The sequence below is a fragment of the Mobula birostris genome, chromosome 13, assembly GCF_030028105.1.
Source record: "Mobula birostris isolate sMobBir1 chromosome 13, sMobBir1.hap1, whole genome shotgun sequence".
Lineage (NCBI taxonomy): Eukaryota > Metazoa > Chordata > Chondrichthyes > Myliobatiformes > Myliobatidae > Mobula > Mobula birostris.
In genome coordinates, this window is record NC_092382.1 from 13341652 (window position 1) to 13485830 (window position 144179).

The 144179-nt window shown below is 46.2% G+C and overlaps 5 protein-coding genes across 7 annotated transcripts; 1 reads left to right on the forward strand and 4 right to left on the reverse strand.

Annotated features, from left to right (window-relative positions):
- Positions 1-15077: 15077 nt before the first annotated feature.
- Positions 15078-32968, reverse strand: LOC140208392 (uncharacterized). Of its 3 annotated transcripts, none has more exons than XM_072277056.1 (3): positions 32838-32968; positions 26600-26763; positions 15078-21009 (listed from the first exon to the last, which is right to left on the reverse strand). In XM_072277056.1, exon 3 carries the CDS (start codon positions 20624-20626, stop codon positions 18749-18751), a length of 1878 nt encoding a protein of 625 aa, XP_072133157.1. In that variant the 5' UTR covers positions 20627-21009; positions 26600-26763; positions 32838-32968; the 3' UTR covers positions 15078-18748. The 3 variants fall into 3 exon arrangements, with proteins under 3 accessions (XP_072133157.1, XP_072133155.1, XP_072133158.1); XM_072277054.1 differs by having other exon boundaries at positions 26600-26767; XM_072277057.1 differs by lacking the exon at positions 32838-32968 and adding an exon at positions 27563-28407 and having other exon boundaries at positions 26600-26767.
- A 5695-nt stretch (positions 32969-38663) lies between these two features.
- Positions 38664-48434, forward strand: LOC140208396 (uncharacterized). Its single transcript, XM_072277062.1, has 2 exons — positions 38664-38692; positions 43541-48434. The coding sequence occupies exon 2, from the start codon at positions 43907-43909 to the stop codon at positions 45110-45112; it is 1206 nt and encodes a 401-aa protein (XP_072133163.1). The 5' UTR covers positions 38664-38692; positions 43541-43906; the 3' UTR covers positions 45113-48434.
- A 2600-nt stretch (positions 48435-51034) lies between these two features.
- LOC140208404 (uncharacterized) lies at positions 51035-107640 on the reverse strand. Its single transcript, XM_072277071.1, has 2 exons — positions 104526-107640; positions 51035-52938 (listed from the first exon to the last, which is right to left on the reverse strand). The coding sequence occupies exons 1-2, from the start codon at positions 107153-107155 to the stop codon at positions 51759-51761; spliced, it is 3810 nt and encodes a 1269-aa protein (XP_072133172.1). The 5' UTR covers positions 107156-107640; the 3' UTR covers positions 51035-51758.
- On the reverse strand, positions 69351-71239 carry LOC140208402 (uncharacterized). Its single transcript, XM_072277069.1, has one exon. The coding sequence runs from the start codon at positions 70988-70990 to the stop codon at positions 70022-70024; it is 969 nt and encodes a 322-aa protein (XP_072133170.1). The 5' UTR covers positions 70991-71239; the 3' UTR covers positions 69351-70021.
- Positions 107641-122279: 14639 nt separating the features above from the next.
- On the reverse strand, positions 122280-123568 carry LOC140207814 (uncharacterized). Its single transcript, XM_072276377.1, has one exon. It carries the CDS (start codon positions 123414-123416, stop codon positions 122280-122282), a length of 1137 nt encoding a protein of 378 aa, XP_072132478.1. The 5' UTR covers positions 123417-123568.
- Positions 123569-144179: the final 20611 nt, after the last annotated feature.

Below are 144179 nucleotides of genomic sequence, written 5' to 3' on the forward strand. Positions count from 1 at the left end.
TTCTCCTGACGAATGGATTAACCGTCGGGCACGTTTTAGTCACCAGCAGAGGGCGCAGGAGACTCCGGTGTGTTGACGTGGGGCAGGGTGCCAGAGAGGGTGCCGGAGATGGAGAACCGCAGGAAACCCCTCGTGCAACGAGGTGCGTAAGGACCGTATGAAATGAAAGAGAACACTTACAACAGAAAGCAGAAGGATCAAAAGAAGGGATGATGTCACCTTAGCAGAGAAGGTGAAGAAGATTCCTCAAGGGTGCTGCTGAAATGTTAAGAGCTGAGGGACTGCAGGAGACTGACCTGGTCCTCTGGGAGATCAGAATGGTAAACCGTGTGTGCAGCCAAAAAGATGCATTTAATGTGCATCTGTATTTACTTGGGAGACGCCGAGAGAGTCTATAGAGGTAAGGCAAAACAGCACCAACTCCAAGGACAATACAAATTACAAAGGAGTTGTTTGCTGCCTTGAGGCAAATTAGGGGGATAAATCAGGGATCGTCCTCTGCTGTTTTCATCGATATCAACGATCTGAACCATAATGTGGTTAAGTGCATCAGGACATTTACCGATGACGCCAAACTTAGAAGTGCGTTCGACAGCAAGGAATACTACAACGGCTTGCAGCGGAATGTGGACCCGGTGGCAAAATGGCGTCACGGATTAATGGGGTCGTAAAGCAGGCATCTGGCACGTAGGCCGAAGTACTGACCGCAGCGAGATGGGATGTTAAGCTGAAGTTATACAAGACACTGTTGGAGTCTTGAAGGGTTGAGCGCAGCTTTGGCCAGCTACTCACACGGAAAGTGTACGTAAGGTTGAAAGAGGGCAGAGGAAGTTTACAAAGATTTGGCCAGGTCTGGAAAACCTGAGATATGAGGAAAGATTTAATGGATTAAAACTGGTTCTTTAGAATATAGAAGATTGGGAGGAGATTTCATAGTGGTATACAACGTTATGAGGGGTATAGACAGGGTAAATGCAGGCAGGGTTTTCCAATAATGTCGGTAGGAACACAACCGGAGGTGATGGGTGAAGGGTGAAAGCTGAAGAAACAGAGGGGGACATGAGGTGAAACTTCTTCACTCGGTGGGTCGTGAGAACGTGGAACGAGCTACCAGCACCAGTGGCGCATGCGAACTGGATTTCAACGTTTAGGAGATAGTTTAGAAGGTGGGGGTGTGGTAGATACCGCCCCGGTGCAGGTCGATGGGAGCAGGCAGTTTAAATAGCTCGGCCGAAGGGCCTGTTTCTGTGCTATACTTTCCCCTGACACTTTAACTCTGTGACTCTGTGACTCCTTGGTCACTGATTCATAACAGTCCACGGGTTGATTAGACAAAGATCCGAAGTAAATATCAGAAGTTGTATTATTCACTCCTAAATTCGCCAAGTATATTCGCGGATATTTTTGAATAAGTTTTTGAGGTCGTTGAAGCTGCCCCGCCCCCTACACCAAACGCTCCCTCTCGCCAATCTGGGAAGAGGCCGGATTATTGATTGATTCAGACGCTTCGGGTTGTTGTTCTGAGAGACTCGGAGCTCAGGTATGTGCGTTAGCAGCGGCCTGTCCGCCCGCATTCCTCAGAACGGGGAGCGGCCTTTCTGCTGAAATCAAATCCTATCGATTCGACGATTCACTCTCATTCCGGTGTGAACAACATCGCTTTAACATTGTATTTAACCATTTCTGCTCCAGGGAAGAGTGACCGGATCTTTAACATTGTATTTAACCATTTCTGCTCCAGGGGAGAGTGACCGGATCTTTAACATTGTATTTAACCATTTCTGCTCCAGGGAAGAGTGACCGGATCTTTAACGTGATTCAAAGTAAACTACCTGGGGTCTCGAACACGCAACTTCACCAGTCATAGTTGCTGCCCTGTCTCCAGCGAGTTTCCAGCATTTCATTTTTACTCCAAACTCGCGTCATCTGCAGACTTCTGCTGTTTTTAAATTTAAAAAGCAAATTTTAGAAAAAAATAATTTGTAAGGAAAGATTGAATAGGTTTGAACTTTATTCCTTTGAACTAAGTGGATCGAGCGGAGATATGACAGAAGTAGAAAGAATTCTGAGGGGTATAGATCGGGTAAACGCCAGCAGTTGTTTTCCACTGAGGTTGGGTGGAGCTACAACCAGAGGTCATGGGTTAAGGGTTGAAGATGAAAAGTTTAAGGGGAACATGAGGGGAAACTTCTTTACTCAGAGGGTTGTGAGAGTGCGGAACGAGCTGCCGGCTGCACATGTTACACACCAGTTCGATTTCAACCATTAAGAGATAGTTTGGATGGGAGGGGTGCGGAGGGCTTTGGCCCCGGTACAGCTCGAAGGGATTAGGCAGTTTAAGTGGCTCAGCCGCAAGGCCTGTTTTTGTGCTGTACTTTTCCATGTCACCTTGATCTCTGATGCAGAACAGAGACAACGGGTTGATTAAACGAAGATCAGAAATAATTTTCAGAAGTTTAATTTTTCACAGCTTAATTCCCCAATAAAATTCTAACAAGAAGGATATGTTCTGCAGACTTTTCAAGCTGCCCTTTCTCTGTCGTAACCATGGTAGCACACAAAATGCTGGAGGAACTCAGCAGGACCGGCAGCATCATGGAACGGAGAAATTAGTCGAGCTTTCGGGCCAAACCCTTCAGTGGAACTGGAAAGGAAGGGTGAATAGCTCAGATCATAGATTGATTTGGAAGATGCGGGTTGTTGTTCTGTGAAACTCGGAGCTCAGGGTCTGTGTGGAAGCATCTGCTGGACCCGAACATTCCTCGGAACAGGGACCGGCCTTTCTGCTGAAATCAAATCCGACCGGTTCGGCAATTCACTGTCATTCAGGTGTGAAATCATTTACTTTTATAATGTATTTAACCATTTCTGCTGCTGGGAAGACCGATAGAACCATTAATGTGCCTTTAATAAATTTACCTGGGGTCTCTAACCTGCAACATTACACGTTACAGAGCTGCGAGTGTTTGCTGCAAGTTTCCAGCATTTCATGTTCCCCTCGGACTCGCATCATCTGCAATTATTCTACAAGTATTTTCAGGATTCCTGCAAATAATCAGTCCGTGACATTCCTGAGCGCAACATTAACTTGGCTGTGTTCCCAGTTACCGTTGCCAATAGTTCTTAGATGTTTGCTGTAACCGTGAGGGTGAGGGGGAGGGAGGTTTGAAGAGTGAGCAGGCGGAGGAGGGGCAGGAGGAGTGTGTGGAAGTTGGAGAGGGGGGAGATGAAGTTGCGTCGAGAGCGGGCGGAGTGGGAAAGTGTTAAGGAGATTGGAGACATGGAGAGGGCGAGAGAGAGGGGGAAGGCAGAGAAAGAGGGGGCAGTAAAACAGCTGGAGGGAAAGGGGAGAGAAAGGAAGGGACAGATCGAGGGCGGAGAGAGAGGGAGAGTTTGAGAGGAAGGGTGTGAGGCATCGGGGGAGGGTAAGTGAGAGGGGTAGCGAGCGCGGCTGGGAGAGATGAGAAAGAGTTGGAGAGAGGGTGAGTCACGGGTAAGAAGGATAGGAGAGAGAAAGGTGGAAAAAGGGGAGAAGGGAGAGAGTGGAGGGAGACGGTTCAGCAGAATGGGAGAGACGATGATGGAGAGGGGTGTGAGGAGGGTTGGGTGAGAGAGAGGAAGGGGTGTGCACGAGGAGGCGAGTGGGAGGGGTGAGAGCGAAGTGCAGTGAGCAAGAACAGTGAGTATCCGGGAAGCATAGGAGAGAGGAATGAGTGAGATGGGCGGCAAAGAGAGAGGGGTGTGTAGGGGTACTCTTTGCATTTCGTGATCACAATGCCACCAGATTCAAAGGAAATATGGAAAAGGGTATGTGCGTGGGTTAAGATTAAAATTTGGAAAGGACAATTTTTATGGCATCAGAAATGACCTGGCCACTGTGGAATGGGACGGGCTGTGTTCTGGCAGAGGCGTTCTAATAAGTGAGCGACCTTCAACGGTGAAATTTTGAGCGTGTAATATTTGTATGTGCCTGTCACAATAAAAGGCAAGGATAACTTCTTTAGGGAACCTTTTTTTTAGAGATATTGCATCTCTGGTTATGAGATAAAAGGAGTTCCATAGTAGGTATAGGCAGATAGGCAATTATTGAGTTTACGAAATGCAAGGTAACACTTAGAAATAAATCAAGTGTGCTGAATGAATGCTTTGGGTGAAGACCAGTACTAACGGATTATACAGATTAGAATAAAAGGATTGCAATGGACAATATTGGTCCTCTGAAAGATCAGAACAGTAAACCATATATGGAGCCAAAGGAGGAGGGGGAGATGACGAGATGGAAGAGATGGATTTTCTGCATCTGTATTTACTCAGGAGACGGATACAGAGTCTGTATAAGTACTGAGGTCCTGGATCCTATGCAGATTGGAGAGGAGGTGTTTGCTTTCTTCAAGCAAATTGGGGAGGCTAAATCCCCAGGGCCTGATAAGGTCCTTCGTCAGACTGTGGGAGGCAAGTACAGAAATTGCAGGGGGCCTGGAATAGATATTTAAATCATCCTGAGCAACGGGTGAGGTAGTTCAGGGTTGGAAAATAACTAATGTTATTCCTCTGTTTCAGAAAGGGCCTAAAACTCTGTGAGAATTTCATAGGAAGGTGAGTCTGATATCAGTAGTGGGAAAGATATTGGGAGCTACTCTAAGAGATAGGATATATGAATATTTGACTGATTATGGATAGTCAGCATGGCTTCGTACGTAGTTGGTCCTGTCTTAGCAATCCTATAGATATTTTTTTTGAAGGTGTTATCATGAAAGTTGATGAAGACAAGTCAGTGGTATGGTCTTCATGGACTTTAGAAGGGAATTGCCAAGGTCTCGCATGGGAGGATAGTCAAGAAGGTCCAGTCACTCGGCATTCAATAAACTGGATAAGACATTGTCCTGGTGGGAGAAACCAGAAAGCATCAGTAGATGTTCCCTCTCTGACTGGAGACCTGTGGCTAGTGAAATGTTGCAGAGAACAGTGCTGGCTGGGTTGTTCTTTGTCATCGAAAGAAGCAATCTACATGACAATGTAGTTAACTGGATCAGCAGATTTGCAGATAACGCCAAGATTGGGGGTGTAGTGGACAGCGAGGAAGGTTATCATAACTTACAGCGGGAATCGGACCAGCTGCAAAAAAAAGGCTAAAAAACCCCAAACGTAATTTAACGCAGACAAGTGCGAGGTGTTGCACTTTGGTAGGAACAGCCAGGGTAGGACTGAAACAGTGTACGATAGGGTACTGAGGAGTGTGGAAGAACAAAGGGATCTGGGGTCACAGTTCCATAATTCACAGAATGTAGCGTGGCAGGTAGATAGAGTTGTAAAGAAAACATTTTCAAACATTCGCCTTCATAAGTCTATGTATTGAGGACTGTAGATGGGGTGTGATGTTGAATTTGTGTAAGACTTTGGAGTACAGTGTGAAGGATTGGTCACCTACCTGCAGTAAAGATGTGAATAAGGTTGTAGGAGTATTGGAAAATTTTACCAGGATGTTGCCGGGTCTGGATGACCAGAGTCATAAGGACAGATGTAATAGGTTGGTAGATTGAGAGGAGATTTGATCGAGGTATACAAAATTATGAAGCATATCGGTAGGGTAAGTGTAAGCAAGCTTTTTTTTCCGCTTAGGGTGAGTGGGACTGCAACCAGAGGGCATGGGGGAAGGGTGAAAGATGAAAAGTTTAAGAGGAACATGAGCGGAAACATCTTCACTCAGAGGGTCGTGGAATGAGCGGCCAACAAAAGTAGTGCATGTGAAGACGATATCACTGTTTAACTGGTCGTTTGGATGGTAGGGGTATGGCGGGCTATGTCTCCGGCGCTGGGTCGATAGGATTAATCATTTGGATAGTCAGTGTATAGTGGGCTTTGGCCCTGGCGCAGGCTGACGAGATCAGGCAGTTTAAATTCCTCGGCCGAAGGGCCTGTTTCTGTGCTCTATTTTTCTATGACTCTGTGACTCCTTGATCTCCGATGCAAAATACAGACAACGGGCTGATTAAGTAATGGTCCAAAATAAATATCAGAAGTTGAATTATTCACACCTAATTCCCCCCCAAAAATATTCCAACAACATAGATGAGTTTTGAAGTAGCTTCACACTACCTTGCCCACCGCCCCACACGCTCCCACTGGCCGATCTTTCGTAACCATGGTAACGCAAGATGCTGGAGGAACTCAGCAGGTCCGGCAGCATCTATGGATCTCAACAATAAATCGATGTTTCGGGCCAAGGCCCCTCAGTGGAATTGGAAAGGAATGAGGAAGAGGCCAGATCATTGAGTTGGAAGATGCGGGTTGTTTTTCTGTTTGACTCTGAGCTCAGGATCTCTATGTAAGCAGCTTCCTCTCCGTGCACATTCCTCAGAACAGGGAGCGGCCTTTCTGCTGAAATCAAATCGGACCAGATTGACAATTCACCCTCATGTGGGTGTGAAAAATGTCACTTCAATATTGTATTTACCCATTTCTGCTGCAGGACAATGCGATTAAAAACTTGAACTGCTACTGTTTTAATAAGTATTTTTCACAATGCCTTTAAACAAATCAGCCCGTGGCATTCCCAACTACGACATTCCAGAATAAGAAATTTATCAAATATCTGGAACCTGCACTATTCCCAGTCACAGTTGCCAGTAAACTTTTAAATGATGTGGATGTACAGGTGAGAGTGAGGGGAAGGAGCACAGTGATGTGGATGTTCAGGGGTGAGCAGGGGGAGGGGAAGGCCCGGGTGTGGGTGTTGAAGTTGGAGAGGGGAAAGTTGCAGATCAGTTTCACTATTTGGGGCAGGTAGAGGGAGAGAGAAGGGGAAGCGAGAGAGAAAGAGCTAGGGAGAGGTGAGGAGAGGGATAGAAGGAGTAGAGAGTGAGAGGTGAGGAGAGGGAGGGAGAGGAGTAGAGAGTGAGAGGGGAGGAGGGGAGATAGCAGAGGACAGAGAAGGGACAGAAGGTGAGTTAGAGGAGGAGATTGTGAGAGAAAGGGAGTGAATGATGGTGAGAGGGTGAGTGAGAGAGGTAGACAGTGTGGGAGTGGAATAGGAGAGAGAGAGAAGTGGAGTTAAAGGGGGAGAGGGGAGGGAGTAAGGAGTGGCGAGAGTGCGGAATCAAAAGGTTAAGTACGATATGATAATGTGCTGATGGTGATATGACTAATATTTCAATACAATAATTATTGGTGGACAGGCAGATGAGTTACTGTCGCCATTGGACTTGTTTACAGGACGGCAGGACTGGCAGATCGGTATTCCGCGGGTCCGTTGAATTAGACGCAACAGAATGGGAGGGATTAAAGGGGGCTTGAGGCGTTTCTATCAGGGAAAATATCACGTCATTACTCAGTCAGGACGGCCTGGAGAACTCGTCCACATAGAAAATAGAACAGAACAGCACAGGAACAGACCATGTGGCCCGCAATGCAGTGCCAAAGCACCTAAGAAGCAAATCAAAGCACCCAAACACTAATCTCTCAACCTACACCATGTCCATATCCCCCAATCTTCCTTACATCAATGTGCCTATCCAGAAGTCTGTTAAAAACCTCTGATGTCTTTGCCTCTACCTCCATACCAAGCAGCACATTCTCTGAATAAAGAATCTTACCCCTCACATCTTCCATGAAGCTACCCCCTCCTGCCTTCAATGCATGCCCTCTGGTATGAGACATTTCAACCCAGGGAAATTGATAACCCATGTAAACTCTATTTAAGCCACTCATAATATTTTAAACCTCTATCAGATCTCTCCTCAACTTTGAGTTCCAGTGAACAGCCCATTTATCCAGCTTCTCATGATAGCTCATCCCTCTCTACAGGGCAGCATCCTTGTAAACCTCTTATGCACCCTCTCCAAAGCCTCGACATCCTTTCTCTAGTGGAGTGATCAGAAATGTACCAGTTCTCCAGATGTGGCCTTACTAGAGTTTTGTAAAGTTGCAGTATAATCTCCTAACTTTTGAGCTCAGTGCCTCGACGAATTTAGACAAACATTCCATGAGCCTTCTTAACCACCTTATCGACCTGTGTAGCCACTTTCAAGGAGCTATGAATTTGGATCACAGATCTCTCTGCTCAGCAATTCTGTTAAGGATCTTGCTATTAATAGTGTACTGTCTCCTTGCATTTTGCCTTACCGAAGTGCAACACCTCATATTTATCTAGGTTAAATTCCATATGCTACTTCTCAGCCCACATCTGTAACTGTTCTATATCACGTTGTATTTGTTGCCAGTCTTCTACGCGATCGACAATTCCACCTGTCTTAGTATGATCCACAGATGTACTAACTGACTCCTCTGCATTTTCATGCAGATCATTTATAAACAACACAAACAGCAGAGTTTCCGGCGCAGATGTCTGCGGAGCTCCACTAATTTCAGACCACCAGATCGAATAAGTCTCTTCAGCTGCGACCATCTGCCATCAATGCACAAGCTAGTTCTGAATTCAAACAGCGAATTCGCTGCAGAACCCGTGCATCCTTCTCTTCTGGCTGAGCTTCCCATGGCAGACTTTGTCAAATGGCTTGCTAAAGTCCATGTAAACAGCATCCAGTGCCTTACCCTCATCAATCACTCTTGTCATCTTGTCAAAAAATCTCAATCAATTTGGTAAGACACGACCTACCCCCATACATAGCCAAGCTGGTCTCCCTAATCAGGCCGTGTTTTCCAAATTCTCAGAAGTCCCATCCCAAATAATCTGTTTCAGCAACTTCGCTCCATCTGACGTGAGACCCACCGGTCCATAGTTTCCAGGATTTTCCATTGCTCCCTTCATAAAGAGCGTTGCAAAATCAGCGCCTTGCCGGCCCCCCAGAACCTCGCAGAGGACAGAAAATTACTGGTCAAGGGCCCAGCAATCTCATCTCTTGCCCCCTTCAATAAACTGGAGTAAACCCCATAAGGCTCTGGGGACACACTTAACTATCAAAGGTTACGGGGAACAGGCCAGGGAGTGAGGTTGAGGAGGGGTAACAAAGGATCTGTCTTGCTTAAATGGCGGGCAGACTCGATGGGCCAAATTCGATAATTCTACTCCTATGTCTTCTGGTCTGATAGTCTTAATACTACTCACTAGGCGCCCAACACCTCCTCCTCCTTGACTTCGAAACGCCCTAACGCTCCATATCTTCTTTCTTCATAAATATTGAAACAGAATATTCATTAAATACCTCACTCACATTCTCTGTATCCAAGCAAATATTTCCCCTTTATCCTTGAGTAGTCCCACTGATGTCTGTACGGAATGCCTTAGGTTTCTATAAAGGCATACCTTAATCCAACTTGCCAAGGACTGTTCATAACTCGCTTGGATTTCCTAATGCCCTTATTTAGTTACACTTAACAAATTCTACCCCAGCTAAACCCTTACACTAAGTAGGACCCCGTTCATATTAGAGACGTGGAATGCACAATGACAACAACCTTATTAATTTTACAAATTTTCTTAATTTGTTTACATAACTATGCCTTCATGTTCCAGTGGTTATTAGGGGGTTTGTAGTACATTACATCCTCCCTCGTCCTCAGTTCCACCGAAATGGACTCAGTGTCAGACCACTTCATATATCTCCCGAGTGCAGCTGAGATATTGTTCCTGTTTAGTCGGCACTTCCCCTCTTTTCACTTTCACCGCCTCTTCTATCTCTTATAGAACTTCGAAAACCTGGTACATTAATCACCCATTTCTACCCATCTCTCAACCAAGGTTCAGTTATGCCTGCAGTGTCACCCTGACCCATAATGCTCCCGGTATTAAAATATACACACTTCAGGCTGTCCGATCAACCGTACCTGTTAAATTGATTTTGCTTTTCAACATATTCCCTCAGACCTACCTTCTCGTCCGATGCTTCCCTTAATGACCTGGATCTCTCGTTCCCAGCCCCATGCAAAACTAGTTTAAACTCTCCTGAATAGCATCAGCAATCCTTCCGGACAGGATATGGGTTCCCCGTCAGTTCAGGTGCAGCCTCCCTTCTTGCACTGGTCGCCCCTTCCCGAAAAAAGGTTCCAATAATCAAAGAACTTGAAACCCTGCGACTTGCACCATCTCCTCAGCCACTGGTTCATCCGTGCAATCGCCCCATTCCTACCTGCACTTGCCATGGCACAGGGAGTAACCTGGAGATTACAACCTTGGAGGTCCTGCTCTTCATCTTCTTTCCAACTCTATGTACGCACTCTCTAGGATATCTTTCCTTTTTTGACTATGCCATTGGTTTCAAAATGCACCACGATCTCTGGCTGTCTCCCCAACCCCTCCTTGAGAATGTCCTGCAGACGTTCTGATACATCATGGGTCCGAGCAACCGGGAGGAAACTCACCCTCCTGGTGTCTCTTCTGTTGATCCTTCTCACACCTTGTGGCACAGCGGGCGACATTTTCTGCACTTTCCTTAGCACGTGACTGCTGTTTACATGAGGCCGAGTTGCTAGCTGAAGGCTCAACACAGCACGGATGGAAAGAGTGCCAGGAGCTGGCCCGATTCGAACTTGGGCCTTTACGTCCGATGCGGTTGTCACTGTACCACCGCTTCTCTGTTTCCGTCCCAATATCTACGTTCTGTCTCCCTAATTACCGAATCTAACGAGGCTGCATGACTGGAACCGAGGAATAAAGAAAAACGTACGATGGCGTTAATGGACTATAAACCACGTGTTTAGACAACCGATTTGCAGAGAGATCGCATTATTGCAAGAAGGTTAATTTGTTAAGAGTAGGAGATTTTAACTTTCTTCATTTTACTTGAATGACATCATGTTTATTTTTATCCCAGATGTTGGAAGACACGTCAGCCTTGTGTAGTCTTGTATATTCAGCGTGCTGGAGCGAGTATAGATGAATGACCGTGGAGATCAATCAGCTCAGAGTTTCTTCAGCGAGATCGCAGGCAGTTGGAAGACAGGCTGAATCTCACACAGAATGCTTGAAACTATTAACCGTGTGAGAAAGATACATTACTTGATCATTGCCATTGTCGGTGTTCCCGGTAAGAACACAGGTAAACTAACATTTACAGTTCTATGTGCGCGGTCTTTGGACTCGTTCAGTTACTGACAGCTTTGTGATGCCGGTGTATCAGTGAGTGCGGTGCAGACATTGTAATAAATCCTTGTGTTCGTTCAGAAGTTCCTTGCAGTTTCATCCGTAGCCTCGGCTGAAAATAAATAGATAAATAAAGGAAACAGATGTAAAGTGGAAGGTCAGGGAGATTGATGCATTTTGTGGATTCATGGCAGGCAGCTTTGATTTATCAATGCAAGACCCCTGTCAATGTAAACTGCGGTTACTTGGTGCTTTTTCACCTGCATCAATAGTTCAACACGCTTTGAATTCAAATTTAAAGGAATTGCGCTGGGTTTGGAAAAATAATGCTGCAAGTTTGAAGGGAACGTGATAAGCCAAAACCCGGTGAGATGCACTTGTGCGTTAGATCGTGAAACATCGGGATTTTCGAAAATTGAAATGTGTCCGTGTGTGCTTTAATTTACAAGAGTTTCTTTCCAGGCCATAATATCCATGAAGAGGGGGTTAGCCAACCCAGAGGTGTCTGTTAGATGCCTGACGGGGTAAGGTACATGGTCCGCTCTGCAACAATAAACATCGATCCATTTAAATAATGCGCCTGTAATTTGGAGCAGGTCAGAAGGAATATACCAAAAAAAAAGAAAAGAAAATGGGAACTTCCAGATAAGATCTCTTGACATTGTGTGAAGGAACCGCGGCCAAGTGCAGTTGCAGAATTTAAAAGCAACGAGCCTAGCTGGGCACGTGTGGGCGGGTGACAAACGGGAGTCGAAAAGATGAATGCTTGCAAACAGAGGAAGTAAATCTGCTACGAACTTTGAACGTTGTAAATGGACAAAGTCAGAGGCAGTGAGGCGTAGCGACATGCGATGAGTGCCAGAAAATCGTGGGAGTTGCTTAGGTATCCAAACTTTACACATCAGTCGTAAAGTGCCCTTGGCGATCAGTTCAAAGTGCTTCCTTGCCAAATCCTGCTCCTCTTGCAGTACCGAGTGCCGTAACCTTTCTCCCTGCTTGCGTGCATTTGAGGTATCTGCGAACCCCGATTTACACCTCTTAAACCTCCAGTAAAGTTAGGTTGTTGTCTCTTTACAACTTATCTCTGCACAGAGCGGTGAGACAGTAATTCACTCAGTCTTTCTGCTGTTCCCCCCAGTGAACTTAGTGACGATTGTGATACTGTCCTGGGGAAAGTGCGGCCTCTCCACCTGCACCACTCGCTACCTGGTGGCCATGGCAACGGCGGATCTACTGACCATCATGTTTGCGGTGATATTGTGGCTGGTCGGTTATTATTACTTTCCCTGGACTTTCATGGACATCAGCCCCGTATGCAGCGCGATCGCTGCCCTGGGATTGGCAGCCACTGATCGTTCTGTCTGGTTCACCGTCAGTTTTACCTTTGATCGGTTTGTCACCATTTGCTGTCAGAAATAGAGAGCAAAGTACTGCACCGGGAAAACTGCGTCTGAGGTTCCGACGACAACCGGTGTTCTGCTCTGTTTGAATAATGTGCTGCAGTTGTTTCTATTGTAACCTATGAAAGTGATTGACAATATACCCTGGGACTGTTTGCAAGTGCCGAGCTACCGTACAGATCCCCGGTGTGTGGGACATGACTGTCTTACTACTGTTCTACTGCCAGTACTCCCGTTTGTGTTAATAGTACTGTTCAACGCTCTGACAGTCAGACACATTTCAGTGACTAGTCGCGTCCGTAAGGGGCTGAGGGGTCGAACAAGGCGGAGAACCGCAGTGACCCGGAGATGGAGAGCAGGAGGAGGTCTGTGATTTTACTTCTCACCATCTCCGGAAGCTTCATCATCCTGTGGCCAGTAAATTTTCTGACTTCCTTTATAACAAAATTGCCGGATTGGATCAAAATAATTACAATGATTCAGAACACATTTTTCAACACACCGGATACATGCTGATGATATTAAGCTGCTGCACAAACACTTTTATTTATGGGGTATTATGAGAGCAGTTCATCAGCGCAGCGAAATATCCGCTCAGGTCAATAATTCAAATAATTAATAAACAAAATATCTCAGCTCTTCTCAGTGGGGGTTATGGTGATTTCCATCTTAACACTGCAGAACTGACACCGGAGAACATGGCAGCGGGGAGAATAAAACTGGTTTAGAGCCCGAGAGAGGCACGACACAGGAAAATACACATTCACACCTTCAGCCCGCGACATCCACCTCCTATCAATTATTGAACTCACCCTACCTTTTATGTTTATTCTCCCACCATATTCCGGCTCCTGTCACCGCCACAACCCTTTCGGCAATGATAAAGCGGGAGAGGATCCGGGGACATTCAAGTCCTAATCGGCAAAATTGCATCTTATTTGTTACGTTAGTCTTTTGCATCAGAACGAAATGAACAAGAAAGCTTACTCTGCTGCAAGGAAAAATGTCACCTCGCCTCCTGATTTTTTTTTCATAAATTTCCATCCGTACAAACTGCACGTTGAATCTCCCCTGCATTCTCCGCAGTACAATCGTATGGTTAACGTTGTTTTATTTTTTTCCTCAATTAAAACTGGTAAAACGTTGTCTATGGACATAAACAAAGAACTCATTTCTCAACTGCGATGAATATATGGACTATTCTAGCGGTGTTTATTATTGTCCTGCAGGTCTAATTGTTTAATGTTATTCTGTAGTGACTTTGGGATGATACCAGTCGTGTATATTACAACCGGGACAATTGTTCATGTATCGCAGACTTTCATTTTCCTCTTTCAAGTCAGCATATTTTAGCTGCTTTTCACTTACTGATTTCTACGTGTTGTATTTATCAGAATGGCTATACTGTATCTATCAAGTAAATTGTCTTTGCATGCTTATCCTGTGATATTATATCCGGACGAGGATCCACTCGCTCTAATAATGGATCGGTCGTAATTTAATTGTAAGGCTCCGGCTCCAAAACGGGATCAGGCTTGTATTTACAGTAATCTATAGTATCTTTCATGACTTTGCATCTTAAAACAAGATTTTGATGAATGATGTTTGCCACTTGATGACGCCTGTGTAAGTAACTAGATTGAAATCAATTGCTGTTGGATACGCTAATGTGTTGGATAGTTTCTCGTTTCAATTGGCAGATTCTGTTTCAGAGCCCGAGAGAGGCACAGCACACTTCGTAATGAATTTGTTAGTCTTTCAATGTGTATTTTTGTTATTTCTGTGTCAACCGCCTGGTCCTTATTTACACAAGGAACCACTCAGTTTCTGGGAGGAGGTCTCCAGCTTTGAGGCTGCCGTTGGACGCTTTCCTCATTTGCTCAGATCGTGGGGATCTCATCCGCGGACGATTTTGCTCATCTATTGGCTAGCTCTTTCTTCTATAGCAGTGTTTCCCAACCTATTTTAGCCCGAGTGCCGTGAGTCAAGGTGAACTGTCGAGCACCCTAGCGGCTAATTTATGCATCCCCAACAACGTCTGTTAGGTTGGTAAGGTCGGACGAGATTGCCGAGTGTCAGAGTCGTTGTGACGACGAATGTTCACTGCCTGCAGTGCTCTGCTTCTTCCTGTGTCCCAGCGCCACGTCTTTTTTTGGAAGTGTCTGCTCTGCTAACGGTCAGTCAGGTCTGGTGCCTCAAGTTAGAGGCAGCTTACCGCTCCATCAAGAAACTTGAACGCCCCCCGGCGAGTGTTATTTGTTCCTAAAGCCGTCTTAGGATGCGTAACCGCCCCCAGAGGGAATAACTGTTCTATTGTGATAGTTTCTTCATGTTTCTGGGTTGACCTTACATTTCAGTTCAGAATAGCGCATGATCGGAGCGTGTTGAATCCTGTTTTCGTTGATGCAAATACATCCTTAGAAAAGTTACCGTGAGTGGGACAGAGGGAATGGAACTCCCTCAACATCCTGCTACCTCCTCTCTCTATAGTGTGCTCACCGTATCTGTCACTCCTTTTCTCCCTACCCTTCACCCTCCTCACTCCTCAAAACACCTTCCTCTGTCTCTCTCCTCCATCTTCTCTTACTCTCCCTCTCCCCTCTTACCCTAATACACCCTCTCCCACTTCCTCACCTCCCTCTCTTACTCCGCTCACCCGAACTTTTTCTCACTCTCACTTCTCTTCTCCCCTTTCTGTGTACAAACCGCACCGCGCACCCCGACACTGAATCTCGGCCCGAGTTCACTCCAGGATAGCATACCATCCTTTTTGATGTGCGATTGTGACAGCAACAAGATAAGTAGGCTGGGTAACATCGGAATTTACTGGCATTTGGAGTTGGATGAAGCACAGGAGGGAGAGAAAGATTAGATTAGACTATGGGGACACACAGTCCTCTTTTATTGTCATTTAGTAATGCCTTTGCATTAAGAAATGATACAATGTTCCTCCAGTGTGATATCACAGAAACACAAAACAGACCAAGACTGAAAAACTGACAAAAAACACATAACTGTAACATATAGTTACAACAGTGCAAGCAATACTGAAATTTGATAGAGAACAGACCATGGGCACGGTAAAAAAAAAAGTCTCAAAGTCTCTCGAAAGTCCCATCATCTCACGCAGACGGTAGAAGGAAGAAAACTCTCCCTGCCATGAGCTTCCAGTGCCGCAAACTTGCCGATGCAGCATCCTGGAAGCACCCGGCCACAGTCCGACTCTGAGTCCATCCGAAAACTTAGAGCCTCCGACCAGCCCTCTGACACTGAGCACAGAGCACCATCTCTGCTGAGCACTTTGACCCCAACCCCGGCTGCCAGTAACAGGCAAAGCCAAGGATTTTGTCCTTCCCCTCCGGAGATTCTCGATCACACAGTAGCAGCAACAGTGAACCAGGCATTTCAGAAGTTACTCCAGACATTCTTCTGTGCTTCTCACGTCTGTCTCCGTCAAATCAGAATTGTGCACGGCCCCTACTTACAAATACCGGTATCATACACCGGAGAGGCTGCGCGCTGCGTTGTACCACCATCTTCTCCTCCCCAGAGATCTAGAGGAAGAGGGAGAAGGAGAGAAGGGAAAGTGGGAGAGAGAGGGGTAGGGAGAGAGAGGGGTAGGGAGAGAGAGAGAGAGAGACAGAGAGAAAACAGGCTGAGTGGTGGTAGTGAAAGTGAGGGAGGGAGAAACTGAGTTACAGAAATAAGAGGCCGTTGGAGTGTTAGCGAGACAGACTGAGGAGAGATGGGAGGGAAGTAGCGGAGGCAAGAAACAGAGGGGAGAAAGACGGTGGCAACAACCAGTGAGGGGAGAAAATGGCAGGAAATGAGATGGATGTGGGAGAGAAGTAGACGGGAGCGAGTGAGGGGACAGAAAGAGGCGCGGGAGAGAACGACGGAGGAGAGAGATTGGAGGGAATAGAGATGGGGAAATAAACCGGGATAGAAAACAGGGATTGAGGCGGGGGAGATAAACGAGGGAAACGGATGGGCTCTTTGACATCTCTGCTGATCAGTGAGAGAGAAACGGACAGGGATCGAAAAGGGCTGCTCATTTTAAATGGAGACGTATGGAAATTTCTGAAATTCTAAATCTTCCATGTAAATTCCTTTAGGATCAGTGAAGTGTCTATCTATCTGAGAGTAAGCGGGTGGCTGGGTACATTGAGGTGGAGATAGAGGGGGATGGGAACAGATGCATAGATTAGACATGGCCGTGTTGAATAAACATAATATCATAAGACTTCCTCCTCCTCTCTCTTCTGAATTGATTTCCCTGTAGTCTGAGGGTGTACCACCAGTCCTGGGCTCTGCATTATGGGAAACGTCCTCTCCACATCCTCTCTATCTTGGCTTCTCAGTATTCAGGAAACAGCGCCCCCCCCCCCCCCATTATTCTAAACTCCAGTGGGAACAGGCAAAGAGACACCAAACACCATGAGCTGTGGTCTTGTTAATCAGCGTCAGGTGCAACACCTTGTTCAAGACCATCTGAAAATCCAAACAAACAACACCCACTGCCTTTCTCATTTCACCAAAGAATTCCAACAGATTCGTCTGAGAAGATTTCTCCTGAGGAAAACCATGCTGACTTTGGCCGTACACGGGAGGATTTAAAAGAACTGTCATGGAACAAAATCACTGGCAGGGTCCAGCCGGCCTGAGCTGACTCGCTACTGCAGGGGTCCCCAACTTTTTTGCACTGCGGACCGGTTTCATATTGACAATACTCTTGCGGACTGGCCAACCCGGGGGTGAGGGCGGTGGGTAGGGTTGCCAATGGACAAGAGTAGAGCCAAATACATTGTTTACAGAGACTACAACGACCACGAAGCCTTGTGCGGGCACCAGTGCGCATGCGTGTACCTGCCGATTTCTTCTAGAAATCGTTTTTGGCGATTCTGTTCGGGGGGGGTGGGAAGGGAGGTGTTAATCACAACCGGAATATAGGTGATAAGTGGCTACTACACTCAATTTTGTTTCTAAGAGCGTTTATCTAACGAATTTAATATTACACACACAGCGCATATTTTCCTCGCATGAATATAGCAATAAGTCAATTACCGTATCAGGGAAGGACAGGGGAGCTTGAAGTAAGTGTTGAACGAACTTCCAGTAGAAATGGTATAGGCAGGTTCGATATAATTTAAAGAAAAATTGGATAGGTATATGGACAGGAGAGGAATGGACTAGGTCAGTGGTCCATCGTTGGTGGGACTAGGTGAGAGTAGCGTTCAGCATGGACTAGAAGGGCAGAGATGGCCTATTTCCATGCTGTAATTGTTATATGGTTATATAAGTCAATAGCATCATAACATTTTAAGTAACGTTTGGATATTAAACACACAGCACATATTTTCCCCGTATGAACATATAAATCACTGCAACACACCAATATTGCTGAATCAGTGGGAGCCCTGGGCTTGTTTCCCTGCAACCAGATGGTCCCATCGAGGGGTGATGGGACACAGCGATACTTGAACGGGGTTCCTTATGTCCAGTCCATTACACAATTTGGTTTTCGTTGCATTCATTGCAGAGATATGTTGGAAATGGGAGCAACATTTTCAGTGCTTTCGTGGCTTTCTCAGGATATTCAGCCTTGACTTTGATCCAGAACGCCAGCAGAGATGTTATGTCAAACATACTTTGCAGCCCATCGTCATTTGCAAGCTCGAGGAGTTGATCTCCTTCCCGCGCTGACATGGATGACGTGCGGGTAATGACCTCGCGTGCGTTCAAGCTCAACAGTGCGTGACAGGGAATGAGGAAAGGTGCAGCTGACTCATATCGCCAAATCCTATCATTTCCTCGCGGACCGGTAGCGCATACTTTGTGGCCCGGTGGCTGGGGACCACTGCTCGACTGTACACTAGGTGTGTTATAAATTTACTAAGTACCAGAGACAGAGTTTAAAATAGAACTGACTGATTTGTCTCAGGTCCAGAATATTAAAACTCCAGTCCCATTAAAGGTGAATGTGCAGCAGAGGAAACTCCTCCCATGCCCAGTGACCAGGGTGCAGAACTGGGTGTGGTGAGCAGCAGCAATAATTGCAGAGTTCAGCACCGACAGTCACTCTCGAAATAGCATTCAGCAACAGTGATGGACAAATATCCAGCATGCAGCTTATTGAAACTTTCTCCCCAGTGTGAATCCCGTAGGGTGTCATAAGGATAGATAACTGAATGAATCCTTTACCACATTCACAGCCGGTGAACAGCCTTTCCCGAGTGTGAACTCAATGATGCACACTTGGTTGATTTGGCTGAGAGAATCTCTTCCCAAAGTCCGAGCAGGTGATCAGCCACTACCCAGTGTGAACTGACTGGTGTCTCTGTAGTTGACTTGACCAAGTGAATCCCTTCCCACATACTGAGCAGGAGAACAGCCTCTCCCCAGTGTGAACTCGCTGATGTACCTTCAGGTGAGATGACTGAGTGAATCCCTTCCCGCAATTTGAGCAGGTGAATGGCCTCTCTCCAGTGTGAACTCGCTGATGTGCCTTCAGGTGGGATGAGCAAGTGAATCTCTTTCCACAGTCTGAGCAAGTGAACGGCCGCTCCCCAGTATGAACTGACTTGTGTGCTTGCAGGTGGGATAACTGGATGAATCCTTTCCCACAGTCTGAGCAGGTGAACGGCTTCTCTCCAGTGTGAATTCGCTGATGTTCCTTCAGTTTAGATGAGCAAGTGAATCCCTTCCCACAGTCTGCACAGGTGAACGGCCACTCCCCAGTGTGAACTGACCAGTGTGCTTGTAGGTAGGATGACCGAGTGAATCCCTTCCCGCAGTCTGAGCAGGTGAACGGCCTCTCTCCAGTGTGAACACTCTGATGTACCTTCAGTTTAGATGACTGAGTGAATCCCTTCCCACACACTGAGCAGGTGAACGGCCTCTCCCCAGTGTGAACTGAATTGTGTAGCAGTAGTTGGGATGACCGAGTGAATCCCTTCCCACAGTCCGAGCAGCTGAACGGCCACTCCCCAGTGTGAACTGACCAGTGTGCTTGTAGGTAGGATGACCGAGTGAATCCCTTCCCGCAGTCTGAGCAGGTGAACGGCCTCTCTCCAGTGTGAACACTCTGATGTACCTTCAGTTTAGATGACTGAGTGAATCCCTTCCCACACACTGAGCAGGTGAACGGCCTCTCCCCAGTGTGAACTGAATTGTGTAGCAGTAGTTGGGATGACCGAGTGAATCCCTTCCCACAGTCCGAGCAGGTGAACGGCCTCTCCCCAGTGTGAATTCGCTGATGTACCTTCAGTTTAGATGAGCAAGTGAATTCTTTTCCACAGTCTGAGCAGGTGAATGGCCTCTCCCCAGTATGAACTGACTTGTGTACCAGTAGTTCAGATGACTGAGCAAATCCCTTCCCGCAGTCTGAGCAGGTGAATAGCTTCTCCCCGGTGTGAAGTCGCTGATGTACCTTCAGTTTAGATGAGCAAGTGAATCCCTTCCCACAGTCTGAGCAGGTGAACGGCCTCTCTCCAGTGTGAACTCGCTGATGTGCCTTCAGGTGGGATGAGTAAGTGAATCTCTTTCCACAGTCTGAGCAAGTGAACGGCCGCTCCCCAGTGTGAACTGACTTGTGTGCTTGCAGGTGGGATAACTGAATGAATCCTTTCCCACAGTCTGAGCAGGTGAACGGCCTCTCTCCAGTGTGAATTCGCTGATGTTCCTTCAGTTTAGATGAGCAAGTGAATCCCTTCCCACAGTCCGTGCAGGTGAACGGCCACTCCCCAGTGTGAACTGACCAGTGTGCTTGTAGGTAGGATGACCGAATGAATCCCTTCCCGCAGTCTGAGCAGGTGAATAGCTTCTCCCCGGTGTGAAGTCGCTGGTGTACCTTCAGTATAGATGAGCAAGTGAATCCCTTCCCACAGACTGAGCAGGTGAACGGCCTCTCTCCAGTGTGAACTCGCTGATGTATGTTCAGTGTTGATGAGCAATTGAATCCCTTCCCACAGACTGAGCAGGTGAACGGCCTCTCTCCAGTGTGAACTCGCCAATGTACCTTCAGTTTAGATGAGCAAGTGAATCCCTTCCCACAGTCTGAGCAGGTGAATGGCATCTCCCCGGTGTGAACTCGCTGATGTATCTTCAGTTTAGATGAGCAAGTGAATCCCTTCCCACAGTCCGAGCAGGTGAACGGCCACTCCCCGGTGTGAACTCGTTGGTGAGCCATTAGGCCAGATGACCAAGTGAATCCTTTACCACAAGTTCAGCGGATGACCAGCCTCTGCTCAGTATGAACTGACTCATGTGTCCAAAGGTGGGTAGACCGACTGAGTCCCTTCTCACACACAGAACAGGTGAATTCGCTGATGCACCTTCAGTTGAAATGACCAAGTGAATCCATTCCCACTGCCTGAGCAGATGAACGGCCTCTCCCCATATGTAAAATGACGGGCATGCCAGTCGGTCAGATGACAATCCCTCCCCACAGTCTGAGCAGGAAGGATGATCGAGTGAATCCCTTGCTCCTCTTCTTAAGTATCTGGACAGAGACAGCAAAACTGGCGTGTTGTGTTCGAGATTCACGTAGACAAATTCCTTGACATTTTTAACCTGTAAAAAGATTTACAAAATCCATCAATTTTGTAAATTCGGACAACATTTCAGATGAGATTACTTGAGTTATCAAGGTGTGATCTGGCATCTCACTGTTACAGTGAAGTTCAACCCAAGTTGGAGAGAGAAATCATCTTCTAACTGGGCACAGTGCTGGTATCTGGAGTGACCATCAAATTCTCTGATGCTCTTCCTGTCTCTATAAGAATGGGGCATTTCTGCCATCTCCAACCAGTGACCTGGCTCAGTTTGACTCTCTCCATTGGTATTATTCCCTGTTCTCATTGAGCTGCATGGGTTCCTGGTCCCACAGTAACTGAAACACTCTCACACAAATAGCCGGCAGTGCATTCCACGCACCCACCACTCTCTGTGTAAAAAAACCTACCCCTGACATCTTCTCAGTATCAATTTCCAAGCACCTTAAAGCGATACCCCCTCGTGTCCACACGATTAATGCCCCTCATCATCTTGTGCACCTAAAAAAGGCTCTAAACATCAACAAGGAAATTATACATTGCTTTGAGGATTTGCCAGAAGTACTGTATACAAAATTATGAGGGTATAGATAGGGTAAATGCAAGCAGCTGTTTCCACTGAGGTTGGGGGGGTGACAACCTGAGGTCATGGGTAAGTGGGGAAGGTGAAAATTTAATGGGAACATTTGGAAAAGCTCTTTACTGAAATGGTTGTGAAAGTGTGGAATGAGATGCCAGAACAAGTAGCGAATATGAGCTCAGTTTCACTATTTAAAGGAAGTTTGGATGGGAGCCTGGATGGTAGGGGTATGGAGGGCGATGGTCCCGGTGCAAGTGGTCGCATAAGACAGCTTAAATATTTTCTTCAGCATTGACTAGATGGGCCAAATAACCTGTATCTGTACTGAACTTCGCCATGTTACTATGACAGAGAGGCTGGTCAAACTTGTTTGGAAGGGAAAAGGTAGGAGTGACAACAGAGCAGCAATGGCTGGAGTTTCTGGGAGCAATTTGGGAGCTGAGTGATCGATACATCCCAAAGAAGTGGAAGCATCGGAAAGACAGGAGGACACAACTGTGGATGAAATGAGAAGCCAAAGCCAACATAAAAGCCAAAGAGAGGGCAAACAAAAGAGCAAAAACTATTGGGAAGCTTTTAGAAACCAACAGAAGACAACTAAAAAAATGTCAGATGAGCTCAGGGCGTGGAATTATGATATTGTAGTCATTAATGAGTCTTGGTTGCACCCAACAGTCTGAGGCATTTGGAGGAATAAAATGTCCGGGGCCTCAATATCTTTTGAAAACCAAGGTACCCTGCATCAGCCATCTTTCAGCTTTTATTCTGGCAGGCACATACAAACTTGACACCCTCAAAATTTCACTTCTGAATGCCTCCCACTTACCAAGTACTCCTTTGCCAGAAAACAGCCTGTCCCAAACCACACTTGTCAGATCCTTTCTGATACCATCAAAATTGACCTTTCTCCAATTTAGAATCTCAACCCATGGCCCAGACCTCTCTTTTTCCATATTTACTTTGAATCTCATGGCATTATGATCACTATTTTCTGTCACCAGCCCTGGAATATTTCTGAACAGGTTATTGCACACTTCTACATCCGAAATTCTACGTACTGATTAAGGGCACATTTGACAACCTCTACCCCATCTAGGCCTTTTACAGTATGGGAGTCCAGGTCAATATATGGAAAGTTAAAATCACTTACTGGATCAACCTTTGTTTCTTGGCATGGTTTGTGATCTCTCTACAAATTTGTTCCTCTAAATCCTTCAGACTGTTGGGTGCAACCAAGTCCCATGTCCTGAGCTCATCTGGATTTCCTACGATGCTTCTTGCATTGTGATATACACAACTAAGCACATCATCACACCATGCTCAACTATTTGATTGCTGACTCTATCTGAGGTCTGAACAACATCTGACTGGTGTCAAGAAAACAACCTCTCGCTCATTGTCACAAAAACAAAGGAGCAGATTGTGGATGACAGGAGGAATGGAGACAGGCTAACCCCTATTGACACCAATGGATCTGGGGTTGGGAGGGTGAACAGCTTTAAGTTCCTCAGCATAAACATCACCAAGAATATCACTTGGCCTGTACATACCTGCTGTGTTGAGAAAAAAGCACAAAAACACCTCTTTCACCTCAGACGGTTAAAGAAGTTTGGGATGGGGCCCGAAATCCTAAGGACTTTCTACTGGAACACAACTGCGAGCATCCTGATTGGCTGCATCACTGCCTGATATGGCAACCGTACTTCCCTTAATCGCGGGAACCGTACTTCCGTTAATTGCAGGAAACTGCAGAGACTGGTGCGGACAGCCCAGCACATCTGTCGATGTGAACTTCCCACTATTCAGGACATTTACAGAGACATCTGTGTAAAAAGGGCCCAAAGGATATTGGAGACCCAATTCACCACAAACACAAACTGTTCCTGCTGTTTCCATCCAGGAAACGTACCACAGCAAAAGGACCAACAGGCTTCGGGACATCATCTTCCACCAGGCCATCAGACTGATCAACTCATGCTGATACAATTGCACTTGTATGTTATTCTGACTGTCCTATGAACAAATTATTTGTTATAAGGTACTATAAATTACATATTGCACATTTACATGTAGACGTAATGTAAAGATTTCTACTCCTCATGTATATGAAGGATGTATGTAATAAAGTCAATTCAATTGATTTCACCCTCTCCACTATCTGTTCTGTCATTCTGGCTCCCATTCCTCCTACAACTTATTTTAACCATATCACCCCATTCCCCCCACACTAGCAAGCCTTACCACTAGGATATTAGACCCCTCTTGTTCTGTTCCCCTAACTAACGAATCCCCTATCATCCCTTTGATTTTCCCCTGTCAGTAATCCTCCTCCCCCAACAGTTTCTAAACCGGTCCACCTGTTGTTGTGTGGGATAGCAACAAAAGTACTCTGCAATGGCTATTTAACCTCATTCCCCTTCCCGACTCGCACCCAGTTTCCTGTGTCCTGCACCTTGGCTGTAACTCACCTCCCTTCATGTCATATTTATCACCCCCTCCAACTCCTGGATGATCTGGAATTCATCCATTTCAAGTTACAGCTCCTTAAAGTGCAGGGTTACAAGCTGCAGCTGGATGTACATCTTGTAGGTGAGGGCATCAGGGACACTGGAGGTCTCCCCACCTTCCCACCAATGCCCCCTCTAATTTGTCATGACCAGTGTGCACATCAATCTTGTACCGTATATTTTTTACCCAGTAACAACATGTGCATAGTGAATTTTATATAGAGAGGTATTCATTTTAACAGCTAGCAAATCACTGTCTATAAGAACTTTGATCTCCTCTGGGTTTGTTTAAGTTCATCTGCACTCTCACGCAACCCATGTAGCAGGCCTGTAACAGATAACGAAGGATTTTCTCATCAGAGCTTTTGCACATTATCCATATATGGCTTGCTTGCTAAATTATGCTTTAAAAAGTCAGATTTCCAAGTATCACTCCACTTCTTCCCAATTGTAAATTCTCCAGCAACTTTTGCATCACCACAATACACACAGGTGACACCGGTTTCTACATTGCACATAAATATTTCCCCTGAACCCTCCGAGGAATTGAGCATATATAAAAAACCTATGGGGTACGTAACAGCATACTCTAGGGGAAGAGATGGGGAAATACATATGCCAACTAACCAAAATTTTCCAAGCATTACATTCACAGGTACGACAGGCTTGCAAGGAAGGGAACTACCCCGCAGAGAGGAGTGACTATCCCACCATAGAACCTGGGGATTTTGTCCTGATGAAGAACTGGGATCGAGGGAATCTCAGACCTCGGTGGAGAGGACCACATCAGGAGTTACTGACCACTCCCACGGCTGTGAAACTGAAGGGGCAATCTCGGTGGATACATTGAACAGACACCAAATTTGTTACTGACGGAACTGAGTAGAAGGACTCTCTCGGACAAAAGGAAAATGTATTGGCTGATAGTGGTGTTTGTGTTCATGTCTTTGAGAGGGCTCACCCCAGCATCCGGGGGCCCCCATGTTAACATCTTTCTGTCTCTCTGTCACATCTAAGCCAAACAGGTGGAACTAGGGGTCTGCTGGGTTTGTACTGAAATTCCCCAGCATGGTAAAACTACGATTCCAATGTCAGTAATCCCGCTCAACCAGAGTGAGGAACTCTCAGCCACGGCTTTCATAAACAACACCCGGGGAAGAGGGGTGAGGAGCTATGTTCTAGTCAGAGATGACTGTGGCTGTCAGTGTTTTGAGGGATGCTATCTCAGGCCCCCACCAAACGGAACTTCCTATACTGGGAAACATGCATCCTGGCCATACTTGCAGGTGCCCAGCATTGCAGAGGAATAACTGAGACCAAGCGATTTTGGATGATTGCTTTTCTCTCCTATGAAGTAGCCAGGAATTCACGAGAGATAATCAATTTGGCTACAGCACTTGAGGAGCTGGCCACAATACTGCAGGGGCCCTGACAGAAACACAGGCCCAAGTAACAGAAATATCCACTGAAATGACTGCAATCCGGCACACAGTCCTACAGAATTGTATGGCTTCAGATTTTATCCCAGCTGAGAAAGGGTGAACCTGTGCTATTATTGACACAGAATGCTACACCTATATCCCTGATGAGTCTACTAACATTACATCCCTCTCCGAGCACACTGCCGAGGAGACTGCAGCATTAAGAAAGTTGGACAGGATTTACATGGGGTCACCAAAGGGTCAAAATGATGGTCTTCGAAGGCCTGTTCACTCATATGTGGAGCATGATATTGCATTATGGCCTAATAGTTCTACATGTCATTGTTATAATTACTGTTGTACGCTGTTATTACCCACTGATATGTCAATGCTGTACTCGGTTGCTTTCTCTGTGAAAAATTACTGCTTTGTTGATCATGTAATGATCAAAAGGAGGGAATGATAAAGTATATAAAAGGGTTAACACGTTGTTAAACGATAGCAGCCTGTTTTTCTGAAAGAAACTGCTGATGGTCAACAGATGTGCTGAGCCACGCTGAGCCATATTTCTTCTTGAGGGTATCTAGCTAGGGTTTCAGGATGCTTATCTCCCTGTGCACTCATGCACAGAGATAGGACAGATTCAGTCTGTTCTGTGTGTGTAAGCCATTATGACTATTTTGTAATTTGTCTTTAGCAAATAACTTTGACTCCAGCCTGTCTTGTGTGGGGGGTATCTGGACGGATATATCTGTGGTGTAAGGGAAATTGTTAGTCAGTTAGTGGATTGGGCAGGAACAGTCATGGACTGTTCCTGTTTGAGCGAATAACTGAATAGCCCCGGGTGCTTGGAATAAAGAGTTTGTACTTATACGATCTCTGAGTGACTTTATCCGGATTCGACTTCCACAGACTGGGAGTGGTTTTAAAGGGCTGGGCTGCTGGAAGCACATTACCAGACCTGGAGTGATTGCAACTGGGTCTGACAGAGGCATAACTGGCTCTTCTGGGAACATTCAGTCTCACCCCAACTATTTCCTACCATCCTTTGTACAAGTATGCAACGTCTAAAAGACCAGTGTTTGAGTAAATGAGACTCACCAAACTTTCCCCTGACTGAATCACTGGATTCTCCGAGTCAGATGGGTCCTCTCCAGCTGATGCTCTCAACCCTCGGGCTGATTCTCTTGTTGCTGTTCCCTGATCTTCAGTAGTGGTTTGCTTCCAGTTGGGGTTTTTCTTCCAATAAATCTCTCACCGCAGGTCTAACTTTAACGTGAAAGATAATGAAGCACAATAACCATAAAAAGGAGAAAAAAACATTTCTGTTTAATGTTACTAAGAACAAAACTCACTAAAATTTAAACATTGAAGGCAGATATAATGATCTCAGTGAACAATCTATTATTGTCCTTCACACGTCACAAAACAATGTGGGATAAGAACAACCCATCATTCAGTCATGGTAAGACATAAGACACAGGAACAGAATTAGGTGAGTCGATCCATCTGGTCTGCCTCACCACTCAACCATAGCTGAATTTTATTCCAACACCATATTCCTGCCTTCCTCCTGTAACCCCGAAGTTACTTAGCAATCATGAATATATTAATCTCTGTCAAAAATATACCCGAATGGCAGCCTCAACCAAAATCTGTGGCAACAAATCCTACAGATCGGACATCCTTCGGCCAAAACATTTTTCTCATGTCAGTTTTAAAGGGAAGCATCTTTATTCTGAGACTGTGCTGTCACATCACAGACTCTCCGTCTAATGGAAACATCCTCTCCATGTCCACTGTATCCAGGCTTTTCAGCTTTCAAGAGGTTTACTTGACCATACATCCCTCCACCACCCCAACTGTCCCTCTGAACTACATCCAGCACAGGCCCAGAACCATGAAATTCTCCTCATACATAATGCCGATCATTCCTCAGATTATTCTTGTAAATCTTGTTTGCAACAACTGTACAAACACATTTCCAGGAATAATAGACAAATTGGTACCAGGATAATTTAGGGGGAAATGTTGTGCTTTCTTTACTGTTTTACTGTTACATACCTTGTGGGCATCTTGTGACTGTCTTATGACCATGAAGTAATGGAGTATCTTGTGAGCATGATGTAATTGCGTTGTGATGGTGGGGTCAAGTAATTTTCCTGCCAGTGTGAGGTCATGTGATGACCTGTTCCAACAGGTATACATGGGGAAACCCCTGTTGTTACGGAGTTAGTTCATCAGTTTTGGTTCGTCAGTTAGTTTTGCTGCGTAATCATCTCATGACGTAGTTTTGTTTCAAAGCAAAGTTTTACTCTCTATTTTAAGGTAAAACCGTTGTTCTGGCAGTTTCGCCAATCGCTGCCAGGTTTTGTTTGTTTACCTTTGCAGTCTAGTGTCGGAGAGTGAAGACCTTTACCAAACTACAGGAACCTGAAGGATTGAGTAAAGGTTGTGTCATTTGGCGGTTTCATAAAAGATCGACCTTATTGAATCTTCGTTCAGAATTAGTGATCTGCATCTGAGATAACCCCTGCAAGCTTGGGAAAGGTTTGTGCAGTGTTCAGCATCCAGAAAAAGGTCAGTTCCTTTAATCCGTTTTATTTCCTTTGACATGAATCCTTTGGACAGAATCAGCAGTAACGTCACATCTTTGAAGAAATCCGTTTCCAGAGAAGTCTCTCCTTATTGACAGCGTAAATCACTTGGACTTTCAAATTTACCACTTTAAGACTGTGTTTGAATTTACCTCTTTAAGAACTGTTCCAGAGTTTGGCTGTTTGTTAAATTGCCATATAGCAGTTAACTTCCGGTTAAGTTAGTCGTTAGTTTACTTTTCACTATTGTTGAGCAGAGTTTAATAAATATTTCAGTTTGTTTGTTAAAACCTGACTCAATTCTATATTCATAGTTGCCGACCACATAACACTGCCATCACAAAACAAGCCATTTCCATTTCCAAGTGAAACCAGGTTTATTTCAGGAAATATAAACCAGTCCAGGGTGAATGTAATAAAAGGAAACTGGAATTACCAGAAACACTCAGCAGGTAAGGAATAGCTGTGGGGACAGGAACACACTTTACAATTCAGGTTAATAACGTTTCATCAGAATGACCTCAAACATTTTCAGTTTTTAGTGCCAATCTCCAGCAACTTGAGATTCTGTCTGATTTCCACCGAGTGACAGACAGGGGGGATTTCCAAACACAGTTTGAACACCAAACTCATGGGTCTATTTCTACTGCTGTAAACACGGAATAGCCCATTTACTCATAGCCTCTCCTCAGATTAGCAGTCATTGCTTCCAAAGGAACTCCAGAAATAAACATCTGATCCCAGACCAGAAATACTTGTTCCACACCTCATAAACCCAAGCAGCTCGATGCCCGGGTCCATTTTACCTGGAGCAAAAACTGTGATACCCCAGGATCCAACCTCACACAGCTGAACCTGCCACTCACTGACCCTGAAAATCTCACACATCACCCCCGCAACTCAGACTGGGTAGTGCAATCTGGGATTTCCACACAACCAATGTCCAGCTGCTCGAAATTTCTGCTTCATTGCAGGACGACCATCCTGCCCCATCTGTAGAAGCACTAACCAAAGTCAAAACCAAAACAGCGACAGTTCCATATGCCTGGAATGTAGATCACAGGACTCTCCCAGTACTCTTTGCTGACAGGAAAATGCTGCAGTGTGTCAGCCAGTCACAGTTCAAAAACCAGCTCCTCCAGACCAATGCACAACACAACTGGTACCTGATGACCCTCTGGCATTCCAGCTAACAAAAACTGATTCTGGAAATAATTCAACGAGGCCAAAGGTGCAAAAGAACACTTCACAATAACAACAAGGGTTAGAAGAAAAATTGCTGATATACAACATTGAGGAGGTGGGACACAGGGTGACCGAGGTTGACCCAGATGGTTGATGTATATCGCTGAAACAGGGCATGGGGGGTGGGGTGGGGTTAGGAGACTGGACAGAGGTTGAACAAGATGGGCAGGGATGAGCACATGGAACCAGGTGGGAGAAGGGATCAAAGACAATCATTGATGGTCCTCCAGCAATACACAGATACTGAATTAATAGTACATACTACTGTATAAAAGATCCTAAAATGACAAAGTTAGAACAAACAACAAGAAATTTGCCATATATACTTTGACCCTCACCAAATTTTTATCAACACACCATAGAAAGTTTCTCATCCGGACACTTCACATGTTTCCATGGCAACTGCTCAGCCCGTGACTGTGATGAACTCCAGAGACCTTTGGATACAGATCAGCACATCACAGAAACCCTTCTGCCCCCTAGACTTCCCAGTCCCTCGGTAAAGCAGGCAGTGAAATCAAAGATCCCCACGACCTGGGACGTTCTCCTTTCTCACCCACCCCAATCGGGGAGAAGTCTACAGCCGAAAGCTGAGGGACAAATGCGAGGAGCCTCAGGAAGCGAGGCGAGTTGGGGGAAGTTAACGGGACTCAGTGGCCAACATTAGATTTCCCCAACACAACATAGAGGAAACGTAGAACATAGAATAGTACAGCACATTACAGGCCCTTCGGCCCACAATGTTGTGCCGACCCTCAAACCCTGCCTCCCATATAACCCCCCACCTTAAATTCCTCCATATACCTGTCTAGTGGTCTCTTAAACTTCACTGGTGTATCTGCCTCCACCACTGACTCAGGCAGTGCATTCCACACACCAACCACTCTCTGAGTAAAAATCCTTCCTCTAATATCCCCCTTGAACTTCCCACCTGTTACCTTAAAGCCATGTACTCTTGTATTGTGCAATGGTGCCCTGGCTATCCACTCTATTTATTCCTCTTATTATCTTGTACACCTCTATCATGTCTCCTTTCATCCTCCTTCTTTCCAAAGAGTAAAGCTCTAGCTCCCTTAATATCCGATCATAATCCATACTCTCTAAACCAGGCAGCGTCATGGTAAATCTCCTCTGTACCCTTTCCAATGCTTCCACATCCTTCCTATAGTGAGGCGACCAGAAATGGACACAGTACTCCAAGTGTGGCCTAACCAGAGTTTTACAGAGCTGCATCATTACATTGCGATTCTTAAACTCTATCCCTTGACTTATGAAAGCTAACATCCCATAAGCTTTCTTAACTACCCTATCTACTTGTGAGGCAACTTTCAGGGATCTGTGGACATGCACCCCGAGATCCCTCTGCTCCTCCACACTACCAAGTATCCTGCCACTTACTTTGTACTCTGCCTTGCAGTTTGTCCTTCCAGAGTGTACCACCTCACACTTCTCCGGGTTGAACTCCATCTGCCACTTCTCAGCCCACTTCTGCATCCTATCAATGTCTCTCTGCAATCTTTGACAATCCTCTACACTATTTACAATACCACCAACCTTTGTGTTGCCGGCAAACTTGCCAACTCACCCTTCTACCCCCACATCCATGTCATTAATAAAAATCATGAAAAGTAGAGATCCTTGAACAGATCCTTGTGGGACACCACTAGTCACAATCTTCCGATCTGAATGTACTCCCTCCACCACAACCCTCTGCCTTCTGCAGGCAAGCCAATTCTGAATCCACCTGGCCAAACTTCCCTGCATCCCATGCCTTCTAACCTTCTGAATAAGCCTACTGTGTGGAACCTTGTCAAATGCCTTACTAAAATCCATGTAGATCACATCCACTGCACTACCCTCAACTATATGCCTGGCCACCTCCTCAGAGAACTCTATCAGGGTTGTTAGACACGATCTGCCCTTCACAAAGCCATGCTGACTGTCCCTGATCAGACCATGATTCTTGAAATGCCCAGGGATCCTATCTCTAAGAGTCTTTTCCAACAGCTTTTCCACCACAGACGTAAGGCTCACTGGTCTATAATTACCCGGACTATCCCTACTACCTTTTTTGAACAATGTGACAACATCCACCTCCCTTCAATCCCCCGGTACCATTCCTGTGGACAATGAGGACATAAAGATCCTAGCCAGAGGCTCAGCAATCTCTTCCCTCGCCTCGTGCAGCAGCCTGGGAAATATTCTGTCATGCCCCAGGGACTTACCCATCCTAATGTATTCTAACAACTCCAACACTTCCTCTCCCTTAATATCAACATGCTCCAGAACATCAACCTCACTCATATTGTCCTCACCATCATCAAGTTCCCTCTCATTGGTGAATACCGAAGAGAAGTATTCATTGAGGACCTCACTCACTTCCACAGCCTCCAGGCACATCTTCCCACCTTTATCTCTAATCGGTTCTACCTTCACTCCTGACATCCTTTTGTTCTTCACATAATTGAAGAATGCCTTGGGGTTTTCCTTTACCCTACTTGCCAAGGCCTTCTCATGCTCCCTTCTTGCTCTTCTCAGCCCCTTCTTAAGCTCCTTTCTTGCTTCCCTATATTCCTCAATAGACCCATCTGATCCTTGCTTCCCAAACCTCATGTATGCTGCCTTCTTCCACCTGACTAGATTTTCCACCTCACTTGTCAGCCATGTTTCCTTCACCCTACCATTCTTTCTCTGCCTCACAGGGACAGATTTATTCCTAACGTCCTGCAAGAGATCTCTAAACATCAACCACATGTCCATAGTACATTTCCCTGCAAAAATATCATCCCAATTCACACCCACAGGTGTGAGCTTTATAGCCTCATAACTTGCCCTTCCCCAATTAAAAATTTTCCTGTCCTCTCTGATTGTATCCTTTTCCATGATAATGCTAAAGGCCAGGGAGCAGTGGTCACTGTCCCCTAGATGCTCACCCACTGGGAGATCTGTGACCTGACCCGGTTCATTACCTAGTACTAGATCTAGTATGGCATTCTCCCTAGTCGGCCTGTCCACATACTGTGACAGGAATCCGTCCTGGGCACACTTAACAAACTCTGCCCCATCTAAACCCTTGGAACTAATCAGGTGCCAATCAATATTGGGGAAGTTAAAGTCACCCATGATAACAACCCTGTTATTTTTGCACCTTTCCAGAATCTGCCCCTCAATCTGCTCCTCTGTCTCTCTGCTGCTACCAGGGGGTCCCGGAGAATCGCCACCCATCGGGAGTGTGAGCACACACCACGTGATCTTGCGTCACAAAGCGGAGGGCGGGGCTAAATAGCCTCACGTGACCTGCTGACGGGACTTCCGTTTCAATTCTGCGGAAATAGACAGCCTGCGCTCCTGGTTTGGGTCGTTCAATGCAGATTAAGTGAAGTCGACACGTTTCTGACGAGCCCAGATAACTGGGTACTAAATGAGTAATTGGCCCGCCGTTCGGGGCTGGCGGCCAACATCAGATCTCCCCGCTCGGGATCGGTCTCCATACTCACCGATGGGAAAGTGATATCTTCGGCCCGCAGACAGTGATCCCGACCCCCGGCTCCCCGACCAAGGAGGCGATCGTCCCTTCCCGAACCCGCAGACAACTCGCTTCAGCACTGAGCGGAAAGGCAAACACTGTCCATCTGGAGACAGTGAGCATGCGCGAAGAGATTATTGCGTCATCCGGAGGGCGGGGCCTCGGGAACAGACGCGCTGCTGCTGCCCGTTTGCGGTTAAATGGGCGGGGCGAACAGGATCACGTGACCGTTGGGTCCCCACAACCCAGGGAGAGACTCCAGCGACCCGCCCGCCACTCTGTGTTATGTACCGGCAGCGATAGACCACAAACTCAGTCTGTATTAGTATAAACTAATATCTGTATTAGTATAGAGACAATTAAACAAACTACTCTTCTAAACAGAAGTTAACAGTGTTATGCGTTTTGTGGCTGCAAAAAATGTCAAGTTTAGGAACAGTTCTGAAAGTTTCAAAATGGCAAGTTTCAGTTTTCCAAGGAATGGGGAAACTTGTAAATCCACATTAAAATGCAACGAGGAAGTAATCACAAAGAATTTCGCAGGTTCTACACTGGGAAAACGAAATACAAATCACAGAAGATTTTCAGTTGTCGAACCGTATTCCAAAGTAAGTGTGTGTGTGTCTCCCTCTCTCTCTCTCTCCCCCCTCCCTCGTCCTCTCTTTCTGTCTCCTCTCTCTGAGACTGAGAGCTCCAGCAGTCAGTGTACTGACGTCATACTCCCGCCTCCTGCAGCCTCTCTTAAAGTAACACCCACAGCAAAATGAAACCTCTGATCTCGTAACACTTGCCCCTCACATCTCCTCTCACTCTAAATGTATTAGACATTTCAACCCCCAGGAAAAATATGTCATCTGTCCGCTCTATGTATTCCTCTCGTAATCTTATAAATGTCCATCCAGTCTCACCCCAGCCTGCGCCGCTCTGGAGAAAACAACACAAGTTTGTCCAGCCTCTCGTTACAGCTCTCTTAACCACCCGATCAATCTGTGCAGTCTCTTTCAGGGAGCTGTGAACTTGGATCCAAATCCCTCTGCTCATCGACACTGTTCAGGGACTTTCATTCAACAGTGTACTGTCTCTTTACATTCAACAGTGTACTGTCCCTCTACATTCGACCTACCGAGCTGCCAAGATGATCATCACTAATCAAATCTCACTGAGTTTTCTCAGGTCCTATTAAATGTATTCCCAAGTGCACAAGTATGAGAAGGTACAGGGACAGAGAAACACCCAATCCCCCACCGGGGAAGAGATACAAAATCCTTAAAGTGCGTACCACCAGGCTCATGGACAGCTTCCTGTCTGCGGTTGTAAGCCAAATGAATGGTCTCCAGTCCAATAAAATGGACTCGAACTCACAATGTAACTGGACGTGACCCTGCCCCATATGTCCATCTGCACTGCACTTTCTCTGCAGCCATAATGCTTTGTTACAGTTATTGTTTTGTCGTATATCAGCTCAATGTACTGTTGCAATGTATTGATCTGTGTGGATGGTAGATCGGGCAAGATTTTCACTGTAGCTCAGTACGTGATAAGAATAAACAAATTCTCCATTTTAATTGTGTGGAAATATTAGACAGACTGAGCTTCTGCTTTGGAACCACAGAGGGAAACTTGACTCAACTGAGGAACACAAATAAATAGAAAAGGCTTCGATCTCGCATTATGATCTGCGGTAACCGGGATCAGGTGACCGGTGGTGGGTCTCCCAGACCAATTATCAGAATCAGGTTTAATAGCACCGGCAGGTGTCATGTAATTTGTTGTCTCTGCGGCAGCAATAGAACCTAATTCATAGCAATAGATTTTAACCCCCTCTGTGGTGGGGATTTACAGACATTCACCACCCTCAGAATGGAGACATTTCCCGGACAGTCCACCCCCTTTTTTCAGAGACTGGGATCCCTGGTTCAACCGGTAATAATGTGCATTTCAATGTGTTCACCTCTCAGTCCTCGATTCTCTAAATGAAAGGGTTATCGCATTTGCTCTTTCTTCATATGATGACCCCACCACTCCAGGGATCAGTCTGGTGAATCTTCATTGCACTCTCTATAACAAATACTCTCTAACCTCTTTGTTAATCCTCTATGGAATTAATTTCCATCTTCTGCAGCCCCGTGTTGCCCCAACCACTCACCTCCCACCCCCGTCACTATTTCCACCTTCCCACCTCCCCCCTCACCTGGATCCACCTCTCACTCCCCAGCTCTTGCCCCATCCCCACCCCTCACCTCTTTTCTCTGACTATTTCCCGTCCACTCTCAGTCCAGAGGGAGGGCCTCGGCCCGAAATGTTGACGGTCCATTTCCCTCCACAGATGCTGCCCGACCCACTGAGTTCCTCCGGCAGTTTGTTCTTTGGTCTGTATGACCCGTGTTAGCGAGGGGAGTGGGATTTTACACCATATTCCAGGTACAGTCTCAACAAAACACAAATAATTGTCACTTTGCCCGGACCATTGGCCCCGCTTGCAGGGCAACAGTCTGCCGGTATTTGCCCCCCAATGTGGTGAATCGCCACCACCGTGGGCTCAGACATTTCCACAGATGAGCCCCTCCTGTCCGCCCCCTCTCTCACCATCTTCATCCTTTCAATAAAATCCCCCTCTCCCTCCCCGGGGAACCGGCATCAAACCGACGAGCCGAGCGGTCTCCTCCTACCTCTCAGCGACACATCAGACTCCGGCCGCAGGAGACGCTTCACAAACTTCCCTCGGAGGGAAATGGAAATAAATCAGAAAGCGGACATTTACTTCGGGATTTGTTTGGCTCTGAGGAAAGATCGGCGCCGAAGCGGGAAACGGTCTCAGCGTGGTAACGCCCTCTCGGCTGGTCCGCCTCTGCTATTGGTTATATACAAACCATAGGCTTGCTCTGCGGCTTGATATTCTAAATTGGAGAATAGCACTTTATTCACAAAATCCTCATAGCCCACAGTGACTGTGCACTGATCCCAGCAATGGAACCCGCCACTGCAGCCCCACAGTGCACTATGTACTGACTGCAAAGCTACGAAATTGCATGTGAACAGCCTCCACTCCCCCAAATCCGCTCTTTCTGCGTCACCAGCAGGCTGGGACATCTCACATCTCGCTGCCTCCGCCAGGCCATTAAACTGTGAACAACTGTGGTCAGGGACTGATTTCTGGGGTACTCTAAACGCTACCTCCTTCCGGTCTGAAAACGACTCCCTCATCCAGCCACACAGTAGCGGCAGTTCATCGATCTCCAAAGAGAAAGCCTAATAACCTACTCCTGAGGGTCAATACAATTGCTGTCTCTGAGTTTACCTCCGTCAAATGCCAGGAGGGACATAATAATCAGAAAGTCTCCAGTCGCAGCCGTGTAAATAAAATGTGATATTAGTAGGTGTGCGGCGGATGCCGAGAATGCGAAGGAGACAGACAAACTGAGCCAAGTCGCAGACTGATGAAGGGGAGGAATGATCCATTTTGATACAGAGAGGGAAGCAGAGAGTTTGATATTGTGCCTGATGCCAGAACTGTGTCCAGTTAGAAGATGAAGTCTTGTTCCTCCAAATTGTTTTGAGCTGTGACAGTGTTTTTAATCAGAAGGCACCATGGAGACTAAAATTATCTGAGTTGAAATGTTGTCCACCCACTGACGTGCTTTGTAAACTTTTAACAGGCTAGAAGAGTCAAGGGATTTGTGTATGGGAAACTCAAACACAACAGCACGTTAGTCCCGCTGTTTCTGTCAGTTCAACAGCGCTTGAATGCCGCCGATCCTTGAATGTGGAGACGGAGATGCTGGAGAAGACAGCGCCCCACTCGCTACAAGGAGAGCCCGGTCACGTGTCCATGTCCGTGATCTGATTGGATACATTGCCATGACGTTGATAGCAGTGTGATGTCATCCACTGGCTCTCATTTTGGAAGGGATTCAGTGGGACATCGCAGATACACCAACAGCTTCGCCCTGGGAAGCAGCCGTTCACCTGCTCCGTGTGTGCGAAGAGACTCATTCAGTTAACCCACCTTGTGATGCTCCGGTGAGTTCACAATAAATAGAGACCACATTTCTGTCCGGAGTGAGTAAAGAGTTTTACTCAATCATCCCAGCTGCTGCAACACCAGTAATATCACATCAGGGAGGAAGTTCAAATCCGCTCTGTGTTAAATGTTTAACAATCACGGTGACTGAACGCAGCTGTAGGTTCATGAGGGATTGTTACTGCCAGTTATTCTGCAGTTCTTGCGGCTGCTCATCGCACCCAGGACTGAACCCTGGTCACAGAGCATTGGAGGAGTCTGTTCTGCTGATGCTAACCTTAAACTAGATTGGTATTAACATCATGGATCTGTGAAAGATAAATCAGTTCTGTATCAAATCCCCTGTCAGAAGTACTTACTCTCTCTACCAAACTCACAGTTTATACTAGAGAGGCCGCTCGGCCCATCTGGACCCTGCCCATGTTTCTGTTCCACATCAGTATTTTAAAATCTATCCCTGCCGTTCCTCTCTCACCCTCCCTGTGCTGACAAGTTGCAACTAATCACCACTCCCTGGGAAAAGAGATTTCCCTTGAATTTCATAGAATCATAGAAATCTGCAGCACAGTACAGGCTGTTCGGCCCACAGTGTTGTGCCGACCATGTAACCTACTCTGGAAACCGCCTCGAATTACCCTCACAGATCGCCCTCTATTTTTCTAAGCTCATAAAAGACTCAATTGCATCCGCCTCCACCACCGTCACCGGCAGTGCATTTCGTACACCCACCACACTTTATGGAAAAGCATTCCCTCTGACTTCTGTCTTGCAACTACTTCCAAACACCTTAACACTATGCCCCGAGTGTTAGCCATTTCAGTCCTGGGAACAAGCCTCTGGCTATTCCACGACCAATGCCTCTCAACATTTTATACACCTGTATGAATTCTCTGTATTGTTTTCTCCAGACTGAATAAGACGATGAGTTCCTTGTGGTTTTGACATTCCCCAGGGCTCTGGACTAAGGAGGTTAAACTCCTTCTTCCCTGCTCTTTCGAACGTTTTGGGACATTTTCACTCATTTCAAAGGACTGTCCTTCAGACAGCTGGGTTGTTGCAATGCACCTCCACAGTCTGACAGCAGACTAGCGAGTGAGTCTTCGATAGAGCAGGGTCAGAAGCCAGAGTCGCCAGCACGAATCAAGGCTTTGGGGCTCCAGAAAGAGATGGGGTCTGGAGTTTACAAGGAAGAGGAGGAATCAGACCATCATGATGTGGCTACAAATGAAAGATCAGAAACATTTGCGGACTGGTTGATTGAAAAAAAATCTAGTTATTTTCTGAAAAATACTGGAAGAATTCAGCAGATCAGGCAGCAAATGTGAAAGGGAATAAATAGACAACGTTCCGGCCGAGTCCCTTCAGCACGCCTAGAATATGTACTCCTCTCCTTAGTTGCTGCCTGAACTGCAGAGTTCCTCCAGCATTTTGTGTGTGTGCGTCTCTGTATTACCAGCAACAGCAGAATCTCTTCTATTTTATATCTGCATTTGTAAAGGATTGTACTTTGGCATTAGATACACGTTGATATTGAGTATATTGTTTATGGGAGCCGCTTTCTGCGTTAAAACAGTTGCTGAGTATTCTATATACGCAAAAAAAAAGTGAGGTATGGACATGGAACCGGTGTTTGCAGAAACTGTTAATGGCACCGTGATTACCCATAAAGCCCTGCGATAAAACTTTCGCCGGCGCTGAAGCATTGATCAAATGCGCAGGCGTCAAGGTTGATGACGTTGGTGAATATCACGCATGCGCGCAGTATATATTAGGCCTCGGGATCACGGCTGCGGGGCCGGCTGCAGGTAAGCGGGTATCTCGGGGCGATGTTGTGACTCCGGACTCCGTGACCCGCAATCCCGGGACAGTCCTGCTCTCTTCCCTCTCTCTCAGCCCCACCATCCGTACACGGGCCCCGGGGAGCTTCCGGCTGATGAGGGAATGGGAACCGATGGGTCTCTCAGACAGAGCTGAGCTCCAGCTGTCTAAATGCAAGGATCGGGAACTCGGAGAAAGGGAACAAAATCTTTTACATCAGCTGTTGTGAAAATCACCTTTGTTCTGCCTCCAGTCACAAACAAGAGAAAATCTGCAGATGCTGGAAATCCGAGTAACACACACAAATTGCTGGAGGAACTCAGCATTAGTACTCTTTTCCATAGATGCTGCCTGGCCTGCTGAGTTCCCCCAGCATTTTGTGTCTGTTGCTTGTTCCACCCCCTCTTGTTCTGGACTTTCTACCCGTGAGAACATGTTTTTTAAATTTTTTTTTAGTTTTCTACAAACAGTGTCGAAGAAAAAAATCAATAGTGTAAATAGAGGGATCATTGCAATACAGACAAAAATAACAATAATACATGTCTTAATAAATGAGCAAGTCACCCATATTAAAAATGAAAAGTTAGAAAGGAAAGCTCCCAACCCACCCACGATCCAACTCCAAGCCAACCATTATAAGTATAAATATTTAAAAGGACATTTGAGATAAACTTCTATCACCCCAGAACTATATATTGTAGTAAAAAGAGAAATGAATGATAAAAAAAAAAGCAGCCTGCTAACTAAACAAAGAACGCTGGAAATGCAGGCTCTGACTATCAAGGGAAGAAAAAAAAATACACCTGTCAATCTAGGTGAGAGTTATGAAAATATTTTAAAAAATGGTCCCCACACCTCATGGAACTTTATATCCTAATTTAAAAGTGAATAGTAAATCTTTTCAAGATCTAAACAAGACATTCTATCCCTGAGCCATCGAACATGCGTAGGGGGAACTACATCTCTCCACTTAAGGAGTACTGCACGTCCAGCTAAAAGAGAGACAAAAGACAATGTTTGTCATTTAGCCGGGATCAAATGCTTGTCAGAGTCTTGAGAAATACCAAAAAAAGCGATCAAAAGATCAGGTTCCAAATAACAGGGACATGTTTTGACCCATTCTCTCTGAGTACATAATGAAATCAAACACCTTTGTCCTGGGCAACAAGTAGCTTTCACATCACAAATGTGCCAGACTCCAATGAGACAGACTACTGCCCTTCCCTCCATATTCATTGGCATTGCCATCACTGAGTTCACCACTGTCAGTCACCTGGGGGAGGGTTCAGGGGAAATATTTATGTACAATACAGAAACTGGTGTTACCTGTGTGTATTGTGGTGATGCAAAAGTTGCTGGAGAATTTACAAGTGGGAAGAAGTGGAGTGATATTTGGAAATCTGAGTTTTTAAAGCGTAATTTAGCAAGCAAACCACATATGGACAATGTGCAAAACCTGTGGTGAGAAATCCTTCATTACCCGTTACAGGCCTGCTACATTGGTTGTGTGAGAGTGCAGAACTCAATCAAAGCCAGAGGAGATCAAAGTTCTTACTGACAGTGATTTGCCAGTTGTTGAAATAAATACCTCTCTATAGAAAATTCACGGTGCAGATGTTGTCACTGGGTAAAAAAATGTACAGTACAATCTTTATGTGCACACTGGTCATGACAAATTAGAGAGGACATTGGTGGGAAGGTGGGGAGACCTCCAGTGTCCCTGATGCCCTCACCTACAAGATGTGCATCCAGCTGCAGCTTGTAACCCTGCACTTTACGGAGTTGGAACTTGAAATGGATGAATTCCGGATCATCCAGGAGATAGATATGACATGAAGAGAGGTGAGTTACACCCAAGGTGCAGGACACAGGAGACTGGGTGAGAGTCAGGAAGGGGAATGAGGTTAAATAGCCATCGCAGAGTACGCTTGTGTCCATCCCACACAACAATGGGTGGACCACTTTAGAAACTGTTGAGGGGGATTACCTGGCAGAGGAAAATCAAAGGGGTGATAGGGGATTCGTTAGTTAGGGGAACACAACAAGAGGGGACTAATATCCCAGTGGTAAGGCTCGCTAGTGCTAGTGTGGGGAGAGGGTGATGTGGTTAAAATAAGTTGTAGGGGGAATGGGAGCCAGAATGACAGAACAGATAGTGGGGAGGGTGAATTGAATTGAATTGACTTTATTACATACATCCTTCCGATACATGAGGAGTAGAAATCTTTATGTTACATCTCTGTCTGAATGTGCAATGTGTAATTTATAATAAATAGTTTGTACATAGGACAGTGAATTAATCAGACTGATGGCCTGGTGGAAGATGATGTCCCGGAGCCTGTTGGTTCTTTTGCTGTGGTACCGTTTCCTGGATGGTAGCAGCAGGAACAGTTTGTGGTTGTGATGAATTGGCTCCCCAATATCCTTTGGGCCCTTTTTACATACCTGTCTCTGTAAGTGTCCTGAATAGTGGGAAGTTCACATCTACAGATGTGCTGGGCTGTCCACACAACTCTCTGCAGGTTCCTGTGATTAAGGGAAGTACAGTTCCCATACCAGGCAGTGATGCAGCCAGTCAGGATGCTCTCAGTTGTGTCCCTGTAGAAAGTTCTTAGGATTTGCGGCCCCATCCCAAACTTCTTCAACCGTCTGAGGTGAAAGGGGTGCTGTTGTGCTGTTTTCACAACACAGCCGGTATGTACAGACCATGTGAGATCCTCGGTGATGTTTATGCTGAGGAACCTAAAGCTGTTCACCCTCTCAACCCCAGATCCATTGATGTCAATAGGGGTTAGCCTGTCTCCATTCCTCCTGCCGTCCACAATCAGCTCCTTTGTTTTTGTGACAATGAGGGAGAGTTTGTTTTCTTGACACCAGTCAGATGTTGTTCAGACCTCAGATAGAGTCAGCAATCAAATGGTTGCGAATGGTGAGATGAATGTGCTGAGCTGTGTATATCACAATGCAAGAAGCATCGTAGGAAAGCCAGATGAGCTCAGGACAGGGAATTATGATATTGTAGCCATTATTGGGATTTGTTTGCACCTGACAGTCTGAGGGATTTAGAGGAACAAATTTGTAGAGAGATCACAGACCATGCCAAGAAACAAAGGTTGATTCAGTGAGTGATTTTAATTTTCCATATATTGATTGGGACTCCCATACTGTAAAAGGACTAGATGGGGTAGAGTTTGTCAAATATGTCCTTAATCAGTATGTAGAATTCCTGATGTAGAAGTGTGCAATAAACTGTTAGGAAATGATCCAGGGCTGGTGACAGAAATTAGTGATCATAATGCCATGAGATTCAAAGTAAATATGGCAAAAGGGAGGTCTGGACCACAGGTTGAGATTCCAAATTGGAGAAAGGTCAATTTTGATGGTATCAGAGAGGATCTGACAAGTGTGGTTTGGGACAGGCTGTTCTCTGGCAAAGGAGTACTTGGCAAGTGGGAGGCCTTCATAAGTGAAATTTTGAGGGTGTCTAGTTTGTATATGCCTGACAAAATAAAAGTTGAAAGGTAACTGGTGCAGGGAACCTTGGTTTTCAAGAGATATTGAGGCCCCGGATATTTTGTTCCTCTAAATGCCTCAGACTGTTGGGTGCTACCAAGACTCATTAATGACTACAATATTATAATTCCACCCCTGAGCTCATCTGATTTTTAGTCGTCTTCTGTTCATTTCTAAAAGCTTCCCAATAGTTTTTGCTCTTTTGTTTGCCCTCTCTTTGGCTTTTATGTTGGCCTTGGCTTCTCATTTCAGCCATGGTTGTGTCCTCCTGCCTTTCCAATGCTTCCACTTCTTTGGGATGTATCGATCACTCAGCTCCTGAATTGCTCCCAGAAACTCCAGCCATTGCTGCTCCGTTGTCACTCCCACCTTTTCCCTTCCAGACAAGTTTGTCCAGCTTCTCTGTCATAGAAACATGAGGAAGTTCAGTGCAGAAACAGGCTATTTGGCCCATCTAGTCAATGCTGAAAAAACATTTAAGCTGTCTACCTGCACTGGGACCATCGCCCTCCGTACCCCTACCATCCAGGCTCCCATCCAAACTCCTTTTAAATGGTGAAACTGAGCTCATATTCACCACTTGTGCTGGCATCTCATTCCACACTCTCATGACCATTTCAGTAAAGAGCTTTTCCAAATGTTCCTGTTAAATTTTCACCTTCCCCACTTACCCATGACCTCTGGCCATCCCACGCAACCTCAGTGGAAAAAGCTGCTCGCATTTACCCTATCTATACCCTCATAATTTTGTATATTTCTAACAAATCCTCAAAGCAATGTATAATTTCCTTGTTTATGTTTAGAGCCTTTTTTAGATGTATAAGATGATGAGGGGCATTGATCATGTGGATAGCCAGAGGTTTATTCCCAGGGCTGAAATGGCTAAAACGAGGGGCATAGTTTTAAGGTGCTTTGAAATAGATACTGAGGGGATGACAGGGGTAAGTTTTTTATACAGAGAGTGGCGGGTGCATGGAATGCACTGCCGGCTATTTGTGTGAGTGTTTCAGTTACTGTGGGGCCAGGAACCCATGCAGCTCAGTGAGAACAGGGAATAATGCCAATGGAGAGAGTCAAACTGAGCCAGGTCACAGATTGGAGATGGCAGAAATGCTCCATTCTTATAGAGACAGGAAGAGCATCGGAGAATTTGATGGTCACTCCAGATACCAGCACTGTGCCCAGTTAGATGATTTCTCTCTCCAACTTGGGTTGAACCTCACTGTAATAGTGTGATGCCAGATCACACGTTGACAACTCAAGGGATCTCATCTGAAATATTGTCCTACACCCATTGATAGATTTCGTAAATATTTTTACAGGTTAAGAATGACAAGGAGTTTGCCTATGGGAATCTCAAACACAACACGCCAGTTTTGCTGTCTCTGTCCAGATATTTAAGAAGAGGAGCAAGGGATTCACTCGATCATCCTTCCTGCTCAGACTGTGAGGAGGGATTCACTCGATCATCTGACGGACTGGCACGCACATCATTTTACACAGGGGGATCCCATTCATCTGCTCAGACAGTGGGAATGGAATCACTCAGTCATCTCAACTGAAGGTACATCAGCAACTTCACATCGGGCAAGGCCTTTCACCTGTGGACACACCAGTCAGTTCACACTGCGCAGAGGCTGGCCTTCTGCTGAATTTGTGGGGAAGGAATCACTCGGTCATCTGAACTAATGGCTCACCAGCAAGTTCACACTGGGAAGCGGCCGTTCACCTGCTCAGACTGTGGGAAGGGATTCACTCGGTCATCTGACCTAATGGCTCACCAGCCAGTTCACACCGGGGAATGGCCGTTCACCTGCTTGGACTGTGGGAAGGGATTCACTCAGCCATCTCATCTGATGGTACATCAGAGAGTTCACACTGGGGAGAGGCCGTTCACCTGCTCAGACTGTGGGAAGGGATTCACTCAGTCATCTCATCTGATGGTACATCAGCGAGTTCACACTGGGGAGAGGCCGTTTACCTGCTCAGACTGTGGGAAGGGATTCACTCAGTCATCTCATCTGATCGTACATCAGCGAGTTCACACTGCGGAATGGCCGTTCACCTGCTCAGACTGTGGGAAGGGATTCACTCGGTCATCTGAACTGAACGTACATCAGAGAGTTCATACTGGAGAGAGGCCGTTCACCTGCTCAGACTGTGGGAAGGGATTCACTCAGTCATCACATCTGAAAGTACATCAGCGAGTTCACACTGGGGACAGGCCGTTCACCTGCTCAGTGTGTGGGAAGGGATTCACTTCATCATCTACAGTGAAGGTACATCAGCGAGTTCACACTGGAGAGAGGCCGTTCACCTGTTCAGAGTGTGGGAAAGGATTCACTCAGTTAGGCCACCTACAAGCACACTGGTCAGTTCACACTGGAGAGAGGCCGTTCACTTGCTCAGACTGCGGGAAGGGATTCACTCAGTTATCCACCCTGATGACCCACCGGGAAGTTCACACCAGGAAGAGGCCATTTACCTGCTCAGTCTGTGGGAAGGGGTTCACTTTGTCAAATCAGTTACTGAGACACCAGTTCGTTCACACTGGACAGTGGCCATTCACCTGCTCAGACTGTGGGAAGGGATTCACTCAGTCATCTGAACTGAAGGTACATCAGCGAGTTCACACTGGGGAGAGGCCGTTCACCTGCTCAGAGTGTGGGAAAGGATTCACTCGCTCATCCCACCTACAAACACATCAGTCATTTCACACAGGGGAGCGGCCGTTCACCTGCTCAGACTGTGGGAAAGGATTCACTCAGTCATCAGAGCTACAGAGACATCAGCGAGTTCACACTGGGGAAAGACCGTTCACCTGCTCAGTGTGTGGGAAAGGATTCACTCAGTCATCCCACCTACAGAGACACCAGCAAGTTCACACTAGGTAGAGGCCGTTCACTTGCTTAGGGTGTGGGAAGGGATTCACTTGGTCATCTCAACTGCAGAGACACCAGCAAGTTCACACTGGGTAGAGGCCGATCTCCTGCTTGGACTTTGGGAAGAGAATCTCTCAGCCACATCAACCAGGTTTGCATCATTGAGTTCACACTGGGGAAACCCGTTCACCCTCTGTGAATGTGGGAAGCGATTCACTCAGTCATCTAACCTTATGGAACTCTCACTTCGGCTGGCAGTTTAATGTAGGGGATGATAGCTCCTGGCCCGGCCAAACTTAAGAAATCTCATTTGGGTGGATGCTGCACGATGTGTCCCCTGTTACAAATCCGTACCCCGAAATAACAAGCAGTACAGAATATGTGATTAAATGATTGAGCTTTATAATTTTTACTTTGACTATAGGGTTAGAAAAGAAAACAAAAAAAAAGAAAAAGGGCCCACTCCATTTGCATCTTCTCATCTCTCCCCGGCAAAAGAACATGAAAATATCTCTTCCAGACTCACAAGGAAGAACATTTCTGACACCAGATCGTCCCGCACTCCAAAACCCTGTTATCTCTAGTTGTAACCTAAACACTGCTGCTACAGAGAAACCATTACCTCAGCAGTGAAACATTACAGAGAGGCCATTACATTAACAGTGAAACCTTACAGCATGTTATACTTGTGACACACTGCCGGATTCACACTGGGGAGAATGTTTCAATAAGCTGCATGCTGGATATTTGTCCATCACCGTTGCTGAATGCTATTTTGAGAGTGACTGTCGGTGCTGAACGCTGCAATTATCACCACACCCAGTTCTGCACCCTGGTCACTGGGCATGGGAGGAGTTTCTTCTGGGGCATATTCACCTTTAATGGGACTGGAGTTTAACATTCTGCATCTGTGGCAAATTAATTAGTTCTATTTTAAACTCTGTTTCTGGTACTTAGAGTATTTATAATACAACTAGTGTACTCAGGCCTGCTGGACCCAGCCAGTGATACAGTTCCACAACAGTCCTTTTAAATCCTCCTCTGTTGTTCACATCTGTGGGATGGGTTCCAAACAGTCACCACTCTGTGGGTGACAAGGTTTCCCTTGAATTTTCTGCAGACTGAATAAGTCGAGCTGACTGCAGTTCTGTCTGAGATGTTCTTTGCCCCTCAAATCTTTGGGCTGAGAAAGAATGACATTGGGAGTTAATCTCCTTATTCGGGGCTCATTTCTACATTATGGGTCATTTTCCCTGCTTCTGAAGGGTTGTTGAAAACACTCTCCTCTAAAGACTGAAAGCAGAATGGGAAACCATTAGTTGGATGTTCAGTGGAGCAGGGTCAGAAACCAGAGGCGGGTCTGCACAGGGTAGAGTTTGGGGCACTGGACGGTGGTCAGGGAAACAACGTATGATGATTAGAAGGGAATCAGCTGCGGGGCGTGGCAACGAATGACAGAGTAGCAACGTTTGGAAGCTGATTGACAGGGAAAATAATTCAGTTGTCTGACTGACACAAACAATGCCTGTGGTGAGGTGCTCCACTGGTCGAGGTACGTGTGTGTTGAGAATGGTTATATCCATTGAGGGAGTTGTTCCTGCTTATTTATCCTGTAATATTATATCTGGATGGTTATTTTAGATTATCCTATCTGTAATAATGTATTGATTATCATATAAATTGTGAGATTCTGTCCTTAGCTGGATCAGGCTTGAATTAAAGGTGCCTTAATGAAGTTATGGTGATTATTAATGAGTTTGTATTTTAAAGCAAGATTTTGGTGAATGATATTTGCCACTTGATCGTACCTCTGTCAGTAATCAGATTGAGTTAAACTGCAGCAGGATCCTGGAATGTGTTGGATTGTGTCTGGTTTCTCTTGGCATTTTCTGCATTTATTGCCTTGTTACTTTGTATGGTTTGTATTTTTGATTTTTTTTTTCTTTTTGTTGACCACCTTGTCCTGTACTTCTGCAAGGAACCCCCCTGTTTCGGGGTAGAGGTCTCCAACTCTCAGTCAGGTGCTCGATGCTTCCTTGTCAACATCTAGTCTGCTCAGATCGTTGGGATGTCTCCCATGGAGGGTCATACTCGTTCCACTGGTTAATGTTTTCTTCCATAGTGATGATTCATTTTTCTGAGGTAGCCTCTCATTTAGGTTTCCTGGTCTGTGTTTCTTATCAGAATTTCATATACACACATGAAGCACTGAATCCAGTTCATTTTTGATGAAAATATATACTTAGAAGTCTTATCTGAGTGTTGTGTGATTTTATTTTTTTCATGTGTGTTATTCCTCTTTCTCCTTCTGTCCAAGGTAGTATTAATCTGAGGCTATGTCCACACTGGACCGGATAATTTTGAAAACGACGGTTTTGAGTAAAAACGACAGGCATCCACACCAGGCGTTTTTCAAGATATCCCTGTCCACACTAAAATGGATATTTGGGAGAATTTCCTCCTACTGGGCATGCGCAGACACATCTACAGAAAACAAGCGAAGAGGAAACGGTATAATATTTACGTTTCCGCGGTGGCGTTGTGCTATTTCCATTGGTCAAAAACAAGAGTACCTACAACAACAGCGAAAGAAAGTTTTCAAAAATGTCTTCGAGGAATACAAAGAAAACCTCCACTGGAAAAAGCAGACGGACTTCTTCATTTAGACAGACAATGAAGTCGAGCTGTTTCCGCGAGTTACAAACAACTACAAGGTCAGCAAAGCAGTGGAGAACGTTGGAGGGAGATGTTTAACTCCGAAAAAGCTATTAACATAGAGAATAAAGTAAACTACACATGCATGAAGCCGTCCTCTACCCAAGATCAACAAGAGTGGAATCTTCTGCCGCCAGACCTGCACAGTATTTCTGAGATTAATATTTTTAAAGATAGACTCAATCAAATCAATTTATGGGATCTGGTCAATAAAGCTCACTTCACAATTTACCTCTCACGCTGTTCACACCGACTGCCCGTTATAACAACCGTCCGGCAGTGCTTGCACAGTACCAAGCAGCAGCAAAAAAAACTTTGTTGTTGTGGTGTTGTCATGACAGCGTTTTTAAACATCTCCGTTTACCCCGTCCACACTTCAACGCAAAGCAATCGTTTTCAAATTTACACACTCTGGAGAGTGTTTTCGAAAATCTCCATTTTCAGGGGAGGGAAATGCCATTTCAGTGTGGATGGAGGGTCAAAACGAAGAGAAAAAGCTTTGTTCTCAAAATTATCCGGTGTAGTTTGGACGTAGCCTAAGTGGGTCTGAGTGTAAATAGACTTTTCTAAAGTTGTCATTTCAGCTCTTATTTATCTTTGTAAGTTTTACTGATTGAAATGGGACCAAGATATTTTCTTAAAAAAATGTCAATGTCTGTATTGATGAAAGTGTTTATTGCCTTTGTTGTGTTTGTTAACTATTAAGCTCTGTTTGGCAGGTTTTTTTAAGCCTTGAACTAAATTTGGTCAAAGGTTTTCCCCATTTTGCACTACTGTAGCGGTGTGCGACACATAGCGCTAAAATAACCACACGGAGTCGGTGAGTTGGGGTTGCGGTTAAAGATTTATTTAACTTCGCGGCCTGCTTTAAAGCCTTCCCGTTCCCGCCCTCTCTGGGCGGGATTGCTGTGGGGAATGCATATTCCCAGCCCCTTTCCGCACGCGGGATTTTCCCCCTGCTGGTGAAGATGGCCTGGCGGCCTTTTTGGGGCCGGCCCTCTGTCTGCGCGCGCTGTTTCGTGAGCCGGTTTGTGTGTGCTAGAAAGTGGGTCGCCACATAACCACGCCCCCCAGAACCGGCGATACCTCCCCCAATGTCCACAGTCTGGATCGGCCTCTGTTTGGGAGGTCTGCCCCTGCGCCGCGGTGCCTGAGCCTGGACCGGCTGCGCCAAGTCCACATGGGCCGGTTTGAGTCGGTCCACCGTGAAAACCTCCTCTCTCCCCCCAATGTCCAGCACGAACGTGGAGCCATTGTTCCTGATCACCTTAAACGGTCCCTCGTAGGGCCGCTGTAGCGGTGCCCGGTGTCCGCCCCGTCGTACAAAAAGAAAAATACAGTTCTGCAGGTCTTTGGGTGCGCGGGTCGGGCTCTGTCCGTGCTGTGAAGTGGGGATGGGGGCCAGCTTACCAAGCCTCTCACGTAGTCTGTCCAGGACTGCTGTGGGTTCTTCCTCTTGCCCCCTTGGGGCTGGTATGAACTCTCCTGGGACGACCAGGGGTGCGCCGTACACCAACTCGGCCGACGAGGTGTGCAGATCCTCCTTGGGCGCCGTGCGGATTTCCAGTAGGACCCAGGGAAGTTCGTCCACCCAGTTAGGCCCTTCCAGGCGGGCCATGAGAGCCGACTTCAGGTGACGGTGGAAATGCTCCACTAGTCCATTCGACTGTGGTGGTAGGCAGTTGTGTGGTGTAGCTGTGATCCTAAAAGGTTGGCCATAGCCGACCACAGGCTGGAGGTGAACTGGGTGCCCCTGTCGGAGGTAATGTGGGCCGGTACCCCGAAGCGTGCTACCCAGGTTGCGATCAGTGCTCGGGCGCAGGATTCGGAGGTGGTGTCGGTGAGCGGGACTGCCTGTGGCCATCTCGTGAACCAGTCTATCATAGTTAGGAGGTACCGCGCTCCTCGTGACACTGGCAGGGGCCCCACGATATCCACATGAATGTGGTTGAACCTCCGGTGGGTGGGTTCGAAACGCTGCGGCGGAGCCTTGGTGTGCCACTGCACCTTGGCCGTTTGGCACTGCATGCACGTTTTGGCCCATTCACTGGCCTGTTTACGCAGTCGATGCCACACGAACCTGTTGGCGACCAGCCGGACAGTTGTCCTGATGGAGGGGTGCGCTAAGTTGTGAATGGATTCGAAAACCTGCCGGCGCCAGGCTGCTGGGACGATGGGGCGGGGTTGGCCGGTAGCTACGTCACATAGTAGGGTCCTCTCACCTGGGCCTACGGGGAGGTCTTGGAGCTGCAAACCGGAGACTGCAGTCCTGTAACTGGGGATCTCAGCGTCTGCCTGCTGTGCCTCTGCCAGCGCTGCATAGTCCACCCCCTGGGACAGGGCCTGTATGGTAGGTCTGGATAGTGTGTCCGCCATGACATTGTCCTTTCCCGGACATGCCGGATGTCCATCGTGTATTCGGAGATGTAGGACAGATGTTGCTGCTGGTGGGAAGACCAGGGGTCGGACACCTTAGTGAACGCAAAGGTAAGCGGTTTGTGGTCTGTGAACGCAGTGAAGGGCCTATCTTCTAAGAAGTACCTGAAATGCCGGATTGCCAGGTATAGTGCCAATAGCTCCCAGTTGAAAGCACTGTATTTGAGTTTGGGTGGTCGTAGGTGTTTGCTGAAGAATGCCAGGGGTTGCCAGCGACCCTCGATGAGTTGTTCCAGCACTCCACCAACTGCTGTGTTGGATGCGTCCACCGTGAGGGCAGTAGGAACGTCCGTTCTGGGGTGCACTAGCATCGCGGCGTTTACTAAGGCTTCGCTGGTTTTAACAAAAGCGGCCGCAGCCTCTTTATCCCAGGTAATGTCCTTGCCCTTACCCGACATCAGGGTGAACAGGGGGCGCATGATTCGGGCTGCTGAGGGGAGGAAACAGTGGTAGAAATTCACCATACCCATGAAACGTCGACTGTACTTCTTCCTAGAGATGCTGCCTGGCCTGCTGCGTTCACCAGCAACTTTGATGTGTGTTGCTTGAATTTCCAGCATCTGCAGAATTCCTCATGTTTAGGAAAATGGTGCATAGTTTTCTGAAGGTGGAATCTCATGTGGATAGGGTGGTGAAGAAAGCTTTTGGTATGCTGGCCTTTGTAAATCAGAGCATTGAGTATAGGAGTTGGGATGTAATGTTAAAATTGTACAAGGCATTGTTAAGGCCAAATTTGGAGTATTGTGTACAGTTCTGGTCACCGAGTTACAGGAAAGATGTCAACAAAATAGAGTACAGAGGAGATTTACTAGAATGTTCCCTGGGTTTCAGCACCTGAGTGACAGAGAAAGGTTGAACAAGTTAGATCTTTATTCTTTGGAGCGTAGAAGGTTGAGGGGGGACTTGATAGAGGTATTTAAAATTATGAGGGGGAAAGATAGACTTGACGTGGATAGGCTTTTTCCATTGAGAGTAGGGGAGATTCAAACAACTGGACATTAGTTGAGAGTTAAGGGGCAAAAGTTGAGGGGTAACACGAGGGGGAACTTCTTTACTCAGAGAATGGTAGCTGTGTGGAACGAGCTTCCAGTTGAAGTGGTAGAGGCAGGTTCGATTTTGTCATTTAAAAAAAATTCGATCAGTATTTGGACAGGAAAGGAATGGAGGGTAGAGGCAGGTAGATGTGACTAAATGAGAGTAAGCGTTCAGCATGGACTGGAAGGGCCAAGTTGGCTTATTTCCGTGCTGTAATTGTTATATGGTTATATGAACTTGCGGGTGTCTCTGTAGGTTGGACAACTGAGTGACTTCCTTCTCAGACCGAGCAGGTGAATGGCCTCTCCCCAGTGTGAACTGACTGGTGTGCTTGTAGGTTAGCTAACTGTGTGAATCCCTTCCCACAGACTGAGCAGGCGAATGGCCTCTCCCCAGTGTGAACTCACTGATGTATCTGTAGATCAGGTGATCGAGTGAATCCCTTCCCACAGACTGAGCAGGCGAATGGCCGCTACGCAGTGTGAACTGACTGGTGTCTCAGTAGGTGAGATGCCTGAGTGAATCCCTTCCCACAGTCTGAGCAGGTGAACGGCCTCTCCCCAGTGTGAACTCTCCGATGCACCTTCAGTTGGGATGACTGAGTGAATCCCTTCCCACAGTCTGAGCAGGTGAACGGCCTCTCCCCAGTGTGAACTTGCTGGTGTCTCTGTAGATCAGGTGATCGAGTGAATCCCTTCCCACAGACTGAGCAGGTGAACGGCCTCTCCCCAGTGTGAAATCGCTGGTGTTTCAGTAGGTCGGATGACTGAGTGAATCCCTTCCCACAGTCTGTGCAGGTGAACGGCCTCTCTCCAGTGTGAACTCGCTGATGTACCTTCAGATGAGATGATAAATTAAATCCCTTCCCACAGACTGAGCAAGTGAATGGCCTCTCCCCAGTGTGAACTCGCTGATGTACCTTCAGTTTAGATGAGCAAGTGAATCCCTTCCCACAGACTGAGCAGGTAAATGGCCACTCCCCAGTGTGAACTGACTGGTGTTCTTGTAGGTGAGCTGACTGTGTGAATCCCTTCCCACAGTCTGAGCAGGTGAACGGCCTCTGCCCTGTGTGAACTCGCTGATGTATCTGCAGATGAGATGACTGAGTGAATCCCTTCCTACAGACTGAGCAGGTGAATGGCCTCTCCCCAGTGTGAACTCGCTGATGTATCTGCAGATCAGGTGATCGAGTGAATCCCTTCCCACAGTCTGAGCAGGTGAACGGCCTCTCCCCAGTGTGAACTCGCTGATGCACCGTCAGTTGAGATGACGAAGTGAATCCGTTCCCACAGTCTGAGCAGGTGAACGGCCTCTCCCCCGTGTGAACTCTCTGATGTTCCTTCAGTTGAGATGACGAAGTGAATCCCTTCCCACAGTCTGAGCAGGTGAACGGCCTCTCCCCAGTGTGAACTCGCTGATGTATCTGTAGATCAGATGATCGAGCAAATCCCTTCCCACAGTCTGTGCAGGTGAACGGCCTCTCCCCAGTGTGAACTCGCTGATGTGCTTGTAGGTTAGCTAACTGTGTGAATCCCTTCCCACAGTCCGAGCAGGTGAACGGCCTCTCCCCAGTATGAACTCTCTGATGTACCTTCAGGTTAGATGACTGAGTGAATCCCTTCCCACAGTCTGAGCAGGTGAACGGCCTCTCCCTGGTGTGAACTCGCTGGTGAGACATTCGGTCGAATAACCAAGTGAATCCTTCCCCACAAATTCAGCAGATGACCAGCCTCTGTTCGAAGTGAACTGACCTGTGTGTCCAGGTGGGAAGACCGACTGAATCCTGTCTCACACATAGAACAGGTGAATGGCCTTGTCTCAGTGTGAACTTGCTGATGTACCTTCAGTTGAGATGACGGAGTGAATCCACTCCCACTGTCTGAGCAGGTGAATGGGTTCCCTTGTGTAATATGATGGGCATGCCAGTTGGTCAGATGATCAAATGAATCTCTCCACACAGTCTGAGCAGGAAGGAGAATCGAGTGAATCCCTTGCTCCACTTCTTAAATATCTGGACAAAGACAGCAAAACTGGCGTGTTGTGTTCGAGATTCCCGTAGACAAATTCCTTGTCATTTTTAATCTGTAAAAAGATTTACAAAATCGATCAATGAGTGACGGACAACATTTCAGATGAGATCACTTGAGTTGCCAAGGTGTGATCTGGCATCACACTGTTACAGTGAGGTTCAACCCAAGTTGGAGAGAGAAATCATCTTCTAACTGGGCACAGTGCTGGTATCTGGAATGACCATTAAATTCTCTGATGCTCTTCCTGTTTCTCTAAGAATGGGGCATTTCTGCCATCTCCAATCTGTGACCTGGCTCAGTTTGACTCTGTCCATTGATATTATTCCATGTTCCCACTGAGCTGCATGGGCTCCTGTCCCCACAGGAACTGAAACACTCTCACACAAATAGCCGGCAGTGCATTCCACGCACCCACCACTCTCTGTGTAAAAAACTTACCCCTGACATCCCCTCAGTATCTATTTCAAAGCACCTTAAAACTATGTCCCTCGTGTTAGCCATTTCAGCCCTGGGAATAAACCTCTGGCTATCCACATGATCAATGCCCTCATCATCTTATACACCAAAAAAAGGCTCTAAACATAAACAAGGAAATTACACATTGCTTTGAGGATTTGTTAGAAGTATATAAAATTATGAGGGTATAGATAGGGTAAATGCAAGCAGCTTTTTTCACTGAGGTTGGGTGGGATGACAACCAGAGGTCATAGGTAAGTGGGGAAGGTGAAAATTTAATGGGAATATTTGGAAAAGCTCTTTCCTGCAGTGGTTGTGAGAGTGTGGATTGAGATGTCAGCACAGGTGGTGAATATGAACTCGGTTTCACCATTTCAAAGAAGTTTGGATGGGAGCCTGGATGATAGGGGTATGGAGGGCGATGGTCTCGGTGCAGGTAGTTGCATTAGACCAGCGGTCCCCAACCACCGGGTCGCAAAGCATGTGCTCCCGGGCTACAAGGAAACGATATGATTTGGTGATATGAGTCAGCTGCACCTTTTCTCATTCCCCGTCACGGCCACTGATCAGCCATTACACATGTGAGGTCATGACCCGCGCGTCATCTGTGTCAGCGCGGGAAGGAGATCAACTCCTCGAGCTTGCAAATGACGGCGGGCTGAGAAGTATGTTTGACATAACATCCCTGTCGGCATTCTGGATCAAAGTCAAGGCTAAATATCCTGAGATAGCCACGAAAGCACTGAAAACGTTGCTTCCATTTCCAACATATCTCTGCGAAGCGGAGTTTTCTCCAATGAATGCAACGAAAACTAAATTGCGGAATAGACTGGACAGGAACTCACTTCGAGTATCGCTGTCTCCCATCATCCCTCGATAGGACCGTGTTGTTGGAGGGAAACAAGCCCAGGGCTCCCACTGATTCAGCGATATTGGTGTGTTCCAATGATCTTATATATTCATACGGGGAAAATATGTGCTGTGTGTTTAAAATCCAAACGTTACTTAAAATGTCATGATGCTATTGACTTACCTATATAACCATATAACAATTACAGCACGGAAACAGGCCATCTCTGCCCTACTAGTCCGTGCCGAACGCTACTCTCACCTAGTCCCGCTGACCTGCACTCAGCCCATAACCCTCCATTCCTTTCCTGTCCATATAGCTATCCAATTTTTCTTTAAATGATAATATCGAACCTGCTTCTGCCACTTCTACTGGAAGTTCATTCATCACTTACTTCAAGCTCCTCTAATAATTGACTTATCACTATATTCATGCGAGGAAAATATGTGCTGTGTGTTTAATATTAAAGTCGTTAGATAAACACTTTTAGAAACGAAATTGGGTGTATTAGCCATTTATCACCTATATTCCAGTCATGATTAACACCGCCCCCCCCCCCCACTCCGAATAGAATCACGAAAAAGGATTTGCAGGAAAAATCGGTAGGCCACAACGCGCATGCGCACTGGTGCCCGCGCAAGGGTTCATGGTCATTGTAGTCTTTCTCTGGGTAAACGCAATGTATTTGACTGCTACTCTTGTCCGTTGGCAACCCTACCCACCAACCCCGCCCCCCCCCACCCCACCGGGTTGGCCGGTCCACAAGAATATTGTCAATATTAAACCGGTCCGCAGTGCAAAAAAGGTTGGGGACCCTTGCATTAGACAGCTTAAATGTTTTTTCAGCATTGACCAGATGGGCTAAATAGCCTGTTTCCATACGGAACTTCTCCATGTTTCTATGACAGAGAAGCTGGCCAAACTTGTTCGGAAGGGAATAGGTAGGAGTGACAATGGAGCAGCGATGGCTGGAGTTTCTGGGAGCAATTTGGGAGCTCAGTGATCGATACATCCGAAAGATGTGGAAACATTGGAAAGGCAGGAGGACACAACCGTGGTTGAAATGAGAAGCCAAAGCCAACATAAAAGCCAAAGAGAGGGTAAACGAAAGAGTGAAAACGATTGGGAAGCTTTTAGAAACCAACAGCAGACGACTAAAAAAAAAGTCAGAGCTCAGGGCGTGGAATTATGATACTGTAGTCATTAGTGAGTCTTGGTAGCGCTCAACAGTCTGAGGCATTTAGAGGAACAAAATATCCGGGGCCTCAATATCTCTTGCAAACCAAGGTTCCCTGCACCAGTTAACTTTCAACTTTTATTATGCAGGCACATACAAACTCTACACCTTCAAAATTTCACTTCTGAAGGCCCCCCACTTACCAAGTATTCCTTTGCCAGAAAACAGCCTGTCCCAAACCACACTTGTCAGATCCTTTCTGACCTTTCTCCAATTTAGAATCTCAACCCACGGTCCAGACCTCTCTTTTTTCCATATTTACTTTGAATCTCATGGCATTATGGTCACTAATTTCGGTCACCAGCCCTGGATCATCAACCTATTGCACACTTTTACATCAGGAATTCTATGTACTGATTAAGGGCACATTTGACAAACTATACCCCATCTAGTCCTCTTACAGTATGGGAGTCCCAGTCAATACATGGAAAGTTAAAATCACTTACTGAATCAACCTTTGTTTCTTGGCATGGTCTGCGATCTCTCTACAAATTTGTTCCTCTAAATCCCTCGGATTGTTGGGTGCAACCAAGTCCCCAATAATGGCTACAATATCAGAATTCCCTGTCCTGAGCTCATCTGGTTTTCCTACAATTCTTGCATTGTGATATACACAGCTCAGCACATTCATCGCTCCATGCTCAACCATTTGATTGCTGACTGTATCTGGTGTCTGAACAACATCTGACTGGTGTCAAGAAAACAACCTCTCCTCATTGTCACAAAACATGCATCATTGCTGTCGCAGTTTATGTTCCACTGGATGCTAATGCTAAAGTAGCCATGAAAGACCTCAGTGCTGCTATTAGCAAGCTGCAGACATTGCATCCAGACGGAGCTTTGACTGTCGCTGGAGACTTTAATCATTGTAACCTGTGTACCGTGCTTCCAAGATTTTACCAAAATGTATTACGCACCACCAGGTGTAATAAAACCTCAGATCATGTGTACACAAATGTGGCTGACACTCAAACTAACTACCCTCCCCCATCTGGGACAGTCCGACCATCTTTCATTGTTTCTGCTTCCCAAGTATAGCCCGGTCATTAAACGTGTGAAACCCACAATGAAGACTATTAAGATCTGGCTGGAGGGGGCTGACTCTGCTCTTCAGCACCAATTCCAGCACACAGACTGGAGCACGTTTGCTGCCCATACCACCACAGACTCTCAGACTAACATTGATTTATAAACCAACTCTGTCCTTGAGCACATCAACAAGTGTGTAGATAGAGAGACATTACTAAAACAAATAAGAGTTTTCCCCAATCAGAAACCATGGATGAACAGAGAGGTTCACCTCCTGCTCAAAGCCAGAGATTCAGCCGTCAGGTCTGGAGACGGGGAGGTTCACAGCTCAGCCAGGGCCAACCTGAGGAGGGGAATCTCTCAGGCTAAACACATATACAAACAGAGAATCGAGGAGCATTTCAACTCCTCAGACCCCCGGTCCATGTACATGGCATACAGGTTATACAGACTTCAAACCTCCTAGTACTGTGCCCCCTTCCAGCTCTGCTACCCTCCCTGATGAGCTCAATTACTTCTACGCTCGCTTTCATCGAGGGAACAAGGAGGTCACCCTCAAAGCGGATCTCCCACCTGGTGAACTGTCTCTCTCACTTTCCACCTCCGATGTTTGTGCCACCCTGAGCAGGGTGAATGTACGGAAGGCAGCTGGTCCGGATGGAATACCTGGCCGTGTGGTGAGAGTCTGTGCAGGGCAGTTGACCGGGGTCTTCACGGACATTTTTAATCTGTCCCTGGCCCGGGGTGTTGTCCCCACAAGCTTCAAGATCACCACCATCGTGCCAGTGCCGAAGCATTCCACTGCCACGAGCCTGAATGATTTCCGCCCAGTTGCACTCACCCCCATCATTGCAAAGTGCTTTGAAAGACTGGTTCTATCACATCTGAAATCCTGTCTGCCCACTACCCTGGACCCCCATCGCACCAACAGGTCAACAGAGGACACCATCTCCACGGCACTTCACTCTGCCCTGACCCACCTGGACAGCCCCAACTCTTATGTCAGAATGATGTTCATTGACTTTAGTTCGGCATTTAATACTGTGATCCCCTCAAAGCTGATCACCAAACTTCGCCAGCTTGCTATCAGCTCATCCCTCTGCAATTGGACCTTGGACTTTCTGATGAACAGACCCCAATCAGTTAAGTTAGACAACCTCTCCTCCTCCACTCTCACCCTGAACACCGGCGTGCCTCAAGGCTGTGTGCTGAGCCCTCTTCTGTACTCCCTGTTCACCTGTGACTGCGTTCCTGTACATGGTTCTAACTCCATAATCAAGTTCGCAGATGACACCATGGTGGTTGGCCAGATCAGAGGGGATGACGAGACAGCCTACAGGGACAAGGTCCAGCACCTGGATGCGTGGTGTGCCGACAACAATCTGACCCTTAACACCCAGAAGACCAAGGAGATCATTGTGGACTTCAGGCATGCCAGGAGCCACACTCACGTCCCCATCTACATCAACGGAACTGTAGTGGAGCGTGTATCAAGCTTCAAATTCCTTGGTGTCCACTTTTCCGAGGATCTCATCTGGTCCCTGAACTCCTCCATCCTGATCAAGAAGGCACAACAGCACCTTTACTTCCTGCGGAGCAACAAGAAAGCTCACCTCTGTCCCAGGATATGACAGACTTTTACTGCTGTACCATTGAGAGCATACTCACCAACTACATCTCAGTGTGGTATGGCAATTGTCCTGTATCAGAGCGCAAAGCACTCCAGTGTGTGGTGAAAACTGCCCAGCGGATTATCGACAGCCAATTGTCCACCATTGAGAACATCTACCATTAACGCTGCCTGGGTAGGGCGAAAAGAATTATCAAGGATACATCTCACCCTAACCATGGACTTTTTAACTCTCCTCCCATCAAGGAGGTGCTAAAGGAGCCTCCGCTCCCACACCAACAGGCACAGGAAGAGCTTCTTCCCTGAGGCTGTGACACTGCTGAACCTCCAGTCACAGCGCTAAGCAGTATTGCATCCATATTGTACTGTCTCAGTACTTTTATATTTGTGGGCTGTAGCACTTTTTTATTCAGTTATTTTGTAAATAACACGATTCTTTGCATTTCTGGTCAGATGCTAACCACATTTCATTGGCTTTGTATCTGTACTTGGCACAATGACAATAAAGTTGAATCCAATCTAATCTAAAAAAAACAAAGGAGCTGATTGTGAACGACAGGAGGAATGGAGACAGGCTAATCCCGATTGACATCGATGGATCTGGGGTTGAGACAGTGAACTGCTTTAAGATCCTTGGCATAAACATCAGCGAGGACCTGACATGGTCTGTACATACCGGCTGTGTTGTGAAAAAAGCACAACAGTACCTTGCTCACCTCAGACGGCTGAAGAAGCTTGGGATTGAGTCCCAAATCCTAAGAACTTTCTACTGGAACACAACTGAGAGCATCCTGACTGGCTGCATCACTGCCTGGATGATCTGGAATTGATCCATTTCAAGTTCCAACTCCATAAAGTGCAGGGTTACAAGCTGCAGCTGGACGCACATCTTGTAGGTGAGGGCATAAGGGACAGTGGAAGTTCCGCCACCAATGTCCCCTCTAATTTGTAATGACCGGTCTGCACATAGAGCTTTAAGTTCCTCGGGGTAAATATCACAAATGACCTGACCTGGTCCAACCAGGCAGAGTTCACTGCCAAGAAGGCCCACCAGCACCTTTACTTCCTGAGAAAACTAAAGAAATTTGGCCTGTCCTCTAAAACCCTCACTAATTTTTATAGATGCACTGTAGAAAGCATTCTTCTCGGGTGCATCACAACCTGGTATGGAAGTTGTCCTGTCCAAGACTGAAAGAAGCTGCAGAAGATCGTGAACACGGCGCAGCTCATCACACAAACCAATCTTCTGTCCGTGGACTCAGTTTACACCGTACGGTGTCAGAGCAGTGCTGCCAGGATAATCAAGGACGCAACCCACCCAGCCAACAGACTTTTCATCCCTCTTCCCTCCAGGAGAAGGCTCAGGAGCTTGAAGACTCGTACGGCCAGATTTGGGAACAGCTTCTTTCCAACTGTGATAAGACTGCTGAATGGATCCTGACCCGGATCTGGGCCGTACTCTCCAAATATCCAGACCTGCCTCTCGGTTTTTTTGCACTACCTTACTTCCCATTCTTCTATCTTCTATTTATGATTTATAATTTAAATTTTTAATATTTACTAATTTTAACTAATTTTAATATTTATAATATTTAATATTTGTAATCCAGGGAGTATGAAGCGGAGAATCAAATTTCGCTGTGATGATTATACATTCTACTACCAATTGTTTGGCGACAATAAAGTACAAAGTAAAGTAAATCTTGTACTGTTCATTCTTTTAACCAGTGACAACATGTGCACAGTGAATTTTATATAGAGAGGTATTCATTTTAACTGCTAGCAAATCACTGTCAGTAAGAACTTTGATCTCCTCTGGGTTTGATGGAGTTCATCTGCACTCTCACACAACCCATGTAGCAGGCCTGTAACGGGTAATGAAGGATTTTCTCGCCAGAGCTTTTGCACATTGTCCATATCTGATTTGCTTGCTAAATGACGCTTTAAAAAGTCAGATTTCAAACTATCACTCCACTTCTTCCCACTTTCAAATTCTCCAGCAACTTTTGCATCACCACAATACACACAGGTAACACCAGTTTCTGTATTGTACACAAATATTTCCCCTGAACCCTCCCCCAGGTGACTGACGGTGGTGAACTCAGTGATGGCAATGCCAATGAATATGAAGGGAAGGGCAGTAGTCTGTCTCATTGGAGTCTGGCACATTTGTGATGTGAAAGCTACTTGTTGCCCAGGGCAAAGGTGTTTGATATCATTATGTACCCAGAGAGAGTGGGACAAAACATGTTCTCACGGGTAGAAAGTCCAGAACAAGAGGGGGTGGAACAAGCAACAGACACAAAATGCTGGAGGAACTCAGCAGGCCAGGCAGCATCTATGGAAAAGAGTACTAATGCTGAGTTCCTCCAGCAATTTGTGTGTGTTGCTCGGATTTCCAGCATCTGCAGATTTTCTCTGGTTTGTGACTGGAGGCAGAACAAAGGTGATTTTCACAACAGCTGATGTAAAAGATTTTGTTCCCTTTCTCCGAGTTCCCGATCCTTGCATTTAGACAGCTGGAGCTCAGCTCTGTCTGAGAGACCCATCGGTTCCCATTCCCTCATCAGCCGGAAGCTCCCCGGGGCCCGTGTACGGATGGTGGGGCTGAGAGAGAGGGAAGAGAGCAGGACTGTCCCGGGATTGCGGGTCACGGAGTCCGGAGTCACAGCAACTACCCGAAGTCGGTGTTGGAAACGCCGCCCGGTGAGACCCCCAACCCGGAGACCCCTTCTCACCTCAACCGATCATCCGGGGCCTTTTGTGCCCCGCGCGCTGGTGAGCTCGAGCTTGGTCGGTTTAACGGCTGGGCTACTAATCACGTGACCAGCCCCTCCCCCACCGCTGTCAACAGGGGAGTCACGCGCGGCGCTATTCCCATTGGTACGAAGCGATGTCAATCACTGCTTCCAACCAATAGCGAAGGTGGACCAGCCGAGAGGGCGTTACCCCCGCTGACACCGTCTCCCGAACTTTCCGTCACGGCGGGACAACCGTCAAAGTAAATGTCCGCTTTCTGATTTATTTCCATTTCCCTCCGAGGGAAGTTGGGGCGTTTGTGAAGCGTCTCCTGCGGCCGGAGTCTGATGTGTCACTGAGAGGTAGGAGGAGACCGCTCGGCCCGTCGGTTTGATGCCGGTTCCCCGGGGAGGGAGAGGATGAAGACGGTGAGAGAGGGGGCGGACAGGATGTTTGTCCCGGTGGGGACAGGAGGGGCTCATCTGTGGAAATGTCTGAGCCCACGGTGGTGGCGATTCACCACATTGGGGGGCAAACACCGGCAGACTGTTGCCCTGCGAGCGGGGCCAATGGTCCGGGCAAAGTGACAATTATTTGTGTTTTGTTGAGACTGTACCGGGAATATGGTGTAAAATCCCGCTCCCCACACTAACACGGGTCACACAGACCAAAGAACAAACTGCCGGAGGAACTCAGTGGGTCGGGCAGCATCTGTGGAGGGAAATGGACCGTCAACATTTCGGGCCGAGACCCTCCCTCTGGACTGAGAGTGGACGGGAAATAGTCCGAGAAAAGAGGTGAGGGGTGGGGATGGGGCAAGAGCTGGGGAGTGAGAGGTGGATCCAGGTGAGGGGGAGGTGGGAAGGTGGAAATAGTGACGGGGGTGGGAGGTGAGTGGTTGGGGCAACACGGGGCTGCAGAAGATGGAAATTAATTCCATAGAGGATTAACAAAGAGATTAGAGAGTATTTGTTATGGAGAGTGCAATGAAGATTCACCAGACTGATCCCTGGAGTGGTGGGGTCATCATATGAAGAAAGATCAAATGTGATAACCCTTTCATTTAGAGAATCGAGGACTGAGAGGTGAACACATTGAAATGCACAACATCATTACTGGCTGAACCAGGGATCCCAGTCTCTGAAAAAGGGGGTAGACTGTCCGGGACTGAGATGAGGGGAAATGTCTCCACTCCGAGGGTCGTGAATGTCTGTAAATCCCCACCACAGAGGCCGATGAAGACTCAGTGATCGTCCTCACATAAAACAGAGGCCAGCAGATGTGTGGAGACCGGAGGGATCGATGAAATGAGGATCGGGCAGAAACATGTGGCTGAGATGAGAGAGCTGCCACCATTCTGTTGATGGTTAGAGGGGCTGAATGGCCACCTCCTTCTGTTTCTCACTTGATGTTTCAGTGTTCCTGTCCAGTGAGGCTGGAGGAATGTGAATAGAAATTAGTGTTTATAAACATGGACAGATTTAAATAAAACCTGCACATTTCCGGTTTGGGTCTGAATTGTGTGTTGGACCAGGATGGGAATCGAGCCTGTGACTCTGTGACCTTGGGGTGGAGGGAAAGGGACAGGGAAGATATGGAGGGAAGAAGTAAAAATGTATCTGGTGTAAATATGGAATAATGTGGGAAATTCGGCGGATGGGTCGGGCAGCGTGTGAGGGGCGAAGAGCAGAGTCACCGGATCAGATGGGAGACCCTCCACCCGTCACCTGATCCTGTTTCCTGTTCACGTTTTTCCACAAATCTGCAGCATCTGCCAGTCACTGCTGGAGTGTACGTGTAGCTTCATCTTTCGCCCGTTCAGACAAGGCAGTGAGATCCGGATCTATCACGTCCTCTCGTTGTGGGTGGACAATGATTTATTCTGCAATATTTTCAGCATGTTTCCATATAACCACATAACAATTACAGCACAGAAACAGGCCATCTTGGCCCTTCTAGTCCGTGCCAAATGCTTTCTCTCACCTCGTCCTCGGCCTCAAACCATAACCACTGGGCTGAGGCCTGGGATTAGGCCTCATTCCACTGTTTTTACCTGCTGAAGAGCAGCCAATGTTTCTGGCTATATGACCCATTTATGTGAGAACTTAGCCTTTTGTATTTATCTGAGCTTTTCATAAGTTTAGTTATACTTTAGTACAGTTTAGTTCAGCTTCACTCCAGAATTTCCAAAGCAACAACCCATTGAGTCAAATAGTTCCACACAATTAAAATAGTTTACAGTATTACATTTTTAAATTTTTTGTTTTGTACTACTTATATAATTTAACTATTTAATATGTATATTCTTATTTTAAATCAATTTTTAAAATCTATTGTTACGAATTAGGTTCTATTGCTGCCGCAGAGACAACAAATTACATGACATCTGCCAGTGCTATTAAACCTGATTCTGATAATTGGTCTGGGAGACCCACCACCGGTCACCTGATCCCAGTTACTGCAGATCGTAATGTGAGATTGAAGCCTTTTCTATTTATTTGTGTTCCTCAGTTGTGTTAAGTTTCCCTCTGTGCTTCCAAAGCAGAAGCTCAGTCTGTCTAATATTTCCACAAAACTAAAATGGGGAATTTGTTTATTCTTATCACGTATTGAGCTACAGTGAAAATCTTGCCTGACCTACCATCCACACAGATCGATACATTACAACAGTACATTGAGCTGATATACGACAAAACAATAACTGTAACAAAGCATTGTGGCTGCAGAGAAAGTGCAGTGCAGATAGACATATGGTGCAGGGTCACGTCGAGTTACATTGTGAGGTCGAGTCTATTTTATTGGACCGGAGACCATTAATTTGGCTTACAATTGCAAACAGGAAGCCGTCCATGAGCCTGGTGGTACGCGTTTTAAGGCTTTTGTATCTCTTCCGCGATGGGGGATTGGGTTTGCGGCATCTTTGAGTACATGGCCTGCTTTTCCAATGCAGGAGAAGTGTAGGAAGAGTCCATAGAGGGGAGGCTTGTTTCTATGATGTTCCCAGATGAGACCAAAGTTCTCTGCAGTTCCTTGCAGTCATGGGCAGAGCTTTAGACAAGAAGCTCAGAGACCTCGGCCTTCTCCCTGCCTTGTGCAGCTGGATCCTGGACTTCCTGTCAGATCACCGGCAGGTGGTAAGAGTGGGCTCCCTCACCTCTGTCTCTCTTACCCTCAGCACACATGCCCCACACGGTTGTCTCCTTGGCCCCCTCCTTTACTCTCTGTGCACCCATGACTTGTGTCACCACCCACAGCTCCAATCTGTTAATTAAATTTGCTGACGACACTACATTGATTGGCCTAATCCCAAATAATAACTTTCAATCGATCAAATGCTTCCTGACAAGGCTCGGTCCAAACAAACTTTTCACCCTTCTTCAGGAGATTAGTCAGAGGAAGAGCGATATCAGCAAAGTTCTTCCAGAACTTACGATAATATCCAACCATTCCCAGAAAACTTCCAAGAGCCTTCTTACCAGTCTGTCACAAAAACTGTGGGTCAACTGTCTAAGAAAAATAACAAGATGGCTTGAGTTGCAAAAATGGTTTCAGGTGCTTTTATTTACAAAAATAGTGGAAAATCAAAACTTGGATGTCCACATCAAAACAAGAAATTTTTTTAAAAATGCAATATATATATATATATATATATATATATATATATATATACACAGCTTGCAGTTGTCACCTGTCTGGTTAACAGCCACCCTCAAATTAAACAAAAAAAGAACCCAAAGCGCTAAGCTGATCCCCCTAGACAAACCAAAAGCTAATTAACTCAATTATCTTCCATTTCAGGCAATCTGAAACTCTACCACCAGTTCTCACAATAAACACATATACTTCATCATAGGATTCACCATTTCCCGGTTAAATAACTTAAATAAACCCCATGAGTAATTAGGTAACATAACCCTTGTCCCAGGTAAAGATGGTATCCTCCACCATCGGCACACCTGTGCAGGTTGCTGCTGCCTCTATATAAGACAGCTCCATGCAGCAGCTCTGTTTCAGACCCAGTGACTGTGGAGGAGAGAGACGTCAGATTACCATGACACTTCGGCAAAACACTTACTGGAAAGATGAATATGAATAAATTGACCTGAGATAATAAAACTGTGACATAGTGTGTTTCTTTTTTCCATGCCTGTTACTGCTGGGGATGAGTGTAAAATTGTGACTGTTGATTTATTGTGACGCGTGCACTCACCACAATAACAGAGGGAAATAACGTGTGTGGATGACCCTTTGAGTGTTTTACCGAGTGTGCCATGAAACATCTGTAATCAGTGACCGGCCTTCGTCACACAGTCGCAATAGGAACTTCAGAAATTGCCTGGATTTTGCCTGCACAGGAGCCAACTTGCCTTGACCTACAACACAGCCAAGACAGATCACAGTGGCGTGGCCAAGTTCACTCTTAGCTCAGTCAGCTGTAAGGTTGGCCCTGGAGAGCCTGTCAAACAGCTCTTCCACTACAGACATATGCTCTTCCCAAGTGTCACTCCCTGTGACTAAGTCATCAATATAGGCATCTGTGTGTCCTAACCCTCAAATTACAGGATCAATCATTCTCTGGAATGTTCCTGGAGCATATTTCATTCCAAATGGTGAAACATTGTATTCATACAACCCAGAAGGTGTCACAAATGCAGAAATTTCTCTACCTCAGTCCGTCAATGGAACACACCAATACCCTTTCAACAGATCAATCTTTGTAAGAAATTACCTTTTCCAACCTTATTGATGCAATCATCCACCCTAGGGATAGGATAGGCATTTGTTTTTGTTACTGCATTTACCTTCCTATAATCAGTGCAAAATCTAACACTACCATCAAGTTTGGGCACAATAACACAGGATGAGTTCCAATCTGATGTTGAAGGCCTAATAATACCATTTTCAGCATATATTCAATTTCCTGCTCAGCCAATTTCCATTTCTCTACGTTCATGCGATATGGGTGTTGTTTAATCGGTTTGGCTTGACCAATATCTACGTCATGTACTGCGACCCTGGTTTGCCTGGGAACATCGGGAAATAAATCTTTAAACTTCAGCTGTTGTTGTTGCTTTGGCTGCAGATGAGCCAACTTGTTGTCAATGTTTTTGAGAACAACCGAGTTCATTAGCCTAACTGGGACCATGTTTGGCTTGTGAAAAGTCTCAGACGAGTCAATTGTTTCATTCTCAGGGTTGTCAGATTGATATGTTTGACAACACTCACCGATGGTGCCTGCTTGTCAGAATAAGGCTTTGTCATATTGATGTGTACCACCTGTGTTAGTTTACGTCGGTGGTGTGTTTTAATAACATAATTCACATCATTAATTTGAGAGACTATTTCATACAGTCCATTGAATTTCACCTGAAGTGGATTCGTCAACATTGGAGATAAGGCAACACATTATCCCCCACCTAGTATTTTCTTTTGTTTTGGTCTGCTTATCAAACCAACACTTCATTTTGTTTTGAGAAATCTTTATGTTTTGTCTCGCTAGACGACAGGCTTGGTGTAGTTTATTTTTGAACTTCAAAACATAGTCTAACAAGTTAACATGTACATCCCCATCAATCCACTGTTCCTTTAACAAGGTCAAAGATCCCCTCACTCTATGACCAAATACAAGTTCAAATGGACTAAAGCCCAGTGATTCCTGTACCGACTCTCTTAAGCCTCATTTATACTTGTGCGTCAAGTGTACGCCATAGGCATCACGTACCCTACGCCGTACCCACGCTGTAGGGTGACGTGCATCTCCTCTAAAAAGTAACTCACACGTCGCGGCGATGCAGACCGCAACAACTGTGATTGGAGACAATGAGCCAAATCGTTAAAATTTCTGTCCTATGAAATTTAGGAACTACAACTTGGTGAACAACTGCCCATTCCTCACTCGCAGGTATAGCAGGTGGCCTCCACTTCCCCATTAACACTCCATCCTTGAGATAATACCCTACTGACATTTTCTTAATCTCATCATCTGAGAGAGATGTTTCTTATGAAGCTTCAATCTCAGGGTCTCGGTTCTGTTCTGCTATAAACTCCTTCCTAGACAGGGATAAATCTTTCTCATCAGACTTACTACCTGAATCCTGTTGGAACAATGAAGGCAAAAAAGTCCCTGACAAGTCATCATAACCTGAATCCCAACTTTGGCTATCTTGGGTATCAGAATCGTGCTGCACAGAACCGTCTGCATCGGGAGAATTTTTAGCTGTACTTCGAGTTACTGCACAGGAAGGATAAATGTTAAAATCCATCTGTGGGTCGTCAGTGGTTGGTTTAGTTGTCAACTGCACTGCAGGAACAACTTTACCATCTGCCAGGTCATTCCCTAACAGCAAAGTAACATCTTCCACAGGTAAACTGGAGCATAATCCGATCCTAACAGGTCCTGAAACAAACCCTGACTGTAAAGTTACCTTGTACAATGGCACAGATACAATGCTGCCCCCAATGCCTTTAATAAGATTTACCTCACCTATCTCAGTCTCATCACCAAACTTTAGAACGCTGTCTAATATAAGTGACTGAGAAGCCCCAGTATCTCGAAGAATTTTCACTGATACCGGGGTTGACCCTTCCATTACTAATACAAACCCATTTGACATAAAATGATCGAATCCCTTAACTCGGTCAGACCTCTCAGTCCTTAACTGAGCCGCAACAGAATGTTCAGAACCCTGTGGGTTTATAGGTGCTTCAACATACAGATCAGAGGTATTTGGGACTGCCTCCTTTTCCTTTTTCTTCTTCAGGACACAACAATTAGCCATCATATGACCAGCTTTCTTACAATAGTAACAAGAGAGACCAGAATATTTCTCCTTCAACTGCTTCCCTTCATCCTTACTCTTGTCACTAGTCCCAGTTTTAATTTCTGGTTTACCCTGGTTATCCCTGCTACTCTTCTGGAAACTCTTACTCGGGGTAAACATAACCTTGTGGGTTAAAGCAAACTCATCTGCTAATCTAGCAGACTCCTGCAAAGCAGCAGCATCCTTTTCATCTAAGTACATCTTTATGTCATCAGGGATGCACATTTTGAATTCTTCAATTAAAACCAACTCTTTCAAGCTGTTAAAATCATCATTTACATTTTTATATGTGCACCAGTGGTCAAAACACACAAACTTCTCATAAGCAAATTCCATATAAGTCTGGTTCACAGCTTTCCTCAAATTTCTAAACTTTTGCCTGTATGCTTCTGGTACCAACTCGTAAGCCTTGGGCACAGCCTGTTTCACTATGTCATAATCAACTGCTTCAACAACTGTCAAAGCAGAATAGGCTTGCTGAGCCTTCCCCTTAATTACACTTTGTGGCCAACCCTCTTTTGGGCACTTTAAACTCTGAGCAACCTTATCAAAATGCTGAAAGTATTTATCAACCTCTGCATCATCAAATGGAGGTACCAATTTAACTTCCTGACTGCTCTCAAACTTATCACCAGAGTCTAACGTTATAACCCTTTGCTGCAATCTCTCTATCTTTTCCAGCTCGAACAGCCACTGTCTTTCTGCTTCCTCCCTGTTTTTCTGCCTCTTCTCTCTGTTTTCCTGCCTCTCTAGCCTCAACCTGCCTCTGCCTTTCCACAGCCTCCATCTTCAATTTTTCTAACTTGTACGGGAGGCCAAGCTCACTAGGTTTACTTTCAGGAAACACCTCCAACTCCTCCACTTTAAACACACCCTCAGATACATAATGTTCAGCTATTATCCTCTGCATCTGTGACCTCCTCATTGTCGATTTCACCTTAGCAAGTTTTAACCATTTAACAATACTCAACAACTCAATCCTTCTGGTGTCCTTTAGTGCCTCAGAGGTTGGCGCTTCCAGAAATCTATCAACATCCATTGCTGCTGATTTTCCACACACAAATAAATCAAAAGGGATTTCTCCAATGAAATCGATAATTAATCAATATGCCTCCAAATCTTTTCCTATATCGGATGCAGGTCCCAATTTTGTCCCCGTAACACTTTAGAAATGAGTCAGCAGCAATAGACTACACCTAGAGTCTGTTTTTGATGTTACATCCACTATCTTTATTAGTACCTACTAACAATATAGTAACTTAAGCAAGATAAACAAAAGTTAACAGTGTTATGTGTATATATGTGGGTAAATATAACTCCCAAACTATTGAGCTCAGGGGAAACAAGGCTTGGAGTCTTGAGATGGTAAACTATGAAAGTTCAGTTCAACCACAGAATAGTTGAGAAGAGAGAGATATTTGTAATCCAGGGTAAATGTAGAGAGAAGGCAATAATGTTGACTTCCACAACATCCATGGTGGTAAAACGAGAGAACAGTCACTGTAGATTTTATCTGTCATCGTTCCAAATCCACATACAAATTATCACCAAAAGTGACTTTTCACAGGGGGTATCGTCTTCAAGTGAATTTCCACACCACACCCAGGCAAGGGTTAACACATAAGTGGTCTTCACAGGATACCCCAAATCCGATCCACTCCTATGGATCAAACGAGGTGACAACCACACATTCAACGTATGCTGAATCAATAATTAACCCACCCTTGTGGGCATAGGAAAGTTCTAAACAATGACCCTTGGCCACTGGTCCCTTGTTCCGATACTTCCATTTTTCCTCCTTCATCTCCGTCTGACTCTGAGTGTCTGTGTCCGTGGTTAAAACTAATCAAGCTGCGAGCAATGTAAACAAGATGCAAGTCAGACTGATTTCCATTCTTAATCTCTCTCAAAATGACAGTCCACAGCAAACAAAATCTAGGGATTTATAACAATGGCCACTCCCCAGTGTGAACTCGCTGATGTCTCAGTAGGGTGGATGACTGAGTGAATCTCTTCCCACAGACTGAGCAGGTGAATGGCTTTTCCCCAGTGTGAACTCGCTGATGTCTCTGTAGGGTGGATGATCGAGCGAATCTGTTCCCACATTCTGAGCAGGTGAATGGCTTCTCCCCAGTGTGAACTCGCTGATGAATCTGTAGGTCGGATGACCAAGTGAATCTCTTCTCACAGACTGAGCAGCTGAATAGCTGCTCCCCAGTGTGAACTCGCTGATGACTCTGTAGGTGAGATGACTCAGTGAATCTCTTCCCACATTCCAAGCAGGCGAACGGCTTCTCTCCAGTGTGGACTCGCTGGTGTCTCTGTAGGGTGGAAGAGTAAGTGAATCTCTTCTCACAGACTGAACAGGTGAATGGCCACTCCCCAGTGTGAACTGACTGGTGTGCTAGTAGTTGGGAAGACTGAGTGAATCTTTTCCCACATTCTGAGCAGGTGAACGGCTTCTCCCCAGTGTGAACTCGCTGATGACTCTGCAGGGTGGATGACTCAGTGAATCCCTTCCCACAGACTGAGCAGGTGAACGGCTTCTCCCCAGTGTGAACTCGCTGATGACTCCGTAGGTTGGATGACTGAGTGAATCCCTTCCCACAGACTGAGCAGGTGAATGGCTTCTCTCCAGTGTGAACTCGCTGATGTACCATTAGGTTGGATGACTCAGTGAATCTCTTCCCACAGACTGAGCAAGCGAACGGCTTCTCCCCAGTGTGAACTCGATGGTGTCTCTGTAGGTCGGATGACCAAGTGAATCTCTTCCCACATTCTGAGCAGGTGAATGGCTTCTTCCCAGTGTGAACTCGCTGGTGTGTCAGTAGGTGAGATGACCAAGTGAATCCTTTCCCACAGACTGAACAGGTGAACGGCCGCTCCCTGGTGTGAACTTGCTGGTGTGCCATTTGTTCAGATGACTGAGTAAATCCTTCCCCACAAATTCAGCAGATAACCAACCTCTGCCCAGAGTGAACTGACTGGTGTGTCCACAGGTGGGAAGACCGACAGAATCCTTTCTCACACACTGAATAGTTGAATGACCTTGCCCAGTGTGAACTTGCTGATGTACCTTCAATTGAGATGACCGAGTGAATCCCTCCCCACAGTCTGAGCAGGAAGGATGGTCGATTGAATCCCTTGCTCCACTTCTTAAATATCTAGACAGAGACAGCAAAACTGGCGTGTTGTGTTTGAGATTCCTGGAGACAAATTCCTTCTTATTTTTAACCTGTAAAAAGATTTATAAAATCCATCAGTGGGTGTAGGACAACATTTCAGATGATATTACTTGAGTTGCCAAGGTTTGATCTGGTATCACACTGTTACAGTGAGGTTCAACCCAAGTTGGAGAGATAAATCATCTTCTAACTGGGCACAGTGCTGGTATCTGGAATGGCCATCAATTTCCTGATGCTCTTCCTGTGTCTGTAAGAATGCAGCATTTCTGCCATCTCCAATTTGTGTCTTGGCTCAGTTTGACTCTCTCCATTGGTATTATTCCCTGCTCCTGCTGAGCAGCATGGGTGCCTGACCCCATCATATCTGAAACACTTTCACACAAATAGTCTTTCTTGACGTGCAGCGAGGATTTTCTTTTATGTATTATTAACTTAAAGTGCCACAATTTTAAGTTTTAATGCCATATAAAAAATTCCTGCTGAGATGAATGGTTGGTCCACACAGCTGTGAAAAGGACTTAGAGGGAATTTTTGTATTATTTCAGGTTCTTGTCACAGTCACAGAAAAGGACAACACAGAAACAGGCCCTTTTGTTTGTGCTGAACTATCTAAACTGCCCACTCCTGTACCCCTACCATCCAGGTACCTAAGCAAACCTCTTAAATGTTGAAATTGAGCTTGCTTGCACCACTTGGGCTGACTGCTCATTCCACACCCGGATGACCGTCTGTGTGAAGAAATTTCCCCTCATGTTCCCCTTAACGTTTCACCTTTCACCCTTAACCCATGGCCTCTGGTTGTCGTCCCACCCAATCCCAGTGGAGTAAGTCAGCTTGCTTTTACCCTGTCTATGCCCCTCTATCACAAACAAATCGCCCCTCAGTCTTCTACATTCCAAGGAATAAATTCCTGACCTGTTCAATCTTTCCTAACAACCCAAGTCCTCCAGACCTGGCAACATCCTTGTGAATTTTCTCTGAACTCTTTCAACCTCTTTTACAACTTTCTTGTAGGTAGGTGACCAAAACTGTACACAATACTCCAAAGTAGGCCTCACAACTGTCTTCTACAAGTCAACATAACGTTCATCTATTGTTGTCAGTACTTTGGTTCATGAAGGCCAATGGGCCAAAATCTTTCTTTCGATCCCATCTATGACACCATTTTCAATAGACAATAGGTGCAGGAGTAGGCCATTCGGCTCTTCGAGCCAGCACTGCCATTCACTGTGATCATGGCTGATCATCCACAATCAGTACCCCGTTCCTGCCTTCTCCCCATATCCCTTGACTCCGCTATCATTAAGAGCTCTATCTAACTCTTTCTTGAAAGCATCCAGAGAATTGGCCTCGAGGCAGAGCATTTCACTGACCCACAACCCTCTGGGTGAAAAAGTTTTTCCTCAACTCCATTTTAAGTGGCCTACCCTTTATTCTCAAATTGTGGCCTCTGGTTCTGGACTCCCCTAATATCAGTGAATTAAGGACTTGTATCCCCAGATCCCTTTCTTCTACAACACTCCTCAGAGCCCTACCAGTCACTGTGAAAGACCTACCTTGATAGGTCCTACCAAAGTGCAACACCTCACACTTGTCTGCATTATGTTCCATTTTCCATTTCTCAAACCATTTTCTCAGCTGGTCCAGATCGCACTGCACGTCATGATATCTTTCCTCGCTGACCACTACACCACCAACCTTGGTGTCGTACAGAAATTTGCTGATCCAGTTAACCACACTATCATCCAGATTACTGATATAGATGAAAAACAACAACAGATCCAGCACTGATCCCTGTGGCACACCACTAGTCACAGGCCTCCAGTCAGAGAGGCAACCATCTGCTACCACACACTGGCTTCTCCCAAAGACAGTGTCTCATTCAATTTACTATCTCCTCTTGAATGCTGAGTGACTGAACCTTCTTGACCAACCTCCCATATCAAACTTTGTCAAGTGCCTTGCTAAAGTCCATGTAGACAACATCCACTGCCTTGCCTTCATCCACTTTCCTGATAACTTCCTCGAGAGACTCTACAAGATTGGTTAGATATGACCTACCGTGCACAAAGCCATGCTGTCTATCCTTAAACAATCCACATCTATCCAAGTACTTACAGTATATATCTGGTTCCTGCACACACGTTCCAATAACTTTCCCACTACTGATGTCACCAATGTACAATTTCTTAGTTTATTTTTAGAGCCCTTCTTGAACAGTGGAACAACATTGGCTGTCCTCCAATCTGCCAGTACCTCACCTGTCACTAAGGATGACTTAAATATCTGTGCTTGTGCCCCGACAATTTCTGCACTTGTCTGCCGCAGAGTCCCAGGGAACAACTTGTCAGGCCCTGGGGATTGATCCACGCTAACTTGCCTGAAGACAGCAAACACCTCCACCTCTGTAATCCGTACAGGGTCCATGAAGTTGATGCTGCTTTGCCTCACTTCTATAGATTCTGTCACCATCTCTTGAGTAAATATGGATGCAAAAACATCTGCCACATCTATTTTGTCTCCTCATATGGATTAACGTTCTGATCTTGCAGAGGATTAATTTTTCCCTTGCAATCTTTTCGCACTTAACATACCTGCAGAATCCATGAGCATTCTCCTTCACTTTAGTCTGCTGGGGCAACCTCATCACTTCTTTTATTTCTTTCATAAGTGTTCACTTGAATTTCCTGTAACTCATCAGTACCCCATTTGTTCCGATCCACCTGTACCTGGTATGCGCCTCCTTTTTATTGATCTGGGGGAGGAAAGCCAAAGGGGTGATAGAGCTGCATGGTGGGAGGTGGGGGTGGGGGGGGGGGTGTTAAACTAAAGTTGCAGGGGGAATGGGAGCCTGAATAACAGAACAGATAGTAGTGGGGTTGTGGAGACAGTTGTTGTTCAGTCCTCAGACAAAGTCAGGAATGAAAAGGTTGTGCATGGTGCAGTGGATATGCTGAGCCCTGTATATTTCAATACAAGGAGCAGTGTAGGAAAGGCGGATGTGTTCAGGGCATGGATCAACATCTGGAATTATGACACTAGGATCTGGCCACTGGGGACTGGGACAGGCTGCTTTCTGGCAAAGGTGTGCTTGGTAAATGGGAGGCCTTCAAAGCAAAATTTGATAGTACAAAGCGGGTGTGTGTTTGTCAGAATAAAAGGTGAATATAGAAACTGTAGGAACCTTGGATTTCAAGAGATATTGAGACCCTGGTGAAGCACAAAATGGAGTTGGATAACGGGTATAAGCAGGCAGATTCTTATGGAGTATAAGAAATGCAAGAGAATACATAAGAAATAAATCAGGATGGCTAAAAGAAGGCATGAGGTTGCACTCGCAGAAAAGCTGAAGGATAATCCTCAGGGATTCTAGAGATAGGTTAAGAGCAAAAGGATTGCAAGGGACAAATTCGGTCCTCTGGAAGACCGGAATGGCAAACCACGTGTGGAAGCAAAGCAGATGCGGGAGATCTTAAATACTTATTCATCTCTGTTTACTGCATCTGTATTTACTAAGGAAACTGGCATGAAGTCCATGGAGTTAAGGGAAACAAGTAGTGAGATCATGGAAACTGTACAGATTGAAAAGGAGGAGGTGCTTGCTACCTTGAGGAAAATTAAAGTGGATAAATCCCCAGGACCTGACAGGGTGTTCCCTCGGACCTTGAAGGAGACTAGTGTTGAAATTGCAGGGGCCCTGGCAGAAATATTTAAAATGTTGGTGTCTACGGGTGAGGTGCCGGAGGATTGGAGAGTGGCTCATGTTGTTCTGTTGTTTAAAAAAGGATCGAAAAGTAATCCGGGAAATTATCGGCCGGTAAGTTTGATGTTGTTAGTGGGTAAGTTATTGGAGGGAGTACTAAGAGACAGAATCTATAAGCATTTGGATAGACAGGGACTTATTAGGGAGAGTCAACATGGCTTTGTGCGTGGTAGGTCATGTTTGACCAATCTGTTGGAGTTTTTCGAGGAGGTTACCAGGAAAGTTGATGAAGCGAAGGCAGTGGATGTTGTCTACATGGACTTCAGCAAGGCCTTTGACAAGGTCCCGCATGGAAGGTTAGTTAGGAAAATTCAGTCGCTAGGTATACATGGAGAGGTGGTAAATTGGATTAGACATTGGATCGATGGAAGAAGCCAGAGAGTGGTGGTAGAGAATTGCTTCTCAGAGTGGAGGCCTGTGACTAGTGGTGTGCCACAGGGATCAGTGCTGGGTCCATTGTTATTTGTCATCTATATCAATGATCTGGATGATAATGTGGTAAATTGGATCAGCAAATTTGTTGATGATACAAAGATTGGAGTTGTAGTAGACAAAGAGAAAGGTTTTCAGCACCTGCAGAGAGACTTGGACCAGCTGGAAAAATGGGCTGAAAAATGGCAGAAGGAGTTTAATACAGACAAGTGTGAGGTATTGCACTTTGGAAGGACAAACCAAGGTAGAACATACAGGGTAAATGGTAAAGCACTGAGGAGTGCAGTAGAACAGAGGGATCTGGGAATACAGATACAAAATTCCCTAAAAGTGGCATCACAGGTAGATAGTGTCATAAAGAGAGCTTTTGGTACATTGGCCTTTATTAATCAAAGTATTGAGTATAAGAGCTGGAATGTTATGATGAGGTTGTATAAGGCATTAGTGAGGCTGAATCTGGAGTATTGTATTCAGTTTTGGTCACCAAATTACAGGATGGATATTAATAAGGTTGAAAGAGTGCAGAGAAGGTTTACAAGGATGTTGCCGGGACTTGAGAAACTCAGTTACAGAGAAAGGTTGAATAGGTTTGGACTTTATTCCCTGGAGCGTAGAAGAATGAGGGGAGATTTGATAGAGGTATATAAAATTATGATGGGTATAGATAGAGTAAATGCAAGCTGGCTTTTTCCACTGAGGCAAGGGGAGAAAAAAAACAGAGGACATGGGTTCAGGGTGAGGGGGGAAAAGTTTAAAGGGAACATTAGGGGTGGGCTTCTTCACACAGAGAGTGGTGGGAGTATGGAATAAGCTGGCAAACGAGGTGGTAAATGCGGGTTCTATTTTAACATTTAAGAATAAATTGGACAGCTACATGGATGGGAGGTGTGTGGAGGGATATGGTCCATGTGCAGGTCAGTGGGACTAGGCAGAAAATGGTTTGGTACAGCCAAGCAGGGCCAAAAGGCCTGTTTCTGTGCTGTAGTTTTTCTATGGTTTCTACTCAGGAGGTGGACAAAGAGTGTATGGGAGTGTGGAAAAGCGGCATTAAAATCGTGGGCCCTGTACAGATTAAAGAAGAGGAGATGTTTGCTATCCTGAGGCAGATTAGGCTGGATAAATCTCCGGGGCATGACAGGGTGCTCCCTCGGACCCTACGGGAGGCAAGTGCAGAAATTGTCAGGGCCCCAGCAGAGATAATTAAATCATCCTTAGTGACAGGAGAGTAATCAGAGGATTGTAGGATAGCCAAAGTTATTTCGCTGTTCAACATAGAACATAGAAATCTACAGCATATTCCAGGCCATTCAGCCCACAATGTTGTGCCAACCATGAAACTTACTCTAGAAACTGCCTGGAATTTCCTAGCACATAGACCTCTATTTTACTGAGCTCCATGTACCTATCTAGGAGGCTGTTAAAATACCCTATTTTATCTGCCTCGACCACCGCTACTGGCAGTGCATTCCACACAACCACCACTCTCTGTGTAAGAAAAGATACCCCTGACATCCCCTCGGTACCTACTTCCAAGCACTTTAAAACTATGCCCCTCGTGTTAGCCATTTCAGCCCTGGGTAAAAACCTCTGGCTATCCACATGATCAATGCCCCTCATCATCTTATCCATCTGAAAAAGGCTCTAAGCATAAACAAGGAAATTATACATTGCTTTGAGGATTTGTTGGAAGTGTACAGAAGTATGAGGGTATAGATAGGGTAAATGCAAGCAGCTTTTTCCATTGATGTTGGGTGGCACGACAACCAGAGGTCATGGGTAGGTGACTTCCCCACTTATACAATACAGAATACAGAATACAATACAGCACAATACAGGCCCTTCGGCCCACAATGCTGTGCCGAACATTACTTTAGAAATTATCTGGAGTTCCCCATAGCCCTCTATTTTTCTACGCACCATGTACCTATCCAGGAGCCTCTTAAAAGACCCTATTGTATCCGGCTTCATCACAGTCGCCGGCAGCCCATTCCACGCACTCACCACTCTGTGTAAAAAAACTCACCCCTTGAGGTGATATCACGTGTCAGGACTTGACTGGACAGAGTTCTGAGCATGCGCAGAAATGAAGACTGATCGAGAAGCATGGCAGTGTAAACCGTGGTTTTGTTGCTGTTAAATAAAAGTTCAATTCTGCCAGAATATGGTTTGTTATTAGTAACCCACGGTACGTATAAAGAACACAACACCCCTGATATCTCCCTCGTACCTACTAACAAGCACCTTAAAACTGTGCCCTCTCTGAAGATTTTCTCTTGTTTGTGATTGGAGGCAGAACAAAGGTGATTTTCTCAACAGCTGATGTAAAAGATTTTGTTCCCTTTCTCCGGGTTCCCGATCCTTGCATTTAGACAGTTGGAGCTCAGCTCTGTCTGAGAGATCCATCGGTTCCCATTCCCTCATCAGCCGGAAGCTCCCCGGGGCCCGTGTACGGATCGTGGGGCTGAGAGAGAGGGAAGAGAGAGGGAAGAGAGCAGGACTGTCCCGGGATTGCGGCTCACGGTGTCTGGAGTCACAGTAATTGTCCCGAAGTCAGTGTTGAAACACCCCCCAACCCCCCCTCACCCTCTCTCCCCCCGCCCCCCTCACCCTCTCTCCCCCCCTCACCCTCTCTCCCTTCTCCCCCCCTCACCCTCTCTCCCTTCTCCCCCCCACCCTCTCTCCCTTCTCCCCCCCCCACCCTCTCTCCCTTCTCCCCCCCCCTCTCTCCCTTCTCCCCCCCCCACCCTCTCTCCCTTCTCCCCCCACCCTCTCTCCCTTCTCCCCCTCACCCTCTCTCCCTTCCCCCCCCCCTCACCCTCTCTCCCTTCTCCCCCCCCCACCCTCTCTCCCTTCTCCCCCCCCCACCCTCTCTCCCTTCTCCCCCCCCACCCTCTCTCCCTTCTCCCCCCCCTCACCCTCTCTCCCTTCTCCCCCCCCTCACCCTCTCTCCCCCCCTCACCCTCTCTCCCTTCTCCCCCCCCTCACCCTCTCTCCCTTCTCCCCCCCCTCACCCTCTCTCCCTTCTCGCCCCCCTCACCCCCTCTCCCTTCTCCCCTACCCCCGGAGAGTCGCTCTTACCTGCCGCTGCTCTTCTAAGGCCTTTGTGTACTGCGCGCATGCGTGATATTCGGGAACGTCACAACACTGACGCCTGTGCATTTGATCGGTGCTTCGGCGACGGCGATATTTGTAACGCAGGGATTTATGGGTAATCACGGTGCCATTAAAAGTTTCTGCAAGCACCAGTTCCATGTTCGTAGCTCAGTTTTTGTGTGTGTATGCATAGAAAATTCAGCAGCTGTTTTAGCGCAGAAAGCGTTTCCCATAAACAGTATACTCAATATCAACGTGTATCTAATGCCAAAGTACAATCCTCTTACAAGTGTAGAGATTCTGCAGTTGCGGGAAATACGGTACAGAGACGCGCACACAAAATGCTGGAGGAACTCCGCAGTTCAGGCAGCTACAAAGCAGAGGAGTACACAGTCTAGACATGCTGAAGGGGCTCAGCATAAATATTGTCTATTTATTCCTCTCCGCATTTGCAGCCAGATCTGTTGATTTCCTCCAGTATTCTGCAGAAATTAACCACCTTTTTTTTTCAAACTGTTTGAAAATGTTTCTGATCTTTCATTTGCAGCCACATCCTACCGGTCTGATTCCTCTTCCTGCTCCTCCTGGTAAACTCTAGGTCCCATCTCTTTCAGGAGCCCCAAAGCCCTGATTCAGGCTGATTTCTGACTCTACTCCATCGATGATTCACTCACTAGTCTGCTGTCAGACTTTAGAGGTGCATTGCAACAACCCAGCTGTCTGAGACACAGTCCTTTGAAATGAGTGAAAATGATACAAGACGTTGAAAAGAGCGGGGAGGAAGGAGTTTAACCAACTTCATCCAGAGCCCTGAAGGACGTCAAAAGCACAGTGAGCTTATCGTCTTATTCAGCCTGGAGAGAAACATGCAGGAAATTCATGCAGGTGTACAGGATGATGAGAGACATTGGTCGTGTGGATAGCTACAGGCTTGTTCCTAGGGCTTTAGATTTAGATTATGAAGACACACAGTCCTCTCTTATTGTCATTTAGTAATGCATGCATTAAGAAATGATACAATATTTCCTCCAGTGTGATATCACAAAACACAGGACAGAACAAGACTGAAAAATCTAACAAAATCACATAATTATAACATATAGTTACAACAGTGCAACAATACCATAACTTGATGAAGAAGTCCATGAGTACAGTAAAAAGTTCAAAGTCTCTCAAATGTCCCACATCTCACGCAGACGGGAGAAAGAAGAAAAAACTCTCCCTGCCATGCCAACCACAGTCCGACTCCGAGTCGTCCGAAAACTTCGAGCCTCCGATCAGCTTTCCGACACCGAGTACTGAGTATCATGTCTATCCGAGCGATTTGACTTCAATCTCGGTCGCCAACAGCAGGCAAAGCCGGGGATTTTGAGGCCTTCCCTCTGGAAGATTCACGATCGCGCAGTAACGACAGCAGCGATGGGGCGTTTCAGAAATTTGTCCAGATGTTCCTCTGTACTTTCACGTCCCTCTCCATCAAATCAGAATTGTCCACGGCCTCTATTTCACGGATACGACATCATTTTTCACCGAAGGACTGCGCACGCGCGGAACGCTGCACTCGCTCCTCCCGCCGAACCGGCTGAACACGAGGGGGCAAAGTTTTAACTTGTTTGGAAGTAGGTGCAGAGCAGATGTCAGAGCTAAGTGGTGTGTGTGTGGAATGCACTGCCAGCGACAGTGGTAGAGGCGGATACAATAGGGTCTTTTAAGAGACTCTTAGATATTACATAGATGTTAGATAGTACATGGAGTCTAGAAAAATAGAGGGCGATGCGGGAGGGTAATTCGTGGCAGTTTCTGGAGTAGGTAACATGGTCGGCACAACACTGCGGGCCGAAGGGCCTGTAACGTGCTGTAGATTTCTATGATTCTGTGAAATTCAAGGGAAATCTCTTCTCCCACGGTGTGGTGACTAGTTGCAATCTGTCATCACAGGGAGAGTGAGAGGGGAGCGGAAGGATTGTCCGAACTCGAACTCCCAATGGGATCGCACCCCTTCTCATTCACTACCATCATCCGCACCCCCGTGGACTCCATCCCTTCCCACCCACTCCCACCATTTGCACTCTCAATGAGCTCTCTTTCCGTTCATTTCCAACGGGACTGCGACGCTGGAAACTGGAGGGGTTGCTGAAATCCCCATTTGCAAGAACCCCGGGACACCATCAGCGACACGAAACAGCTTACCAGCAAAGTCACCGTGACCACACTCACGGTGAGAGAGAGAGAGAGAGAGGGGAACGGGGAAAGGTTGGCGAAGGAGATGTTGGGAGGAACTCGGCCGGTAGAGTAGAGAGAGGGATAGACCGAGAGGCAGAGAGGGGGGATAGCGAGAGATCTAGAGATACAGTAGATGGATGGCGAGACGAAAGGTGAGAGAAAAGGGAGAGAGAGGCTGAGAAGGGTGGGAGAGAATGCTGAGACAGAGGTAGAGGAAGAGGGATGGGGAGACAGAGGGAGAGATAGAGCTGATAGTGGAGTGTCCTATCCACTGTGTGGCGTTATTAGTCTGTCATGTGACATCACGGGATCTGTCGATGTCGCCGGCTTCTCCATCTATCGATTCGCGTTTGACCTACAAATTCTGTGCGTGTGAACATTTTTTTTTCTGTGTGATTACGGGTCAAGCAGACCTTTTCGGCTGCACTGGACACGATTAACGTTGTTAGTAAAACAGTGGTGACGAGGATGGGATCTGTGACACTCGCTCTTTTGGAATCTGTGTTCACACTTGAACAATGACCATCATTGGACAAGTTCAGGAATATTATGATTCACAGACCACGGAAAGGTTTACATTGAAATGTTCGACTAGTTATTCAACATCTCTGAGCCCAATCAAAAGGTTACCATCTTGCTCAGTTTATGCGGTCCGGAAACATACAACATCGTCCGAAGTTTGATGAGTCCCGATTTGCTCTCTTCGAAATCTTATGAGGGACTTCTGAGATTTGATCTCATTACAACCCTAAACCATTGGATATTGTGCAGCGCGTTAGATTCATCTCTCGTTTTCAGTTAGAAAACAAACCAATAGCAACGTTTGTTGCTGAATGAATAAAACTGACTGAACTTTGTGTTTACTTTGCTGTTCGAGAAGTTATTATACGAGATCGCTTAGTCGTCGGCGTGATGTTCACATTCAGCGTCGCCCATCGGCAGAATCAGAGCTCTTACTTTAGTCAGCTTTTGATATCGCAAATGGCACTCAAGCGGCAGATAAAAATGCAGTTTTGTCGCAAGAGTGCTAAGTACAAAGAGCGGTGACGTCCCCATCACCTACAACTGCCGCAGATTGTACTGACGCTGACAAAGTGTCCCCAGAAGAATTATACTCCGGGTTTCCCGATGTTACCGTTGCGCTTAAATTCACCGGAAGCCTACTGACTGTTGACACCGAGACTCATTCCGTTTTACTTGCCAAAAGAAAGGACACTTGACCAGAGTTTGCCGATTTCGGCCTCCATCCAAACCAAAACGTCCCACAGCATCTGATCTCTTCTTATTGATCATGACGTGTCTGACCAAGCTACGTTCTGGTCAATGGTGACTAACGTCCACTTTCATCGGGTATTGATAGTAGGACACTCATCAAATCCAATGCAAAAAAGAGGTGTTGAAATTCACTGTTGATGTATGTCACCATTCCATAAATGCGGTGTGATCTGAAAGCTCGAAAGCGCTGGACAGTGCTGCCTTGAAAGCCGAATCCAGCCGTCGGGATCCGGGTCGGAGATCCGAGAACGAGCCAATTGCCGGCGCGGACTTAGAGGCGATTCGATATGGCGGAACAGAGGCGAGCGGAGGCGAGGCAGAGACAGGCCCCGTGCCCGACAGCGAGGACAGATCCGAGATTTGATCGATTTTAAAGTGGGGCCGGATTGGAACGAGCGGAATCGAGGCGGTGAGACCAGGCCCGAGGGAGTAACGAAGCAGCACGGCCCGGGTCCGAAAGCGAGGAACGACGCGATGTTCAGACGTTTTCAACGACGGAACAGATTGGACGATGGACGGGACGCTTCGGCTCGGTGCTCCGCGACGTTTTCTCGGCGCTCCGTCCAACAGAGGCAGGGGCACGTTCTTGAATCGGTTGTTGCAATACCCGGCTTCCTGTCCGTGGAGGGACTCAATTTTCTGAACTTCAGTTCTGAATGTTATTTGGTTAAGTTTATCGTTTGCAGATTTGGTCTTTTTGTATTTTTCTCTCCGCACATCGGGTGTCTGACGATTTTCTTTCTTAACCGGTTCTATTGGTTATCTTTGTTTTGTGGTTATTTGTAGGGAGACGAATCTAATTGTTGAAAAAGTATGATAAATGCACTTTGAATTTTGAACTGTGAACAGGTACGTCTTCCTCGACGGGTCAGCAGAGGAAAGGCCGAGGAGCTTCCATTTCCCGTGGGTCCGCAGCTCTGTAGGTGATGAGTTGGAGATGAAGAATTGATGCAATTACGGAAAGGTTTGAGAAGATTAGTGATGTACCCCGGACAGTGTGCGGGCTGTTGCATCCGGTCAGGTGTGGAGGCGCTAATGCAGAAGATCGGAAAAAGCCACAACGCGTTGTAAAGTCAGTCAGCTCCAGCAAAGGCATCAGGCTCCCCGCCATATTCAAAAAGCAATGTCTGAAGAAGACGGCATCCATCATTGAGGACCCTGAAGATCCAGAACACTTTGCATTGCTGGCATCAGTAAGGAGGTACCTGGTCACAAGACACACCCTGAACGTTTCACTAACACATGATCGTACAGTGCATACAGCAATATGGCATCGTAGGCACTCGGTTGTGCCCATGTTTTAGTCGATTCCAAGATCAATCTGACCCTTTCCGACTACATCGCCCTCATCTTTCCCATTCATCCACCCGCCTATCTGAGAGTCTGTGGCATGTCCATAACGGAAATGACGCCACGCCGCTGATTACAGAGCGTCACACGTACACACCCCTCAGTGTGTAAAAGAAATGCCTCCGCCATCACCACAATACCTTCCGCCCAACTCCATAAAGTTATACCTCCGTGTATTCGCCATTTCCGCCTGGGAAACATACAGTATCTCTTGCTGTACAATCGACCGCTGCCTCTTATCATTGTGTACACCTTCCCAACGTCACAGCTCATTTTCTGTCCTCCTAAAGCAAAACCCTAGCTCTGTCAACCACTCTTCATAATCCTGGTGTCATCGCAGTGAAACTCCTCTGCTCCATCTCTAACGATTCGACATCCTTCCTATAATGTGACCACCGGAACGGAACAGACGACAGGAAGTGCGGATTCAGCAGGGTTTTCTAAGGCTACAAAATTATTTCACGGCTCTTACCCTCATTCCCCCGTCTAATGAAGACCACCGCAGCCTCTGCCTTTTGCGGCCAAACCAATTCTGAATCCACACGGGCAATTTTCCCTGGAACTGGTGCCTCCCACCTTCCTGAATGAGCTTATCGTTCGGCGAACATACCATACTAAAATCCATATCCACAACCTCCAATCCTCGGTTTTAAACAATATGTCTCGCCCATTCCTCACGGTATTCAATCATCTTCGTGAGACATGTTCTGCTCTTCTGAAAGTCCTGTCGACTATCCCTAATCAGACTGTGCTTCGGCAAATCAATAGAATACAATGGAACTGTATTGTCATGGCTGAAGACAACAAAATGGCGGCGCTGCGCCAGACCGCACAAAACAGATATTTGCAATGCGTGCGGTACGGATTCATTCAAACAAGAAAAAAAACTGTATTTACAGAAACAAATGATTTCAGTGGCACTCAAAGGCCATTGGCAAGGCAGGGTGTTGCATTATTCAGCATAACAACGGCCCTCGGATGAAGATATTTCCGTCTAATGGCATGACGAAGATGTTTCCCTCTCCCCTACCAGATGGCAGGAAATTAACCAGACAGTGTCAGGGATCGGATGGGTTTTTACTGTTGCCGTGAGCATCCGGAGTTAGATTGTCTCCCAGTCCGGTAGTTGAGACCCGGTGATGATCGGAGCCGTCCTAATCAACCCTTTGAGTGGTTTGCAATCTGTCTCGCTGCATCTGGAGCACAGCACTGCCATTCCGTGTGTCAGTCTGCTCTCTACCGCACTTAAAATGTTGACCAGCTATTTCTGAGACAGATCAGCTCTCCCTAATCACCTCATATAGTATAGTCACTGTTGTGCTTTCGTTGCTGACGAGGTTTTGCTGATGGGCCGAGAGAACTCCTCGGTGATATTCATCCCCAAAAACCTGAACCTCTGAACACTCCGCATTACTTCACCGTTTAGGGACAGTGGGGCTTGTTCGAGACTTCTTGCATTTTTGAAGTCGATTACCATTTCTATTGTCTTCTTAGTGCTGGTCGAATATTGAGGTTCATCCTCTCTATATGCAGATTCATCAGTGTTTGTGATGAGGCCAGTCACTGTTGTGTCCTCTGCCACTATGATGACTGAGTTTGTAGCAGGAGCGGGAGGGCAGTCATGGGCGAAGAGAGAGAGTAGAGACGTGTCTCTGTACACGCCACTGCGGGGCGCCTGTGCTGGAGTTTTGGGGGTTTGATGCGCACTTGCTTAGTTTCCCCGTTCGGGTACGATGACTGAGGAGGTCTAAGTTCCAATTACAGGCTGATGTACCGAGACTTGTGGAGCTCCTGAACGTCATCTCCAGAAATTCCCCCCAAATTTGCCCGTCTCTGAAGTAAGAGTAATTGGTCTATCATTCCCAGGGTTAATCCTGGTACCTTTCTTGAACACAATAATGATATTTGTCAGAACCTCCCACCGTCTGATGCTTCGCACCTATTCCTGTGGCCACTGAGGACGCACATGTCATCACCAAAGCCGAGGAAATCTCTTCCCACGCATCCATTAGTATCATGTGCGATATTCCTTTCGGTCTCAGGGTCTTATCTATCCTCATGCTCTTCAAATTCTCCAATGCATCTTCCTTCGAAACCTTGACATATTCCAGCATATCAGGCTGTTCACGCTGCCCCCACATTCATCAAGTTCCCTCTGGGATTCCTACTCTGTGGTCTACGGAGTCCTGGCTGAATAGTGCTGGTCCGCGGCATCTGATCTGTCAGGAACTCTGCACTGGTGAATACTGAAGCAAAGCGTTCATTACCGACCTCCACTACCGCCCCCGTCTCCAGGCGCATGTTTCGTTCCTCTTGTATCCTTCATCGTCTCTGCACTCACGTCCTCCTGTTCTCCTCCTCGCCAATGCACACTCCTAACACTTATGTCCACAGTTTGGCTCCTTCTTGGCGACCTCGTAACTCTCCAGAACAGTCTCTGATGATCTCTGCTTCTTAAGCCTTAAGCATGCTTCTTTCTTCCTCGGGAATGGATGCTCCACATCTCGTCACAGCCCTGACCCCTTCGAGTTAGCGTCCTTTCCCCACCTCAGCAGGACAAACCTGCCCAGAACGCCAAGCAAGGGCACCCGGAACAAGCTGCACATTTCTGTTGGGCATTTCCCTGAACACATCCGTTCCTGGTTTACATCCCCAGGTTCCTGCCTCATAGCGTCATGATGGGTACTCCCGCAAATTAAACACGTCCCAATACTTTCTGCTCATATCCTTGTCCATGGCTCTGTAAAAGTTCAGGGAGTTGTCGTCAGTATCACCAAAATACTCGCTAAGCCTCGCATATCTTAGTTGAGCTTAATCTCTTCAAGCATCGGCTTTCTAAATTATTTCTAAACTTTTCTAAATTAAACAATACTACGTCACTGTTTGCATTCTTTTAGCGCTCCCTCTCTTGTTTATTTATTTATTGTTTATTTCGGTGCTTTTGGACGTATTGCACTGTACACACATTTCACGACATTTACTGGAGACAGTAAACGTGATGCTGGTTGCGATTCTGATGATGGAAATGAGGAGCCAGTGATGATCCATAATATGCGCCGCCATTTACTGAGACCTTATTCGGAGCCGGAAAAGCCGATGCACATTCGGTATCGGGAATATTTGTCACAGATGTGATTATAGAGATTTTTAACCTTCAATGTCAAAAAGCAGGGACTACTTAAATACATTTCGTGTTGCCCTTATCAATCATGCCCGCACAACGGGCTGCTGAGTTCACTGTGACTGAAGAAGTATGGACAAATTTGGAGTAAGGTGATGGAATCCGTGTGGTCTACAATGACATTGGGCAAATAACGCAGACTGTGCAGGCCCGCTGTAATGTTCATATAATGTGGGGTTGGTTTCAGGATAAATTGTGAGATCGCTCAGAGCTAACATTTGCTTTGAGAGATATGGAGCGAGATATCATACAATTAATATCAAATAAAATGAATGTGAAGGCAACAATAGAAGTAGATACGAGAAAATCTGCAGATGCTGGAAATTCAAGCAACATACATAAAATGCTGGTGGAACGCAGCGTTTTGTGTGTGTTAATATAAGCAGGTGATAGATCATGACTGGCATTTCAATCCGGAGTGCGGGGAACAGCTTTAAAAACTTTCTGATTGTCTACTTTACTAGACGGTGTTCTGGACTGAGCTTTAAGTATTCCCCGCGGTGCCGAGAGAAACGGCGCCTTGTTTGTTAACTGACTGTAACTAACTCGAGTTATTGTGCAGCCTCTGTGTTTTTTTCACCGGGGTATAGATTAATGTATAAAAGGGCAGCGAGGTCAGAACGCAGGCGAGTGGCTCTCAGTGCGAGCAGTGCGGTGCATTTTGTACAACACCCGAAAATGGCTCTACCAACAATCCGGCATGTGACGATTGTATTTTACCCTATTCTCGCAGCTTTCGGTGTTCCGGGTAAGTCGACACATACTCTGTCTGAAATGTTAGCGACGGACTTCTATTAACAGTCATTTCACTGGGTGTTGTTTCCCGGCGAAACCGACCCAGCGCGGAGACACGGCAGACTACCGCTGCTGAACGGTTCGTCTCCGCTCCACACGCTGATGCAGGGTCAAGTTCACTGTCACCCCGACCCCCCATCCCGCCCCCAAAGTTCATCGTAGACGATGCTGCTGAAATTCAGAGAGATCAATCCTCTCCGCTGTTCACCACTGTCAGCGTAAATCTGTTACCGGGATTGTTGCAGATTGAAATGTATTTTGTGACCTAACTTTTGGTGAAGGAGCAGTAGAACAGGACGATTTGTGGGAGCGTTGCGGATTGTACCAACTGCCACCGTAGCTGAATTTTCTCTCTCACTGTCACTCTCTCTCATCTCTCTCTCTCTCCCTCTCGCACAATCTCTCTTGTTCTGTCTCTCTGTCTCTCTCTCTCTCTCTCTCTCTCTCTCTCTCGCTCACTCACTCTCTCCCTCTCCTTCCCTCCCCCCTTTGTGCATTTCCGATCAAACCTTTCATTAGATGTCTTACGCGAACCAGTTGGGAATTATAGTAAATATAGCTAGCACAAGAATGGGCTGCCCACCTGTAGATTTGAATTAATTTCTCCCTATCGCACCTTTAAGATGATAACGAATGTGATCAAAAATGGCGGATATATCCAAGTGGAAGAACTTATTTATTGATAGACGTTTCTGAAATTATTCGAGTTTAAGCTAGATTGCGTACAAGCGACACTAGACGAGTCAGTGAAGTCCGATTCTGTTCACCGGGCCCTGCGCTCATCCATTGACTAAACGGAGGGAACGAGTGCATCGGTTTCACCCTGGGGCTGATGACCGACAGCGGGCACGGCCCCACTTACTCCAGGCCAGTACCGGCTCAATAATAGTGAGTTCCGTTGAGTGGATTCTGTCGGCTGCACGTCAGCCGATCCTCCTACAGCTGCTGTGTTCAGCTCTGTCACGGCTCTCATTCTCTACGGCTGGTGTCTGAATGGGGCTTCGAGGATAAGGGCCATTGAAATGACGATCCCACGGGTAGGGAGTGTAGGGCGCAAGGGAGGTATGGGAGAAGACGGTGATCTCCCCTATTTTTCTGGGTTGTGACGGCAAATGAGCAGCAGTGCTGCCCCCTCTCGGTTACATCGCCAAGGTGACATCGAGAGCACGTCACCAGCAACTTTACCAGGAGCACTGCTGCCCCCTCTCGGTTACATCGCCAAGGTGACATCGAGAGCACGTCACCAGCAACTTTACCAGGAGCAGTGCTGCCCCCTCTCGGTTACATCGCCAAGGTGACATCGAGAGCACGTCACCAGCAACTTAACCAGGAGCACTGCTGCCCCCTCTCGGTTACATCGCCAAGGTGACATCGAGAGCACGTCACCAGCAACTTAACCAGGAGCAGTGCTGCCCCCTCTCGGTTACATCGCCAAGGTGACATCGAGAGCACGTCACCAGCAACTTTACCAGGAGCAGTGCTGCCCCCTCTCGGTTACATCGCCAAGGTGACATCGAGAGCACGTCACCAGCAACTTTACCAGGAGCACTGCTGCCCCCTCTCGGTTACATCGCCAAGGTGACATCGAGAGCACGTCACCAGCAACTTAACCAGGAGCAGTGCTGCCCCCTCTCGGTTACATCGCCAAGGTGACATCGAGAGCACGTCACCAGCAACTTTACCAGGAGCACTGCTGCCCCCTCTCGGTTACATCGCCAAGGTGACATCGAGAGCACGTCACCAGCAACTTAACCAGGAGCAGTGCTGCCCCCTCTCGGTTACATCGCCAAGGTGACATCGAGAGCACGTCACCAGCAACTTTACCAGGAGCACTGCTGCCCCCTCTCGGTTACATCGCCAAGGTGACATCGAGAGCACGTCACCAGCAACTTTACCAGGAGCAGTGCTGCCCCCTCTCGGTTACATCGCCAAGGTGACATCGAGAGCACGTCACCAGCAACTTTACCAGGAGCACTGCTGCCCCCTCTCGGTTACATCGCCAAGGTGACATCGAGAGCACGTCACCAGCAACTTAACCAGGAGCAGTGCTGCCCCCTCTCGGTTACATCGCCAAGGTGACATCGAGAGCACGTCACCAGCAACTTTACCAGGAGCACTGCTGCCCCCTCTCGGTTACATCGCCAAGGTGACATCGAGAGCACGTCACCAGCAACTTAACCAGGAGCAGTGCTGCCCCCTCTCGGTTACATCGCCAAGGTGACATCGAGAGCACGTCACCAGCAACTTTACCAGGAGCACTGCTGCCCCCTCTCGGTTACATCGCCAAGGTGACATCGAGAGCACGTCACCAGCAACTTAACCAGGAGCAGTGCTGCCCCCTCTCGGTTACATCGCCAAGGTGACATCGAGAGCACGTCACCAGCAACTTAACCAGGAGCAGTGCTGCCCCCTCTCGGTTACATCGCCAAGGTGACATCGGGAGCACGTCACCAGCAACTTAACCGGGAGCAGTGCTGCCCCCTCTCGGTTAAATCGCCAAGGTGACATCGAGAGCACGTCACCAGCAACTTTACCAGGAGCAAATGCGCAGTTCGAATGCAAACTGTTTTAGTTCACTGAATGAGGAGTTTTTATTCTCTCTTGGAACATATTTACCCGGTAATTTTGCCGATCACAGTCGGATTAGTATTTTCACTTTGGATTCCGAGAACGTTTCTCCTCGCCCTGTTTGTAACTCACAATTTGTGACTCTTTCCCTAGCGAACCTATTGACAACGGTGGTCCTCTTCCGAGGGAATTGTGGCCTTTCCAAATGTATATCGCTCTACATGGCTTTCATGGCAATGGCAGATTTCCTGGTGATGATCGTCTGTGTAATTGTGTATCAAATCGTCATGTACCAGTTTCCATTCTCCTTCCTGTCCTACACATCCGCCTGTAAGGTCGTCCTGTACTTCAATTCGACCTGCCTGCAAACCTCGGTCTGGTACACTGTCCTGTTCACAGCCGATCGGTTTGTAGCGATCTGTTGTCGGAAGCTTAAAACGAAATATTGCACGACGAGGACAGCTGTTGCTGGCATTATAACCGTGCCGCTCCTGATGCATTTACAGAACGTCCCGTATCTATTTGAGTATAAACCTGTGCGTGTAATTAACGGTATTCAATGGGGCTGTCAGCCGAGCTCATGGTTCATTACGTCTCTTGTGGGCGTCGCATTCTCCTTTCTGCAGAGTATTTTAACGGTTATATTACCTTTTGTTCTGATAACCCTGTTTAACTGTCTGACGGTAAGGCGCATTTTATTAGCCAGTAAAGTGCGCCGCGGACTGCGCGGTCAAGGCAGTCAAACACAGAAGGATCCGGAGATGGAAGGCCGCCGGAAATCCATCATTTTACTCTTTAGTGTGTCCGGCAGTTTCATTCTGTTGTGGCTGTCGGTCACTGTGATCTTTCAGATCACCCGACTCGCAGGAACCGCGTATTACGAAGGCGATTACTCCGACTCTGCCTATGTCGCCATTGAAGCCGGCCACATGATCATGTATCTGAGTTCCTGCACGAACGCCTGTATTTATACAGCGACCCAGACTAAGTTTAGAGAGGAAATGCGGCTGGTGTTAAAATCTCCTTGGACTTTGTTTTTAATACTGGTTAAAAAACACAGGTAAAGCAAAGCACATGTTCCTAAAGTTCGAAAGTTCATTACCCACTAATTCTGCGCATCGGAAATCTGTTATTGGGTCGCGATGTACATCTGCGTTTTATGTGTTTAACTATAATGTGTCTCGCTATTAAATTGACTTGGAATCAAATATAAATCCATTTCTGTGCAGAAGCGACCTTGACAGCCGTGACGTCACCAACAATCCTGGTAGCCGATCGCTCAGTTGATTTCAGTCACTCGTTGCGTTTGACAGCTGCGTTGACACTCAGGGCTCATTTGGCCGCAGGGTAACTCGGGTAAAGGTGGAGTCATCGGAATGACTTTTACACTGGCAGTGCAGATTCGCTGCGGTCAGCGCTGTGACAGAGCTACCTTCTTGTAGATTGCAGTGCGGAATCAATATTGCATAGATTCTGCCCCAGCTCGACTATGGCGACCTATGCCAATCCCCAGAGCCATAATGCAGCCCGTATCCCTCTCTACCTTTGTTAACCAAGGGTTATCCAGACACGTTTCCATTATTTTATTATCACTTGCATTCAGCACGTCTGCTGCAGACATAACCACGCCGCACTGGGCGAGAAAAAGAATGTCTTCAGATCTGTATATGGACGTGCCACTGCTGACATAGGAGAAGACAAAGTTGTTGGCTATCTGTACAATATACACCTCCTCATAATTGTATAAACTTTTACAAGGACCATTCATTTCATTTTTTATTTCAGACAATCAAACTTTTCCTTATAGTTTATCCCCACAGTCCAGGAAACAATCTGGTGAATTTTGATCTACCATAGCTCAGTTCTTACAACATCCTTCCCATGGCGTGGCAATCAGAATTGCACCCATTGCTCTCAGTCTGTTATCACCAGTGCTCCGTATAGCTGTAAGACCGAGTCGGAATTCTTCCACTCAAAGCCTCGGTGAACAATGCAAGAATAACACAATCCACTTCCGCTGTACTGTCCTCCTCCATTCAGAAAGGTATGGCCTGGCATTGCAAGATTACAACCAAAAACGACCCTCCAAAGGTCTATATTGTCTCCCAGATTTTTATTTCACAACGTGGATCAAGTCATATTTTGTTTCACATACTCTTTTACAAACAACAAAGGATACATCAGCAAATCTCCAGCTCGCCGCTTATTGCCGGCGTCCGGGAGGAGAGACAAGCTGGCACATGACCATTCTCATCCATTTACCAAGCTAATCCTGTGACTAGTTTGCCAATTCATCTCCGCGTCCCTGTATCTGCCATGGGTGCTTTGTTAGGAACATTACTGAAGGACATCCAAACTCTATCTACCTTCCTGCTTCATTAAATCGTATCCTGCTGTTTTGATATTACCATACATTTGTTTTATTTTACAGTTGGTGGTTAGACCAAAATCTGCACTTGTTTGTACTACTTTGTTTAGGAGGATGCGTAGGTCTTCTGCAGCACTTGCTATTAGGGTGATATCGTCTGCATATCTTATATTGTTGATGTTAACACCTCCAATTTTTATCCCATCTAGGTCTTCTATTTCTCTGAGAATCATTTCACTATAGATATTAAATAATTCCAGTGAGACAGCACATCCTTGTCTAACTCCTCTTTGAATTTTAGTCCAACTGCTTATTTTATCATACTTTTTTTAACTGTCGCTGTTTGATTCCAATATAAATTTTGAAGCAGTTGTTGGCCCCTTCCGTCAGTGTTTAGTTCAGCTAGAGTTGAAAGAACTTTTCATGTTTCACTTTGTCGAATGCTTTAGTGAAATCAATAAAACATAAAAAGACATCACTTTGATATTCAATGGCCCTTTCTGAAAGCATTCATAGTATGAAAATTGCGTTCCTAGTTCCTCTATCGTCAATAAACATATATTGCAGTTTAGAAGTTGCTAGACTTAACTTGTTTTTAATTCGACTCAGAACAAGTCTCAACAAAATCTTTATTATGTGATTCACCAGACTGATTGTTGTATAATTTTCGCAGTCAATAGTTTCAGGAATTTTTGGCAGAGTTATAAATACTGACTTCAAGAGATCGTCAGAGCATACACCAGACTCATATATGACATTAAACAGTTCAAAAAGAATATCTATGCCCAGATCCTCCAGGACTTATATCATGTCCACTGAAATTTCATCAGGTCCAGTGGCTTTACCATGTTTTATGCTTTTCATTGCTTTAGTTATTTCTTCTTTGGTAATAGGTGGGCCAGGATTAGGGTGTTTAATATCTGGGAGTTCCCCTCTATTATCTTCAAAAAGCTGATCTATATACTGAATCCACCTCTCACATGCTTTATTTGGGTCTGTTAGCATGCATCTGTCTGCTGATCTTATGCATCCTGTAGAGGAGGTTTTCTTAATTAGATTAGATTATGAGGACACGCAGTCCTCTTTTTTGTCATTTAGTAATGCATGCATGAAGAAATGATACAATATCCCTCCGGCGTGATATCACAGAAACATAGGACAGACCAAGACTTAAAAATTAACAAAAAACACATAATTATAATATATAGTTACAACAGTGCAACAATACCATAACTTGATGAAGAACAGGCCATGAACACAGTAAAAAAAAAATTCAAAGTCTCTCGAAAGTCCCACATCTCACGCAGACGGGAGAAGGAAGAAAACTCTCCCTGCCATGCCCGACCACAATCCAACTTTCAGTCGTCCAAAAACTTCGAGCTCCGATCAGCCATCCGACGCCGAGTACCGAGCGCCATCTCTGCCGAATGCTTCGACCTCAGCCTCGGTCACCAGCGGCAGGCAAAGCCGGGGATTTTGGGGCCTTCCCTCCAGAGATTCTTGATACCACAGTAGCAGCGGCAGCGAACCGGGTATTTCAGAAATTTCCAGATGTTCCTCTGTGCCTTCTCACGTCTGTCTCCATCAAATCAGAATTGTGCACGGTACCCGATTTAACAAATATGATATCATTTCACTGGAGAGCTGTGTGCGCCGCATCACGTCGCCATCTTCTCCTTCTGCCTGAAATTAATTCCTCCCGAAATTAATTACAGTAATTTCCTTAATTTTCTTGTGCATTTCTTTGCTGTTGTTAATATGGCTTTCTACTTCATTGCATTTTTGAATCAGCCATTCATCCTTTGCAATATTGCACAATTGTCTGGTCTGTCTGTCTAGCTCTCTGTGTTCCACTTCCTTATTCTTCACTAACCTCCTTTGTTCCATCAGATCCGGAATTTCTTGAGGTATCTTCCCCTTGTTGGTGTGTTGGATTTCTTGTACTGGGATTATCTCCTCTGCTGATTGCTGTATAGCATATTTAATTCCATCCCAAGCTGTTTTGAATTGTTGCTTAGCTATGCTACCATTTTTAAGTTCTTCCAACATATACTTCTTTCTCTTTTTTCCAAGTTTTAGTTTCTTTAATTTTGTTTTAATGGTAGTTACTACTGGATGGTGATCTGAACCACAGTCTACTCCTGGGTAGGTTTTAGAATGTGATATTATTTCTAAAGCCTTCATAAAACCTGTCGATATCTTCTTCATCTGCATCATTTTTTGGCACATTGGCTTGGATTATGCTAATATTAAAAGGGTTACCGCTAAATTTAACTAAAAGCAGCCCAATATCCCATAACATATTCTGATACTTGTTTGTTTAAAATAATTCCAACTCCATACATACGCTGTTGACCTCCAGAGTACATGATCAGAGAACTATTCTCAGTGAATTTGCCACTATTGGTCCACCTAATTTCTGACACGCCAAAGATATCAACTTCCAACCTTTACATTTCAGTTAAAGTGTTGTCCAACTTCCTTTCTGGTAAAGTACACGGATGTTCCATGTTGCTACCCTTAGCCTTTCCCTATTGCTTACAGTCTCTGGATGACGGTCTGGTGTCACCTGCAGCACATGACTACCCCGACCGAGCGAGGTGTTGTTCTGTTCATTAGCTTCAACCCCATTCACGCTGTTGTCTGGTTTCCTTCTTTTGTTTCTTTTCATGACTGAAGAGGCAGAAATTTCAACAGTGGGTTGCCGTTGCCTTCTGTTGCCGCAGTGCTCATCTAACTAGAGCATTTGACCTCTACTGGTGTTCCCGATTGGGAATCATACACTAGGCGTCGCCCTACCTTTGCTGTTGTTGTACAAAGACAATCCTCCACCACAGCTTGAAATCAATCGCCCTGCTGCCGAAGACTTCAGTGATTTTAGGTGACACCACCAGCGTCGGTCTGGTTATTTTTCTGGCGCTAAACACTCGCCATAGACAGAGCTCCTTCAGCGAGACAGGCTGCACCCGGACCTGAGCCCGACGTGAAGGCGGAGTTGTCTTGGGCGGCAGAAGCTATATAATCGCTATTGCAATTTCCTGATATTTAGTCAGGACCCAACCACCCCATACACCCCCATTGCTTAACAGGATAAAACTCAGAAGAAATACTGGCATGGATAGAGGAATGGCTGACAGCCAAGAGGCAGCGAGTGAGAATAAAAAGAGCCTTTTCTGGCTGGCTAACAGTGACTCGTGGTCTCCAGGGGTCAGAATTCGGTCCGCTATTTTTCACATTATTTGTCGATGATTTGGATAAAGGAATTGATGGCTTTGTGGGAAGGTTTGCGGATGATACAAAGATAAGTGGAGGCGTTGGTAGTGCTGAAGAAGCAATGCTATTGCAGCAGGACACAGACAAATTTGGAGAATGGGCAACAAAGTGGCAGATGGAATACAATATTGGGAAATGTACGATAATGCATTTTGGCAAAAGCAACATTAGTGAACTATTATCTGATTGGGCAGACGGTTCAAACAACAGAAGGAAATACAAGTAACACACATCAAAGTTGCTGGTGAACGCAGCAGGCAAGTCAGCATCTCTAGGAAAAGGAACAGTCAACGTTTCGGGCCGAGACCCTTCGTCAGGACGAACTGAAGGAAGAGCTAGTAAGAGATCTGAAAGTGGGAAGGGGAGGGGGAGATCCAAAATGATAGGAGAAGACAGGAGGGGGAGGGATGGAGCCAAGAGCTGGACAGTTGATTGACAAAAGGGATATGAGAGGATCATGGGACAGGAGGCTCAGGGAGAAAGAAAAGGGGGAGGGGGGAAAACCCAGAGGATGGGCAAGGAGTATATTGAGAGGGACCGTGGAAGAAAAAGGAGAGAGAGAAAAAGAATGTGTGTATATACATAAATATCAGATGGGGTACGAGGGGGAGGTGGGGCATTAGCAGAAGTTTGAGAAGTCAATGTTCATGCCATCAGGTTGGAGGCCACCCAGATGGAATATAAGGTGTTGTTCCTCCAACCTGAGTGTGGCTTCATCTTTACAGTAGAGGAGGCCGTGGATAGACATATCAGAATGGGAATGGGACATGGAATTAAAATGTGTGGCCACTGGGAGATCCTGCTTTCTCTGGCGGACAGAGTGTATGTGTTCAGCGTAACGATCTCCCAGTCTACGTCGGGTCTCGCCAATATATAGAAGGCCGCATCGGGAGCACCGGACACAGTATATCACCCCAGCCGACTCACAGGTGAAGTGTCGCCTCACCTGGAAGGACTGTCTGGGGCCCTGAATGGTGGTGAGGGAGGAAGTGTAAAGGCACGTGTAGCACTTGTTCTGCTTACAAGGATAAGTGCCAGGAGGGAGATCAGTGGGGAGGGATGGGAGCGACGAATGGACAAGGGAGTTGCGTAGGGAGTGATTCCTGCGGAAAGCAGAGAGAGGGGGGAGGGAACGATGTGCTTATTGGTGGGATCCCGTTGGAGGTGGCAGAAGTTACGGAGAATAATATGTTGGACCCAGAGGCTGGTGGGGTGGTAGGTGAGGACCAGGGGAACCCTATTCCTAGTGGGGTGGCGGGAGGATGGAGTGAGAGCAGATGTGCGTGAAATGGGGGAGATGCGTTTGAGAGCAGAGTTGGTGGTGGAGGAAGGGAAGCCCCTTTCTTAAAAAAGGAGGACATCTCCTTTGTCCTGGAATGAAAAGCCTCATCCTGAGAGCAGATGTGGTGGAGATGGAGGAATTGCGAGAAGGGGATGGCATTTTTGCAAGAGACAAGGTGAGAAGAGGAATAGTCCAGATAGCTGTGAGAGGCAGTAAGCTTGTAGTAAACTTCCGAGTCCTCGGAAATATGAAATATGAGTCCTCGGGTAAGACTCCCAGAAGGTTAATTTACAGGTTGGGTTTGTGGTAAAGGAGGCAAATGCAACGCTGGCATTTATTTAAAGTGAAGTAGCATATATAAGGAAGGAGATAATGCTGGTACTTTCTAAACTCTACTTCAGAGTATTTGGGACCCATATCTCAGAAAAGGTGTGTTGTCATTGGAGAGTCCAGAGGACGTTCAAGAAGATGATTCCGGGAATGAAGGGGTTAAGATATGAGGAGTGTTTGCCAGCCTTGGTCCTGTACTCCTCCACTGACCTATGTTTAATAAACGCGGGTGGGGAGGGGGTGTTAAATCTCACTGAAACCCACCGAATGTGGAAAGGTCTCGATGGGGTGGATGAGGAGAGGACTTTTCGTATGGTGGGGGGGGGGGGGGGGGTAGCCATAACAGAGGGCACAGCCTCAAAACTGAGGAGCGACCTTTTAGAATAATTAAGGAGGATTTTATTTAGTCAGAGAGCAGTGAATCTGTGGAACTCTCTGACACAGACGGCGGTGGGGGCCAACTCTGTGGGTAAATTTCAGGCAGAAGCTAACAGTTTGCTGATCAGTCAGGGCATTACAGGACATGCCGAGGAAGCAGGTGCATGGGGTTGAGTGAGAACCGGGATCAGCCATGATAGAACGGCGGAGCAGACTTGATGGGGCTGAATGGCCTAATTCTGCTCCTATGTCTTATTGTCTTATACTGCCAGTGTCTTACACAGTGAAGATTGACACAAAACACATTACATTCAACCGCTGTTTCTTTGCTCGATTACAAAATCAACAGCAGCATTTTCCAGCGGTACAATATGAATTCTTGCCTCTCTTTTACTCTTAATATATCTGAAAGGCTTTTGATACTTGATATTATTGGCTCACTTACCTTAATGTTTCACCTTGTCTCCCCTGTGTGTTTTTTTTTAGTTGTCTCCAAAAGCTTTTCAATCCTCTAACTTCCCACCATTTTCTTGCTTTATTATATGACCCCACTTTTGTTTTTATGAAAAATAGGAGAAAATCTGTGGATGCTGGAAATCCAAGCAACACATAGACAAAATGCTAGAGGAACCTAGGAGGCCAGGCAGCATATATGGTAAATAGTAAACAGTCGACGTTTCGAGCCGAGACCCTTCATCAGGACTGGGGAAAAAAAAGATGAGATGTCAGAGGAAGAAGTGTGGGGGTGAATTGGGTGGAAGAAGTGGTAGGTGATAGGTGTAACTGGGAGAGGGAGAGTAGTGAAGGAAAAAACTTCTTAGGATCTAATTTCCTTAACGATTCTCCAAAGATCATTGCTAATGCATCCACATCTTTTCAGCCACCTCTTTCAGATCCCTGGGGTGTGCACCATCTGGTCCAGGTGACCTATTTACCTTCAGACCATCTCTGTTTCCCAAGAACCTTCTCCCGAGTAATGTAACTTTACACATTCTGACCACTGACCTCTGCGAGCTCCATATTGCTGCCAGTGTCTTGCACAGATATGAGTGATGTTCAATACTGAATGGAGAGACAGGGTCCTTTTTCTCTTGACTTTGGTAACCATACAGTCAAAATGAGAATTGTAACGCTCAATCATTTCATTGTACATTGTGTACTCTTTGTTATTTCAGCTGTCACGTATTCTGTGATGGAAATGAAGAACCAGCAGAGATGGAAAACACTTTGAAGTCCAGTATTGTTCGAAACTCATAATATTTATCTGTAACTATGCAATACAGTATTATAAATGTAGATAAATCTAACAGGTTAGTAATGATTACGTAAAAGTAAGTGTGGAATATATATGTATGAAAAACCAAGCTTCTTTCATTCTAGCAGTAAAACGATACAGTTTTACAGGAACTTCAGCAATAGCTTGGACCTTGGCCTGTCCGGGAGCCAAGTGGCCTCGGCCCAACGTATAACACAGACATGTACGAACAACTGTAACATGGCCAAACTCACTTTTAGTGAGGTTCACAGTAAGACTGGCCTTGGAAAATCTGTCAAACAGTTTTTCTACAGCTGCAATCTGCTCTTCCCACGTGTCATTCAAGACCAATAAATCACTGATATAAGCCCCTGTGTTTACTAAACCTCTAATCACAGAATTGATCATTCTTTGAAATGTCCCAAATGCTGATTTCTCTTTAGCCCTCTCTGTTAAGGGAACACCCCAGTATTCTTTTAACAAGTCAAACTTTAAAAGGTATTTAGCCTTCCCCACTCTATCAATACAGTCATTCATTCTCTGTCCTTGTTCTTTCCTATTTCTAATTTCTTCAACCATTTTCCTTTCTTGAAAGTTCTCTCTGTAAAGGTACCATTTCATGGGCTGGGCTGAATTCACAATGACGTGATGCACTGCACCTGTGCTCTATTTCAAAATGCCAATTAGTCCTTTCGCTAGTTGTTGTGGTCTAGGGTCCAACTGATGGACCTTATCAGTCATATTTTCCAAAACAATGGAATTCTGACATCTGAGTGAGAATAGATTCAGTGGGTAAACATGTTTTTCCACTCCATTATCAGATTCCATGACTCCATTTTGTTCCATAACAATTCTCCCAGCTGCAATTCTAGCAAACAAGTGTTTTATTTTAATTCGACCATTTTGTAAACTTTCCTTTGCAAGGACACAAAGCTTACTAAATTTTCCCAGAATTTTAAAACAACTTAAACACACTGACGGATTTTTCTCAATCAGACGATAGTTCTCTGAGTAGGGTCAAACGTCCTTTTGGCCTGTAACTCAATACAGGTTTCAACAAACTACCCTCCAAAGCCTTCTGAATCGAATCTCCAACAATAAATAAGAGGAGGGGAACCCCTTCATCCCAATTTTTCCCATTTCTCACACAATATGTTTTAATCATCGTCTTAAGAGTTGAGTTGAGCCGTTCCAAGGCTCCCTTGGACTCTTACATCTGTAGATGACACCATGTGCTTAGCTTCTAATTCTGTAGCTATCCCCTGCAATGTTCTCAAAGTAAACTTACAACCCTTTTTAAATCAAATTGAATTTCTTTGGGCAGACCTACCAGTGAAAAACTTACTGAATGCTGTTACCACAGTCTTGGCCAGGGTGTTTTCAAAAGACACTGCTTCAGGGGACCTAGACACAGCACACATGATTGTTAACACATACTGATGACCAGCTGCAGTCTTTTGCAATGGGCCTACACAATCCAGTATGACCCCAGGAAAAAGATTCACTAAAAGCAGATACCGGTTTAAGTGGTGTTACCTGAATAACCTGATTAGATTTCCCCTCCACATGACAGGTATGGCAAATCCTGTAAAAATTCACAACATCCTTCCTTGAACTAGGCCAGTAAAATTCCTTCATAATCCTGTTCACTGTCTTTCTCACTCCATGAGGTGCACCTAAAGGCACACTGTAAGCCATGTTTAAAATTTCAGCCCTGTAAACTTTCAGAACCATCACGTGACTTGCAGGCACAGTGGCTGGTCTCCACCTCCTCATCAACACCCCATCTTTATGGTAATATCCCACTGACTCTCTCTGAACCTCTTCTCCTATGAGAGCTATCTCCCTTAAAGCCGCCATTCCAGAATCTCCCTTCTGTTCTCTATAAATACCTTCCTCAATAAAGACAAGTCTTTCCCATACACCTTACTCTCAAAGTCCTGCCGAAATCTGGAAGGTAGAAAAGTCTGTGATACATCATTATAATTTAAACCTCTGGTTTTCCTACCGTAGGCCTCAACAGCAGCTCTGCTCATCAGCTGAATTGCTGAAACACTCTTATCGTGGAGAGCTGTCAACATGTCTCCATTGTTTACTAAACTCAGCACCATCATCAGGCTTATGAGAACCATGTATACATTATGGAAGAGACCAAACAATCCGTTCATCAAATTTCTCCGACTTATCTCCATAACATTACACTGAATTAGCTTGCAGGTGCTGAAGTATCCAAACAAAATTCCACAGAGTAGCACATCCTTGCTCGGCAGGCCTTTGTCCTGCAAGCAGGGTCAAAGGTCACGCAACCAATCCAAACTTTTCCGCAAACAACAGGAGTTCTGCAGATGCTGGAAATTGAAGCAACACACATCAAAGTTGCTGGTGAATGCAGCAGGCCAGGCAGCATCTGTAGGAAGAGGTGCAGTCGACGTTTCAGGCCGAGTCCCTTCGTCAGGACTAACTGAAGGAAGGGAGAGTAAGGGATTTGAGAGGGGGAAGGGGAGATCCAAAATAATAGGAGAAGACAGGAGGGGGAGGGATGGAGCCAAGAGCTGGACAGGTGATAGGCAAAAGGGCATACGAGAGGATCATGGGACAGGAGGTCCGGGAAGAAAGCCGGGGGGGGAACCCAGAGGATGGGCAAGAGGTATATTCAGAGGGACAGAGGGAGAAAAAGGAGAGTGAGAGAAAGAATGTGTGCATAAAAATAAGTAACAGATGGGGTACGAGGGGGAGGTGGGGCCTTAGCAGAAGTTAGAGAAGTCGATGTTCATGCCTCCAACCTGATGATTCCCCCTCCCCCCCCTTGTCTTTCTTCCCGGACCTCCTGTCCCATGATCCTCTCATATCCCTTTTGCCAATCACCTGTCCAGCTCTTGGCTCCATCCCTCCCCCTCCTGTCTTCTCCTATCATTTTGGATCTCCCCCTCCCCCTCCCACTTTCAAATCCCTTACTCTCTCTTCCTTCAGTTAGTCCTGACGAACGGTGTCGGCCTGAAACGTCGACTGCACCTCTTCCTACAGATGCTGCCTGGCCTGCTGCGTTCACCAGCAACTTTGATGTGGTTTGCTATCTATCTATCTATTTATTTATTTATTCTCTCTTTCCCTATCACAAATACTCCTTGCCTGTTCTCCATCTTCCTCTGGTGCTCCCCTTCCCTTTTCTTTCTTCCAAGGCCTTCCATCCCATGATACTCCGCCTTCTCCAGCCTCGTATCCCTTTTGCCAATCACCTGTCCAGCTCTTGGCTCCATCCCTCCCCCTCCTGTCTTCTCCTATCATTTTGGATCTCCCCCTCCCCCTCCCACTTTCAAATCTCTTACTAACTCTTCCTTCAGTTAGTCCTGACGAAGGGTCTCGGCCTGAAACGTCGACTGCACCTCTTCCTACAGATGCTGCCTGGCCTGCTGCGTTCACCAGCAACTTTGATGTGTGTTGCCCAAACTTTTCCAGCACTTTATCCAAAAGTCCAGGAACAGCACTTTTCCCATTATTTTCAGCAACACTGACCTCACCAGAACCCACTTCTTCACCAGCCTTTAAACCACGGTCTAATACAAGTAACTGAGAATCCTCACATTCCACCGGTACCAAGGTTAACCCCTTATTCACTGAACCAAGATCATCTGACACACAAAAACTGCATTCCTTTTCAACTAAGTCAGGCACCTCAGATTTTAACTGAGCTTCAACATAAGGTTCAGAACCCTGTGAATTCACAGGTACTTCCACAACCTGAACACATTAAATTGGGACAGCTGCCTCTTCTGGGCTGTCATCACTTGTCCCAGTTTCAAATTCAAGGTCACCCCGAACCTCCCAGCTATTCTCTGGCAAACTCTTTTTGGGTGTAAACTCAACCTCGTGGGTTAAAACTTCTTCGTCTGCTTTCTTATCAAACCCCTGCAGGGTAGCGGCATCCTCTGCATCAGGGTATGACCTTACATCATCAAGAACACAACTTTTCAATTCATCACACAAAACAAGCCCTTCCGAGCTGTAAAAATCATCAGGGTCCAACACTAAACCTCTTTGCTGCAACTTCCCTATCTTTTCCAGCTTGAACCGCTTCTGTTTGTCGTCTGCCACCTGATCTTCACATTGCCATATCTCCATCTCGGCTGTCTCTGTCTTTCTGCCTCTTCTCTCTGTTTTTCTACCCTTCTCTCTGTCTTGCTGCCTCTTGTCTACATCTTGCTGCCTTTCTAGCCTCTCTCGAGCTGTTTTAATTTCAATTCATGCTCCATTCTTAATTTTTCCAACAGAAGCTGAAGCTCATCCTCAATACTAACATCCATTTCTGCTGTATCTCCACACAACCAAATAAAACGAGATTTTCCCCAATCAATTCAAACAAGCCTCCCAACCAATTTTGTTCATGACACTGATGCAGGCCCCAATTTTGCAAGAGGTCCAGGGTTCATATCCCGGACGAGCCCCAATTTTGTACACGTAGCCCATGACGGGAATAAAGAACCAGCAGAGATGGAAAACACTTTGAAGTCCAGTATTGCTATAAACTAATAATATTTATTAGTAACTACGCAATACAATAATATAAATGTAGATAAATCAAACAGGTTAGTAATGATTACATAAAAGTAAGTGTGGAATATATATGTATGAAAAACCAAGCTTCTTTAAGTCTAGGGGTAAAAAGATACAGTCTTACAATGATGAGTAAAGTTCAGTTCAGTTCAGTTCATGGTATTGAGTTGAGTAGTGATGGAGAGAGAGAGGGGGAGAGATTTGAGTCTTCAGGTGAGCTGATGACGTTGATCTTCTCGTTGTCCTTTGAAATCCTTTAAAAGTCACCGACTGTGACTTTAACAAAGGGGACCGGTTTTCTGTGGTGGAGCTATCCCCCAGGCAAGGGTGGACACATGGACAACTCCCCACGAGTCAACCCTTTTCCTCTTTCCACTGCAAGAGCGATGGATCGATCTGCCTGATCGATCCTCCAAAACCCACTTTACCTGCAGGCACAGCAATGCTCATTCAGTGTCCAAACATGTGTCTGAGGTCTATCATCTGACCTATTTTATCTTCCCGTTATGAGCATCAACTATCATTCAAATAACTCTTCTATCCTCTCCCTGTGAAAGAAATCCAAGCAGGCAAAAATCCTTGAAGAAAGTGTCAACAACCTGCCAAAAATCATGACATCAAGTGTCCATTAAATAATACCGCCTTCGGTTACAATTGCAACTTACGAGCTGCTCGGTGCTTTCTCCAACTCAGCAGAATGCCTAAAGTTAACGAGTTCTTTCTCGTGCCTTAAAGTGACAGTCCCACAGTTAGTCTTTGTCTCTCTCTCTTTCAAAACAAGCTATCGATGTTAAATAACTCTCTCTCTCTTTTCAAAAGCACAGTTAATAGGGGTAATCGAACACAGTTCATAGGGGTAATTCAGGACCCTGTCACACAGGGTACTGATTTGTAACAGGGGACACATCATGCAGCATCCACCCAAACGAGATTTCTGAAGTTGGGCCGGGCTGGGGGGCTATCACTGCCTATATTACGCTGCCAGCCGAAGCGCGACTTAGATAAGGTTAGATGACCGCGTGAATCGCTTCCCACATTCGCAGCAGGTGAACAACCTCTCCCCAGTGTGAACTCAATGATGCACATTTGGTTGACACGGCTGACAGAATCTCTTCCCAAAGTCTGAGCAGGTGATCAGCCTCTACCCATTGTGAACTTGCTGGTGTCTCTGCAGTTGAGATGACCAAGTGAATCCCTTCCCACAGTCTGAGCAGGTGAATGGCCTCTCCCCAGTGTGAACTCGCTGATGTCTCTGTAGGTGGAATGAGCAAGTGAATCCCTCCCCACACACAGAGCAGGTGAACGGCCTCTCCCCAGTGTGAACACGCTGATGTACCTTCAGATGAGATGACTGTGTGAATCCTTTCCCACACTCTGAGCAGTTGAATGGCCTCTCCCCAGTGTGAACACGCTGATGTCTCTGTAGGTGGAATGAGCAAGTGAATCCCTTCCCACAGTCTGAGCAGGTGAACGGTCTCTCCCCAGTGTGAACATGCTGATGTACCTTCAGTTCAGATGACTGAGTGAATCCCTCCCCACAAACAGAGCAGGTGAACGACCTCTCCCCAGTGTGTACTCTCTGATGTACCTTCAGATGAGATGACTGTGTGAATCCCTTCCCACAGTCTGAACAGGTGAATGGCCTCTCCCCAGTGTGAACTCGCTGATGTACTTTCAGTTGAGATGACTGAGTGAATCCCTTCCCACAGTCTGAACAGGTGAACGGCCTCTCCCCAGTGTGAACTGACATGTGTACCAGTAGGCTGGATGACTGAGTGAATCCCTTCCCACAGTCTGAACAGGTGAACGGCTTCTCCCCAGTGTGAACTGACATGTGTACCAGTAGGCTGGATGACCGAGGGAATCCCTTCCCGCAGTCTGAGCAGGTGAACGGCCTCTCCCCAGTGTGAACTCTCTGATGTACCTTCAGTTGAGATGACTGAGTGAATCCCTTCCCACAGACGGAGCAAGTGAACGGCCTCTCCCCAGTGTGAACTCGCTGATGTACCTTCAGTTTAGATGAGCAAGTGAATCCCTTCCCACAATCTGAACAGGTGAATGGCCTCTCTCCAGTGTGAACTCGCTGATGTACTTTCAGTTGGGATGACCGAGTGAATCCCTTCCCACAGTCTGAGCAGGTGAACGGCCTCTCCCCAGTGTGAACTCGCTGATGCACCTTCAGTTGAGATGAGCAAGTGAATCCTTTCCCACAGACTGAGCAGGTGAACGGCCTCTCCTCAGTGTGAACTGACTTGTGTATCAACAGTTCGGATGACACAGTGAATCCCCTTCCACATTCTGAGCAGGTGAACGGCCTCTCCCCAGTGTGAACTCGCTGATGTACTTTCAGTTGAGATGACTGAGTGAATCCCTTCCCACAGACTGAGCAGGTGAACGGCCTCTCACCAGTGTGAACTGACTTGTGTACCAGCAGTTGGGATGACCGAGTGAATCCCCTTCCACATTCTGAGCAGGTGAACGGCCTCTCCCCAGTGTGAACTCGCTGATGTACTTTCAGTTCAGATGCCTGAGTGAATCCCTTCCCACAGTCTGAGCAGGTGAATGGCCTCTCCCCAGTGTGAAGTCGTTGATGCAACTTCAGCTTAGATGATCCAGTGAATCCCTTCCCACAGTCTGAGCAGGTGAACGGCCTTTCCCCAGTGTGAACTCTCTGATGCACCTTCAGTTGAGATGAGCATGTGAATCCCTTCCCACAGTCTGAGCAGGTGAACGGCCTCTCCCCAGTGTGAACTCTCTGATGTATTTTCAGTTCAGATGATGTAGTGAATCCCTTCCCACAGACTGAGCAGGTGAACGGCTTCTCCCCAGTGTGAACACGCTGATGTACCTTCAGTTGGGATGATCCAGTGAATCCCTTCCCACAGTCTGAGCAGGTGAACGGCCTCTCCCCAGTGTGAACTCTCTGATGCACCTTCAGTTGAGATGAGCATGTGAATCCCTTCCCACAGTCTGAGCAGGTGAACGGCTTCTCCCCAGTGTGAACTCGCTGATGCACTTTCAGTTGAGATGAGCATGTGAATCCCTTCCCACAGACTGAGCAGGTGAACGGCCTCTCCCTAGCGTGAACTCGCTGATGTACCTTCAGTTTAGATGAGCAAGTGAATCCCTTCCCACAATCTGAGCAGATGAATGGCCTCTCCCCAGTGTGAACTCGCTGATGTACCTTCAGTTTAGATGAGCAAGTGAATCCCTTCCCACAATCTGAGCAGGTGAATGGCCTCTCCCCAGTGTGAACTCGCTGATGCACCTTCAGTTGAGATGAGCAAGTGAATCCCTTCCCACAGACTGAGCAGGTGAATGGTCTCTCCCCAGAGTGAACTGACTGGTGTGTCAGCAGATCGGTTGACCAAGTGAATCCCTTCCCACAGTCTGAGCAGATGAATGGCCTCTCCCCAGTGTGAACTCGCTGATGTACCTTCAGTTTAGATGAGCAAGTGAATCCCTTCCCGCAGTCTGAGCAGGTGAACGGTCTCTCCCCAGTGTGAACTCGCTGGTGTGTCAGCAGATTGTATGATTGAGTGAATCCTTTCCCACATTCCGAGCAGATGAATGGCCTCTCTCCAGTGTGAACTCGCTGATGTACCTTCAATTTAGATGAGCAAGTGAATTCCTTCCCACAGTCTGAGCAGGTGAACGGTCTCTCTCCAGTGTGAACTCGCTGATGTACCTTCAATTTAGATGAGCAAGTGAATTCCTTCCCGCAGTCCGAGCAGGTGAACGGCTGCTCCCCGGTGTGAACTCGCTGGTGAGACATTAGGTCAGATGATCGAGTGAATTCTTCCCAACAAGTTCAGCCGATGACCAGCCCCTGCCCAGGGTGAACTGACTGGTGTGTCCACAGATGGAAAGACCGACTGAATCCCTTCTCACACACAGAACAGGTGAATGGCCTTGTCCCAGTGTGTACTTGCTGATGTACCTTCAGTTGAGATGACCGATTGAATCCATTCCCACAGTATGATCAGATGAATGGATTCCCCTCTGTGTAAAATGACGGGAATGCCAATCGGTCTGATGATCCAGAGAATCACTCCCCATCATCTGAGCAGGAGGGATGATTGAGTGAATGCCTTGTTCCACTTCTTCAGTTGTATGGTGCAACTGTAACGAAAACCAATTTCCCCCGGGATCAATAAGTATGACTATGACTATTAAATATCTGGACGGAGACAGCAAAACTGGCGTGTTCTGTTCGAGAGTCCAGTAGACAAATTCCTTGTCATTTTTAACCTGTAAAAAGATTTACAAAATCCATCAATCAGTGTTGGAAAACCTTTCAGATGAGGTCACTTGAGTTGTCAAAGTGTATTCTGGCATCACACTGCTACAGTAAAGTTCAACCCAAGCTGGAGAGAGAAATCATCTTCTAACTGGGTACAGAGCTGGTATCTGGAATGATCATCAAATTCTCTGATGCTCTTCCTGTCTCTCTAAGAATGCGGCATTTCTGCCATCTCCAATCTGTGACCTGACTCAGTTTGACTCTCTCCATTGGCATTATTCCCTGTTCCCACTGAGCTGCATGGGCGCCTAGCCCCACAGTAACTGGTACACTCTCACACAAATAGCCGGCAGTGAATTCCACACACCCACCACTCTCTGTGTGAAAAACTTACCCCTGACATCCCCTCGGTATCTATTTCCAAGCACCTAAAACTATGCCCCCTCGCGTTAGCCATTTCAGCCCTGGGAAAAAAACCTCTGGCTATCCACATGATCAATGCCCCTCATCATCTTATACATCTAAAAAAGGCTCTAAACATAAACAAGGAAAGTACACATTGCTTTGAGGATTGGAAAGAAGTATACAAAATTATGAGGGTATAGACAGGGTAAATGCAAGCAGCTTTTCCCACTGAGGTTGGGTGGGATGACAACCAGAGGTCATGGGTAAGTGGGGAAGGTGAAAATTAAACAGAAACATTTGGAAAAGCTCTTTACTGAAATGGTCGTGAGAGTGTCAGCACAAGTGGTGAATATGAGCTCATTTTCACCATATAAAAGAAGTCTGGATGGGAGCCTGGATGGTAGGGGTATGGAGGACGATGGTCCCAGTGCAGGTAGTTGCATTGGACAGCTCAAATGTTTTTTTTGGCATTGACTAGATGGGCCAAATAGCCTGTTTCTGTACTGAACTTCTCCGTGTTTCCATGACAGAGCAGCTGGACAAACTTCTTTGGAAGGGAAAAGGTAGGAGTGACAATGGAGCAGCAATGGCTGGAGCTTCTGGGAGCAATTCAGGAGCTGAGTGATCAACACATCCCAAAGAAGTGGAAGCATTGGAAAGGCAGGAGGACACAATTGTGGATGAAATGAGAAGCCAAAGCTAACATAAAAGCCATAGAGAGGGCAAACAAAAGAGCAAAAACTATTGGGAAAATTTTAGAAACCTGCAGAAGACAACTAAAACAAGAAGTCGGATGAGCTCGGGGGGTGGAATTATGATATTGTAGTCATTAATGAGTCTTGGTAGCACCCAACAGTCTGAGGCATTTAGAGGAACAAAATATCCGGAGACTCAATATCTCTTGAAAACCAAGGTTCCCTGCACCAGTTACCTTTCAACTTTTATTTTGGCAGGCACATACAAACTCTACACCCTCAGAATTTCACTTCTGAAGGCCTCCCACTTACCAAGTACTCCTTTGCCAGAAAACAGCCTGTCCCAAACCACACTTGTCAGATCCTTTCTGATACCATCAAAATTGACCTTTCTCCAATTTAGAATCTCAACCCGTAGTGCAGACCTCTCTTTTGCCATATTTACTTTGAATCTCATGGCATTATGATCACTAATTTCGATCATCAGCCCTGGATCATTTCCTAACAGCTCATTGCACACTTCTATGTCGGGAATTCTATGAACTGATTAAGGGCACATTTGGCAACCTCTACCCCCTTGACAGCTTTTACAGTATGGGAGTCCCAGTCAATATATGGAAAGTTAAAATCACACCTTTGTTTCTTGGCATGGTCTGCAATCTCTCTACAAATTTGTTCCTCTAAATCTCTCAGACTGTTGAGTGCAACCAAGTCCCAATAATGGCTACAATATCATAATTCCCTGTCCTGAGCTCATCTGGCTTTCCTACGATGCTTCTTGCATTGTGATATACACAGCTCAGCACATTCATCGCTCCATGCTCAACCATTTGATTGCTGACTCTGTCTGAGGTCTGAACAACATCTGACTGGTGTCAAAAAAACAAACTCTCCCTCGTTGTCACAAAAACAAAGGAGCAGATTGTGGACGACAGGAGGAATGGAGACAGGCTAACCTCTATTGACATCAATGGATCTGGGGTTGAGAGGGTGAACAGCTTTAAGTTCCTCAGCATAAACATCACCGAGGATCTCACATGGTCTGTACATACCGGCTGTGTTGTGAAAAAAGCACACCAGCACCTCTTTCACCTCAGACGGTTGAAGAAGTTTGGGATGGGGCCCCAAATCCTAAGAACTTTCTACAAGGACATAATTGAGAGCATCCTGACTGGCTGCATCACTGCCTGGTATGGGAACTGTACTTCCCTTAATCGCAGGAACCTGCAGAGAGTGGTGCGGACAACCCAGCGCATCTGTAGATGTGAACTCCCCACTATTCAGGACATTTACAGAGACAGGTGTGTGAAAAGGGCCCAATGGATATTGGAGTCCCAATTCACCACAACCACAAACTGTTCCTGCTGTTACCATCCAGGAAACGGTACCACAGCAAAAGGACCAATAGGCTCCGGGACATCATCTTCCACCAGGCCATCAGACTGATTAATTCATGCTGATACAATTGAATTTCTATGTTATATTGACTGTCCTGTGTACAAACTATTTATTATAAATGACTATAAATTACACATTGCACATTTAGATGGAGATGTAAAGATTTCTACTCCTCATGTATATGAAGGACGTATGCAATAAAGTCAATTCCATTCAATTCACCCTCTCCACTATCTGTTCTGTCATTCTGGCTCCCATTCCCCCTACAACTTATTTTAACCACATCACCCTCTCCCCACACTAGCACTAGCGAGCCTCACCACTGGGATATTAGTCCCCTCTTGTTCTGTTCCTCTAACTAACGAATTCCCTATCACCCCTTTGATTTTTCTCTGCCAGGTAATCTCAACAGTTTCTAAAGTGGTTCCACCTGTTGTTGTGTGGGATGGACACAAGAGTACTCTGCGATGGCTATTTAACCTCATTCTCCTTCCTGACTCTCACCTAGTTTCCTGTGTCCTGCACTTTGGGTGTAACTCACCTCTCTTCGTGTCATATCTATCACCCTCTCCAACTCCTGGATGATCCAGAAATCATCCATCTCAAGTTCCAACCCCTTAAAGTGCAGGGTTACAAGCTGCAGCTGGATGCACATCTTGTAGGTGAGGGCATCAGGGACACTGGAGGTCTCCTCACCCTCCCACCAATGTCCCCTCTAATTTGTAATGACCAGTGTGCACATCAATCTTGTACTGTGCATTTTTTTTTACCCAGTGACAACATCTGCATCGTGAATTTTCTATAGAGAGGTATTTATTTCAACAGCTAGCAAATCACTGTCAGTAAGAACTTTGATCTTCTCTGGCTTCGATCGAGTTCATCTGCACTCTCACACAACCTATGTAGCAGGCCTGTAACGGGTAATGAAGGATTTTCTCGCCAGAGCTTTTGCACATTGTCCATATGTGGTTTGCTTGCTAAATTACGCTTTAAAAACTCAGATTTCCAAATATCACTCCACTTCTTCCCACTTGTAAATTCTCCAGTAACTTTTACATCACCACAATACACACAGGTAACACCAGTTTCTGTATTGTACATAAATATTTCCCCTGAACCCTCCCCCAGGTGACTGACGGTGGTGAACTCAGTGATGGCAATGCCAATGAATATGAAGGGAAGGGCAGTAGTCTGTCTCATTGGAGTCTGGCACATTTGTGATGTGAAAGCTACTTGTTGCCCAGGGCAAAGGTGTTTGATATCATTATGTACCTGGAGAGAACAGGTCAAAACATGTCCCTGTCATTTGGAACCTGATCCTTTATTCGCTCTTTTCGGTATTTCTCGAGACTCTGACAAGCATTTGATCCCGGCTAAATGACGAACATTGTCTTTTGTCTCTCTTTTAGCTGGACGTGCAGTACACCTTGTGGAGAGATGTAGTTCCCCCTACGCATGTTCGATGGCTCAGGGATATTGTGTCTTGTTTAGATCTTTAAAAGATTTACTATTCACTTTTAAATTAGCATATAAAGTTCCATGAGGTGTGGGGACCGTTTTTAAAATATTTTCATAATTCTCACCTTGATTGACAAGTGTATTTTTTTCTTCCTTTGATAGTCAGAGCCTGCATTTCCAGCTTTCTTTGATTAGGTAGCAGGCTACTTTTTTTTTAATCAATCATTTCTCTTTTTACTACAATACATAGTTCTGGGGTGATAGAAGTTTATCTCAAATGTCCTTTTAAATATTTATACTTATAATGTAATGGTTGGCTTGGAGTTGGATCGTGGGTGGGTTGGGAGCTTTCCTTTCTAACTTTTCATTTTTAATATGGGTGACTTGCTCATTTGTTAAGATATGTATTATTGCTATTTTTGTCTGTATTACAATGATCCCACTATTTACACTATTGATTTTTTCTTCAACGCTGTAGTTTGTAGAAAATAACAAAAATAAAAAAAATAAAAAAAACATGTTCTCACGGGTAGAAAGTCCAGAACAAGAGGGGGTGGAACAAGCAACAGACACAAAATGCTGGGGGAACTCAGCAGGCCAGGCAGCATCTATGGAAAAGAGTACTAATGCTGAGTTCCTCCAGCAATTTGTGTGTGTTGCTCGGATTTCCAGCATCTGCAGATTTTCTCTGGTTTGTGACTGGAGGCAGAACAAAGGTGATTTTCACAACAGCTGATGTAAAAGATTTTGTTCCCTTTCTCCGAGTTCCCGATCCTTGCATTTAGACAGCTGGAGCTCAGCTCTGTCTGAGAGACCCATCGGTTCCCATTCCCTCATCAGCCGGAAGCTCCCCGGGGCCCGTGTACGGATGGTGGGGCTGAGAGAGAGGGAAGAGAGCAGGACTGTCCCGGGATTGCGGGTCACGGAGTCCGGAGTCACAGCAACTACCCGAAGTCGGTGTTGAAAACGCCGCCCGGTGAGACCCCCAACCCGGAGATCCCTTCTCACCTCAACCGATCATCCGGGGCCTTTTGTGCCCCGCGCGCTGGTGAGCTCGAGCTTGGTCGGTTTAACGGCTGGGCTGCTAATCACGTGACCAGCCCCTCCCCCACCGCTGTCAACAGAGGAGTCACGCGCTGCGCTATTCCCATTGGTGGGAAGCGATGTCAATCTCTGCCTCCAGCCAATAGCGGAGGCGGACCAGCCGAGAGGGCGTTACCCCCGCTGACTCCGTCTCCCGAACTTTCCGTCACGGCGGGACAACCGTCAAAGTAAATGTCCGCTTTCTGATTTATTTCCATTTCCCTCCGAGGGAAGTTGGGGCGTTTGTGAAGCGTCTCCTGCGGCCGGAGTCTGATGTGTCACTGAGAGGTAGGAGGAGACCGCTCGGCCCGTCGGTTTGATGCCGGTTCCCCGGGGAGGGAGAGGATGAAGACGGTGAGAGAGGGGGCGGACAGGATGTTTGTCCCGGTGGGGACAGGAGGGGCTCATCTGTGGAAATGTCTGAGCCCACGGTGGTGGCGATTCACCACATTGGGGGGCAAACACCGGCAGACTGTTGCCCTGCAAGCGGGGCCAATGGTCCGGGCAAAGTGACAATTATTTGTGTTTGGTTGAGACTGTACCGGGAATATGGTGTAAAATCCCGCTCCCCACACTAACACGGGTCACACAGACCAAAGAACAAACTGCCGGAGGAACTCAGTGGGTCGGGCAGCATCTGTGGAGGGAAATGGACCGTCAACATTTCGGGCCGAGACCCTCCCTCTGGACTGAGAGTGGACGGGAAATAGTCCGAGAAAAGAGGTGAGGGGTGGGGATGGGGCAAGAGCTGGGGAGTGAGAGGTGGGTCCAGGTGAGGGGGAGGTGGGAAGGTGGAAATAGTGACGGGGGTGGGAGGTGAGTGGTTGGGGCAACACGGGGCTGCAGAAGATGGAAATTAATTCCATAGAGGATTAACAAAGAGATTAGAGAGTATTTGTTATGGAGAGTGCAATGAAGATTCACCAGACTGATCCCTGGAGTGGTGGGGTCATCATATGAAGAAAGATCAAATGCAATAACCCTTTCATTTATAGAATAGAGGACTGAGAGGTGAACACATTGAAATGCACAACATCATTACCGGCTGAACCAGGGATCCCAGTCTCTGAAAAAGGGGGTGGACTGTCCGGGACTGAGATGAGGGGAAATGTCTCCACACCGAGGGTGGTGAATGTCTGTAAATCCCCACCACAGAGGCCGGTGAAGACTTGGTGATCATCCTCACATAAAACAGAGGCCGGCAGATGTGTGGAGACCGAAGGGATCGAGGAAATGAGGATCGTGCAGAAACATGTGGCTGAGATGGGAGAGCAGCTGTCATCTTGTTGATGGTTAGAGGGGCTGAATGGCCACTTCCTACTGTTTCTCACTTGATGTTTCAGTGTTCCTGTCCAGTGAGGCTGGAGGAATGTGAATAGAAATTAGTGTTTATATACATAGAACTGATTTAAATGAAACCTGCAGATTTCCGGTTTGGGTCTAGATTGTGTGTTGGACCAGGATGGGAATCGAGCCCGTGACTCTGTGACCTGGGGCCGGAGGGAAAGGGACAGAGAAGATATGGAGGGAAAAGGTAAATACGTATCGGGTGTAAATATGGAATAATGTGGGAAATGCGGCGGATGGTTCGGGCAGCGTGTGAGGAGCGAGGAGCAGAGTCACCGGTTCAGATGGGAGACCTTCCACCCGTCACCTGATCTCATGTCCTGTTCACGTTTTTCCACAGACCTGCATCATCTGTAGTTCACTGCTCTACGTGTCTGTGTAGCTTCATCTTTCACCCGTTCAGACAAGTCAGTGAGATCCGGATCTGTCACGTCCTCTCGTTGTGGGTGGACAATGATTTTTTCTGCAATAATTTCAGTATGTTTCGATATAACCACATTACAATTACAGCATGGAAACAGCCCATCTTGGCCCTTCTTGTCCGTGCCGAATGCTTACTCTTACCTTGTCTCAGGCCTCAGACCAATAACAACTGGGCTGAGGCCTGGGACTAGGCCTCATTCCAGTGTTTTTACCTGCTGAAGTGCAGCCAATGTTTCCAAATGTCTGACCCATTTATGTGAGAATTAGCCTTTTCTATTTATCTGAGTATCTCATAAACGTGTAGTTTAGTTCAGCTTCACTCCAGAATTTCCAAAGCAACAACCCAGTCAGTCAAATAGTTCCACACAATAAAAGTAGTTTACAGTATTACATTTTTAAAATGTTTATGTTGTACTACTTATATAATTTAACTATTTAATATGTATATTCTTATTTTAAATCACAATGGTTAAAATCTATTGTTATGAATAGACAGAGACAACAAATTACATGACATCTGCTGGTGCTATTAAACCTGATTCTGATAATTGGTCTGGGAGACCCACCACTGGTCACCTGATCCCAGTTACTGCAGATCGTAATGCGAGATTGAAGCCTTTTCTATTTATTTGCATTCCTCAGAAATGACAACAGTTAAGTTGCCCTCTGTGGTTCCAAAGCAGAAGCTCAGTCTGTCTAATATTTCCACAAAATTAAAATGGGGAATTTGTTTATTCTCATCACGTACTGAGCTACAGTGAAAATCTTGCCTGACCTACCTCCACACAGATCAATACATTACAACAGTACTTTGAGCTAATATATGACAAAACAATGACTGTAACAAAGCATTATGGCTGCAGAGGAAGTGCAGTGCAGATAGACATTTGGGGCAGGGTCACGTTGAGTTACATTGTGAGGTCCAGTCCATTTTATTGGACTGGAGACCATTAATTTGGTTTACAACCACAGACAGGAAGCTGTCCATGAGCCTGGTGGTATGCTCTTTAAGGCTTTTGTATCTCTTCCCTGATGGGGTATTGGGTTTGCAGCAATAATGTCCAAAGTTGTGGGCATCTTTGAGTACACGGCCTGCTTTCCCAAGGCAGGGAAAGTGTAGGAAGAGTCCATAGAGGGGAGGCTTGTTTCTATGATGTTCCCAGATGAGACCAAAGTTCTCTGCAGTTCCTTGCAGTCATGGACAGAGCTTTAGCCATACGAAGGCGTGAAGTATCGACAAGAAGCTCAGAAACCTCGGCCTTCACCCTGACTTGTGTAGCTGGATCCTGGACTTCCTGTCAGATCTCCGGCAGGTGGTAAGAGTGGGCTCCCTCACCTCTGTCTCTCTGACTTTCAGCACACATGCCCCACAGGGTTGTCTCCTTGGCCCCCTCCTTTACTCTCTGTGCACCCATGACTTGTGTCGCCACCCACAGCTCCAATCTGTTAATTAAATTTGCTGACGACACTACATTGATTGGCCTAATCCCAAATAATAACTTTCAATCGATCAAATGCTTCCTGAGAAGGCTCGGTCCAAACAAACTTTTCACCCTTCTTCAGGAGATTAGTCAGAAGAAGAGCGATATCAGCAAAGTTCTTACACAACTTACGATAATATCCAACCATTCCCAGAAACCTTCCAAGAGCCTTCTTACCAGTCTGTCACAAAAACTGTGGGTCAACTGTCTAAGAAAAATAACAAGATGGCTTGAGTGGCAAAAATAGATTGTGGTGCTTTTATTTACAAAAATAGTGGAAAAACAAAACTTGGATGTCCACATCAAAACAAGAAATTAAAAAAAAACTATATATGTATACACAGCTTGCAATTGTCACCTGTCTGGTTAACAGCCACCCTCAGACTAGACAAAAAAACAACCCAAAGCCTTGGTAACCTGAGGCTTACAACAGCTAAGCCAATCCCCCTAGACCAACCTGAAGCTAATTAACTCAATTATCTTCCATTTCACACAATCTGAAACTCTACCACCAGTTCTCACAATAAACACATAGACTTCATCACAGGATTCACCATTTCCCGGTTAAGTAACTTGTATAAACCCCAAAACTTTACCACAAGATGAGTAATTAGGTAACATAACCCTTGTCCCAGGTAAAGATGGTATCCTCCACCATCGGCACACCTGTGCAGGTTGCTGCTGCCTCTATATAAGACAGCTCTATGCAGCAGCTCTGTTTCAGACCCAGTGACTGTGGAGGAGAGAGACGACAGATTATCATGACACTTCGGCAAAACACTTATTGGAAAGATGAATATGAATAAATTGACCTGAGATAATAAAACTGTGACATAGTGTGTTTCTTTTTTTCATACCTATTACTGCTGGGGATGAGTGTAAAATTGTGACTGTTGATTTATTGTGACGCCTGCACTCACCACAATAACAGAGGGGAATAATGTGTGTGGATGACCCTTTGAGTGTTTTACCGAGTGTGCCATGAGACATCTGTAATCAGTGACGGGCCTTCGTCACACAGTCGGAATAGGAACTTCAGAAATGGCCTGGATTTTGCCTGCACAGGAGCCAACTTGCCTTGACCTACAACACAGCCAAGATAGATCACAGAGGCATGGCCAAATTCACTCTTAGCTAAGTCAACTGTAAGGTTGGCCCTGGAAAGCCTGTCAAACAGCTTTTCTACTACAGAGATATGCTCTTCCCAAATGTCACTCCCTGTGACTAAGTCATCAATATAGGCATCTGTGTGTCCTAACCCTTGAATTACAGAATCAATCATTCTCTGGAATGTTCCTGGAGCATATTTCATTCCAAACAGCAAAACATTGTATTCATACAACCCAGAAGGTGTCACAAATGCAGAAATTTCTCTACCTCAGTCCGTCAATGGAACACACCAATACCCTTCCAACAGATCAATCTTTGTAAGAAATTACCTTTTCCAACCTTATCGATGCAATCATCCACCCTAGGGATAGGATAGGCATCTGTTTTTGTTACTGCATTTACCTTCCTATAATCAGTGCAAAATCTAACACTATCATCAGGTTTGAGCACAATAACGCAGGGTGAGCTCCAATCTGATGTTGAAGACCTAATAATACTATTTTCCAGCATATATTCAATTTCTCGCTCAGCCACTTTACACTTTTCTACGTTCATGTGATATGGGTGTTGTTTAATCGGTTTGGCTTGACCAATATCTACGTCATGTACTGCGACCGTGGTTTGCTTGGGAACATTGGGAAATAAATCTTTAAAATTCAGAATTAATTCCTTCAGCTGTTGTTGTTGCTTTGGCTGCAGATGAGCCAACTTGTTGTCAATGTTTTCGAGAACAACCGAGTTTGTTAGCCTAACTGGGACCATGTTTGGCTTGTGAAAAGTCTCAGACGAGTCAATTGTTTCATTCTCAGGGTTGTCAGATTGATATGTTTGACAACACTCACCGATGGTGCCTGCTTGTCAGAATAAGGCTTTATCATATTGATGTGTACTACCTGTGTTAGTTTACGTCGGTCGTGTGTTTTAATAACATAATTCACATCATTAATTTGAGAGACTATTTCATACAGTCCATTGAATTTCGCCTGAAGTGGATTCGTCAACATTGGAGATAAGGCAAGCACATTATCCCTCACCTTGTATTTTCTTTTGTTTTGGTCCGCTTATCAAACCAACACTTCATTTTGTTTTGAGAAATCTTCAAGTTTTGTCTTGCCAGATGACAGGCTTGGTATAGTTTATTTTTGAACTTCAAAACATAGTCTAACAAGTTAACATGTACATCCCCATCAATCCACTGTTCCGTTAACAAGGTCAAAGGTCCCCTCACTCTATGACCAAATACAAGTTCAAATGGACTAAAGCCCAGTGACTCCTGTACCAACTCTCTTAAGCCTGATTTATACTTGTGCGTAAAGTGTACGCCATAGGCATCACGTACCCTACGCCGTACCCACGGTGTAGGCACCACGTACCCTACGCCGTACCCTCGCTGTACCCTACGCCGTTGGGTGACGTGCACCTCCTCTAAAAAGTAACTCACGCGTCGCAGCGACGCAGACCGCAACAACTGTGATTGGTCCGCTTGGTAGCATCGCATTTCTGGTTGCTTTACTCCGCCATGTCTGTACACTGATGCGAAATAAATGGTTGGAGACAATAAACCAAATCGTCAAATCTACCTGCCGACATCCGAAAATATTGGAAATGCATTTCCTCGTCCATGTCTCTCACAAAGAAGCTCAACAGTGTCAGAGAAACCCCACCGTCAACTTGCGTTTTGGTGGTGAAGTGCATAGCGATGCAGACACAACTACGCATGCTCGCTACGGCGTAGGGCTACGCAAAAATTAAATCGGGCCTACGGTGTAGGATACAGCGTATCCCGAATGCACAAGTATAAATCAGCCTTTACCGTGAACAAAAGCAAATGTATTCCTTCATCCCAGTCTTTTCCATTTTCAACACAGTATGTCTTAATCATTGTTTTGACAGTAGAATTAAATCTTTCTAAAGCCCCTTGTGATTCCAGATGGTACACAGACGATGTAATTTGTGTCGCTCCCAGTTCATAAACTAGCTGCTGGAATAATCCAGATGTAAAATTACTTCCTTGATCAGACTGGATTTCTTAAGGCAAACCAAATAAAGTAAAAAACCTGTTAGAGCCTTCGCCAGTTTTAGCTTTAATATTTCTGAGAGGTATTGCCTCTGAGAATCTGGATGCAGTATACATAATAGTTAGTAAATACTGATGGACAGCTTTAGTCTTTGGCAATGGGCCACACAATCCACTATAACTTTGGAACAGGGTTCTCTGAATGCAGGTATAGGCTGGAGTGCGGCCACTGGGGTGACCTGATTAGGTTTACCCACAACTTGACAAGTGTGACAGGTTCTGCAAAAGGTCACAACATCTTTCCTCAAATTAGGCCAGTAAAATTCCTTTATAATCCTGTTTACAGTTTTATTCACTCCATAATGGCCACCTAAGGGCATACTGTGGGCCAAAGTTAAAATTTCAGTCCTATGAACTTTAGGAACTACAATTTGGTGAACAATTACCCATTCCTCACTCGCAGGTATAGCAGGTGGCCTCCACTTCCTCATTAACACTCCATCCTTGAGATAATACCCTACTGACATTTTCTTAATCTCATCATCTGAGAGAAATGTTTCTTATAAAGCTTCAATCTCAGGGTCTCGGTTCTGTTCTGCTATAAATTCCTTCCTAGACAGACTTACTACCCATCAGACTTACTACCTGAATCCTGTTGAAACAATGAAGGCTGAAAGGTCCCTGACAAGTCATCATAACCTGAATCCTGGTCAACCTGATTTTGGCTATCATGGGTATCAGAATCATGCTGCACAGAACCCTCTGCATTGGCAGACTTTTTAGCCATACTTCGAATTACTGCGATAAATGTTAAAATCCATCTGTGGGTCATCAGTGGTTGGCTTAGTTGTCAACTGCACTGCAAGAACAACTTTACCATCTGCCAGGTCATTCCCTGACAGCAAAGTAACATCTTCCACTGGTAAACTGGAGCATAATCCAATCTTAACAGGTCCTGAAACAAACCCTGACTGTAAAGTTACCTTGTGCAATGACACAGAAACAATGCTGCCCCCAATGCCTTTAATAAGATTTTCCTCACCAGTGTCAGTCTCATCACTGAACTAATATAAGTGACTGAGAAGTCCCAGTATCTCGAAGAATTTTCACTGGTACCGGTGTTGACCCTTCCATTACTAATACAAACCCATCTGACATAAAATGATCGAATCCCTTCTTGATTCAGTCAGACCTCTCAGTCCTTAACTGAGCCTCAGCAGAAAGTTCAGAACCCTGTGGGTTTATAGGTGCTTCAACATACTGATCACAGGCATGTGGGACTGCCTCCTTTTCCTTTTTCTTCTTCAGGACAGAACAATTAGCCATCATATGACCAGCTTTCTTACAATAGTAACAAGGAAGACCAGAATATTTCTCCTTCAACTGCTTCCCTTCATCCTTAGTCTCGTCACTAGTCCCAGCTTTAATTTCTGGTTTACCCTGGTTATCCCTGCTACTCTTTTGGAAGCTCTTATTCTGGGTGAACTTAACCTTTTGAGTTAAAGCAAACTTATCTGCTAATCTAGCAGACTCCTGCAAAGTGGCAGCATCCTTTTCATTTAATTACATCTTTATGTCATCAGGGACGCACATTTTGAATTCTTCAATTAAAACCAACTCTTTCAAGCTGTTAAAATCATCATTTACATTTTTATAAGTGCACCAGCGGTCAAAACACACAAACTTCTCATAAGCAAATTCCATATTAGTCCAGTTCACAGATTTCCTCAAATTTCTAAACTTTTGCCTGTATGCTTCTGGGACCAACTCGTAAGCTTTGAGCACAGCCTGTTTCACCATGTCATAATCAGCTGCTTCATCAACTGTCAAAGCAGAATAGGCTTGCTGAGCCTTCCCCTTAATTACTCTTTGTAAGAGAATAGGTCAACCCTCTTTTGGCCATTTTAAACCCTGAGCAACCTTCTCAAAATGCTGAAAGTATTTATCAACCTCTGCCTCGTCAAATGGAGGCACCAATTTAACTTCCCGACTGGCCTCAAACTTATCACCAGAGTCTAACGCTAGACCCCTTTGCTGCAATCTCTCTATCTTTTCCAGTTCAAACAGCCTCTGTCTTTCTGCTTCCTTCCAGTTTTTCTGCCTCTTCTCTCTGTTTTCCTGCCTCTCCAGCCTCAACCTGCCTCTGCCTTTCCACAGCCTCCATCTTTAATTTTGCTAACTTGTACGGGAGCCCAAGCTCACTAGGTTTACTTTCAGGAAACACCTCCAACTCCTCCACTTTAAACACACCCTCAGATACATAATGTTCAGCTATTATCCTCTGCATCTGAGACCTCCTCATTGTTGATTTCACCTTAGCAAGTTTTAATCTTTTAGCAATACTCAACAACTCAATCCTTCTGGTGTCCTTTAATGCCTCAGAGGTTGGCGCTTCCAGACATCTATCAACATCCATTGCTGCTGATTTTCCACACACAAATAAATCAAAAGGGATTTCTCCAATGAAATCGGTAATTAATCAATAGGCCTCCAAATCTTTTCCTATATCGGATGCAGGCCCCAATTTTGTCCCTGTAACGCTTTAGAAATGAGTCCTAAACAAAAGTTAACAGTGTTATGTGTATATATGTGGGTAAATATAACTCCCAAACTATTGAGCTCAGGGGAGACAAGGCTTGGAGTCTTGAGATGGTAAACTATGAAAGTTCAGTTCAACCACAGAATAGTTGAGGAGAGAGAGATATTTGTAATCCAGGGTAAATGTCGAGAGAAAGCAATAACGTTGAATTCCACAGCATCCATGGTGGTAAAACGAGAGAACAGTCGCTGTAGATTTTATCTGTCGTCGTTCCAAATCCACATACAAATTATCACCAAAAGTGACTTTTCACAAGGGGTATCGTCTTCAAGTGAATTTCCACACCACACCCAGGCAAGGGTTAACACATAAGTGGTCTTCACAGGATACCCCAAATCTGATCCACTCCTATGGATCAAACGAGGTGACAACCACATATTCAACGTATGCTGAATCGATAATTAACCCACCCTTGTGGGCATAGGAAAGTTCGAAACAGTGACCCTTGGCCACTGGTTCCCTTGTTCCGATCCTTCCATTTTTCCTCCTTCATCTCTGTCTGACTCTGAGTGTCTGTGTCCTCGGTTAAAACTAAACAAGCTGTGAGCGATGTAAACAAGATGTAAGTCAGACTGATTCGTCTTCTTAATCTCTCTCTCTCTCTCAAAATGACAGTCCACAGCAAACGAAATCTAAGGATTCATAACAATGGCCACTCCCCATTGTGAAATCGCTGGTGTGCCAGTAGCTTGGATGACTGAGTGAATCCTTGCCCACATTCTGAGCAGGTGAACGGCTTCTCCCCAGTGTGAACTCGCTGATGACTCTGTAGGTTAGATGACTGAGTGAATCCCTTCCCACAGACTGAGCAGGTGAACGGCTTCTCCCCAGTGTGAATTCGCTGGTGTCTCTGTAGGGTAGATGATCGAGCGAATCTGTTCCCACATTCTGAGCAGGTGAATGGCTTCTCCCCAGTGTGAACTCGCTGATGAATCTGTAGGTCGGATGACCAAGTGAATCTCCTTCCACAGACTGAGCAGGTGAATGGCTTCTCCCCAGTGTGAACTCGCTGATGACTCTGTAGGTGAGATGACTCAGTGAATCTCTTCCCACATTCTGAGCAGGTGAACGGCTTCTCTCCAGTGTGGACTCGCTGGTGTCTCTGTAGGGTGGAAGAGTGAGTGAATCTCTTCTCACAGACTGAGCAGGTGAATGGCCACTCCCCAGTGTGAACTGACCGGTGTGCCAGTAGTTGGGATGACTGAGTGAATCCTTTCCCACAATCTGAGCAGGTGAACGGCTTTTCCCCAGTGTGAACTTGCTGATGACTGTGTAGGTGGGATGACCGAGTGAATCCCTTCCCGCAGTCTGAGCAGGTGAACGGCTTCTCCCCAGTGTGAACTCGCTGATGACTCTGCAGGGTGGATGACAGTGTGAATCCCTTCCCACAGACTGAGCAGGTGAACGGCTTCTCCCCAGTGTGAACTCGCTGATGACTCTGTAGGTTGGATGACTGAGTGAATCCCTTCCCGCAGACTGAGCAGGTGAATGGCTTCTCTCCAGTGTGAACTCGCTGATGTACCAGTAGGTTGGATGACTCAGTGAATCTCTTCCCACAGACTGAGCAAGCGAACGGCTTCTCCCCAGTGTGAACTCGATGGTGCCTCTGTAGGTCGGATGACCAAGTGAATCTCTTCCCACATTCCGAGCAGGTGAATGGCTTCTTCCCAGTGTGAATTCGCTGGTGTGTCAGTAGGTGAGATGACAATGTGAATCCTTTCCCACAGACTGAACAGGTGAACGGCCGCTCCCTGGTGTGAACTTGCTGGTGTGCCATTTGTTCAGATGACCGAGTAAATCCTTCCCCACAAATTCAGCAGATAACCAACCTCTGCTCAGAGTGAACTGACTGGTGTGTCCACAGGTGGGAAGACCGACAGAATCCTTTCTCACACACTGAATAGATGAGTGACCTTGCCCAGTGTGAACTTGCTGATGTACCTTCAATTGAGATGACCGAGTGAATCCCTCCCCACAGTCTGAGCAGGAAGGATGGTCAATTGAATCCCTTGCTCCACTTCTTAAATATCTAGACAGAGACAGCAAAACTGGTGTGCCGTGTTTGAGATTCCTGGAGACAAATTCCTTCTTATTTTTAACCTGTAAAAAGATTTACAAAATCCATCAATGGATGTAGGACAACATTTCAGATGAGATTACTTGAGTTACCAAGGTTTGATCTGGTATCACACTGTTACAGTGAGGTTCAACCCAAGTTGGAGAGATAAATCATCTTCTGACTGGGCACAGTGCTGTTATCTGGAGTGACCATCAATTCCCTGATGCTCTTCCTGTCTCTATAAGAATGGGGCATTTCTGCCATCTCCAATTTCTGACTTGGCTCAGTTTGACTCTCTCCATTGGTATTATTCCCTGGTCCTGCTGAGCAGCATGGGTGCCTGGCCCCATCACATCTGAAACACTCTCACACAAATTGTCTTTCTTGACGTGCAGCGAGGATTTTCTTTTATGTATTATTAACTTAAAGTGCCACAGTTTTAAGTTTTAATGCCATATAAAAAATTCCTGCTGAGATGAATGGTTGGTCCACACAGCTGTGAAAAGGACTTAGATTGAATTTTTGTATTATTTCAGGTTCTTGTCACAGTCACAGAAAACGACAACACAGAAACAGGCCCTTTTGTTTGTGCTGAACTATCTAAACTGCCCACTCCCATACCCCTACCATCCAGGTACCTAAGCAAACCTCTTAAATGTTGAAATTGAGCTTGCTTGCACCACTTGTGCTGGCTGCTCATTCCACACCCGGATGACCGTCTGTGTGAAGAAGTTTCCCCTCATGTTCCCCTTAACGTTTTACCTTTCACCCTTAACCCATGGTCTCTGGTTGTAGTCCCACCCCATCTCAGTGGAGAAAGTCAGCTTGCTTTTACCCTATCTATGCCTCTCTATCACAATCAAATCTCCCCTCAGTCTTCCACATTCCAAGGAAAATTCCTGACCTGTTCAATCTTTCCTAACAACCCAAGTCCTCCAGACCTGGCGACATCCTTGTGAATTTTCTCTGAACTCTTTCAACCTCTTTTACAACTTTCTTGTAGGTAGGTGACCAAAACTGTACACAATACTCCAAAGTAGGCCTCACAAATGTCTTCTACAAGTCAACATAACGTCCATCTATTGTTGTCAGTACTTTGGTTCATGAAGGCCAATGGGCCAAAATCTTTCTTTCCATCCCATCTATGACACCACCTTCAATAGACAATCGACAATAGGTGAGGGATCATCCACAATCAATACCCCGTTCCTGCCTTCTCCCCATATCCCTTGACTCCGCTATCATTAAGAGCTCTATCTCTTTCTTGAAAGCATCCAGAGAATTGGCCTCGAAGCAGAGCATTTCACTGACCCACAACCCTCTGGGTGAAAAAGTTTTTCCTCAACTCTGTTCTAAGTGGCCTACCCTTTATTCTCAAATTGTGGCCTCTGATTCTGTACTTCCCCAACATCAGTGAATTAAGGACTTGTATTCCCAGATCCCTTTCTTCTACAACACTCCTCAGTGCCCTGCCAGTCACTGTGAAAGACCTCCCTTGGTACGTCATACCAAAGTGCAACACCTCACACTTGTCTGCATTATGTTCCATTTTCCATTTCTCAAACCATTTTCTCAGCTGCTCCAGATCGCACTGCACGTCATGATATTCTTCCTCGCTGTTCACTACACCACCAATCTTGGTGTCATCCACAAATTTGCTGATCCAGTTAACCACACTATCATCCAGATTACTGATACAGATGACAAACAACAACAGATCCAGCACTGATCCCTGTGGCATACCACTAGTCACAGGCCTCCAGTCAGAGAGGCAACCATCTGCTACCACACTCTGGTTTCTCCCGAAGACAGTGTCTCATCCAATTTACTATCTCATCTTGAATGCTGAGCGACTGAACCTTCTTGACCAACCTCCCATATGAGACTTTGTCAAGTGCCTTGCTAAAGTCCATGTGGACAACATCCACTGCCTTGCCTTCATCCACTTTCCTGATAACTTCCTCGAGAGATTCTGTAAGATTGGTTGGACATTACCTACCGTGCACAAAGCCATGCTGCCTATCCTTAATCAATCCACATCTATCCAAGTACCTACAGAAAATATCTGGTTCCTGCACACACGTTCCAATAACTTTCCCACTGCTGATGTCAGGCTCACCAATGTACAATTTCTTAGTTTATTTTTAGAGCCCTTCTTGAACAGCAGAACAACATCGGCTGTCCTCCAATCCTCCAGTACCTCACCTGTCACTAAGGATGACTTAAATATCTGTGCTTGGGCCCCAACAATTTCTGCACTTGTCTTCCGCAGGGTCCCAGGGAACAACTTGTCAGGCCCTGGGGATTTATCCACGTTAATTTGCCTTAAGATAGCAAACACCTCCACCTCTGTAATCTGTACAGGGTCCATGAAGTTGATACTGCTTTGCCTCACTGCTATAGACTCTGTGTCCATCTCCAGAGTAAATACGAATGCAGAAAAGATCTCCCCCATCTATTTTGTCTCCTCATATGGATTACTGTTCTGATCTTGCAGAGGATTAATTTTTTCCCTTGCAATCTTTTCACTCTTAACATATCTGCAGAATCCATGAGGATTCTCCTTCACCTTGTCTGCTGGGGCAACCTCATGCCTTCTGTCTTTCATAAGTGTTCACTTGAATTTCCTGTATCTCATAATTACCCATTTGTTCCAATCTGCCTGTACCTGGTATGTACCTCCTTTTTATTGGTCTGGGAGGTGAAAGCCAAAGGGGTGATAGAGCTGCATGGTGCGAGGTGGGGGTAGGAGAGGGTTAAACTAAAGCTGCAGGGGCAATGGGAGCCTGAATAACAGAACAGAGAGGGGAGGGGTTGTGGAGACAGATGTTGTTCAGATCTCAGACAAATTCAGGAATGAAAAAGTTGAGCATGGTGCAGTGAATATGCTGAGCCCTGTATATTTCAATACAAGGAGCAGTGTAGGAAAGGCAGATGTGATCAGGGCTTGGATCAACATCTGGAATTATGACACAAGGATCTGGCAACTGTGGACTGGGGCAGGCTCTTTATTGCAAAGGCGTGCTTGGTAATTTGAGGTCTTCAAAGCAAAGTTCTCAAAATACAAAACGGGTATGTGCTTGTCAGAATAAAAGGTAAAGATAGAAACTGTAGGGAACCTTGGTTTGCAAGAGATATTGAGACCCTGGTGAAGCACAAAATGGAGTTGCAGAACAGGGATAGGCAGGTAGGTTCTTATGGAGTATAAGAAATGCAAGATAACACAGAAGAAATAAATCAGGATGGCTAAAAGAAAGCATGAGATTCCCCTCGCAAAAAGATAAAGGATAATCCTCGGGGATTCTGGAGATAGATGAAAAACAAAAGGATTGCAAGGCACAAAATTGGTCCTCTGGAAGACCGGAATGGCAATCCATGTCTGGAACCAAAGCAGATGGGGGAGATCTTAAATATTTTTTTTCCAATTCATTTACTCTGGAGATGGACACAGGGTCAATGAGAGTGTGGAAAAGCAGCATTAAAATCATGGACCCTGTATAGATTAAAGAAGAGGAGGTGTTTGCTATCCTGAGGCAGATTAGGGTGGATAAATCTCCAGGGCATGACAAGGTGCTCCCTCGGACCCTACGGGAGGCAAGTGCAGAAATAGTTGGGGCCCTAGCAGAGATAACTAAATCATCCTTAGTGACAGGGGAGTTATCAGATGATTGTGAGATAGCCAAAGTTATTTCGCTGTTCAATATAGAACATAGAAATCTACAGCATATTCCAGGCCATTCAGCCCACAATGTTGTGCCAACCATGAAACTTACACTGGAAACTGCCTAGAATTTCCCTAGCACATAGACCTCTATTTTTCTAAGTTCCATGTACCTATCTAAGAGGCTGTTAAAAGACCCTCTTGTATCTGCCTCAACCACCTCTGCTGGCAGTGCATTCCACACAACCACCACTCTCTGTGTAAAAAAAACTTACCACTGACATCCCCTCGGTACATATTTCCAAGCACCTTAAAACTATGCCCCTCGTGTTAGCCATTTCAGCCCTGGAAAAAACCTCTGGCTATCCACACGATTAATGCCCCTCATCATCTTATACATCTAAAAAAGGCTCCAAGCATAAACAAGGAAATTATACATTGCTTTGAGGATTTGTTGGAAGTATACAGAAGTAGGAAGGTATAGGTAGGGTAAATGCAAGCAGTTTTTTTTCAACTGATGTTGGGTGGGATGACAACCAGAGGTCATGGGTAAGTGACTTCCCCATTTATACAATACAATACAGGCCCTTCAGCCCATAATGCTGTGCCGAACATTACTTACTTTAGAAATTCCCTAGAGTTCCCCATAGCCCTGTATTTTTCTATGCACCATGTACCTATCCAGGAGCCTCTTAAGACCCTATTGTATCCAGCATCATCACAGTGGCCGGCAGCCCATTCCACGCACTCACCACTCTGTGTAAAAAACTTACCTCTTGTGGTGATATCACGTGTCAGGACGTGACTGGACAGAGTTCTTAGCTTGCACAGAAATGAAGAATGATCGAGAAGCATGGCAGTGTAAAACATGTTTTTTTTTTGCTGTTGAATAAAAGTTCAATTCTGCAGAATATGGTTTGTGATTAGTAACCCACGGTACGTATAAAGAACACAACATCCTGAGATCTCCTTCGTACCTGCTTCCAAGCACCTTAAAACTGTGCCCTCTCTGCAGATTTTCTCTTGTTTGTGACTGGAGGCAGAACAAAGGTGATTTTCTCAACAGCTGATGTAAAAGATTTTATTCCCTTTCTCCGAGTTCCCGATCCTTGCATTTAGACAGCTGGAGCTCAGCTCTGTCTGAGAGACCCATCGGTTCCCATTCCCTCATCAGCCGGAAGCTCCCCGGGGCCCGTGTACGGATGGTGGGGCTGAGAGAGAGGGAAGAGAACAGGGCTGTCCCGGGATTGCGGGTCACGGTGTCTGGAGTCACAGCAATTTTCCCGAAATTCCCGCCCGCCCGGAGAGAATCGGCTGGAGATCAGTCCTTACCTGCAGTCGAAATCCTGGGCCTTTTGTATACAGCGCGCATGCGTCACATTCGGGAAGGTCACAACCTTGACGCCTGCGCATTCGGTCGGGGCTTCAGCGCCGGCGAAATTTGTAACTCAGGGTTTTATGGGTAATCACAGTGCCATTAGCAGTTTCAGCAAGCGCCGGTTCCATGTCCATAACTCAAGTCTTTTTTGTGTGTATGGAAAATTCAGCAGCTGGTTTAAAGCAGAAAGCGGCTCCCATTAAAAAAAGTACTCAATATCAACGTGTATCTAATGTCGCAGTACAATACTCTTACAAATGTAGATATAAAACACAAGAGATTCTGCAGTTGCTGGAAATACAGAGACACACACACGCAATGCTGGAGGAACTCTGCAGTTCAGGCAGCAACTAAGCAGAGGAGTACACAGTCTAGGCACGCTGAAGGAGCTCGTCCTAAATATTGTCTATTTCTTTCTTTCTACATTTGTTACCTGATCTGTTGATTTCCACCAGTAATTTGCAGAAATTAACCACCTTTTTTTCGATCAACCAGTTTCCAAATGTTTCTGATCTTTCATTTGTTGCCACATCGTGTTGGTCTCATTCCTCTTCTTCCTCGTAAACTCTAGACCCCGTAGTTCTCTGGAGCCCCAACGCCCTGACTCAGACTGACAACTCTTTGGTTTCTGACTCTGCTCCATCGAAGATTCACTCGCTAGTTTGCTGTCAGACTTTAGAGGTGCATTGCAACAACCCAGCTGTCTGAAGCACAGTCCTTTGAAATTAGTGAAAATGACCCCAAACGTTGAAAAGAACAGGGAAGAACGAGTTTAACCAACTTTATCCAGAGCCCCGGGGAACGTCAAAACAACAGTGAGCTCATCGTCTTATTCAGCCTGGGGAAAATCATGCAGGTGTATAAGATAATGATAGGCATTCGTCGTGTTGGTAGTCAGAAGCTTTTCCCAGGGCTGAAACGGCTAACATGAGGGGGCATAGGTTTAAGGCACTTGGAAGTAGGTAATTTTAAATTTTTTTTTAAATAAATAGTGGTGAGTGTGTGGAATGCACAGCCAGCGACAGTGGTAGAGGCGGATACAATAGGGTCTTTTAAAAGGCTCTTTGATAGTACATGGAGCTTAGGAAAATTGAGGGTTATGCTGTAGTGAAATTCTAGGCAGGCTCTGAACTAAGTTTCATGGTCGGGACAACACTGTGGGCCTGAGGGCCTGTAATGTGCTGTAGATTTCTATGATTCTATGAAACTCAAGGGAAATCTGCTATCCCACGGAGTGGGGACCAGTTACAACCTGTTATCACAGAGAGAGTGAGAGGATAATGGCAGGGATAGATTTTGATATACTGACATGGAACAGAAACATGGGCAGGGACCAGATGGGCCGAGTGGCCTCTCTAGTGTACATTGTGAGTGTGGTAGAGACAGTAAGGACGTGAGACACGGGATTTGATATAGAACTGATTTATCTTTCACAGATCCACAATATTGAACATCAGTCTAGTTTAAGGCTAACATCAGTAGAACAGACTCCTCCAACGCTCAGTGACCAGGGTTCAGTCCTCGGTGCGATGAGCAGCCGCAAGAACTGCAGATTCTGACAGTAACAGTCCCTCATGAACCTGCAGCTGCCGTCAGTCACCGTGATGGTTAAACATTTAACACGGAGCTAATTTGACCTTCCTCCCTGATGTGAAGTTGCTGGTGTTGCAGCTGCTGGGATGATTGAGTAAAACTCTTTGCTCACTCCGGGCAGAAATGTGGCCTCTATTTATTGTGAACTCACCGGAGCATCACAAGGTGGGGTAACTGAATGAGTCTCTTCGCACACACGGAGCAGGTGAGCGGCCGTTTCCCAGGGCGAAGCTGTTGGTGTATCTGGGATGTCCCACTGAATCCCTTCCAAAATGAGAGCCAGTGGATGACATCACACTGCTATCAACGTCATGGCAATGTATCCAATCAGATCACGGACATGGACACGTGACCGGGCTCTCCTTGTAGCGAGTGGGGCGCCGTCTTCTCCAGCATCTCCATCTCCACATTCAAGGATCGGCGACATTCAAGCGCTGGTGAACTGACAGAAACAGCGGGACTAACGTGCTGTTGTGTTTGAGATTCCCATACACAAATCCTTTGACTTTTCTACACTGTTAAAAGTTTACAAAGCACATCAGTGGGTGAAGGACAACATTTCAACTCAGATAATTTAGTCTTCATTGTGACCTCTGATAAAACAGCTCAAAACAATTCGGAGGAACAACGCCTCATCTTCTAACTGGCCACCGTTCAGGCATTCCTGCACAATATCAAACTCTCCGCAAAGCAAAGAAAAAAAAGACCATCAAACACCAAATGTGCAGTGAGAAAAATATCGAGCAAACAACTACAGTGCACGAGCGTGCACGGCCACGAGACAGTCGTCACTGTTGTCTCGGTTCAGCGCAGAGACGAGTAAACTGGAGAAGGGTTCAGGGGAGCGAGGGAGTGACGGACGCGCTGACGTGTGTCAGGAGGGGACGGGATGACGGAGAGCGGGAACTGTATAGGGGAGTGAGGGGTGGTCGGAAACAGCGTGGGCGGAGGGGAGGATGGGGATGACGGAGACGGCGGTGGGCTTGTAGGGATGAGAGGATGCGACAGACACGATAAAGTGTGTAGCGGGTGGAGGGGTGACGGAGGCTCCGAACTGTAAACGGGAGAGAGGAGTTCACAGAGACGGTTTGCGGCGTAGGGGAGGTAGGGGTGCCGGATATGAGGGGGGTGGGGGTGGTGTTGTGGAGCCGGGTGGTGGATATGGGAAGTAGTGTAAGTGTAGGAGTGGTAGCGAAGGAATTCCAGCATCTCAGCCCCCCCCCCCCCCGCTCAAGAGGTCGATATCTTCCACCTTGAATTGTTTGTTCCGCTTTGTGGAGACTCGCAGTGAAGGGAAACTACATGGGGCACCATTTTCTGGTTCCCCCCGTCTGGAGAGAGTCAGGACTCTACACTCTCTTACCAACATTTCTGCTTCGCTCTTCTTCCACCTCTCAACGAACATTGAATCATTTTTGAACATCTGAACGGGTTTCCCACGTTCCTCGATTATTTAAAAAAAAGACTCTCGTTCTGCGCTGCAGCGGGGTCCTTGTGTTTGGGAGAATTATTTTCCTCGCGTTGCCGCTTAGTGTTTTGTATTCCTTTGTCCAACCTGTTGTTTATGTCTCTGTGGAGGAATCTATCTCTTTCCCCCGCTCCTGTGTTGAGTCGTCACCGCTCACCGTGACAGAGTCCGCCATTTCTCCAGACCTGTCGCAAGCCTTGCCGGTGACCACAGTGACACTATCTGCCTTTCACCCTGCACTCATAAATTCCCTGCTGTGCGGAAACCTGCCCGTGTCTGAACTACACGCAGCATTTGGTACACCTGTATACCTGTGCGTTGATGCAAATAGCGAATCAGTCAATCATGCGGCAGCGTCTCAACACATAAGCATTGTGCAGATATGATGACGAGGTTCAGTCCCTGTTGAGTCCAAACGTCAGACAAAGGAAGAAATGTGATAGAACTGACGTTGAACATGGGATAATTATTGCTGACAGACGGAATGGTTTGAGAATTTCCCAAGCGACTAATCTTCTGGGATTTTCACGCACATCAGTGAATCAAATAACCACACGTTGCCACAGCGGCGTGCGGAAGAGCATCCGTGAACACACAACACGTCGAGCCTTGTAGTGGATGGGCTGCAGCGGCAAAAGGCGGCACCGGCTTCCACTCCTGTACCTGACAACCCGGCCACTGAGTGGGTGTTTACTGAAGTAGCTTCAACTGCAGAGGAGTCAACAGGTTCACCACCTTATGGGAAATGTACTTCCCCCTCATCTCCGTCCTAAATCTAATTCCCGAATCTTGAGTCTGTGATCCCCAAGTGTAGTCTCACCCGCCAGTGGTAATGATTTCCCTGCCTCTGATTTACCCATCTCTCTTTCATTACTTGGTTCATTTCAGTCCGATACCCTCTCCTTCTTCTGAAGTACAGTCAGTTTACTCCCAGGAGACACATAGGCTTAACCCCGTCATCACTATAATCTATTCCTCGGTACTACCTCTAGAGCCAAACCAAATTCCGTGACATGATGTTGCAGGTCTACAAAACTATGGTTAGAATACATTTAGAGTATTGTGCTCAATCCTAAACGTCCAACATTGACCATAGCACTGTGCAGCACAGGAACCGGCCACTCGGCCCACAAAGTTGTGCCGACCAGCATGAGTGGAGCCACTGGAAAATGGGCTGAAAACTTTGCAGATGTGATTCAATGCAGGAAAGTGTAAGGTGTTGCGCTTTGGGAGCTCCAACCCCGGTAGGAATTACACAGTAAACGGTAGTGAATTGTGGCGTGCGGGGGAACAGAGAGATCTGGGAATACAGTCCCATAATCCCGAGATAGGGTCACAAAAAAGCTTACAACACCTTGGCCTTCATAAATCAAACTACTGAGTACAAGAATTGTGACGTTATATTGCAGTTGAATGTGACGTCAGTGAGGACAAACTTCTATTGTTTGTCGTTCTGATCAACAATCTACAGGAAATATGTGAATAATTTGAAAGATTACAGAGAAAATTTCAATGATGTTCCCAGGACTTTGGGATCTGCGTTATAGGGTAATATTCAATAGGTTGGGTCTTGCCCAAATGAGGCTTTACCACTTCAGGTTGGATGACTCTAGAGGAGATCATAGGTTAAGGGTAAAAGATGAAATACTTAAGGGTCAGAGGACAGGGAAGTTCACTCAGATGTCGGTGGGAGTGTGGAATGAGTTGTCTGGGGAAGTGGAGAACGTAGGTTCAATTGCAACATTCTGTAGCCACTTGGACAGCTACGTGGATTGGGGGGGGGAAGGGGTGGATAGTAGGAAAGACTCTTTTCCGGGTGCAGGCCGATGGGACTAGAGCAGGGAACAGGTCAGAACAGTTTGGAAGAAACAAGGTGTATGTTTATGTATGTTTTGTTCAATAAGTACAGCCCATCCCAAAGAATGCTCTCCAGTAATTTACATATCCTGACGTGAGGTGGGTCATTGTATTCCAATATTATTCATCCGGCTTCCTAAATAATATAATAACATTTATCCCTGGCTTTCTGGGATCTTGCTTGTGGCTAGAGAGAGGACAAATGTATTGCTGAAGTCCCCAGTAATGTCATCTACTCCATCTCACAATAATGTGCAGTGTAGCCCCCCAGGCTCTGGAAGGTTCTCGAACTTAATTCTCTTTAAGTCAGTGGACAAGACCTCCTTACTGGTGCGGTATTTACAGCAGGAAAAATACCCTTCAGCCCATGTGCCAAAGCGACCGAGATCTGCATTCGATTTAATTCCAGTTTCAGGGGGAATGGGTCAGACGCAGACAGACAGAACTAGTTTAGGTGCTCACCTGGTCGGCATGGAAGGGCTGTGTTGAAGGACCCGTGCCAATGTTGAAAGGGATGGATCTCTTCCGAGACATTGATTCTGTATCTTTCAATAGATGCTGCCTGACCTGCTAAGTTTCTTGAATTTTTTGCATCCCGTTCTGGTCAACATTCAGTCGAGAAGATGTCTTGTGCTGGGAGAATGCAGAGGAGGTTTACCGGGACTCCGGGATACGTGTCATGGGGTGAGATTGGATTGTGTTGAAGTCCAGTGTTAATGTGCAGAAGGATCCCAGGATCCAGTTCATCGCTCCCGGAAAGTGGCTGCATGGGACAATGAGATGGTAAAGAAGGCGTACGGTCTGTTTACTTTTAATAAGCGTGGCAGTGAGCCCCAATGTCAGGTAGCTGGGTTGCAGTTTACTAAATCTCTAGATGAACCGCATCTGGCATATTGCATTATGTTACCTTGAAAATGTCGATGCTTTGGACAGTGAGTAGAAGAGGGTAAACATGACGCTGCCTGGATAAGGAGAGATTGAGCAATCGAGGGATATTTGCTCGGGAACAGTAGAGGCTGAGGAAGGCCACACAGAGGAGTATGGGTATATGAGAGTCGCAGACAGAGTGGATAGACGCTTCCTTTTTTCCTTGAGGAAGAAATGTCTGATACCAGAGGGAATGTATTTAAGGTGAATGGGGGAAACAGCATCTCATTACAAACAACAGAAAATCTTCCGATGCTGGAAATCCAAGCAACGCACACAAATTGCTGCAGGGACTCAGCAGGCTTGGCAGCATCTTGTGTAGGCAGAAGGAATGGCTGTAGTTAGTCATGAAATTGTCCGTTCGATTAGTTCAGAACAACGCAGTGAGCAGGAGGGCCTGTTCCCCTGCTGTACTTTTCCATGCAGGCGAGACCACAGCGGAGTAACTGTGCGCATTTCTGGTCGCCCGCCTCAGGGAGGACGTGTTTAATCTAGAAAGGCGCAGAAATGACTCACGGATTTGTTTGCTGGGACCGGAGGACTCGAATCAAAAGGAGACGGTACAGTGACTGTGCAATGATCCCAACACCGAGGGCGATGCAGCACCGATTATCCTCCCCGACCCTACCCTCAGATTCAATTGTAGGTGACGTTAATGGTGGCAAATGGCACAACTGGTCCATAATGGAAGCGGCGTGACGTAATTCACAAACACCGTCATTGAGTTGTTGTGCTCGCAATGAGAGGTGGTGCGTGACGTAATGACCAGAGTCTGAGGGGATTAGTTTTAGGTTTCCTCATAATGGAATTAAAGGCACACGAACGGGGCATGTTTTGTTCGCAAATCTTACGAGCTCGCAGTAAATGAGCTCTGATTCCAGAATTTGTACCCGCGCCTGCAGCCCACAGTACTGACAGCATAACTAAGAAAATGCATGTGAATTGCCTCCCCTCCCTCACCTCCAGCCACACAGTGACTGTGGGTAGAACTTACCAACAGGATGGGACACTCTAGTGGAGCTATATCAGCGGGAACCTGAACTCTCATTGTCCAGCTTCCCAGAACCGATGGCAACTTTAATCGTTTCCATTTGGTTGCCTCTCACTCTTCGAAGATCCAAGAGATAAATACCCATCCTGGCAAACTCTCCCCATAAAAGAGCCCCAATGTCCAAGCAACATCCTTAAATATCTTTTCTACATTCCTCCCGGTCTAACCACAGTCCGCTCTTTTTCACACACACACACACACACACACACACACACACACACACACAGACAGACAGGCGCGCACATACATACATACACACACACACAAACACAATATCTCTCCTGTTCTCCCAACCCCACGCGTGCACCGCTCTCGTTTCATCACCTCATTCAGCCACTCTCTCACGTCTCTCCCTCACACTCGCGTCCCTGTCTCCCTACCTCTATTTCCCCTCATTTCCTATTTTTACGGTCCACATCACTGTTGTTACTAATTTCCCGGAGCTGCCGGTCGATGGGACAGTTCGCCCGGGAATAACACCCGGGATCGGGCGGTGAATCTGGGTTGTGCTCAGGACGCGGCTTTATTAATGACCTGTCGCACCCAGTTGAACGAATATTTCACCGCGCTGATCACCTGCTCCCTGAATTTCGACTGAGTCACAGCGTAAATAAATGTGCTCGTGCAGCAGCTGAAATTCTTCAGCAAAATCCTGGCGTTGTGAAAGATCACCTCAGAATCATTGAAATCGAATCCAATTCCTTTGATCTCATAATACATGAAATTTACAACTAGTGTCAGCCACAGGGTGACGAAGCTTCCGGAGATGGCGAGGAGTAAGATCACAGACCTCCTCCTGCTCTCCATCTCCGGGTCACTGCGATTCTCGCCTTTGCCCTGACCTCTCAGTCCCTTACGGACCTGACTGGCCACTAAAATGTGCCTGAATGTCAGAGCGTTGAGTAACAGGATCACAACGAATGAACGGATTCAAAACTATATCAAGCTAATCGTATACTACCCATCCGGGGTCAGTGAAAGTATATTCCATAAGCTTGCAGAACCATGTTACATTCTCGATGATCTCTCTGGGTTCCCAGAGGAAGTAACGGGGAACATTTTTTCAGAAAGGACAGCACGGCGGTTGTTGTTAGAACCACAGCCGCAGTTTTCCCGGTGCAATATTTTGTTTTTAGTTTCTGACAGCAAATAGCGACAAAGCGATCAACAGTGAACATGACGGTGAACCAGACAGAACAGTATGTGGCTGTGAACCTCAGTACCTCGACAACTCTGCACAACGGGGTAATGTTTAGTAAAGTCCGCGGAAAGTAATAATTTATGGCTTGACGCACAAAGACCTCGGTGACAACGGTCAGTAGATCCGCCTGTGCCGTGGCCACCAGGTAGCGGGTCGTACAGGTAGAGAGGCCACACTTTCCCCGGGACAGGATCACAATCGTCACTAAGTTCACTGCAGGGAGAGAGACAGAGAACAGACACTGGGAATTATTGAACACATACTCCGGGAATGGACACGGGTTCGGGTTTCCGCCAATGGTCATGAGCGCCAGAGGCGGTGAACAGCTGCTTATCTATCACCAAGCACGGGTCACACTGTCTCAGACCTGCCTTCCCCACTGTGGAGATATGACGAGATGTGGGTAATCGTCGGGAACAACAGCGATCCAGTTCCGGATGGGGCCAGTTTCATTGATTTAACCTTGACTGACCGGGCCTCTGGAAAACCCATCACTCATGTGGTTGGAAGTAGGTGCAGAGGAGATGTCAGGGGTAATTTTTTTTTAAATTACTTTATCTACAATTTTCAGTTTTACAAAGACAAAATATATTGAAGACAAAACAATACAAAGGAAATACCGCGCCAGGCGGAGAACAGACAAAACAAATCAAAAACCAAAAAAAAAAAACAAAAAGGTTGCCAGACAATTTACAAGATTACATAAGCAATGTAAAGTAAAGTGAATGAAGGAATCCGGTTAGGCACCACACCCGCTCATGAGACTAGACAGGTCAAGGTCACTATGTATGTGAGGTAATGTGACACTGAGGCAATAAGGGTCCCCATATTCTCTCAAATGTATTCTGTGTATTGGGTTTGTGCGGACGCAGTCTTTCCATTTGAATAATAGACAACTTCTGCTTGAGCCAGTGTGCGAAGGTGGGTGGAGTAGCAGACTTCCAGGTCAGAAGAATAAGTTTCTTCGCCACCACCATTCCCAGATGCAGAGCAATCTGCATGTCCCGGCAACTCAAGAGTCTCTGCAGAGCATCCAAAGATGGCGAGGTCGTGATTGGGCTGAATGTCTCTGGAATAGACTTTTGAGACCCACTCAAAAATTGCAGTCCAAAAGTTGTATAATGTAGGGCAAAACCAGAAAAGATGTGCTAGTGAGCCCTCGGCAGAGCGGCACTTGTCGCATTCAGGAGACACGGATGGGAAGATGCGATTCGGTCTTGCTTTTGAATAATGCAATCTATTTATCACCTTGTACTGCAGGGGTCCCCAACCTTTTTTGCAGTGCGGACCGGTTTCATGTTGACAATATTCTTGCGGACCGACGGACCAGCCGACCGGAGGGGCGGGATGGTTGCCAACGGACAAGAGTAGCAGTCAAATACGTTGCGTTTACCCAGTGAAAGACTACAATGACCATGAAGCCTTGCGCGGGCATCAGTGCGCATGCGTGCACCTGCCGATTATTTTTTTTCCGCAAATTGTTTTTGGCGATTCTATTCGGAGGTGGATGTTAACTACGACCGGAATATGGGTGATAAGTGGCGAATACACTCAATTTCGTTTCTAAAAGGCTTTATCTAACGAATTTAATATTAAACACACAGCGCATTTTTCTCGCATGAATATAGCGATAAGTCAATGATCGGGGAGGACAGGGGAGTTTGAAGTAAGTATTGGACGAACTTCCAGTACAATTGTCAGAAGCAGGTTCGATATTATCATTTAAAGATAAATTGAATAGGTATATGGACAGGAAAGAAATGGAGGGTTATGGGCTGAGTGCAGGTCGGTGGGGCGAGGTGAGAGTAGCATTCGGCACGGACTAGAAGGGCCGAGATGGCCTGTTTCCGTGCTGTAATTGTTATATGGTTATATAAGTCAATAGCATCATAACATTTGAAGTAACGTTTGGATATTAAACACAGCGCATATTTTCCCCGTATGAACTTATAAAATCATTGCAATGCACCAATATCGCTGAATCAGTGGGAGCTCTGGGCTTGTTTTCCTGCAACAAGACGGTCCCATCGAGGGGTGATGGGGGACAGCGATACTCGAATGGGGTTCCTTATGTTCAGTCTAATCCGCAATTTAGTTTTTGTTACATTCATCGCAGAGATATGTTGGAAATGGAAGCAATGTTTCCGGTGCTTCCGCGGCTATCTCAGGATATGGAGCCTTGACTTTGATCCAGAATGCCGGCAGAGATGTTATGTCAAACAGACTTTTCAGCCCGCCGTCATTTGCAAGCTCGAGGAGTCGATCTCCTTCCCGCGCTGACATGGACGACGCGCGCGTGATGGCTCAACAGTGCGTGACAGGGAATGAGGAAAGGTGCAGCTGACTCCTATCGCCAAATCATATCGTTTCCTCGCGGCCTGGTAGCGCATGCTCTGCGGCCTGGTATCGGTCCGCGGCCCGGTGGTTGGGGACCGCTGCTCTAAATCACATTTCCCCTTAGAGTTGTCTTTCAAAAGCCCCGATAGAACTCTAGACAAGGTGCCACTCAAACCATCCCATTCAGATCTCCCCGGAGAGCTGCTTGTCTCCAGCACTGGGGCAATTCAGAACAAGGTGTCACCAAAGGCCCAAGAGCTCGCTCTGATGAATAACTCATAAGCAATCAACACCCCAATGTAAAACTTTCCCAGTCACGCATGCGCGGGGAGATGTCTGTCCCGAGCACTGGCACCACTCTGGTCAACGTCCCATTAAAGGCAAGAGCAACGTTCGAGTCGATCCCGTGAGTTAGGGGAGAGGCGGAGGTGTACTTTCTTTTGTCATTAAATATGAACATTCAGAATGTTCTTTTAACAGGTTCGATACCATTGCCGGATATTTGTGCAATGATCATTAAGTTAGAAACTTGGAAAGTGATCATAAACAGGTTCACGCCGGTTAACACACAGAATAAACAAACATGAATTGCTCTGCTCACTCACCAGGACCTCCCATGACGGCAATGAACACTCGCAATATTTTATCCACACTCAAGTACCTGTCCAACATTGCAGACATTTTCCCTGTGCAGTAATCTGTCCTCCTGTGCCACAGGCGATCTCCCGGAATGAAATGTTCATGCAGCGCATGCCTGGGGTTTTAATACCATTCAGCGACTCCACGGGGACAGATTCCAACAGCTTTAAAACTAAAGATTTAAACAAAATATTTACATTCCGATTACGTCAGGCAAGTGCAATCCCCGCCGAGACAGTTTGTGATTAATTTAGGAATTAATTGTGAAACTGCAAACAATGGGAATTGTGATGGTTCTGAAGGGTGTATATTGCTGGAGGCAGTCCTCCAGCAAAGATGTTCTGTTTCAATGACCATCAGACCCAACTCTCTACCTCAGTTTCGTCCATCGGTTGAAGAGATTGACTGAGAGTAAAACAGCCATTCCACTCTGATTCACCGCCAATTGTAATCACAGCTCATCGCACTGTAACCTTATCTCCCACTCCCGATTACCAGCAGCCATCCTCAGCTTGTTTGTGTGAAGTGTACCAGACAGTGCCCTGGGTCAGAAACATGTTCACCACCATTGAGAGACATATACCGTCTCAGACAGGAACGTGCTGCCTGCTGTTTCTCTGACTCCGACAGAGAACAGAGAAAGCTAAAGCACAGGATCAGATCGTTCGACCCACAGTGTCTGTGCCGACCATGACGTCACATTAAGCCGATCCTACCTATCTGCACATAATCAGTCTCCTGCATTCACTGCCTGTCCAATCTTCGAAAAGAGTAATCTTGGGCTCCTGGGTTCTCTGCTTTCAGAAGGTTTTGACCATTTGTTTCAATTAGTTGCACTCAACAAAATTGTCTAAGCCTTCAAAAGCGTCATCAATTGCAACGTGTTTCCCCTCTAACCCTAATGCTTGGCCATCAAACTCAGAGTGGTGAGTATTTGTCAGAAAACACGACGGAGAAATGGAGATGTGGAAAAGAAAGTGCAGTCGCGTATGTGTGTGCGTCCGCCTGTGTGTGTGTGTGTGTGTGTGAGAGAGAGAGAGCGTTTGCACCTCTCCGTGTCTGCCTTAGTTTGAGAGTGTGCTTGTCTGTGTGTTTGTATGTCGTGTACATTTCTGTTTCTGTATCTGTTTTCGTTATGTGTTTTACCCTGACTGTGTTTGTCCCTTTTTGATTGTTTGTGTGTGTCAGTGTGTGAGTCTGTGTTTGTCTGTGCGTTTGCCTGTTTCTGTCTGTCTATGTGTGTGCCTGTGTGTTTCTGTGGCTGTATTTCCGTACGCCTACGCCCAGCTATGTGCTGGTTTTAGTGTGAAGATCTGCGTGTTAGTATGTGTCAGTTGTGTATTTCGATCTGTGCTTGCGTGTGCGCGCGCGAACGCGTAAGTGTGTGTTTCTGTGTGAGGCCGTGTGTTGTTGTGTGCCTGTGAACGCATTCCTGACTATGTGTGTGTGTGTCTGTGTAGTAGCCCGCGTGTACATGTGTGTCCCTGTATGTGTGAGTTTCCGCGTGTTGCTGTGTTTGTGTGTATTCGTGTGTTTGTGTCGCTGTCTGTTCATATATGTGTACGTGTCTGTGTGTCTGGTGTGTGCGCGAGTCCGTGCTTCTGTGTGGGTTTGGGTGTTTGTGTGTACGTGTGTGTACCTTTCAATTTGCGTGTGTGTCTATGCAGATCTTCGCGTGTTTGCTTCTGTAATTGTGTGTGCGCGCCTGTGTATGTGAGTGTGTCCCTGCGTGCGTCTGTCTGAGTGTGTACGTTGAGTGTCTCCAGTATGTTTTTTTCGCGTGTGTGTGCGTGCGCGTGCGTGTTGCTATGTTTCTGCGAGCATGTCTGATTCGCTTTCTTGCTGGCACTCTCAGTAGAACAGAGAAATACAATGGGATCAACAAAACCCTACACACAAATCCGACAAACTCATAATATTGAAAGCATGAGCTGTACAGTTCTGGAAAGAGGGTCCATAGACGGCGGAGTCAGTACTGAGTTGAGGTGAGTAAAGGTATCCACCGTGTTTCTGGAGCCTGATGATTGAAAGATAAATGCTGTTCCTGAACCTGCTGGGGTGGGCTCCTTGTCGATGTGTTCAATTTGCTCTCTATGGGCTGGGGTGAGTCCTGCACATCCCCCGACTCGGTCGCGTGTTTCCATCCCAGAAGGTGGTGAGTTATACTGCTCTCGTTACATGCACGTATAGTTCAACTCTTTGTGTGATCATGCAGAAAATTTGACGTTAATAACTCATTTCCTTCTACCTTAGGCCACGAACATATCAATCACCCCCTCGGTGCACCACCTCTGGAGGTCCAAGACGCTGACGCCCACAAAGAAGGGATCTGTATGCTCCACGACCGCTGGACTAAGTGTGTCAATGTGGGAGGGGACTATGTTGAAAAATGAATGTGCTAGGTTTTCTAAAATTGACTTCTTCTACCTTGGGGCACGATCTTAAAAATCACCCCTTGTATTCTCCACCGCGCGTCTAAAAATAGCTTTTTTTTTAAGCTTTAGATGCCATGCCAAATCTTCGCAAATTTCTACGGAAAACCTAAAGGTGCTGTGGCTTTTTTTAATATTTCGACAATAAGACCATAAGAAATTGATGATGGTTATGATGATGATGATGATGATGATGAAGATGATGATGATGATGATGATGATGATGATGATGATGATGATGATGATGATGATGATGATGATGATGATGATGATGATGATGATGAGCATGACGGCATGCGTCTGTCTCGAAGGACAGTGGAAATATAGTCTGCGCTATGGGTCGGTCCGTAGTAGAGCTGCCGTCTCCTTCTGCATCTGTACAGTCCAGTTTTGGAGGGGCAGGTCTAGCTGCAGTTTCTGCCAGTGAATGTTGTGCCAGGCTGTGGAGGCGACCCACGCCGATCTTAACAGCTCCTTCTTCTGTTGTTTCTGTCCCTACAAACAGCGGCAGTGGCGTGGGCTCTCCAGGGCAGAGTTTGGGTGGAAGGTACAGAGATCTTAAGATACCCAGTCGTCAAAATCCACCCCCGGCCCCACACTGGTCTCGCCGGTGTAGTCCAGAGGAAAGCGAAGCACTGTGTTTCTACCGACTTGGTTTCAGGAGCTGCCGGACGGATGTCCTGTGACGTCCAGCACGTTAAAGGCGTCAGTCCGGATTTTCTCGTCTGGTTTACACCCGTCGCCTTCGCCTCTCCCGGGGCTGCCACAATCCAGTTGGGTAATTACCTATAGCTGGGGATTTGGTTCACGAGCACCAGGGCGTGTCCACACGCTGGTGGATCTGCGTGATACGAGTCCGTGGGCCGACCCCTCCCCGTCTTCTATAGTCCTGCCTGAGACTGAAGGGTGTTCAGTTTTCCTGTGTCGCCAGCGAGAAGCACCACATGAGGCTTGGTCTTGGAGAGTCAATGTACTTGCAGGAAAAGAGTTACACATTCAACTCTCCATTTCGTGAGACTGCTAGTCAGTGATGGAACAGCTGGTTGACACATGAGACTATAAGCCGGAGGAGCAGAAACAAACCATCAAGTCTGATCCTCCATTTCATCCTGGTTGATCCATCCTCCCTCTCAGCTCCACTCCCCGTATCCCATCACGCCTTGAATAATCAGGTGTCCGACGACTTCTGCCTTACATACACACATTCTCTCGGACTCCGCAGATTCGCCACTCTGACTAAATAAATTCCCGTTCACTTCCGTTCTAAAAGTCTGGTCTAAGATACCCAGCACAAGAACTCGCTTCTCTACATTCACTCTATCGAGGCCTTCCCCGCTTTCTTTTCTACCATGGTCTTCTCTCTTCTCCTATCAGATACCCCTTTTCCAGCCCTTTACCTCTTTCACTATCCAACCTCCCAGTCGTTTGCTTTACACCCTGCCCCTCTCCCGGATTCATCTATAAACTTCCACCTTATCCTTACTCCTTCCCTTTCCCACTTTCTTATCGTGACATTCTGCCTTTCTCTCTTGTTTAGATGAATGGTCTCGGCCCGAATGGTCGACCGTTTACTCGTTTCTATAGTTGCTGCCTGGCCTGCTGAGTTCCCGCAGCACTTTTTTTTTTGTATTTCTTGGATTTCCAACATCTGCAGACGTTATCATGTTTTTTTAAAAACTCATGCATACTTGAGTTACTGTCGTCTTCCAGTCAGATGGAATCAATCTGACCATTCTCATTGATCTCGCTGTCACGGTCCGGTCCGTGGACTCCGGATCTTCCGGCTGTTCCTTGTTTCAGTTGTGCTTAATCACAGGCACCTGATGCTGGTCTTGGGGCTGGGAATATAAGTGGCCCTGGGTTCGTGTGTGGTTGCTGGTTTGTATGGTCAGTATCCCGTCCTCGCCTCTGTGGGGGTAAGTCAGGCCGACTGTGCC

What these genes read in the sequence shown, in the direction of transcription:
- LOC140208396 (XM_072277062.1), top strand. Translation starts at nt 43,907, where the DNA reads ATGGCTCACCAGCAAGTTCACACTGGGAAGCGGCCGTTCACCTGCTCA.
- LOC140208402 (XM_072277069.1), bottom strand. Translation starts at nt 70,990, where the DNA reads ATGGCACACCAGCAAGTTCACACCAGGGAGCGGCCGTTCACCTGTTCA.
- LOC140208392 (XM_072277056.1), bottom strand. Translation starts at nt 20,626, where the DNA reads ATGGCTCACCAACGAGTTCACACCGGGGAGTGGCCGTTCACCTGCTCG.
- LOC140207814 (XM_072276377.1), bottom strand. Translation starts at nt 123,416, where the DNA reads ATGGCACACCAGCAAGTTCACACCAGGGAGCGGCCGTTCACCTGTTCA.
- LOC140208404 (XM_072277071.1), bottom strand. Translation starts at nt 107,155, where the DNA reads ATGTCTCACCAGCGAGTTCACACCGGGGAGCAGCCGTTCACCTGCTCG. An exon ending in CACCAGCAAGTTCACAATGG is followed by an intron (nt 52,939 to 104,525) that starts GTAGAGGCTGAT and finishes AGTTCACACCAG; the next exon opens with GGAGAGGCCGTTCACCTGCT.